This window comes from Loxodonta africana, chromosome 15, assembly GCF_030014295.1.
Source record: "Loxodonta africana isolate mLoxAfr1 chromosome 15, mLoxAfr1.hap2, whole genome shotgun sequence".
NCBI lineage: Eukaryota > Metazoa > Chordata > Mammalia > Proboscidea > Elephantidae > Loxodonta > Loxodonta africana.
Genome location: NC_087356.1, coordinates 7078646 through 7222824, shown reverse-complemented (window position 1 = coordinate 7222824; position 144179 = coordinate 7078646). Strand labels below are relative to the sequence as shown.

The 144179-nt window shown below is 43.5% G+C and overlaps 1 protein-coding gene and 1 long non-coding RNA gene across 4 annotated transcripts; one reads left to right on the top strand and one right to left on the bottom strand.

Annotated features, from left to right (window-relative positions):
- Positions 1-58477: 58477 nt before the first annotated feature.
- IL1R2 (interleukin 1 receptor type 2) lies at positions 58478-110869 on the bottom strand. Of its 3 annotated transcripts, XM_023552601.2 has the most exons (10): positions 110592-110869; positions 94104-94216; positions 91172-91299; positions 89790-90051; positions 84809-84989; positions 80947-81121; positions 78706-78768; positions 73997-74132; positions 71795-71937; positions 58478-69783 (listed from the first exon to the last, which is right to left on the bottom strand). In XM_023552601.2, exons 3-10 carry the CDS (start codon positions 91236-91238, stop codon positions 69635-69637), a joined length of 1176 nt encoding a protein of 391 aa, XP_023408369.1. In that variant the 5' UTR covers positions 91239-91299; positions 94104-94216; positions 110592-110869; the 3' UTR covers positions 58478-69634. The 3 variants fall into 3 exon arrangements, with proteins under 3 accessions (XP_023408369.1, XP_023408368.1, XP_010591868.1); XM_023552600.2 differs by lacking the exon at positions 94104-94216 and having other exon boundaries at positions 110592-110868; XM_010593566.3 differs by lacking the exons at positions 94104-94216; positions 110592-110869 and adding an exon at positions 100654-101076.
- On the top strand, positions 94310-108808 carry LOC135227767 (uncharacterized). Its single transcript, XR_010317899.1, has 2 exons — positions 94310-103316; positions 103933-108808. It is a non-coding gene; the product is annotated as an uncharacterized LOC135227767 (long non-coding RNA).
- Positions 110870-144179: the final 33310 nt, after the last annotated feature.

Below are 144179 nucleotides of genomic sequence, written 5' to 3'. Positions count from 1 at the left end.
CATGGGGTCACTGTGAATCGAAATCAGCTCGACAGCACCCAGTAACGACAACGCATCATATTAGTTTTGATACGTAGTTTGGGGTTCTTTTTAATTACCATTTAATTTTAAATATTTTCTAATTCTGTTATAACCCATGAGTTGGGTAGAAATGTATATTATTATTTCCAGATATGCATACATGCCTTTGCTATTAATTTCTTCTAAATTTAATTGCATTGTAGTCAGAAAAGGGCCCTGGTGGTGCAGTGATTTAGCATCCAGCTGCTAATCATAAGATCAGCAGTTCGAATCCACCAGCCACTCCTTGAAAACTCTACGGGGCCATTCTACTCTGTCCTATAGGGTTGTTATGAGTTGGAATCGACTCGACAGCAGTGGGCTTGGTTTATGGGTAGTCAGAAACTAGGGTCTGCATCTAATATTTGAAGTTTATTTTAAATCTGTCTTACAAAAGCATGTGTATAGAAAAAAAGAGTAGATGGAAATATTCCAGCCTGCCAATATGATGAGGAATAGGTGGCAGACCATGAAGGCTTTTAAATCTTTCTCTTATTTTCCATATCTTCTGTATTGTAGTTATATTTTTACACCAAAAGGATTGTTTAAATCTGTACTAATCAGAACCTTTGGAACTTTCCCACAGATTTAGTAACGCTAGCTAGTTTGTAGGAGCCCTGGTGGTAATATGGTTAAGCACCTAGCTGCTAACTGAAAGTTTGGCCGTTCAAACCCACCACCTGTTCTGCAGGAGAAAGATGTGGCAGTCTGCTTCTGCAAAGATGACAGCCTTGGAAATCCCATGGGGCAGCTCTACTCTGTCTTATAGGGTCGCTATGAGTCGGAATCAACTTGAATGCAACAGGTTTTTCTTTTTTTTATTTGAACTAGCTTATAGGAGCCCTGGTGGCACGGTGGTTAAGCACTCTGCTGATAATCAAAAGGTTATCAGTTCGTACTAACCCAGAAGCTCTGCAGGAGAAAGACCTGGCTATCCGCTCCTGTAAAAACTACAGCTAAGAAAACCCTGTGAGGCAGTTCTACTCTGTCACATGGGGTCACTAAGTGCCGAAAAGGACTCAACAGCACCTAACAGCAATTAACTTGTAGGAGTCCCCGGGTTGTGTTAACGAGTAATGCACTCTGCTGCTAACCGAAAAATAGGAGATTCGAGTCCACCCAGAGGTGCCTCGGAAGAAAGGCCTAGAGATCTACCCCACAAAAGCAGCCAGTGAAAACCCTACGGAGCACAGTTCCACGCTGACACACGTGGGGTCGACATGAGTCAGAGCTGACTCCAGGGCGGTTTTTTTTTCTTGTTTGTTTGTTTTTAATTAGCATGTATCAGAGTAAAAAAAAAAAAGTTAATGACAATACAGCTTCATTAAACCTTAAATTGTCCAATAAGTCAACCACATTTCTTGGTCTGTGGCTCATGTTTAGAACTTGACGTACAATGAATACAAATAATACATTTTACGCTTCTGAAAGCCATGCTTCCTTATTAGCTGAAAGAGTTGAAAACTTCATCCAAAGTTCACAGAAATGTACAGCTAGGCGCTGTGATACAGTAAAAGGAAAAGGGGTGGAAGTTTTTAGATCTAGTCTTGGATTTATCTGTTTGTGTCAGATTCCTATTTCAAAATGTGAATGAGAAGATACCCTGCCTGGCACATCGATTTCTTATGAAACTCAAAATAAAACAAAGCAAAACAAAACTAAAGAACCCAAACATTGAATCCCCAAATCAGAGTGCTAGAAAAACTGTACAAGTGGTTCCCATTAAACGCCCATCCCTACCCCAAGTGGCCTTTCTTTGAATACTTCAGAGTTAGGACAAACATCACCATTTCACTTGGCCCATTTCTTTGCACTCAGCTCTGTTGCTATGAAGGTCTTTCTTAAATCTGCCTCCTGACTTTTCTCCCCAGTTATCCTGTTTCCATCCTCTGGGGTAGGGTACCGATGGCCCCTAGTGTGGCCTGATGGCCATCAGTTGTGTAGTGACAAATCCCCTCAGCATCTAGGCTGCTGCAGAGCCTGGCTGGTCTTCTCTGGCCACGAGCAGCCTTTCTCATTTTTGCAGTAAGTGATGAGGGGATGGGAGAGGATTTGGAAAGCTCTGCTCTGGAGGATGCCTTGAGAGAGACCATCCCTCCCTTGCACTGGAAGTTACACACCTACAGAGCACTATACATGCAGTGTCTTACCACAGGTATGGTTCCTACTGGGCATCTGATTCCATCAAGACCCTGACACTGGGTTTGGTTTTGTATTCCACAAACACTTTTGCCTGTTGTACCTGTCTTGTACTCACAAAATTAGGTGGATTTGGGGAGTAAGCTTAGGATTTGAGATTTGTCTGTGTTTAATTTCATTTTGTTAGATTTGTCCCGTGGTTCCATCCTAATGGGATCTTCTAGGGTCCTGTCTTCGTCATTCAATGAATTCCCAGTCCAGTTCAACCCCAAGGCCCCCAAATCCACAACCAGCCCTGGACAGCCTGGCTGGTCCTCTGTGCCCGTGAGCAGCCTTTCTCATCATTTTCTCTGAGTGACAACATGATAGGAGAAGGCTCGGAAAGCCACTTTGGGGGGAGATGACAGCTACACACACATGAGTCAGGACAGGACCATGGCCAGTCTCAAGTCTTATTATTAAAAACCACTCTTTAAATTAGCCTTTTGTCTGTAATACGGGTGTTTATGAATATATCCAATTCTACTAACCATATTCTTCCTCTTGCTCACAAGACAGTTTGCAAATGCTTTCTTGAAGTCCTGATTCATAGAGTCTATCGTGTTCTGCCTAGTCTACCCACTAAAACCTCCATCAGACAAAAGATTGCATGGGGTTTACTGACTTGACTTGTTCGTAGTCAATTCACATCTTCTCTTAGTGATAAAGGCTTCATTAAGTACTAAAAAATGATCTTTTTAGTAATTCATCTAGAATCTTCCCTACTCACTAATCTGGGTTGAAAAATCCTTCAAATCCAGTAATAGATGTGAAAGCTCTCTGGAAGTATAATGTATTAAGGGACACCATTCTCCTAAGAGGACTCAGTAACATAGTTTTGGTAGGAAGCTGGAACACTTAACATGGTTTAGTGGTCTAGGAGAGTCATGGAGAGTATATGAACTATTTGTGTATATTTTCCTGGAACAAGAATGAAATCAGGAGACCAGCCTCAAACCAGATTCTACCAGGGCCTACCCAAAAAGGCTACAAGGCAGTCTTGGGCGTGATGTATTAAATTTTCCAATTTTATGGGACAAAGGTTAAACTAACAGAGTGTGGCACTAGGAGACACTTGAGAGATCCCTGAGACCACGGCTTTTCCATCTTTAATATGCACACGAATCAGAGGTGGATCTTATTAAAATGCAGATTCAGTAGCTCTGGGTGTGGCATTTCTAACACGCTCCCTGGTGATTTTCCTGGCCCGTGAGCCACACTTCATGTACCAAGGATTTAGACTACCTTGTTCCTTTTGCAATGTGGAACCTGAGATCCACCGAGGTGGGGTGATTTTCCCAAAGCAACAGAGCTGCCTTATTAACCCATGTTTCCTGGTGCCAAGGTCAGTGTCTTTTAAATTACAAAATAGCTGGACCTAGAAAACAGAGGTTACCACCACTCCTTTAGGACACGCAGCATATGGAGGCAGAGCCGAGATCAGATGCCAGGTACAAATTCACTTGCACACAAACACACAGGCACACACACATACAGGCATACACACGCACACACACGCAGAGGCACCCACACAGGTGCACACACGCTCATGTGCACACACACACACACACACATGCATGCACACACTGTATCTGCTTCTTCATATTTTCCTTTCTCGTCAGTGGTGATGTGTAGGCAACACATGAATTACAAACATATTAAAATGTTCTTAAATGCAAACCAATTCTGAATGTGCAAACTTTTCCGTAAACATATTCTGGGAAAATACATGAGTAATGTCTGACCTCCTCGGTATAAACAGAGCCATTCTGGAGGTTGCCAAGGAGAACTGAGAAAGAATTGAGTTTACGGAGATTTTGATCATTTTATCATTAAAATCCTGGGCTTGATTCAGTGAAGTCTATGTTCCAGCACGCATGGCGGGCCCTGGATGGAGTTTTGGAGAGTCCCCTTTAACTTCCGGTTCTGCATTTGGGTTGCCAACAATGACTATTTGTTTCCCCTGAACTCTGAAGGGGAACAAAGCCCCTGAGAAAGCCCAGGCAGAAGGGTGTACGTGAATTTGTGAGTGCGTGTGCACTCACATGCATTAACTAAACAGTGCAGATTCCCAACACATTTCTCCTTGTTGAGAAGCAAGAAGGAAGAAGGGAGAAGAAATTGTCTGGAGTGGAAAAGCTCTTGAAATAAAATTACTCCTCTCCACTCAAACCAAGCCAAACCTATTGCTGTCAAGTCAATTCCAACTCACGGTGACCCCATGTGTTACAAAGCAGAGCTGATGTACAGATTTTTCTTGGCTATAACCTTGATAGAAGAGGATCACCGGGCTTTCTTCTAAGGTGTAGCTGCGTGGGTTCAAACCGCTAACCTTTAGGTTAGCAGCCAATCCCAAACAACTTGAGCCACCCAGGAACCTTCCTCCCACTAGAGGTACGTGAAAGATAATAAGCTACACTGATGAGAGAAAAAATGGGGTAAAACCCTTCTATATGGCAAACCAATACCAATAATGAAGTCAAGTCCATTATCTTAATTGTCTAGTCGACATACTACCTATCTAGATAGTAAGCTTCTTGGAGTGAAGAACTGGGTGTTCCCAACTTTTTGTTTTCTCTTCCAAAGGACCTTAAAGAGTGCCTTGTACCCAGTGGAAGGCCACTGAATATAGTTCTCTCGAACTGGAATATCATTCACTCTTCAGCATCAGATGTTCCTGACCAGCAGACCTGGAAGACACTCGTGTGTTCCTCAAGATACTTCAGCCATGTAAGAAAGCTCACAACTAGACACTTATCCGAAAGCTGGAGCTTCCCGTCTCTCCTTATTGGCCTCCTCTTGGCCACTCAGTGTCTACCTGCCAGTATTCTCTTTTTATGGAAGGAGAGAAGAAAGGAGGCTAAAGAAAAGAGGAGCAGAGAAGGAGAGGAAGAAGATGAGGGAAAGAAAGGGCAGAGGAGGGAAAGGAATGTGAGGAGCAGACTGATGAAAGGGAGGCGCCAGAAGAGGAAAGGGGGAGGGAGAGGCTGACAACAGGATCCACCCTGTCTGGCTGAGGGATCTTGGGGAAAGTACTTAATCCTTCTAGGTGTCAGTTTCCTCACCTGTAAAAATAGGGATTATTACAGCTCCTACCTCATAGGTACTGTGGGTTCAGCATTAGACTACATGGTCAAAAGAATTTAAATTTCCTAGAAGATTCTGGCACACAACAATGACCACTCTTGTCCTCTCTGTGTCATCACAAGGAGAAGACTTGGGTTCAGGCGGGAGAATAGTCCCAGGGTGTGGTGGGGGTGCTGGGGTGACCAGTGGTAGAGACTTTCGGGGAGGGGAGGCACACAGAGAAGGCGGGGAACATGGTGTGAGGGGGCTCATGTTCAGTAGGATTGGGGGAGCGAGGTGCAGAATGGTAACCGAAGAGTGTGTCACAGCCAAGGTGTGAAAAGGGTGTCCCTGAGACAGTGGGTGCTGTCCTGATAACACAAAGAATCTTCAGACACGTAGCAGGGGTGACGGGGGAAAGGTGTGCTGAGGCCATGGAAGGGGGGCCTTGATGCTGGGGTGCAAGGTGGGGTCCTCCTCCTGGCACTGGAAGCATTTGGGCAGTGAGTGAAAGGCCAGACTCGATATTATTTTGGGAACATTGATCCGAATGCAGGACACAGGATGGTTAGGAGAGAGAAATACAGGAGGTGATCCGGTAACAGCTCTCTCCCAGGGGCATCAGGACTGCGCAGGTGGAAGCCTGAAGCTCTGGCCACGGCCCCCTCCTCTCTCCCCTACCTGCTGCCACCTGGGCATCATCCTGAACCCAGGGTGGTCACTGGGTCTGGGCTCAGCCAGAGCACATAGGGTGGGATGGCCATCAAGAAGATCTGTGGGTCTGAAACATGAACGAAGCTAATGTGGGGCCCTGCCTCATGCCCTGGGCCCACCTCTGCGTGCAGTGCTGTAAGAACGGTTGGGGGCAGGAAGAAGAAGTTAGGGGTACCAGGCTCGGAGAGAAAGTACGAGACCCCAGTCCTGGCCCTAAGTCATCCACAGTGGTCCTTTCTCTTGGGAACATGATTCCAGAGAGGAGCTTGGTCGGCTTCTTCCAGGTGTCCCAGGAATCAGCGTGAGGAGAGCTTGCAGCCCTGTGGAATGGTAGAGGTTAACGGGCAGCGAAGAGTACTCGTATTTCCTGAGGGTCTGGCACGTTTTTTGAACGATTCTGGCTGTCTGCCCAGCTCTTGAGTTTCCTGTTCGTAGTTCCCGAAATGTGTCACTGCTGAGGGCTCTGAGACAGGCGTCACCAGAAAGAGCCCACTTTCTCCATCCTTCAGCCTCTGCACCAGCTGGGTCCTTTGAGGAGTGTGAGCTGCCATCCCATGTGGCACAGAACCAGACCTCAGAGTCTTTGGGAAAAAAACAAGGGATCCAAAACTCTATCTAAACCTGTAGATGCTTGTTTTTGTGAATCTTCAAAATGCACTTTTGTTTTTAATAACCAACTTCATCTTGGCAGGCTTCACTTGAGGGAAGAAATCCTTCGGGCTTAGCCTGAGAATTAGCATCTCGTATGAGGTGCGTCATTTCCAGATTCCACAGTGATGAAGAATGGAGATGGTGAGATGACTAATGACACTTGGGGGTTTTTGTTTCCATAGGTATCTTTCTCCTTTTATTTTTTTGTTTACTTATACATTGAAGAAAGGTTTAGGAGGGGTAAGTGTATTCTGATAAAAGTGATTATGTCATGTTGTTTACTGAATGAAGATTTTAAAGATGTTGAAAGTATTATTTCTCTAGGCAAAAAGAACTTTGTAAGGTGTGTACGAGTCACGTTAGTAAAATGGTTCACAAATACGATCACCTATTGTTACGTTTTATCCTATGGAAGATTAACTATGAAGTATATGGGAAATACGTTTTCTAACTATATACTATTATAAGCCAGAGATATTATCTGTAAATAAACTGCAAGGTTTCTTAAGCGAAGGGCATTGTAAGATGCTGTTGCTGATGTTGGACTTGTTTTATTGCTTTCCATGAAGCTTCTACAGATTTACAAGGGTATAATCCGGCCCAATCTGAGTGAAGGTGTTGCATTGTCAACAGACATCCATCGATCGCAATCTAAAGGTATAATGGCCAGGAGTGTCCATTGCCCAGCCCTCTCACCATATTGTCAGAGTGTTATTAATCTGGGGAAAAATATTTTATTGTTTTAATTTGCTTTAAGGAAACCCTTTGTAAAAGCTTCTGGCTTCCTAGCCTGCCCCTTCGGGTTCATCTTGTCCTTTTTCGTTATTCACTGCAAAAGCAGTCACTTCTCGCAGTAATTTATGCCAACCGAGTTTCTGTGCCTTTGACCTTTTTTGGTGCTCTTAGCAAGCCTGCGAAGAAAAGTGTGGTGGGATCAGATGGCTTTGCTCTGACTTTTTACTGATTTCACAAGTTAGGACAAACTGCAACTTTAATAATTTTGTCTCCTTTTATTTATAAAATTTAGAGCTAAGGCCTGATCGCTCAATCCCACAAGATTATGTCGTTGTTGTTGTTGTTAGGTGCCGCTGAGTCAGTTCCAATTCACAGTGACCTTATATACAACACAATGAGACGCTGCCTGGTCCAGCGCCGTCCTCACAGTCGTTGTTATGCTTGAGCCCATTGCTGCAGCCACGGTGTCAGTCCCTCTCGCTGAGGGTCTTCCTTTTTTTGCTGACCCTCTACTTTACCAAGCATGACGTCCTTCTCCAGGGATTATACTGGGCGTATAATGAGACAGGATACAGGGAAGGTTTTAAGCAGATGAAAAAAAAAGTAAAAATGCAAAATGATATTATCATTATTGTTGTTACCATAAAGTTTATAATGTCACCTATAGAGCATAGTTTTTGGAGTGCAGCAAGCTGAAATTTTTTAAATATCTTCTCATTCTAAACACGAGAAGTGTGTGTGTGTGTGTGTGTGTGTGCGACACAAAGTGTTTCTTGGTTTTTAGGTTCAACAGCAGCATTGGTGTGTTTCTGCAGCACAGGTCACACTTCAGGTAAAAGTGGTTTCCATCTGTTACTTATTTACATCACTGAGTACAGGACAGTGCGCCATTTTTCTTGTACTGCCAGGCTTACGTGCTTGGCTCTGGTCCCTCTATCCCCTGGTTCAGGATCTGGCACCCAGTCGGTGCTCAAGAAACATCTCTTGGATGAGGCAGTGATAAGGAGATGGAAACATTGTACCCCAATGTCCAGAGAAAGGAGCCCTGGTGCACAGTGGTTAAGAGCTGGGCTGCTAACCAAAAGGTAAAAACCAAAAGGTGGGCAGTTTAAATCCACCAGACGCTCCTTGGAAACCTTATGGGGCAGTTCCCCTCTATCCTATAGGGTCACTATGAGTCAGAATCAACCTGATGGCAACAGGTTTTTGGTTTAGTGCAAGAGAAAGAAATACCCCAAAAAGGTAACAGAGAAGATTTTAAAAGTCAACCGAAATGGAGTTTTTCAACGGGCGAGTGGATTATTTTACTTGTGTAGTTTAGTTTGGGTTGTTCTCTGTTTCTGTGGAATAAACCTTTAAAGCTCTAAATAGATATTAAACAATTGAATGTAAGCAAAGGGTAGAGCCAGGAAGATGGAGACCACAGTATTTGTGAGTGAAGTCTGGGTGAGTTGGTGTGAGTATAAAGAGCTTTACAAGGAGTATAGATTCTCACTCTGACTTCCCAGCTCAGAGCTGAGCTGCTAAGAACACAATCAAACTGAAGGTTAGCAATGCTTCAAATTTGGTACTGAATAAATAATGATGATGGTGATAATAGTAATACCAAAACCAAACCAAACCCATTGCCATCAAGCTGTTAGCAACTCATAGCAACCCTATGAGACAGAGTAGAACTGCCCCATAGGGTTTCCGAGGAGTGGCTGGTGGGTTTAAACTGCTGACATTTTGGTTAGCAGCCAAGCTCTTAACCACTGCGCCACCAGGGCTCTGATAATAATAATAGCTAATACTTAATAGAGCACTCAGTATGTGTGAGGCCTGATCCGAAGTGCCTTACAGGTGATGTAGTCATTATTATCTCACTTTGCAGGTTAGGTAACTAAGGCATAGTGAAGTGACTTGTCATGGTGGTAGTTAATACGGGGCTGGGTTCTCTAATGCAGGCAGTCTGACTCCAGGCCCCATGGGTGAATGTAGTCAGGTGGAAATGGCATGAGGCTGTTAGGCCGCTGGCGATGTGTCTTGCTATTGACTTGTTGACGTGTTGTTACCATTTATCAAGGCCCTGCCAAGGAACAGGCACCTGTGCTGGGCTCTTTACATACATCATCTCTAATCCTTTTCACAACCTGGCAAGGTTGATGCCATTATTGCAGCTCTAAGGCTCAATAAGCTGAGACCCCCAGAAGTTCAGTCACCGGCCCAAAGGCACAAGCTCATCACAGCGTATCCCTGGATTGATACCATGCCTATTCAGCTTCCAAGCCCCTACACGACATTGACTGGACAGCTCAGTGCTGGTGTGTGGGTTTCTCCAGGTCCAAAGGTGCTGAAAGTCCGGCTGTCCTGCATGTGGAGGTGCTCAGCCTGGCTACCCAGCTGAGTCATTGCCTCATTTTGGAGGGACTGTGTCTCAGGCTTCTCTAAGTCTACACTCGGAAGATCTGGAAACTGTCACCTAGAGTGGATGTCAGGCTGGATTGTTTTTGGCAGGTCCCTCCAACTGATCACATCAACCTAGACATGAAAAAAAAAAAAAATGTAAAACATGTGGAGGAACTTTACTTGAAGTCCTACCCACTGAGCCCACAACTCTGCACCAAGAAAGTCCAACAAACATCTCCAAGGATGCTGGGATGGAGGAGGCAGCACTGGCTTGGGAGTGGAGGCCCAGCTCCATTTCTCCCAGGAAACTTATCTATCTTCTCTTTGCCTGGTGGTTCCAATTATTACATGCGGATTGGAACATATTTTACAATAATAGTTTACTTATCTTTCTGTTAAACTTTCCAATAATATTTTGGAATTTTTAAAAATTTTTTGCATGTATTACTAATGGCTTATTTCTTAGTAAATAACACAAATTTTAAAAGACTATTCAGCAAAGTCTTCCTCTCCACCCTTCCCGGTTCCCTCTTTATCATCAATAGGTAACTACATATTGTTAATAAAACCAGTTGCCATCAAGTCAACTCCATGGAGACCCCATGATTGTCAGAGTAGAACTGGGCTCCAAAGAGTTTGCAAGGGCTGAGTTTTCAGAATTACATTGCCTGGCCTTTGTCCAAGGTGCCTCTGGGTGGACTCAAGCCTCCAACCTTTTAGGAGCCAAGTGCATTAACTGTTGGCACTACCCAGAGCTTCTTGTATTTCCTTCCACCTCTTTCACACTAATGGTGTACATTGTTTTGTACCTTGTTCCATATTTGTCTATATCAAGCTGCATTTTTAACGTCTTGATAAACAAAGTGGTTTGTGACCTTTACTATTACAACCAATGCTGTAACGACTAGCAACCTTGCCTGTGCCACTTTCCAGAAGGGCAAACAAGCCTATACGTTGGCTAAATTCCTAGAAGTGGAGTTGCCATGTCAAAGGGTATGTGCACTTGTGGTTTTAACAAACTTTTTTTTTTAATTGCCCATCTCCCCCACCCTTGGCCAGGTTATACCAGTTAACACCCTCACCAGGAAGGTTGGAAAGAATGTTTTCCCACAAGGTTATCGACATAACATGTTAGCAAACTTTTTTCTGTTAAACTTGGGTAGCCTTAGAGGTGGTGACAGAGGATAACTCAGTGTATTTTTTAAATTTTCATATGTCAGATCATGACCGAAGTCGACCATCTTTTAACTTGGTCTAAAGACACTGTGATCATAATTTTTTATTCATTCATTGATTGCTTGAGCCCTTGCTGGGTGCCCAGCACAGTGTTGGGCAGCAAGGTTGACCTGGTAGCGGAGGTGGACCTAGCTGCTGCCTGCTGGGGTCACCACACAGCCTGGCAGCCACATGAATTGTGCACAAATGATGGTGAGATAGATGGATTGTTGAGGCGGGGATGAACAAGTTGAGGTCCACGTTACCCTGGGGAACAGGAGTCCCAGAGAAGGAGTGATAAGGTTGAAGGATGAGAGGAAGCAGACAGACAAAGGGGACAGCAGCACAAAATCTCTGATTGAGGAGCAGGAAGAAGGTTCACACATGGGTGGTGAAGTGAGTGAAGACAGGGTCCTGATGAGCTGGGAGACAGGGCAGAACCAGATCAGGGTGGGCGTCGGGGGCTATGGTAAGGAGTTTGGATTTTATTCTGTACTTTATTCTGAATTTTAATCTGAATTTCAGACAGGCTTGGGCCACGGGCTGGGAAGATGGTGCCAGAGTATGCACATTCTTACTTTGTAGGCTAAATTCTTCCCTGGATGGTATTAGAGGAGTGTGGGTCCATGCACAAGCACTTAGGGTGCCCAGCTATATTTGATACGAGAGATTGTGGCAGGAGTGACATTCAATATAAGGCTAGCACTCAGGACACCTGCACTCTCTCTCAGACTCCTGAATTGTTAGGTAGCATTGTTGTGGCAATGGTTAGCTGATCAACAGGCAATTGTGATTTAGTGTCAGAAAGACTACAGGGAGACACATAAGGTTCCTACTTCAGCCTTGGGGAGGTTTACAGGGAAGAATGCTTCATGACCTTGTATGAGTTATTCACTTTTGTTTTTTTCCCATGGAATGCTATAGACCAGAGAGTTAGCAATATATAAAACCCCTTAGGATATGTCAGAATTTTATATAAATAAGAGTTAATCCATAGAGAATAGAGAAAATGTTCCCTCAGGAGTAAAATATGACGACATTTTGACTTCTAGTCATTCATTTGCTCATTCATTCAACAGGTGCAGCTGGGGATGTAACTGTGAACAAAGGAGACTAGGATCCTGGCACCCATAGAGCTTACATTGCAGAGACAGGAGACAGGTTGATGAAGAACGCCATAGAGAACATTAGAGCAATAAAGGAGAATACGAGTTCCAGGGCAGCCTGGTGGTCAAGTAAGACCTCACTGGGCAGGTGATATTTGAGCAAAGACAGGAGGAGAGGAAACAATCAGTGGCCTTACCTGATGTCCCCCTGACAGAATGAGCCCGAATCTGGAGGTCCAGGGAGCTTTTATGATTTGGGACCAAAAACCTGACTGAGACCTCTCTGTTCTTCAGTGGCTGCAAGAAACTGCCAATTTCGTGGCAAGCATTTCAAAAAGTACTTCCGGTTGGAAGGGCAGCCTATGGTCCTGAGGTGCCCCCAGGCACGGTCTTGGTTGCAGACCTCAGCCAGCCCCCAACTTAACATGACGTGGCATAAAAACGACTCTGGTAGGAAGGTCTCAGGAGAAGAGACACGAATGGGGGGTCCAGGACTGGGCTCTGAGGGTATTCCCAACCTTACAGAGGGATTCTGTCACCAACGTCTGCACTGTCAGGTAAGCCCTCTGGGATGAGGGTGGGGGTGGGTCCCTTGCAGAATGGACTCTTGCTCAGTCCTCCAGAAATGACCTCGATGTCATCCAAACTGTGAGACTCCAAATTGTGTCCTCCTCACTGTCCCTGAAATACCTGCCACCTGAGGGCCTTCCCCAGGTGTTGTCATGGCTCTTGCTCCCTTCATTTTACTTTTTGCTCAAATGTCCCCTGTTTGGAAAGGACTTCTCTAGCCACTTTATCTAATACAACACTCCTGTTACTCTCTCTCCTTACCCTGCTTCTGTTTTTCTTCATAGCATTAGTGCGTATATGTGTGTCAGTTTGTTGTACTGTGGGGGCTTGCGTGTTCCTGTGATGCTGTAAGCTATGCCACCAGTATTCAGATACCAGCAGGGTCACTGACGGAAGACAGGTTTCAGCTGAGCTTCCAGACTAAGACAGTCTAGGAAGCAGGACCTGGCAGTCTACTTTTGAAAAGCATTAGCCAGTGAAAACCTTACAAATAACAGCGGAACATTGCCTGATATAGCGCTGGAAGATGAGCTCCTCAGGTTGGAAGGCACTCAAAAGCTGACTGGGGAAGAGCTGCCTCCTCAAAGTAGAGTCAACCTTAATGACGTGGATGGAGTAAAGCTTTAGGGACCTTCATTTGCTGATGTGGCATGACTCAAAATGAGAAGATGCAAACATCCATTAATAATTGGAACCTGGAATGTACAAAGTATAATCTGGGAAAATTCGAAATTGTCAAAAAAGAAATGGAACACATAAACATCCATACCCTAGGCATTAGTGAGCTGAAGTGAACTGGTATTCGCCATTTTGAATCGGACAATCATATAGTCTACTATGCTGGGAATGACAACTCGAAGAGGAATGGTATTGCATCCATCGTCAAAAAGAACGTTTCAAGGTCTATCCTGAAGTACACCCCTGTCAGTGATAGGATAATATCCATACGCCTACAAGGAAGACCAGTTAATACGACTATTATTCAAATTTATGCACCAACCACTAGGGCCAAAGATGAAGAAATAGAAGATTTTTAACAGCTGCTGCAGTCTGAAATTGATCGAACATGCAATCAAGATGCATTGATAATTACTGGAGATTGGAATGCAAAAGTTGGAAACAAAGAAGAAGGATCAGTAGTTGGAAAATATGGCCTTAGTGACAGAAACAATGCTGGAGATCGAATGACAGAATTTTGCAAGACCAATGACTTCTTCATTGCAAATACCTTCTTTCATCAACATAAACAGCAACTACCTCACCAGATGGAACACACAGAAATCAAATTGACTACATCTGTGGAAAGAGACAATGGAAAAGCTCGATATCATCAGTCAAACAAGGCCAGGGGCCGACTGTGGAACAGACCAGCAATTGCTCATATGCAAGTTCAAGCTGAAACTGAAGAAAATCAGAGAAAGTCCATGAGAGCCAAAATATGACCTTGAGTATATCCCACCTGAATTTAGAGACCATGTGAAGAATAGATTTGATGCATTGAACACTAGTGACCGAAGACCAGACAAGTTGTGGAAGGACATCGTCCATGAAGAAAGCAAGAGGTCATTGAAAAGACAGGAAAGAAAGAAAAGACCAAGATGGATGTCAGAGGAGACTCTGAAACTTGCTCTTGAGCATCGAGCAGCTAAAGCAAAAAGAAGAATTGATGAAGTAAAAGGACTGAACAGAAGATTTCAAAGGGCCTCTCGAGAAGACAAAGTAAAGTATTATAATGACATGTGCAAAGAGCTGGAGATGGAAAACCAAAAGGGAAGAACACACTCGGCGTTTCTCAAGCTGAAAGAACAGAAGAAAAAAAATCAAGCCTTGAATTGCAATAGTGAAGGATTCCATGGCAAAAATATTAAACAACATAGGAAGCATCAAAAGGAATACACAGAGTCATTATACCAAAAAGAATTCGTCGATATTCAACCATTTCAAGAGGTGGCATATGATCAGGAACCGATGGTACTGAAGGAAGAAGTCCAAGCTGCTCTGAAGGCATTGGCAAAAAACAAGGCTCCAGGAATTGAGGGAATATCAATTGAGATGTTTCAACAAACAGATGCAGCACTGGAAGTGCTCACTCATCTATGCCAAGAAATATGGAAGACAGCTTCCTGGCCAACTGATTGGAAGAGATCCATATTTATGCCTATTCCCAAGAAAGGTGATCCAACAGAATGTGGAAATTATAGAACATTATCATTAATATCACACGCAAGGAAAATTTTGCTGAAGATCATTCAAAAACGGATGCAGCAATATATCGACAGGCAACTGCCAGAAATTCAGGCTGGTTTCAGAAGAGGATGTGGAACCAGGGATATCATTGCTGATGTCAGAAGGATCCTGGCTGAAAGCAGAGAATACCAGAAAGATGTTTCCCTGTGTTTTATTGACTATGCAGAGGCATTCGACCGTGTGGGTCATAACAAACTATGCATAACACCGCAAAGAATGGGAATTCCAGAACACTTAATTGTGCTCATGAGGAACCTTTACATAGATCAAGAGGCGGTCATTCGGACAGAACAAGGGGATACCGATTGGTTTAAAGTCAGGAAAGGTGTGCGTCAGGGTTGTATTCTTTCACCATACCTAGTCAATCTGTATGCTGAACATATAATACAAGAATCTGGACTATATGAAGAAGAATGGGGTGCCAAGATTGGAGGAAGACTCATTAACAACCTGCGTTATGCAGATGACACAACCTTGCTTGCTGAAAGTGAAGAGGACTTGAAGCACTTACTAATGAAGATCAAAGACCACAGCCTTCGGTATGGGTTGTACCTCAACATAATCCAAAACCACACCTCAACATAAAACAAAAATCCTCAAAACTGGACCAGTGAGCAACATCATGATAAAAGGAGAAAAGATTGAAGCTGTCAAGGATTTCATTCTACTTGGATCCACAATCAACAGCCACGGAAGCAGCAGTCAAGAAATCAAAAGACTCATTGCATTGGGTAAATTTGCTGCAAAGGACCTCTTCAAAGTGTTGAAGAGCAAAGATGTCACCCTGAAGACTAAGGTGCGCCTGACCCAAGCCATAGTATTTTCAATAGCATCATATGCGTGTGAAAGCTGGACAATGAATAAGGAAGACCGAAGAAGAATTGATGGCTTTGAATTGTGGTGTTGGCGAAGAATATCGAATATACCATGGACTGCCAATAGAATGAACAAATCTGTCTTAGAAGAGGTACAGCCAGAATGCTCCTTAGAGGCAAGGATGGCGAGACTGTGTCTTACATACTTCGGACATGTTGTCAGGAGGGATCAGTCCCTGGAGAAGGACATCATGCTTGGCACAGTACAGGGTCAGCAGAAAAGAGGAAGACCCTCAACGAGGTGGATTGGCACAGTGACTGCAACAATGTGCTCAAGCATAACAACGATTATAATGATGGCTCAGGACCGGGCAGTGTTTCGTTCTGTTGTGCATAGGGTCTCTCTGAGTCGGAACTGACTCGATGGCACCCAACAACAACAACTACTACTACGCAGGCGCAATGGGGTTTACATATAACCTCCAAGCAAAAAGAGGATTCAGATGCAAAGCTGAGGAGGGAGTCCAGCAAAGGAAACCATTTTGCAATACAGCGCTGTGGGGGAGGGAGGAAGCCAGGTAAAGAATACAGCACTCTGGGGACTCTGTCTCACTCTGACACACAACCCAATGAAGTAGGGACTGCTCATGTCTCCGTTTTTTACAGATTAGGAAAAGGAGACACAGAAATGTAAAAAAAAAAAAAAAAAAAGCTTTAAGTCACTGACAGTTGGTAGATAGTGAAGCCAAAACTCGACCCCACATAAGCAAACTCCACACACAACTGCTAGGCAGGGTAGACTTGATATCCTGTGAGCCTTGGAACAACTTTGGTCATGAGCACTTTTGACTTTTTTAATACTTGATCAGTCATCTTAGAAACGATGAAATTTTTACTTTTAATAGTTTATGAGCCATGTGACTAACAAACGGTTTCAATTATGTCTAGTACGTCTGTGTTGCCATTCAGAGTAAGACTATGACATGACTCAAGGTTGTATTTGACTATCACAAGAATTCGATCATCATAGTTTTGAAAGAGATATTCCTGAGAACATGTTGTGCTCGTTAGAATGTTTCTGGAATTGTTCACCCTTTTGTACTTTATTGGAAGCCATGCTCTTAAGGGTTCTTTTCTGCAGAGAACCCACAATACTCTTTGTCCATATGAAAAAGTGGCCTCGTTTAGTTCTTCTCTTCAAATTTTTCTTTATTGACTCCTAAAATCGAAATGATTTTACTTACTGTGACGGCATCTCTTCCAAACATTGTCATTCCATACTGACTACGTAATAGCGCTCTCTCCTGGGTAGCTCTCAAGACCTATAAACAGTCGTTAAGCCATAAACACAGTGAATTTTAAAATGGCTTGTTTTGTCGAAGAAGCAGTCTTTTGTTGCCCATTGGACTTGGTTGAACAAATCGGGGGATTTCATTTGTTTTGTATGCTGATAAATTCCCTTTTTAAAAAATGGAATTAGACGTGTATTTTATTCACAACATGTGCAATGTAAATACCAGGGCAATTCTTGGGTTGTAAATTCAGTATTGGCCAGTAATGACAATGCTTATTATCCATAGCTTTTGAGATACCAACTGGTGTATAGTATAACTTTAAAACATATTTTTCCTTAAGGGTTCTGTTCTTTTGAGTCAAGACAATGAGAAGCTTCTAAGTTTGAAGGTAACCACTTACTTACTGATAAATAATATGTCTGCAGAGATACAGGCAGTTACAGGTGTTGGACATTTTCCCACAAAGGCACTCGATACAACATCACTAGGAGCATTCAACAACAGGTCTGTCATCAAGCTACCTTTCCATTGTGGTTCAGTAACAAGTGTGCAAAGGGCAATTAAGGTTCACATAGAATTCCTTGAATGTCTTGTGTATGAAGGGCAAAAAAACTCAGATACGTCAACAACGCAAAAATATCAGGTTAATAAGACATGCGAGTAACAATCTGAAACAGGAGCAGAGTGTAGTCATGAGGAAAGCACTTGGCTTCTGACCAAAAGGTTGGTGGTTTAAACCCACCCAGAGGTGCATTGAAAGAAAGTTCTGGAGCTCTGCTTCCAAAAGATCCCAGCCTTTGAAAACCCAGTGGAGCCCAGCTCTACTCTGACACACACAAGGTCACCGTGAGTTGGAACTGGTTTGGTTATAAGGAAAGGTGAGTCCCTAGGTAGTGGTGATAGGGTTTCAAGTCTGAGACAAAAACACACCACTAGAGGGGGTGAAACAACAGTTGCCTTTGGAAGCTCTTCGGGAGCCCCAGTTGGAGGACATGCACTTACAGGACCAGCAATCAGAATACACAGTTGACATAATTTTATGTATAATTCTAGGATGCTAGGATTTTATTTGACTTTCCAATCAGAGGCTGTACATTGGCAAATCCAGTGGAAATCACCCCTTTGTCTTCCCTGAGATTTCATAGTGAGAGCTCTCTTTGGTTTAAATCCATGGTTTGAAAGTAATGTTGTGAGCAGGGTTGGCTAGCATTTCACTGTTCAGCATTTACTCCGTGTCTTCTACCTGCAGTCCATGGAGAAGGACATCATGCTTGGTAAAGAAGAAGGTCGGCAAAAAAGAAGACCCTCAATGAGATGCATTGACACAAGGGCCGCAACAATGGACTCAAACATAGCAATGACTGTGAGGGTGGCACAGGACCAGGTCGTGTTTCATTCCATTGTACGTAGGGTCGTTATGCATGGGAACCGATTAGACAGCACCTAACAACTTCTACCTCCCAGATGCAAAGCTAAGAGAAAGGGGTGTAAAAGTGTTTCTGGCTTGGACCCTGCCTGAAAAAGTTTGCTGTTTTTCTTAATTTTATACATGGAATAACTAACACAATTGAGGTCTTTTAAGGGGTTTTAGAAAGCTTTGAAAACATATTGTTGAGGTTAAATGTTTAGTCTATGAGGAAAAAGCATTACCTTTTCTCTGTCAGAGAATCAAGAGATTCAGTTTATTACAGGGAAGATCATGTCTCCCATGAACTGAAGGCTCTTGATGCCTTTCTGTTACTGCCCTGTGGGGATTTATTCAGATCATTCCTTGTTCCTTCAACAGGGTGTCACAGTGGTTAAGAGCTTGGCTGCTAACCAAAAGACCGGCAGTTTGAATCCAACAGCCATTCCTTGGAAACCCAATGGGGCATTTCTACTCTGTCCTGTAGGGTCATTATGAATCAGAATCAACTCAACCACAATGGGTACCATGAATGGGTCCATAATTACCTTGTTAATGCAGTACTGCACAGGAACAATAGGGGGCAGCCAACTTATATACTATCCTTCGTTGCGGTGGTGCTGTATCTCAGTGGATCTCAAAGCGTGGCCCACAACTACCAGCACTGTTAGACTTGCAAAATCTTGGGCTGCATCCCATATCTAACAAATCATTAACTCTGGGATGGGGAAGAGGGAGGGGAGCAGCAATCCTTGTTTAAGCATTCCTCCAGGGGATTCTTTTACCAGTTGGAATACGAGAACTACTCATGTATCTAGTCCCTGAGGCTCTTTCTTTCCGAGGGGAACTCCTGAGCTGCTCCTTTTGGTTGGGGATTGCCAGGAAGTGACTGTGAGTGAAGGGAGGTTTCTTATCAAATGCAAGAAGCTATGTGCTTCTTGGGTTAAACTGACATTTGCTTAATGTTTACTCATGTTGGGATTTCAAGATGCTCTTTGGTGGAAGAAGTGAGGCCAGTTATGGGGTTGGACGGTCTATCACTCACCCCAAACCTTCCTTTTTGCTCCATTTCAGTGCCCCAGTTTTTTCAAGCTGCTGAGAACCCTGCCTCCTAGGGAGCTGGGTTCTAACTGCTTGGGATCCACTTCTACCTCTCAAAAGAGTTTATCTAATCGATTAACAAGGACATTAGTGGCCAATACTGTATTTATTGGAGCCCTGGTGGCACAGTGGTTAAGTGCATGGCGGCTTACCAAAAGCTTGGTAATTCAAATCCACCAGCCACTCCTTGGAAACCCTTGGAAACCAGGTCTACTCTGTCCTATAGAGTTGTTATGAGTCAGAATCAACTCAACAGCAATGGGTTGAGTTTTTTTCCTTACTATATTTATCATCCAGTGTGGGATTAGCTTTATAAACTGGTGATTTTGAGTCCTTGTGCCTTTTTTTCAAGAAGTAAATCTTCAGCAATCTTTCACTTACCCCAAGCCTTCCTTTTTGCTCCACTTCAGGGGCCCACTTTCTTCAAGCTACTGGGAGCCCTTGGGGGTCCACCTATACCTCCCGAGATTTTATCTACTCACTTAATAAAGACTTAGTGGCCAATACTATATTTATCATCCAATGTGGGGTTAGCTTTACAAGCAAGCAGTTGTTGAGCCCATAGGCCTTTTTTTAAAAAAGTGAATTTCCAGTACTCTGAGGCAAGCACTTGGGAGTAGGGAAATATTTTAGGGAAAGTCGACCTTTGGATAAAACCTATCCTGTGGATATTGTAAACATTGCTATTATGAATGCACTCAGGAAGCCCGGGAGGCGGTGGTTAATTGCTTATCACCGAACAAAGAATGTCTGTCGGGGGCCTATGTGTTTATCTGTGACCTCTTCCTGTAATTTCTCTGCTGGGAAAGGCATTGGCCAAAGATGTTCAATTTTGTAGAGAGACTATTTCCTTTGCTAAAGGTCAGTTCTCACAATGACTGGCCACGCTGTCAGGATAACTACTTAATTAGCTAAACAATGGGATTTGAACATCAGTCGGAAATGAAGCCTTTTCTAATAGAATCTCTTTTCTTTCCATCGTTCCCAGAAAAAGGAGTGGAGCCAATTCTGGTGATTGTTTTCCCACCAGACCATATTAGCTTGGCTGGGTAAGGCCTGCAAGCTCTGTGTGACCTACATGGTCTGTGGGGGTGACTGAAATCACAAAGCACAGGGGTCTTGGGGCTCCTCATCTCTGCTACTGCACCTCCTTGGTGTACTGTGTGTCTGAACGAAAGCCCTAGAAACCAAACACATAAGGCTGAAATATCAAATGCAAGGAAAGATTCTCTTTGTCACATGCCGTTGAACATGGCGTCATATTAAAACAGGTGTAACTTGCTTCATGAAAACTCTACCTACAAAAATTTAGACATAAAAAATTAGGATACTAAATGTTATCCCCATGGTAACCACAAAAATAATCTAAACAAATATGCATGAAAGAAAATAAGAAGGGAATCAAAATGAGTCACTACAAAAAAAAAATCAACTAAACACACACAAAAAGCCAGTATTCAAGGAAACATGGAACAAAAAAGGTATAAAGCACACAGAAAACAAAGAGCAAATTAGCAGAAGTAACTCCTTCCTTATTTTAGATGTAAATGAATTAAACTTTCTAATCAAAAGACAGAGATTAACAGAATGGGTAAGAAAATATGACCGGACTGTTTGCTGTATATAAGAAATGCACGTTATATCCAAAGACACAAATAAAATGAAACATCTAGCTAGACTGATACAGAAAAATAACCAATTAAAATCAGAAATGAAAATGGGGGCATTACTGTCAACCTTACAAAAATAAAAAAGATTATAACAGAATACTATGAACAATTGTATGTCAAAAATTAGATAATCTGGATGAAACGGTCAAATTCCTACAAATTCACAAGTTATCAAAATTGACTCAAGAAGAAATGGAAAGTCTCAACAGTCCACATAACAAAGGAAGAGATTGAACTGGTAATGAAAAACTACCCAACAAAGAAAAATCTAGGACTAGATGGCTTCACTGCTGAATTTTGCCAAACATTTATAGAAGAATTAATACCAATCCTTCTCAAACTCTTTCAGAAAATAAAGGCCAGCATTACCGTGATACCAAAGCCAGGTAAAGACATCCCAAGAAAATTGCAGACCAATATATTTTATGAATATAGATGCAAAAATCCTCAACAAGATACTAGCAAACTGAATCCAGTTGCATATTGAAAGGATTATACACTATGACCTTGTGAAATTTATCCTAAGAACGTAAGAGTAGCTTGACATAAGAAAATCAATCAGTGTAATACACCACATTAGTAGAATGAAGGGAAAAAAACCACATGTTCAACTCAATTGATGAATAAAAAGGCATTTGACAAGATCCAACACCCATTCCTATTAAAAAAAAGATTCAGCAAAATAGGAATAGAAAGGAAACTCCTCTACATGACAAAGGCGTTTATGAAATACCCAGAGCTAACATCATACGCAGAAGTACAGCCAGAATGCTCCTTAGAGGCAAGGATGGCGAGACTGCGTCTTACATACTTTGGACATGTTGTCAGGAGGGATCAGTCCCTGGAGAAGGACATCATGCTTGACAGAGTACAGGGTCAGCGGAAAAGAGGAAGACCCTTAACGAGGGGGATTGGCACAGTGGCTGCAACAATGAGCTCAAGCACAACAACGATTGTAAGGATGGCTCAGGACCGGGCAGTGTTTCGTTCTGTTGTGCATAGGGTCGCTATGAGTCAGAACCGACTCAACGGCACCTAACGACAACAACAACAACACCATACTTGATGGTGAAAGACTAAAGGCTTTCACCCTAAGATCAGGAACAACATAGGGATGCCCACTTTCACCAAAGCTATTCAATATTGTTCTAGCCAGAGAAATAAGGGCAATAAAATAGAAAGGCATTTAAATAATAAAATAAGTAAAGCTATCACTATTCCCAAATGACATGATTTTATGTAGAAAATCCAAAGACTCCAAAGGAAAGCTACTAGAGATAACAAATTAAGAAAAGTTTCAGGGTACAAAATCAGCACACAGAAACCAGATGTGTTCCTATTCACCAGAAACAAGTCATTTGAAAGGAAAATAAAGAATTCCTTTTGCAACAGCAGTTAAATTATAAAGTAGCTAGGAACAAACTTAATAAAGAAGGTGAAAGACTTGTACACTGAAAACTATAAAACATTGCTAAAAGAAATTAAAGAAGATTTAAATAAATGGAAAAGTATCTGTGTTTATGGATTGGAATACTTAATATTGTCAAGATGTCAACATTACCCAAAGATTCAACGCAATCCTTATCAAATTCCAACAGCCTTTTTTTGCAGAAATGGAAGAACTGGTCATCAAATTCATATGGAATTATAAAGACCTCAAATAGCTCCAACAATTTTGAAAAAAGGAACAAAATAGGAGGACTCATATGTTCCAATTTCAAAACATATTATAAAACTATACTAATCAAAACAATGTAGTACTGGCATAAAAATAAACATATAGCCCAACAATAAATGGAGAAAATATTGAAGTTGTGAAAGATTTAATTTTACTTGGATCCACAATCAACAGCCATGGAAGCAGCAGTCAAGAAATCAAGAGACACATTGCATTGGGCAAATCCGCTGCAAAAGACCTCTTTAAAGTGTTAAAAAGCAAAGATGTCACCTTGAGGACTAAGATGCCCCTGACCCAAGCCAGGGTGTTTTTAATCGCCTTATTAAGCATGTGAAAGCTGTGTAATGAATAAAGAAGACCGAAGAAGAACGGGGGCCTTTGAATCACGGTGTTGGCGAAGAATACTGAATATACCATGGACTATCAAAAGAACGAATAAATCTGTCTTGGAAGAAGAACAACCAGAACTCTCCTTAGAAGCAAGGATGGCGAGACTGCGTCTCACATACTTTGGACATGTTATCAGGAGGGATCAGTCCCTGGAGAAGGACATCATGCTTGGTAAAGCAGATGGTCAGCAAAGAAGAGGAAGACCCTTGATGAGATGGATTGACTACAACAACGGGCTCAAGCATAACGATGACTGTGAAGGTAGCACCGGACTGGACAGTGTTTCGTTCTGTTGTCCATAGGGTCGCTATGTCAGAAGCAAATTGGCAGCACCGAACAACAACAGCAACAAGGAACATTTTAGCACTAAGGCCAGCAATGGGAAGGGAGAAAGAATCCAGACTTTAATCTGGATTTTTGAAGTAAATAGAATAAATCATGGAGGAAGGCAACCCTTGAATTCAGAATGTCCTGCATGAGATGAGTGGCCTTGGGAAGCCATTTCACTTCACATATCTCCAGGTTTTCATCTGCCTTGGGACCCCTTGAGACAACCAGAGAGCATTTGGTAAAGAGTAAAGCTCTTTACTGTGACAGGAATCATTAGAGGAAACTAAGTTTTCTTCTAGGAAAGGAATTGCCACCAAGGAGTTTGAGAAGAGGAGGAAGAGTCCAAGGTTTGCTGGTGGACACGAAGAGTTGGAGTGTTTCCTTTTCCATCACGCCGAGTTTGGCGGCTTACGCGTGTGCCTTGCCGTATACAGGATCAAGACTGACAATGGCGTGTAAGGTGCTCCTAAGAGTCAGAAGACAAGCAGTCCCATGGTGTGGTGCAAAGCAAATGACACCAGCATAGAGAGTGCCTACCCAGGGGGCCAGGTGACCTAGGGGCTGGACAAGTAAGTGGACCGCTCTTCTTTGCCATCCTGGAAGCATCATCCAGGCAAAGCTGTTGTAAGACCTCCGTAGATTTCACTCTTCCTTTTGGAGACAATGCTATAACAAACTTACAAATACAACACACATACAACAACAAAAAGAATGTCTTGATTCTAGCCTTGTTTAGTTCTAGAATTTTTTTAATTGATTTGTGCTAAGAATTATGAGCTGTTCTTGTGAATCAGATGTAATATGTAACTATGTAAGCATTGAGTTGCAGTTCCCTAGTTGATACTGATCTTGCATTTTTTAATTGTGTAATTAACATTTATTACTTGATTTTTGCAATTTCCTTTTCATATTTTGGAGCTACTGTATTTGCATCCTACACGCTACAACCTGCTTCTCAAACATTTTCATAAACCCTTGAAAAGACTCTGGGACCTAGCCACAGTGTCTATACTGCCTCCTCCACTTCTCAGGGAACTGTGGGCTGTCTTGGGCTCCAAAGAAGGTTGATACTAAAAGAAAGGATTCTTTTCTCATAAGCATTCATCTCCAGAAAAGGTTTTCTCACTCTGAAACTAGAACAATCGGATCTCAGAAGCGGGAACTGTTTTAGTCTGAAGAAGGAAGACCCTTGAACGTTCCCAGTTAGTTTTTAACTACAATTTTAATACTTGGGATGAAGATGAACTTTCGCTGCCATTGCTCAAAAACGTCTTTCTGGGTGCAGTTTGTTGAATAGAAATTACACGTAGACAGCACAATCGTTTGCTTGCAAGCCTTTGTTGAGAAAGCCTCGGCCACAATTCCTATGCCCCCATCATCCTACTCATATTACCATATCTCTTTCCCATAGATAACATGCAAATACCTAGTGGATCCACAACAAGAATGTTTTAAATCCACAATAATAGACAGTTGTGAAGTGTGCAAGTCTTCAGATTCCTGTGACTTTACAAATGTCAGTTATCCTGACCAGAGCTGTTCCCCGGAACTGGCTGTGGCCCTCCAATGTGAAGTTCAGTTTCCAGAATGAAAGTGAGCAATGGAGAGGAGAGTAGGAGGCACTCTGGAGGACTGGAATTCTGGAAACTCCTTATCTTAAATATGCAAATTATTTACTGGTGATACAACAGAGATTCCCAAAACTAGATGTTTCTATTCCTACCACTGGTTCTTATTTGGCTTTGCTCATGAAGGGTCTTAAAATATGAATTTTCCATTACCCAAACAAAGCTGGTTACTGTAAGCTCTCACCATAACACATCTCTTATTATAGTGACCAGCACTTCCATGACACTTCTGCCTACAAGACAGACTTAGAAATTCTCCCAATAAATAACAGAGGCATTTGCTCCCACCTTCATGAATCTTGAAATCAACTGAAGCACAATGAATACTTGTAATTGAGAATGTTTGGACGTCTAAGTTACAGAAAGAAGCTTGGAGTTAATATATTACTCTTGAGTAAATGTTTTCTCACTCAGGGAATATTCAAAAACTAATGAGAGCTAACCTTGAAGTGCCATTGGCTTTTCTGATCCATTCAGAAGAGAGGATTTGAATACGGATTTTACATGTGCTGTCGATAATACATTCACTTATGAGACACTACATATCACCAACAAAGAAGGCAAGTGTCTGGGGACACTAAAGTGGAAAATTACATGTTTAGTGTTCTGAGGAATGATTGGCAAAGCTACTAGTTCTCCAGATGATTGCTTGGAAAGCCTTTTGCATTTCCTGTAGTGGCCCGTGGAAGGAAAACCTCTGATTCTTGAAGATTTTTACGGAAGGGTGGAGGCTGGACTTGGAAGACTGTATTCAAATAAAAACTTTAATAGCAAGCTGATTTTTAGAAAGTAAAGATAAAATTACAATGTGATCAACTTTTATACACCCTTGTGTCCACAATTGGTTCTATCCTGGACCACCAGGCTCAAGCTGTCCTCCCATGGCCTCTAGAGGAGGGAGGAGCATTCTTTACCCTGAAGTTGAGAACCATCGTCCTCCAAGAGTGGGGGATGGGAGACACCCAGGGTTCAGGGCAGCTTTAGGGTAGACATCCTTCATCAACAAGAAATAACACAGTAGCCTACAGCCCAAACAACCCAACGCCCATTTAAAAGCCCATTTAAGGACCTTAAAAAAAGAAGAAAAGAAAAATTCAAATTACCATTTTTGATCAAATTTATTTGTCTGAATGTTTAGGTATTGAGCAAGACAGGGAGGCAAATTAATTTAGCCTCTGACGACAGCCAGATCAGATGACAAGAGACAAGCCAGAGTGATACCCAGCTGGAGTCTCACTTATCCCTCTGGGCAATCTGTTTCCATCACATAAACTAGAATTGCTCCACAACTCCACGTTTTGTTGGGGAGGCAGTTGCAGACATACTTTAAATTCGAAAGCTGATAACTTGGTCAAGACGTCAGGGCAGAGAATGACAGCCCAATGCAGCTTTTCTCTAAATACAGTCTGTGGAAGTCTGTGTATCACCAGCATAAAACTCACTTAAGCTATTAAATTAACAGTACAGGTCCCTGGTCCACCCTAGATTACTGAGTCAAACTCTTCTGGGGTTTGGCCAAAGGCAATTTAGCAAGCTCCTTGTCGTATTAAAGTTTGAGAATCATTGACACCTAGGACAGATAAGCAAAAGATGTTGTTTCAGAAATTCCCATGACAGGCTTGGTGGAAAAAGGTGAGGGCTGCTCAGACTTGACCATGGAAGATCCAACAAAAACAGAATCCAACTGCTGGGATTCACATCAGCACCCAAAGGAGCATTGTGGCTTGCCTGATCATGATGGTGGGAGCCTGCAAAATCATAAACTGAGCCCTGCACTGCCTATCGTTGGCTGGCCTGACCAGAACTGATCCCAGAAAGAACAAGTTGAGAGCACCTTCAGCAAACTTCGATGTGCATCCAATATCTGCTCAGAAATTACAGCTTCACTTATCATCCTCCCCTCCCCCCACCACTCCTTTGAGATTTTTTTCTTTTTTTTTTAGCTTTTATTGTGCTTTAAATGAAAGTTTACAAATCAAGTCAGTCTCCCATACAAAAATTTATATATGTCTTGCCATATACTCCTGGAAACCCTAGTGGCGTAGTGGTTAAGTGCTATGGCTGCTAACGAAGAGGTTGGCAGTTTGAATCTGCCAGGCACTCCTTGGAAGCTCTATGGGGCAGTTCTACTCTGTCCTATAGGGTGGCTATGAGTCGGAATCGACTCGATGGCAGTGGATTTGGTTTTGGGTTTTTTATATATTCCTAGTTGCTCTCCCCCTAGTAAAGACAGCACACTCCTTCTTTCCACCCTCTATTTCTATGTCCATTCAGCCAGCCTCTGTCCCCCTCTGCCTTCTCATCTTCCCTCCAGACAGGAGCTGCCCACATAGTCTCATGTGTCTACTTGATCCAAGAAGCTCACTCCTCACCAGTGTCATTTTCTGTCCTAGAGTCCAGTCCAACCCCTGTCTGTCTCTTGGGATTTTAAGTATAAAAATCGTCTGGGAAATTGGCCTGAGGTTGTATTGGTTCTTGGATGTCTAAACAGACTATGGCAAATAATAGTTTAAAAACGTATAACTCTGACCTCATCACCAATGTATCTAATAAGGTCCATGATTTTCTCATATTTTCTTTTCACTTTTTTTTTTCTCATTTTCCTCCTATGTTTTATAACATAGTGATATCATGGGATAGAATCCCAAATAACCCAGTGCCGTCGAGTGGATTCCAACTCATAGGACAGAGTAGAACTGCCCCATAGAGTTTCCAAGGAGCTCCTGGCAGTTTCAAACTGCTGACCCTCTGGTTAGCAACTGTAGCTATTAACCACTATGCTACCAGGGTTCCCAGAATCCCAAAGAGCTGGATATAAACAATCACTTGCCTGGCCCCTAGAGCTCTGCTATTCAAAGCTCGTCTTCTTTTCCTTTGTTGCTTTGTTTAATCCTCATGATACCCAGGCTCACTGGAACAGGGAAAGTGTCACCATGGCCGTGTCACAGTTGGCTGATCAAGGCCTAAACAGATGACATCCTAAATCCCCACTTTCCAAATGGGGGAAGAGAGTTAGATCCTTGAGGCCTGCCTTCCTCCTCTGCATTCTTCCTTTCTAGTGGATTTTGGCCTACCCTGCTTGTTTCTCTAATGCCATAGACACCATCCTCAAATATCCCTGATCCTGGTGTAAAGGACATGCTTTCTGAAAATCAACCCACATATGTTAGGAAAAGTGAACAAACCCCCACTCCTTTCTCCCATAAACCTGCTTTCACTTTCCAATATGGCGGTGAGAGACGGCTCCCTGATGTGACTCTCCTCTCCTCACAGCCTCCACCTTCTCCTGGGAGATTGCTCCGGCTCCCCTCTTGCTGGTCTTCTTGGTTTTGGGGGGAATCTGCGTGCAGAGATGGTGTAAACACAGACCTGGAAAAGGATATAGCCTGACCACGATGAAGACCAGCTATGAGGATTTTTAATGCATCCAACTAAAATAGAGGAAAGAAAATAACTCAAATACACGGAAGATGTTGTAGATACAAAGATGGAAGATGAGATTTCATTTCAGCTTTGGAAAGGATGATTTAGAAATGCTAAAGAAGAAGAATCAGCAATAACAGGTAAATATTTGGAATGAGTGATCCAAAAAACAGCAATTAAAATAGAGTTGGCTGTCAGAAAAACATACATGTTGGAACATACCAGTGAACCAAGAAGTAGAACCCATGTAATAACAGTGCTCTTGAAAGTAAAGGAGAAAGGAAGGGTACTGAGGTTGCTGCTGCTGCTGTTGTTATTGTGTGTTGTCTAGCCAATTCCAACTCCTAGCACTGCTATAGCACAGAGTAGAACCGTCCCACAGGGTTTCTTAGGCTGTAATCTCTTCCCTGGAGCTGATCATCAGGTCTTTACTTCTTCTGAGCAGCTGGTGGGCTTGAACCTCTGACTTTTTGGTCAGCAGCCGAGCACTTAACCATTGTGCCCAAGTTCTTCTTGGTATTGAGATAATTATATACTAATTGGAAAAATAATTCAGAGCATTTTTAATATCATACGCCTAAAAATTGGTGAGGTACTTGTTTAGAAAAATCAAATTGCAGGAAAATTAGCATGCCAGTCTCCTACGCCTCTTCAGGACTCTCTTCAAATATGACCTTTTCAGAGCCCCTTCAAAAATAGCAGCTCCTGCCATCCCTCACTGTCCTCTCACCCTGTGCTGTGTCTCATCACATCCCTTGTTACCACCAGATCTTGCGTTATACATTTCCTTTTTTATTTTCTGTATGTTTTCCCCACCCAAATGGCAGAGATATTATTTTGGTCATGGCTGTATTCCCAGTACTTCAAATAAAGCCTGGCATATAAAAAAAAAAAAAAAAAATTTTTTTTTTATATTTGTAGAATGAACGAAAATAGGATGAACTCTCCTATGTTCACTACCAGTAAAGAAATCACAAAAGTAAAGACTGACAGGCTTAATTATGCTACAATTCCTGCACAATAAAAAATGAAAGCAAAATTTATAGGAAATCCCGACAAACTAGCTCAAGGAATTAATAGCTATAATATAGAGAAATTTTGGTTTTTTATAACTCCAAGTGGATCAAAGACCTAAAGACTAAGACAATAAAGATCATGGAAGAAAAAAATAGGGACAACGTTAGGAGCCCTAATACAAGGCATAAACAGATAACAAAACATTACCAAAAATGACAAAGAGAAACCAGATAACTGGGAGCTCCTAAAAATCAAACACCTATGCTCATCTAAAGACTTCTCCAAAAGAGTAAAAAAAACACCTACAGATGATTGGGAAAAAATTTTCAGCTCTGACATCTCAGACCAGCGCCTGATTTCTAAAATCTATATGATTCTGTTAAAACTCAACCACAAAAAGACAAACAACCCAGTCAAAAAGTGGTCAAAGGATATGAACACACACTTCACTAAAGAGATATTCAGGCAGCTAACAGGTACATGAGAAAATGCTCTCAATCATTAGCCATTAGAGAAATGCAAATTAAAACTATGATGAGATTCCATCTCACTCCAACAAGGATGGCATTAATCCAAAAAACACAAAATAATAAATGTTGGAGAGGCTGAGGAGAGATTGGAACTCTTATAGACTTGCTGGTGGGAATGTAAAATGGTACAACCACTTTGGAAATCTATCTGGCGTTTTCTTAAAAAGTTAGAAATAGAACTACCATTCAACCCAGAAATCCCACTCCTCGGAATATACCCTAGAGAAATAAGAGCCTTTATACAAACAGATATATGCACACCCATGTTTATTGCAGCTCTGTTTTTTTTAACAATAGCAAAAAGCTGGAAGCAACCAAGGTGTCCATCAACGGATGAATGGTTAAATAAATTGCGGTATATTCACACAATGGAATACTACGCATCGATAAAGAACAGTGACGAATCTGTGAAACATTTCATAACATGGAGGAACCTGGAAGGCATTATGCTGATTGAAATAAGTCAGATGCAAAAGGACAAATATTGTATAAGACCACTATTACAAGATCTTGAGAAATAATATAAACTGAGAAGAACACATACTTTTGTGGTTACGAGGAGGGGGAGGGAGGGAGGGTGGGAGAGGGTTATTTACTGATTAGTTAGTAGATAAGAACTACTTTAGGTGAAGGGAAGGACAATACTCAATACACAGAAGGTCAGCTCAACTGGACTGGACCGAAAGCAAAGAAGTTTCCGGGATAAACTGAATGCTTCGAAGGTCAGCAGAGCAAGGGCGGGGATTTGGGGACTATGGCTTAAGGGGACTTCTAAGTCAATTGGCAAAATAATTCTATTATGAAAACATTCTGCATCCCACTTTGAAATGTGGCGTCTGGGGTCTTAAATGCTAACAAGTGGCCATCTAGGATGCATCAATCGGTCTCAACCCACCTGGATCAAAGGAGAATGAAGAACACCAAGGTCACACAATAACTATGAGCCCAAGACACAGAAAGAGCCACATGAACCAGAGACTTACATCATCCTGAGGCCAGAAGAACTGGATGGCACCCAGTCACAACCGATGACTGCCCTGACAGGGAGCACAACAGAGAACCCCTGAGGGAGCAGGAGAACAGTGGGATGCAGACCCCAAATTCTCATAAAAAGACCAGACTTAATGGTCTGACTGAGACTAGAAGAATCCCGGCAGTCATGGTCCCCAAACCTTCTGTTGGCCCAGGACAGGAACCATTCCCAAAGACAACTCATCAGACATGGAAGGGACTGGACAATGGGTTGGAGAGAGATGCTGACAAAGAGTGAGCTACTTGTATCAGGTGGGCACTTGAGACTGTGTTGGCATCTCCTGTCTGGAGGGGAGATGGGAGGGTAGAGAGGGTTAGAAACTGGCAAAACCGTCACGAAAGCAGAGAGTGGAAGGAGGGAGCGGGCTGACTCGGGGGAGAGTAAGTGGGAGTATGGAGTAAGGTGTATATAAGCTTATATGTGACAGACTGACTTGACTTGTAAACTTTCACTTAAACCACAATAAAAATTATTTTAAAAAAAAGAGAAAAAAAATTATTGCAATATAAAAAAAATTTGGTTTTTTTAAAGAAAAGCATAACAACCCTAGTAGACGAAAGGGCAAAGAATATGGATAGGAAATTTGCAGAAGAAACACACATAAAGGATTACATGGAAAAATGACCAGTGTCAGAAATAAACAGATAGGTAAATTAAAGCAATTTTCAGAAACCAATGTTCTCACACGCCATCAAGTGTGAAAAGAGACATGAAGGCTGTTATGAAGTCGTCACTCTCACGCCCTGCAGTGCCATTTGTAATTTAGCACTGGAGGTAAAGGGGCAACAGCTATCCAGCCAGTGGGCTGCAGGGGCCAGCTGCAGCTGCTTGCAGGAACTGGGCGTGCACATCCCTCCCCAGCCCTGTTCAGTGAGGTCAGGGTGGTGGAGGGTTGCCACCACAGAGATTGGCAAATGCCACAAATCGACACCCCAGCCCCAGCACAGCCCAGTAAGGGTCATAAAGTGCCCAGTAATGCTACTGCTAGGAATTCATCTTAGGACATAATTCAGGAAAAGAGACTGATCAGACCCACGAAATAGTTAAGTGAAAGTGATTACCCTAATGGCAAAAAGAATTATGCAGCAATCATAAATTATGATGAGCAAGATTGTGGGACTGAAATATTTCAGATGGTAAGGAAAAACTATAAATTGCTTTGCACAATTTGGATCCCTGGTGGCCCAGTGGTTAAGAGCTCGGCTGTTAACCAAAAGGTCAGCAGTTCAAATCTACCAGCTGCTCCTTGGAAGCCCTGTGGGGCAGTTCTACTCTGTTCTCTGGGGTAGCTAGGAGTCAGAATCAACTCCACAGCAATGAGTTTGATTTTTTTTTTTTTTTTTGGTTTTGCACAATTTCTACGGTTACAGTAAGATTAAAATTTGTTTGCATATAGGCAAAAAGTAAATGTTAAGAAGAAGGACCGTGAAGACCAAGTTCAAGTTCTACCATGTGGTTCTTCTGTGATTTGGACAAGTCCTTTAATCTCACAACGTGTCAGTTTTCTCATCTGAAGAATGGGGATGGTAATGGTAACTAGCATAGAGTGCTAGCTATTTAATAATCAAACATAAAGGAGGAACATACAGAAGGGAAAATGGTTGTTTGGTTAGACCAGAGGCCAACAAAGCACAGCTTGCGGGCCAGATCCTGTGCCCTCTGTTTCTGTAAACTGAGGTGGGTTAGAACAGAGCCACACAGCTGTTGGTCTCCGTATTGTCCCTGCCAGTTCTTGTGCTTTGAAGCAGAGTTGAGTGGAGGAAATAGCAAAGCCTAAAATATTTACTATCTAGCCATTTACAGGAAAGTTTGATGGTCTGTACATTAAACCAAGGATATTTAAAGCAATTTTTTACCCTTCCTTTTATATTTCCCTGTTTTATCTCTTCTTTCTTCTTTTCCTATTTTCTGAGCATATATAGAAAGTCAGAAGAGGCAGGGAGGGGCCTTATAGCACCTCATCAGAAATTCTAACCTTACATGCAGGTGAAAACAGGTTAGGTGAAGAAGGAGCAAACTGCTGCTCTGGGTGTTTCTGCCTGTTCTGGGGCCTCAGGCCTGGGCACCCTGCTGCCATGTGTCCCTTCTCCTTCCTGGGACATCCTGCCATTGCCTGTGGAGGTCCGCACCCTCAGATTTTGGCAGCTTCAGCGACGACCCAGAACAACAGCTGACTGCTGCCAGAAAGGACTGCTGACGACGTTGTAGACTCTACCTTGAATAAATGTTCTGCATTTCCTCAGCTCACTCATTTCAGAAGCGTGGGGTCCATTGTTGGCAAAAGCGTGTGACAATGGAGAATGTTAGACACTGGATCTACGATGATATTAAGGAATAGTGTGATATTGGGATTGTTAGATTTTTTTAAATATTATCTTTCTAAGAGACATTCTAAAATATGGCATTAAATATGGTACTGGCTGGATGCATGTCACCTTTATAAGAAAGCGAGTGAACAACAAACTCGAGGTTCAGGGTACTGATGATCTCAGGCAGAGGTGGAGGTGGGATGGGTTAGGAAGCTGTAAGTTCCCTCAGGTTCTAGATCACAGTTTGGTGGTGGATTATTGGTGTTTAATTGACTGTCAAACAAACATATTTAAAAACAGGCTAATCATAGGCTGATGGAGAGTGTGTGTCTTGAACCAAAGATGATGACTAAGCTAATTCTGGGCCCCTGAGCCCAATTAGACCAAAAAAATAAAATAAGGTAGCTCTCTGTACTTTGTCTGCAATTATTTTCCAAAACCTAAAACTACTCTAAAGAAATAAAGTCTTTCAAAAAAAACAAGAGGGTTTCCTTCCTTAATGTGGCTGACCTCATTATTTATGTTGATTCTACTGGCTTTACTCGCTGAAGGTGAATTTTCTCACCTCTCCCTACAAAGTTTGTGAAGGAGAGGAGTGTCAGGAAATCTCACACCTCTCTGCAGGCCATGTAGGAAAAAACACAAATTTTATATAGTAAAGTGCTACGTCCCCAAGAAATGACAGTGGACATCAGCAAGAGGCACCAAAAATAAAGCAAGCACTAAAAAATAAATTTGTCTCAAGTATTTCATGGCCTGTGGGAAACACTATGGGGCAGTTCTACTCTGTCCTATAGGGTCGCTATGAGTCAGAATCAACTCGACTGCACTGGGTTTTTTGGGGGAATATCTAGGAACTTTTCAGAAAGTTTGGGTGGTATTTCCTATAAGATCCTCAAGAGCACATAGTAGGCTCTTCAGAAGTGTCTGCTGCATGGACGGGCACATGGTGTGTTACTGGGTTTTCCCAGGTCAGCCTGCCTGTGGGAACCAGCAGATTCGCATTAGCAGGACTCCTTCCAGGCTCCTGCTCCTGCCCCTACTGCCAAGCTTTCTGGTTATTTCCATGACCTCCTGGCAACAGCTCTCCTCTTGTTTTGTTTCTGTTTTGCTGTTTTTGTCGACCCCACCCTTTGTCATCTGTGGCCCCTGTCGTCTCTATGGCCTCCTTATGACTGCCTCTGGCACCCCACAGAGGCCACTGCCCCTCACTGTTCAGAGCACAAGTGTCCAGCTGCCATACTGGACCACATCCTCCTTCACACCAGGGCCCCCCATGCTCTCTCTGAGTCACTTCTCCCCCTCCCCCCATGACTCACAAGGTCAGTGAGACCCCAGAGTGGGTGTCTGGGCCCTGGCCTTCCCTCAGGAATGGCCTGCAGCCTCTCCTCAGGGTTCAGCCACAAGTCTGTCCTCCTCCTCCCTGGCCTGCCTGCAAAACCACTTCCTCATTCTTCTTCAGACAGAGCACAGCCTCTCTGAGCACACCCTGTGCAGAGCAACTCCCAGAAGTGTTACCCACCAGTTCTTCAAAAAGGCCCAGCCTGCACCTACCAGACCCTGAGGGAGGCCCATCCTGCAGGGACCAGGCCCTGAGGGAGGCCCAGCCTACAGGGACCAGGCTCTGAGGGATGCCCAGGAGTCAGGTCATGCGGGGACAGGAGCTAGTCAGCCCATAGCAAAGACAAGGGGAGAGAAGACTTCAGGAGGATTGAAGGAGGTTTTAGAGGAAAACAGTAGGAGAAAAAGAACAAAGAAGGGGAAACCAACCCTTAAGAGTCTAAGATGTAGCAGATTCTACATGTTACCTAATTTGTCCTCAAAAACAAACACTATAAGGCGGATTGTAAGCCCATTTTGAGTTGAGCAAACTGCTTTTCACATAGTTTATGTATCGCATCATAGAGAATGTGGCTTAGATGTGCGGCAACACTGAATGCCAGCAATGGTCACAGCTGATTAACAGTTGGCCTTGGGTTGGGGGAGGGAGGCTTGTCTTGTACTTGCAAGAAGGAGCAGAGCAAGTATTGGTCTCCTGTGGGTGGTCTGAAGACCCCGAGGAGGGAAGAAGGGCTGAGCTAATAGGTCCAGTTCCTCCCCAAACTCACCTGATGACAAGTGAGGAAGAAAGTCCCCCATGTGGGAGGAAGCATCAAGAATGGTGACCAAGTGTCTCTCCCCCAACAATACTCCCCAATTTTTTTGTTCCCATAACCTGGGGCCTTCCAGACGAGTCTGCAGACGGCTAGGGCAATGCTGTGTGTGGCAGGATGGATAAGAGCAGCCCATGGGAAGAGCCCTGCTCAGCCTTCCTGAGGCCGCTCCTCCGTAAGTGCAGGAACGGGGTCCTGGATCGTCCCAGGCTGCTGGTGGACAGTGGAGAGCTAGCCCCGGAAGGCTCAGAAGTGGATAAGGACGGTATGTAAATTAAATGAGATCCCAAACCAAGCTCTACCCAAGGCCGAAAATCCAACCTATTCTGTGTTCCAAACTAAGTCCATCCCTGTTTTCTGCTGTAGAGCATTAGAAGTTCTGCCAGGAAATTAAATGGCCATGAATAAAAAGCCAACGAAATTAGTACATATCCATTTTATTTTATTTTTACAAGGTGAATAGCAAATATCAGCCTAAGCACAGGAGAGCAGCCGCAATAAAGCCTTGCAGGCACAAACACAGATCAGCAGTACAGAATTCCTGCTGACGCAAACGCAGCTTTGCAATAGCGCAGCCTTGGATATCCAAAAGGGCAAAGAACAATATTCTGTGGACCAAACAGGAATTTCGGCCCTTTCTTTTTATCAAGTTCCAAAGGAGAAATTAAGTTCAAAGATGAAACTATTTTGTTATTGTAAGTTCAAGAAACCAAATTTCAATAATTTTGAAATTGGAGTCTGGTTTTCTGCCCATGATCCCATTTTGCTCAGGCCCACCGGAAGGCCTCCCCTTTGGGAGCAACGCTGACTCACACACACCCACACTCCCCAGTGCTAGCCACGCGGAACCACCTGCACTTTCCCTCGTGTTTTCTTTCTCTCTGGTTGAGGACGTTGGCATGTGTTCTGTCCTGGGTCTGGAAAACTTTATTCTGTTCAATCAGCTGACTCCTCCTTACTGGCGAGGTCTTGCCTGGGAAGCCTTTCCTGCCCCCAAACCTTGGAGAGATGCCCCTCATACATGCTCCCAGAGCACCATCTGGCCGTTACCATCGGAATGATTACCATTTGGTGAGCCAATAGTAATCTTTCAACCATTATTTCATTCATTCCTCTCAACTCCGTGAAGCAACTACTAATAAGATCCTTAATTTACATATGGGAAAACTGCTGCTTGGAGGGCTTGAGTAACTTCCCCAGTCACAAAGTAGTAAGGGGTATAGGTAGGATTTGAATCCTTATTGTCTATTTCTAGATGGCACATTCTTAACCCCTGCTATGTCTGAGGGCACTGAAGTTGCCTGTGTCCTTCTCTGTCTTTTTCATGGAGCTTAAGTTCCTTGAGGGTAGGTTTTTACCTAATACACTGTTGGTTTTGTCCCTGGGGACTAGCACAATGCTTGGCATACATTACGCACTCAATAGATACTTGGTGAATGAATGAGCGAATGAGAAAACAGCAGTGTTAAGCTCTGAGTGTGCAATGACAAAGAAGGCAGAGTCCCCATTTCCACTGCCATGTCCATCCTGGAAGCTCACCACAACCTTGCTCTCTAATGGCCCATTCAACTGTCCACGATGACCCTGGTTCACATGTGTGAGCCCATCCCGTAAGCGCTGTTTGGAAAGTAGAGGCTACAGATTTCCCAATGTCAGAGACACATGAAGTGAATGAGTGAATGGGCTATGCTGACTACTTGGTCTTCATCAGAGGTGGAATGTTCTGAGGGATAGCAAGGAGGTGCCCTTCGGAATCAAAAAGAGAAGATCTGAGTCCTATTCCAGGAATCACTCCCTCCCACTCTCGGAGATCAGAGAGAACTCTGTCACCCCTGCTGCTGCCAGGCGCTGTCTGCGACACCTTCCGCCTGGAGCTCCTTTATCTCATCCTGAGAAGAACCCATAAGCCCTCCCTTTACTCCAGACTTACCGCATCTGCCAGTGAAGCAGGGGAAACCTGGGAGTATGGAGCGAGCTGGGAAGGTAACTCTCATGAGTCATTGGCAGGGTTCTAAATGTTTTCTGTCCTCTGGGCTTCTGGTTTCCTGTTTAAATGTCTGAAAGAACATCGCCGTTGGGCAGAGCACTTGCTGAGCACTGACTAAATATAAGACCATGATTGAATGATTTCAGACTCTAATAAAAATGTTTTTAGAATAAAATCCTTTGGAAATAATACAAGGTACTTAGTACACTTTTTTGGTAAACACTTCTATTTGCCATGTCTTTTTGAGCCAGCTTTTACTCAGCAGTGTTCATCCTGAGGAAATTCTGGAAACATCTTCAAAGTCAAAGCCTGGATTGATTTCAGAAACCTCTCGAAAATACAGGATCCTGATAAGATAAATCTTAGACCAGGCAGTGGTTTTGTTTTAGCATATTTTTTCTTCTTCATTTAACTCTTCATGTAGAATTTTTTTTTTACACTCTTGAAATTGCAGTCTTTGCAGAGTGGTTTTATGAAAGGGCTTTCTGTTGTTTCCTGTTCTCTATTCCATCATCCACCATGTACAGTGTGGCTGGTGGTAGAGTGGGGTGAGTGTTGGGAGTCACTTCCTGACACCCATATTTCTAAAATCACCTTTTCCCAATAGTTCAAAGCATATTCTTTATTTCTTCCAGCTTAAAAGCAGATAATTAAAAAAATATATATCCATTAAACACCCACTGTGAGTGAGAAGCTGTGCTCGGAAAGAGTTTGGCAGGAGAGACACCAGTAAATTATGCAGCATTTTCTTCCTCTCAGGAGTTCATGGGACCAGAATGGGCAACATGTTTTCGCAGATGGTACATGTTTTCCCTGGACACACCAGCTTGTGGGTGCCGGTGAAGCCCAGGGCCATAAAAATGGTAACTGAAAGTTTTCTTTAGCTGTATTTCTTTATCAGTTAGGGATGTATTTAGCTGCAAGTAATAGAAAATCCAATTGAGAATGGTTTACATATTTTTCTCACATTACCAGAAGTACAGAGGTTCAACAGCTTGACAATGTCAGGCTCTCCTCGTGGTCACAAGAAGCCTGTTGGAGTACTTGACTTAGTCTCTCCATTCAAGGCAAGAAAGGGAAAAACCAGTCATGTCTTGACCTTTATCTGGAAAACTTTCCCAGAGTTCCCTGCATGCTTCTGCTCATGTCTCATTGGTGAAAACTTCTACATGGGCCTTTCAGGAGCCACAGGAGTCTGGGAAAGCCATATCCCAGTTTTACACACTCAATTTCCTACTATACAGTAGGAAAGCTCTTTCATTAGGCTTTCTTTCTTTCTTTCCTACTACAGCCCAGTTTCCTGGGAACTTGTCAAAATGTTTCCATGGCTTGGATCAGGAGACAGTTTGTGTGTCAATGCACCATGGTGCCTTCAGCCTTGTCCCTCCTCTCTGACCCCTCAAAAATATCCCTCATCCTGGCTCCCAGGCCTGACCTTTTACCCTTGGGACAACTTTCTTACACAAAGGGAACATCGTTCTGGAAGTTAAGGGACAGGCAGTGCTCCTTGATTTCATGGGGGGGGTGGGAATAGGGGAAGGGTGGAGCCCTGGTTGTGCAGTGGTTAAAAGCTGTGACTGCTAACTAAAAGGTCCTCAGTTCGAATCCATCTTGAAAATCCTATGGGGCAGTTCTACTCTGTCCTGTAGGGTCACTATGAGTCAGAATTGGTTCAGTCAGTATCAACTCAGTGGCAATGGGTTTGTTTGTATGTTTGTTTGGTTTTTAGGGGGAGGGTGAATCTGGACTAAGGTGAGCTGTCAGCCCCTGAACGTAGTGCAGGGAGCTTATACAGACAACCCCCAAGGCCGGACAGACAAATTTCTTTACACAGGCTGCCTGAGTTCCCCATGAACACACAGCTTAGGCCTTTATATTGGAATTTTCACTAAACAAACAAACAAAAAGGACACCCTAGTGAGCTATGCAATGACTCTGAAAAGTTCCTGGGATACCCCACAGAGCATGTATCTCATGAAACCAGAGCAGAATACTTGGAAATCAACAGCATGGTGCCCAATAACCAGATTGACAACCACAATAGGGCAGATGCCAGTGTGGACAGCACTGAAAGATGAGGAGGAGAAGGGGCAGCAGAGACCCTTGAACTAAGTTTAAATCCTTACATGGCCATATTTAAGATTGAAAGGATCTGAGGCACCTTGAACTGGAAAGTCTGAATGTTTCTACCATCAGTGGAAGTAGTGACTCATGAGCTAAATAAAGTTAGTTATATAAAAAATAAAATTACATTCTTGAATAATTTGACTGAATGCTATACCGGCTATCTTCACACTGGCCCCTCACCCCTGGGTAGCCAACTATTCCCATTTTCCCAGGACTGTCCCCAGTTTTGGTACTGAAAATCTTTCAAGCTGAGAAATTCCTGTCCTGAGAAAACTAGAAGGATTGGTCACTCTACCTGGCACAAATGCTCTGCCTATCCCACTTCAATTTCAAGTGAAATGACCTCAGGGATTGTGTGATATTCAGACTATGCTCGTTCAATCAGCAAAGTGGAGTAAAGCTGTCTCTGAACTGAAATCTGAGGGAGAGAATGACTCTTAAATAATTAAAACATGGTGTGATAGGGGAAATGTAAATTAACACAGTGAAATATAACAAACACCTACCAGAATGGCTGAAATTAAATAAGATTGTTGATAGCAAAGGTAGACAATGATATGGAGCAACTGGAACTCTTACACACTGCTAATGGGAATGTAAAATGTAACAACCACTTTAGGAAAAATTCTGGCTCTTTCTTGTGAAACTAACCATACACCTACCCTTTGGCTCACCGATTTTAACCCTAGGTATTTACTCGAGAGCATATGTCTCCAGAAACACCTATACTGCATAGCACCCTTAGTCATTATAGCCCAAAACTGGGAAAAGCCCTGGTTCAGGAAAACTGGTAAACAAACTGTGGCACATTCATTTATTGGAGTAGTATTCATCAAGAAAAGGAGTGAACTGCTGGTACACACAGCAACATGGGCGAATCTCAAAAACATTATGCTGAGTGAAACTAGCTAGACACAAGAGCACACACTGTATGGTTCCATTAATATGAAACTCTAGAAAAGACAAATCTAGTCTAAAACGATAGAAATAAGATCAGTATCAGGCTTCACAGGGTTGAGGTGAGAAGTATTGACTAAGAAGAGTCACGAGGAAACCTTTATGGGATGTCAGAAATATTCGACATTTTGCCTGTGGTGGGAGTTACCTGGCTGTATACACTTGCCAAAACTCAATGTACAATTCACTGTACATCACACTGTATAATTCAAATGGCTGCATTCTGTTGTTTGAGGTAACACCTAAACAAAGTGATTTAAGAAAATCAGGACAAGAAAATAAAATACAACGTGATAGGTGTTACCGCAAAAGTGCATACAAGTGCGTGGCGGGTGAAGGAAGCTCTCCCACCGGCCTGGGATGAAAAGGTGGGAGCGATTGTGCAGACAGAGAAGAAGAGGAAGTGCATTCTAGGCAGCCACCAACGGCATGTGCAAGACATACAAGAAGAAAGTGGTTGACAGACTCCCAGAACTGCACAAGAAGGGGAAGAAGGTAGACAGAAGCGTAGAAAAGGAGAACTTAAAGGTAGGGCTGGGTGAGTTTGTGAAAGGTCTAGAGTATTCAGCAAAGGACACTGAGCTGCACCTCTGGGCTTGCGTTGCTCAACAAGGATATCCTGACACACGGTGAGAGTAGTCAGAAAGTGTGGAGCAAGTAAGGCGCTACTAGTTAGGACATGGTCAGGGTCGTCCTTGTAAAGTCCCTGTCTGTCACATGCAGTCTGTTGTGTTTTCATAGCCGGAGAAGGAGGGAGAGTTAGGAGTCCAGGCAGCCCATAGGTGGTTCTGCTGTCTGGGTGGAATCTTGCCGTAGGCTATAGGGTCACAGAGATCAGGGGCCACTGCTGTTGAGAGCAAGGTTTTTCCCACACAGGAGTCTGGCAGAGGGAGGTCTGTGCTTCAGAAAGACGCTCTGTCTACAGATGACAGGGAGGAGAAAGCGGGCAAGACTAGAAAAAGAGTTAGGTGACTGGGACAGTGGTCCACACATAGCACGATGGGCTCTGGCTTAGGGTAGTGGCAAAGAAGGGAAGAATGTAAAGTTAATATATGTTTTAAAAAGTAGATTCAAAGGGACTTGGAAGGGTTGAAAGCCACGACGAAGTTGGGATAAACAGTTAAGTTTATACCTGGTGAGTGGCCAGACCTTTACTTATAACAAGACAGAGAGGAGGGGAGGCAGCTGGGGGAGCTGGTGGTCTTGGCTTGATGCTACTAACAGTGCCCTGGGTTCATTATCTTCTCTGTTCTTTACCCAACTTACAATATAGCTCGCCTTGGGGTCTCTGAATGGTACTTTTGTGTATCAGGTTTCCTGGAAACATTGCCTCCTCCTAAGGCCATCTGTCTCCCTACCCTTGACACCCAGACCAAGAAACTAGAGTATCAGACCAGGTGGATAGGTGCCCGTGGGACAGGAGAGCCCCTCTCCATCCTACAATTACATCACCTACTCTGCACATATTAACCAAAAAACCAAAACCCTTTGCTGTCGAGTCGATTCCAACTCATAGCGACCCTATAGGACAGAGTAGAACTGCCCGATAGAGTTTCCAAGGAGCACCTGGCGGATTCGAGCTGCCAACCTCTGGGTTAGCAGCCGTAGCATTTAACCACTATGCCACCAGTGTTTCCCTGCACATATTTAAAAAAAAAAAAAAAATTTTTTTTTAGGAGTCCCGAAATTACTCAGTACACAATGTGCTCCATTAAAAAAAAAAAGAAACCCAAATCAGTTCCTGTTGAGTTGATCCCGACACATGGTGACCCCATGTGTGTCCAAGTACAACTGTGCTTCCTAGAGTAGTCAATGCCTGGTTTTTCGATTTTTCTTATGATGAGATTCGAACCTCCAACCTTTTGGTTAGCAGTGAGGTGTGTAAACCGTTTGCACCACCCAGGGATCCCTGTGTTGCACAGACCCAGGTTAATACCTCTTTGTAACTTCCCCCCCCCAAAAAAGGCCCACCCTCAGTGACCAACCATCAGTCCAAACAATTAGAAAGAAGCAGCCATGTTGCTTTTGGTTCCTGGTTTATGTAAATAAAATATAGCACCCCGGGGAGTGATGTCATCAGATCCTCCACCCCAGAATTTCCTGGAAGTAAGTTCAGAGTACAAGCAGCTCTATCGCTCTTTCCACGTCACCATTAGCCAGCTCTCTCCTGGAGATGTTCAGAACTGATGACAAGTCTGGGACACTGACCATGAATGAACTTAGTGGGACGTTTGCAATAAAATTAATTTCTTGACCTGAGAGCAAAGGGCAAAGCTGGGCAGTGACAGGAATACAAACACAGGTCAGAGTCACAGTCCAGAGAAGTCTAGAATGAGCCTGGTGTGCTCAGGCCTAACTGCACTGTGTCTGCTTGGAGGCAGGTCAGCAACGCACGCACCTGATGAATAATTCCCTGAGGAGAGGGAAAGAAGGTCAAAAGGGGTTGCTTCTCACCCCAGCCCTGAAATCCAAGTCAGGCGGTGCCGCAGGCAAAGAAATGCCAAGGCTTGCTGGCAGAGACCAGAAACTAGGAGAGAGGCCCACAGAAGGGATCAACATGGACTAGACCCTAGTTTGGGGTTTTTGCTTCCAGAACTATGAGAAAATGTATTTCTGTTCTTTAAAGCCACTCACTTGTGGACTTTTTTGTTATGGCACGGTTAGGTAACTAAAACAGGAAGGTTGTGAAACACTGTGGTGATTGCTTTCCCCAAGAGCAACCTCAAAAGGTTGAGGACGTTCCTAACAGTTCCTGAGTTCATCCCGCTAAGACTTCATCTCACTAAGATGCGACTTCTTTTATATCTTTGGCAAATGCCCCTTTCAATTTGTGCCACCTCTTGGGACAACACATTCTATGGTTACTCCCAGCTTTGCAAAGTGACGTACGCTTTTCAAATCTTCCACACATCAAGTGGTGTTCCCTGCTTCTGCTACTCTAGAAACAGTACGTTAAGGTCTGTTTTGTATTAATTATACATATTTTTTGTCCGATTGCCTCTTTCCAGCTTATAGAATACTAACCACTGGGACCTCATACACTTTCTCTGGTGTGTTCTGCTCATAAAAACCACCATTTATTTTCAACCAGTAACTGAAGTTATTGCAACCGAGACGTGCGTCTGTGTGACATACATCAGTGTGAGCTGTGAGGAGTGCTGTGCCCAGCCGGGGGCTTCAGGCCTAGCAGAATGTAAGGAAGTTCATTCTGAGAGATGAAGGGAATAGCAGCTCTCCAGAAATCTAAGCCATCAACCAATAAACTGAGAAACCAGTCTATCCCCCAAACTTAAAGGCTCATAGAGACCTAGAAATGATCCGATGTCATCTAATAATAGCTATAATTTAGGAAGCATTGACTCTGTGACAAGTACTTATCATATCTTATTTAATTTTTAGTGACCGTAGACCAGAAGAGTTGCGGAATGACATCAAGGACATCATCCATGAAGAAAGCAAGAGGTCATTGAAAAGACAGGAAAGAAAGAAAAGACCAAGATGGATGTCAGCGGAGACTCTGAAACTTTCTCTTGAGCATCGAGCAGCTAAAGCAAAAAGAAGAATTGATGAAGTAAAAGGACTGAACAGAAGATTTCAAAGGGCCTCTCGAGAAGACAAAGTAAAGTATTATAATGACATGTGCAAACAGCTGGAGATGGAAAACCAAAAGGGAAGGACACCCTCAGCATTTCTCAAGCTGAAAGAACTGAAGCAAAAATTCAAGCCTCGAATTGCAATAGTGAAGGATTCCATGGGGAAAATATTAAACGACGCAGGAAACATCAAAAGAAGATGGAAGGAATACACAGAGTCATTTTACTAAAAAGAATTCATCGATATTCAACCATTTCAAGGGGTGGCATATGATCAGGAACCGATGGTACAGAAGGAAGAAGTCCAAGCTGCTCTGAAGGCATTGGCAAAAAACAAGGCTCCAGGAATTGAGGGAATATCAATTGAGATGTTTCAACGAACAGATGCAGCACTGGAGGTGCTCACTCGTCTATGCCAAGAAATACGGAAGACAGCTTCTTGGCCAACTGACTGGAAGAGATCCAAAGTTATGCCTATTCCCAAGAAAGGTGATCCAACAGAATGTGGAAATTATAGAACGATACCGTTAATATCACACGCAAGCAAAATTTTGCTGAAGAGCATTCAAAAACAGCTGCAGCAATATATCGACAGGGAACTGCCAGAAATTCAGGCTGGTTTCAGAAAAGGACGTGGAACTAAGGATATCATTGCTGATGTCAGATGGATCGTGGCTGAAAGCGGAGAATACCAGAAGTATGTTTACCTGTGTTTTATTGACTATGCAAAGGCATTTGACTATGTGGATCATAACAAACTATGGATAACACTGCAAAGAATGGGAATTCCAGAACACTTACTTGTGCTCATGAAGAACCTTTACATGGATCAAGAGGCAGTTGTTCAGACAGAACAAGGGGATACTGATTGGTTTAAAGTCAGGAAAGGTGTGCGTCAGGGTTGTATTCTTTCACCATACCTATTTAATCTGTATGCTGAACAAATAATCTGAGAAGCTGGACTATATGAAGAAGAATGGGGCATCAGGATTGGAGGAAGACTCATTAACAACCTGCTTTATACAGATGACACAACCTTGCTTGCTGAAAGTGAAGAGGATTTGAAGCACTTACTAATGAAGATCAAAGACCACAGCCTTCAGTATGCATTGCACCTCAACATAAAGAAAATAAAAATCCTTACAACTGGACCAATGAGCAACATCATGATAAACGGAGAAAAGAATGAAGTTGTCAAGGATTTCATTTTACTTGGATCCACAATCAACAGCCATGGAAGCAGCAGTCGAGAAATCAAAAGACGCTTTGCATTGGGCAAATCTGCTGCAAAGGACCTCTTCAAAGTGTTGAAGAGCAAAGATGTCACCCTGAAGACTAAGGTGCGCCTGACCCAAGCCGTGGTATTTTCAATCCCATCCTATGCATGTGAAAACTGGACAATGAATAAGGAAAACCGAAGAAGAATTGACGCCTTTGAATTGTGGTGTTGGCGAAGAATATTGAGTATACCATGGACTGCCAAAAGAATGAACAAATCTGTCTTGGAAGTACAATCAGAATGCTCCTTAGAAGCAAGGATGGCGAGACTGCGTCTTACATACTTTTGACATGTTTTCAGGAGGGATCAGTCCCTGGAGAAGGAAATCATGCTTGGCAGAGTACAGGGTCAACGGAAAAGAGGAAGTCCCTCAACGAGGTGGGTTGACACAGTGGCTGCAACAATGGGCTCAGGCATAACAACGATTGTAAGGATGGTGCAGGACCAGGCAGTGTTTCGTTCTGTTGTGCATAGAGTGACTATGAGTCAGAACTGACTCGATGGCACCTAACAGCAACAACAACATTTAATTTTAACCCTCAAAGGAACTCAATACAATAGGTATCATCCTCTTATTTTATAGAGATTTTAAGGAACCTGCCCACTGTCACACGGTGAGTGAGTGACTGAGCTGGGATTTGAACCCAGGCCACCCAGGTTGTGAAACTTTCTGTACTTAATTAGTCACCATATTAGTACCTCCCATGTTTGCTGTGATGTATTCTGGAGAGGGACAGGAAGAAGGCGTGACAACTGGAGGACAGGAGCGGGCAGCTAGCAGTCTAGACAGGGAATCTGGACATCAAAACCAAAATTCAAGATAAATTAATCCTTCTGTTGTTGTTGTTGGGTGCCGTTGAGGTGGTTCCAACTTGTAGTGACCCTATGTTCAACAGAAGGAAACACTGCCCGGTCCTGCGCCATCCTCACAATCGTTGTTACGCCTCAGCCCATTGTTGCAGCCACTGTGTCAATCCATCTTGTTGAGGGTCTTCCTGTCTTTGGCTGACCCTCTGCTTTACCAAGCGTGACGTCCTTCTCTAGGGACTGCTCCCTCCTGACAACGTGTCCAAAGTATGTGAGACGAAGTCTCGACATCCTCGCTTCCAAGGAGCACTCTGGCTGTACTTCTTCCTTCTAGATGGTCTCAAATGAGGGTGGACACAGAGAAATCTCTAACTTTGCAGATGACACTCGATTCTTCCAAACAATAAAATAGTAACCTAATAAACTTTAAGAAGATCTGTTGAAATGAGGAGTAGTAGAAAACTGTAGCTTCACTGAGTATTTTCTGATGAGAGTTTTCCTTAAAATTATTCCCACAAAAGCTACCTATACTACTGGGAAAGCGTAAAGATCTCCAATCTACCCATTACAGCCCTGGAAAGAGACCCAGGGGTCACGGTGGCTGTTTCCTGGCAACCCTGACCCATGATCCCACCCAAGCCAGAAGGTCGACTGCTGTCAAAACATAAACCTTCATCCTGTATTTACACAAAACTGAGGTCGAGTGATATTTTGAAAATTGTAAGAACATTTGGTTACTGCATCTTAAAAAAGATGTAATGAGGCTCAAGGAATTTTCCAGAAACACAAATGAGGGATTGTGCAGATGTGTTCATGGTTAAAATCTCAGCGAGACCTCTGACCGTGTGTGTGACCCTAGTCTCATCCTCGCTTCTTTTCCAGAGTTGAGGGGCGCTTATTAGGAAGCAAGTGAAAAGGCACTTCACGATGGCAGGTACATAGTAAGGCTCAATAAAAGTGTTTTTTCCCCTCTCTTTTAATGGAAGGTATGCGTGGAAAGGTCCTTTAAAATGTTGAGGATTTTTCGGCTGGAAAAGATCAAGGCTTGGTGCATGTGAACATTACCATAAAAATCAGGGTACAACTGTCAAATAGTGAAAAAATACAACATATAAAGAGAGAAGAAATGACAATGCAAACAGCAAAATCTTAACAAACATGAATATGGGTGGAGAGATACGGGACTTTGTATGATTATTGTACTCATCTGTTAAGCTACAAGTATTTTCAAATAAAAAAGTTGAAAAAAAAAATCCAAACTAGAGAATGTATAGAAGAAAACCCTCTTCCCCAGGGACACTTGAAGAACAAAAAAATGTACCCGCTACCTCCCGACAGCCAGAGCTGGTGGAACCCACTGCCACAGATTGAATTGTGTCCCAAACAGATACGTTGAAGCATTAACTACTGTACCTGTGACTGTGTTTGGAAATAGATTTTCTTGTGTCATGTTAATGAGGCCAACTCCAGGCCTGAGCATGGGGAGAAGGCTGGGCTTGGGAGATAGCAGGTCCACCTTCCCACCGCCCCCAACCAACACACATACACAGCAGTGGGTAGAAAGGAAGAATGGATCATGGGATTGAAGTTTTAAAATGAATAGGACTAAGTCTTAAAGATAAGGACTAGACCTGTTTTAATAACCAAAAATTATGAAATGCACAGAGGAGCAGTGAAGGGAGATCACCAGCCAGTGGGTAAGGGGGCCAGATAGGATGAAGCTGGCTGCGGTTATTGAAAGAAAAAAAAAAAGTCATGCCTTTGCCCCAAAGAGCTGAGGCTTCTCAGTAAATTACAGAATTAGTGAAAGAAAATGTGTTTTTTCCTAACAGTAATATATGACTACTCAAAAGTATGAACTGAGGTCACAGGGAACTGTATCCAGGGTGTCTGCAAGGCAGGAAGCTGGCGAACAGACCTTAACTGAATTGTCAATCTCCTGGATGCCTTCGTGGCATTGGACACCAGGGCTTCCTGTCCACAACCCTGCTCTGCTCTCTGGCGTGAACTCTGCAAACTGATCCTCCACCCCTACCTTCCAAACACACATCTAAGCCTCCTCTGACTTCCCGATTCTTTAACCGCCAAGTTTTTGTTCTACTTTCTGCTTTATTTTGTTGCAGAAAACACACCCACAATCCTTGCTTCACTTACTAATCCTGTGTAGATACTCCCCACAGCGTGTATAGTTTCCACTGCTCTGTAAGCTTCTGTTTCCTGATTCAGCTCTTAACACTGTGTCCATACCTTCAAATTCAATGCTTAGAAGCGAGTATGCTTTCACTACTAGCCTACTAAGGAGCTGCGAGTTCCTCACTTAGGAACTGAGAATTGCCTAGCCTGCTCCCTAGGGGCAGGTTCTTTAGATGCTTGATCCGAAATTTCAGACATGGTATCACAGAGAGACAGAGAGGTTTCCAAACCCTCCAGTTTACTAAATGTGTATGTATCTGAATTTAGTTCAAATAGCTGAATTTTAACCTAGCATTTTGGCCTAAATTTAAAAATGGTACATATCCATCCAGGAAGGGTAACATCCCAGTGACTGGAAGAAATAGAAAGTATTGGCCATATTCCAGCTATCTATTACTGAGTGACAAACTACTCAAAGCTTATGATAAGGACTAATTTTTATATCTCACAGTTTCATAGGTCAGGAATTTGGCAGGCTCAGCTGGGTGATTCAGCAACTGTTCCGTGTGGCATCAATGCGGGTTACTTGGTTGCCTTCAGCTGGAAGATGATTTGGTTGGGAGAGTCTCTCATACATCTGGAATCTTGAAAGAGAAGGGGAATTAGACTCCACTTTTTAAGGGAGAAGGCCTCCCCCAATTTTTGGCCTGAAGGAGTGGACATAGATCAGAAGCGAAGTGCCCCTGAGACATCTTTTACAGGTGGTATTTTCATTTCAAAGGTGAGACTCAGAAAATTTGACTGACTTACCCAATTTTGACCACCAGTAAATGGCCAACCAGGGATTTGAACCTAGGTAATTTGCGACTGCAAAACTCACATTCTACCATCATACTCTGCTACCTGCTCCACTGTATATTAAAACACACAGTTTTCAAAAATATAATGAATTAAAAAGGGTATTAGTCTAAATGTTGGTGTGATAGTTTTCTAACAACCATTAAAGACTTTGCAGCCTTCTTTGTTCTCCCACAGACTTTATTGGCATTCTGTTTACTGTTTTGGTTAAATCTTACTGGGATCAGTTTGCTCATTTTGTAGATTATGGGATTTTCTCTCTTTACTTACAACAAGTAATGCAATACTTTTTGTGGAAGTTCTGTACCAGAATCGGAAACCCTTGTGGTGTAGTGGTTAAGAGCTACGGCTGCTAACCAAAAGGTCGGCAGTTCAAAACCACCAGATGCTCCTTGGAAAACCTATGGGGTAGTTCTACTCTGTCCTTTAGGGTCGCTGTGAGTTGCAATTGACTCAACGGCAATGAGTTTGGTTTGTACCAGAGTCAAAAATTGAGCATCACTTTTAGGGCTGGAAGAATTAATGGCTGTTAAAAAAAATATCACACCAATGTTTAGATAATACCTCTTTTAATTCATTACAGTTTTGAAAATTATGTGTTTGAATTTACAGTGGAGAGCGTAGCAGAATATGACAATAAGAATGTGAGTTTTGCAGTCTCAACTTACCTAGATTCAAGTCTCTGCTCAGTCATTTACTGGAGGTCAAAATTGGGCAAGTCATTCAAATTTTCCGAGTCTCACCTTTGAAATGAAAATACTACCTATAAAAGATGTCTCAGGGGCACTTCGCTTCTGATCTGTGTCCATTCCTTCAGGCCAAAAATTGTGGGAGCCCTTCTATCCATTTTCCCAGAGGTCTTGGTAGACCAGAGCTCCATTAGCCACAGCAGGTGACCTCAGTAAATCAGCTTTATTGTGGCTTTTCCTTAAACCCTACCTCATTCTCCATGCCACTTCAACTCCTGCTTCCTGGAATTACCTCCCACATAAACTTCCTGCCTCCAAGATCTTGCCTTATGATATGCTTTCAGAGGAAACAAAACAAAAAGAATTTATAGGATTATGCTAAGCATAAAATAAGTTCAGGACAAGAAAAATGTCTGGCACAGAGCCTGGTGCATGGTTTGTCTCAGTCCATACTTGCTCTGTGCCTTATTCAAAAGCCCATGTAGCAGTTTTGACCAATGAGACTTGAGCAGGAGCCTGAGGGAGCTCTGGGATGGGCTTCCAGATAAAGGTTAAGACATGACTCCTTCCTCCCTCCCTCCTTCTTCCTGCCTTGTACGAAGACACTAGGCCTGGCCTTCCAACAGCCCTCCTGTGATCAAGAATTAAACAGGACTGAGCCTGATATTGTTGAGCTTCTGAACCTCTATCCTTCTGGTAACATGAGGAAAATAAACACCTATATTTTTTTCCTTGATGCTTTTTTATTGTCGTAAATATACATGATACACATATGACACAACGTTTCCCAATTTAACATTTTCAGGTATGGTTGTTATTGTTAGGTGCCATCGAGTGGGTTCTGACTCATAGTGACCTTATGTACAACAGAACAAAACACTGCCTCATCCTGGGCCATTCTCACAATCCTTGTTATGTTCGAGCCCATTGTTGCAGCCACTGTTTCGATCCATTTCCTTGAGGGTCTTCCTCTTTTTCACTGACCCTCTACTTTACGAAGCAGGGTGTCCTTCTTCAGGGACTGGTCCCTTCTGATAACATGTGCAAAGTATGTGAGAAGTAGTCTTGCCATCCTTGCTTCCTCTGTATATTTGTCTATTCTTGTTATTTCACATAAGTGAGATTATACAATATGTGTCCTTTAATGATTGACTTATTTCACTCAGCATAATGTTTTCAAGGTTTATTCATGTTGTAGGATGTATCAGGACTTAATTTCTCTTTATGGCTGAGTAGTATTAAAACTCATTTTAGGTAAATCAGTCTCAACTGGTTTTTCTGTTACTTTCAGCTAAGTGCACACCTAATTGGTAAAGAGATAGGGCTAACTTTTGGTTGCTATGTTTGTGGCCCTGTGCTTCAATGGCACCCACAAGCCAGGGTGGCTTGGAGAAAACTCATATCATGCATGAAAATGTCTTGCCCACACTGGTTCCAGGAGCTCCTTGACAGCAAGGAAATGCCATATGATTTGTTGACTTCTCCCCTGTAGACCTCTCACCACATACAGCGTCCTGCTTATGGGAGGTGTTTTTTTGAAAATAACCTACTTTTAAGCTGGAAGAAATAGAGAATCTACTTTCGGCTATTGGAGAAAAATTTAAGAAATAAAAAAATAAGAAATATTGGTATCAGTGTTGTCTATTGGCATGAGAAGGTCAAGAAGCTGAGGAAATGACCCCCAACACTCACCCCCACTCCACCACCAGGCTCACTGTATGTAGGGGGTGGTGGGATAGGGAAAGGGAAACTGAGGATAGCTCTTTCATAAAATTACTTTTGAGTGTTTGCAGTTTCAAATGTGTTACAAAAATTTTTTATGTAAAGGGTTAAATGGAGAAGAGGGGGGAAAAAATGCTAAAACAAAAAGCACTGGCCAGCCTAAGATACACTTTATAAAGATCCTTTATCTCTACAAGCTTTCAGGCTTCAACTTTGAAGATAAGTTTCTGAATTTCCTCAGGATGAACACTGCTAAGCAAAAGCTGGCTCAAAAAGACGTGGCAAACACAAGTGTTTACCAAAAAAGTGTACTAACTATCTTGTATTAATTCCAAAGGATTTTATTCTAAAAACATTTTTATTAGAGTCTGAAATCATTCAATCATGGTCTTATATTTAGTCAGTGCTCAGCAAGTGCTCTGCCCAACGGCGATGTTCTTTCAGACATTTAAACAGGAAACCAGAAGCCCAGAGGACAGAAAACATTTAGAACCCTGCCAATGACTCATGAGAGTTACCTTCCCAGCTCGCTCCACACTCCCAGGTTTCCCCTGCTTCACTGGCAGATGCGGTAAGTCTAGAGTAAAGGGAGGGCTTATGGGTTCTTCTCAGGATGAGATAAAGGAGCTCCAGGCGGAAGGTGTCGCAGACAGCGCCTGGCAGCAGCAGGGGTGACAGAGTTCTCTCTGATCTCCGAGAGTGGGAGGGAGTGATTCCTGGAATAGGACTCAGATCTTCTCTTTTTTGATTCCGAAGGGCACCTCCTTGCTATCCCTCAGAACATTCCACCTCTGATGAAGACCAAGTAGTCAGCATAGCCCATTCACTCATTCACTTCATGTGTCTCTGACATTGGGAAATCTGTAGCCTCTACTTTCCAAACAGCGCTTACGGGATGGGCTCACACATGTGAACCAGGGTCATCGTGGACAGTTGAATGGGCCATTAGAGAGCAAGGTTGTGGTGAGCTTCCAGGATGGACATGGCAGTGGAAATGGGGACTCTGCCTTCTTTGTCATTGCACACTCAGAACTTAACACTGCTGTTTTCTCATTCGCTCATTCATTCACCAAGTATCTATTGAGTGCGTAATGTATGCCAAGCATTGTGCTAGTCACCAGGGACAAAACCAACAGTGTATTAGGTAAAAACCTACCCTCAAGGAATTATGCTCCATTGAAAAAGACAGAGAAGGACACAGGCAACTTCAGTGCCCTCAGACATAGCAGGGGTTAAGAATGTGCCATCTAGAGATAGAGAATAAGGGTTTGAATCCTTACTACTTCGAGACTGGGGCAAATTACTCGAATTTTCCAAGCCTGTTTCCCATATGTAAATTAAGGATATTATTAGCGGTTGCCTCATGGGGTTGAGGGGAATGAATGAAATAATGTTTAAAAGATTACTATTGGCTCAACAGATGGTAACCATTCTGATGGTGATGGCCAGCTGGTGCTCTGGGAGCACATAGGAGAGGCATCTCTCCCAGGTTTGAGGGCAGGAAAGGCTTCCCAGGCAAGACCTCAACAGTAAGAAGGAGTTAGCCAATCAAACAAAATGACAGAGTTTTCCGTACTCAAGACCTAGCACGTGCCTGAGTCTACAAGAGAGAATGGAGACCTGAGAGGAGATGTACGTGGTTGGCATGGCCATCACTGAGGAGTGATGGGGGCAAAGAGAGGGGATGAAAGCAGAGAGCTAAGCATCTATTCATCCACTCAAAAATTATATGCTGAGCACCTACTATGCACTAAGCGCTGTTCCAGAAACTGGAAATAGAGCAGCAATCAAAACAGATACAAACTCCTGCCCTATAGAGCTTACATTCTAGTAAAAAAGAAAAGAAAAAAAAAACAGTTGCTGTCAAGTCAATTTCGACTCATGGAGACCCCATGTGTGTCAGAGTAAAATTGTGCTCCATAGGTTTTTCAATAGCTGATTTTTCTTTCAGGGCACCTCTGGGTGGACTCAAACCTCCAACCTTTTAGTTAGCACTCGAGTCCTTTAACTGCTTCTACAACCTGAAGTAAAAGGAAGCAGAACTAAACCGGATAAAGAAGCAGACTGTAAGAGGCCTATAGGCCTTAATCAGGAAGTTTGGTCTGGCCTGTGTTCACTGAGCAGCCATGAACAGGTTTGAAGCCAAGCTGTGACATGGTAAGGCTTGGCCTTTAGAAACTGTCCTCTGGCTGCCATGTGGGAGGTATTCTGCAGGGGAGGCCAGCCTGGAGTCCAGGGACCCGTGAGAACACAACCATTTCCTGGTAATAAGAGTGCGAAGCTGGGTAAAGACAAACCTGGGGTGGAGCTGTGGCCTGAGAAAACCATGACACTGCAGTGCCAGCAAAAGGGGATTTGCGAGCAATCTGCTCAAGTGCCCCTTACCCCACCCGCCTTGGTTTCTGAATTTCTCTCCACTTTGGTGTCCCCTAGTGACTGGATCTCTCTCTAGGGAGAAAACCCCAGGAGAGAGTCTGATTGGTTTAGCTGGTCACTTTTATCCCCCATGTTCAATGCCTGGGGCTCCACGCCTCATCAGGGCCTGTGCCCCCTTCTCTCTGATGGAGAGCGTGGGAGGGCAGAGTAAGTTTGTCTTCTCTGCAGATTTTCCCCACTACATCATGTCCCCCTTCTGTGGCATGTATTTCAGTGTGAGCTTTCTCCCTCAGCTTATGCACAGGTGTACCACCTGGCTTTTTCTCTATGATACTTTGCAGGATGCTTTGGAGAGACAGGGAAACCCTGGTGGCATAGTGGTTAAGTGCTACAGCTGCTAACCAAAGGGTCAGCAGTTTGAATCCACCAGATGCTCCTTGGAAACTCTATGGGGCAGTTCTACTCTGTCCTATAGGGTTGCTATGAGTCGGAATCGACTTGATTGCACTGGGTTTGGTTTTTGTTTTTTTTTGGAGAGACAAATAGCAGTCAGGCCTGAACCTGCCCTCAAATTGCTCACAGCCTAGTAGCAGAGAAAGACAAAAGTGTGATTAACATCAGAGAAATTCAAAAAAGCAAAAAAAACCCCAAACCCATTGCCATCGAGTCAATTCTGTTTGACTCATACGATCCTGTAAGAGAGTAGAACTGCCCCACAGGGTTTCCAAGGCTATAAATCTTTATGGAAGTAAGCTGCCACATGGTTCTCCTGAGGAGCGGCTGATGGGTTTGAACCACCAACCTTTTGGTTAGCAGCTGAGTACATAACAACTGCGCTGCCAGGGCTCCTTTTAGTCAGCACTGAATGCTATAATAGATGGCCATATAAGGTGCTTGCAGAACTCAGAACTGGGACAGATTATTGCAGGGGGTGCAAAGGGCTTTGCAGTGGAAGTGGCATTTGAACACAGCCCTAAAGTAGCCATAGGATTTCAAGTGATGGGAAAACCATCTGCAGGAAAGCACAGGAGGAAATGGCAAGCTCCTTCTCTTGTCTCTTTCTTGTAATGCATGAGCCGTCGTTCATTCATTCATTCAACAAGCTTGAACTGATCATCTACTATGTGTTGTAAGGACCTCCTCTTTTCAGGATGTCTTTTGAACATATACTGGACTCCTCTGGTATGAATGTCCTGTTGCTGTTATGGGGTGAGATCAGGGCTCTGATCCGACATTCCTTGGCCCAGTCTCTATGGAGATAGTCCACGGAACTCAAACATTTTGTTTTGACCACTGCCCAATTATCCCACCTGTTTCCACTTGGGAGGGAAGAAATTCTTTGCAATAGTGAAGAATTGGTCATGAACAACAAGATCAAAAGTTGTAGTATAGTTGCTAGAAATAACCAAGGATTGCTTATTTTGAAGAGCTGCCCTTGGTCCCCACTCCTGGTGTTTTCTTTCATTTGGATAATCCTGGATGCCTTTGCCCCTCACTACCAGTCCTGAGCAGGAGGTGTGAGGGACCTTGTTGGTTTCAGTGAGGACTGAAGGGTACTGCTCAGCCCTCTGCTTCCACTCTCTTTCGGGGCCAAGCTGTGGACAGGAAGCAGCTTCCGCTCTGCACCTCTTGCCCTGCATTCCCCAGGCTGGGCCTCAGGTTGGAAGGCCCATGGATCCCACACTTCCTGCCCCACGGCAGCAGTCCATCCAGCTCTGGCCTTCAGATTTAGGAAGTCCATTTGTCACACACCTAGACACATTCTCCCAACGTCACCTTTGTCAGTAAAAAGAGTCAAATTTTCGGTGCCCTCCTGCTTACTCTTTTGCTTTTCTCAGAATTGGCTCAGAAGTCACATGGGGTCAGCAGCGGTGGTAAGGAGAGGGCTCTGTGGGGGACATGTGGAGCAATGGAGGTGTCAGGATGACTTTCAGCTGCAGTGGCCCTGCAGGGTTTTTCCTTGGTAGCTGGGCCCTGTGGCTGTGTGGGTGGCTGTCACTCAGGGGTGGGCAGCTCTCAGTCTTTATCGTGCTCTGCCCCATGCAATCTTTCCTGGGAGGGTCTGTGCAGCTCATGTTTATTTATTTATTGTTATTGTCTCAAACTGTTTCGAGTAAGACAGCAGACCATGGTATAACCTAATCAAAGACATGGGTCTTAGGGAGCCAAGTGCTGCAGCTTGACCTTGAACTACAGAGCTGCAGGTTCCAGGTAAAGGCGAAATGGAATTAGACCTTAGTACGAGGGGAAAGGCTCTGCTTTCGAGGCTTTTAAGCACTTCCCCTTCTCACTCCCCTCTGAAACCCCCAAGGCTCTGCTGGGTCAATGTCACCCTGAGAACTGGACACTGGACATCTGCTCTGGAAGCCAAGGGACAGCTTAGGGTTTTTGCTTGTTTGTTTTGTTTTACTTTTTAGAGCTGTTTTAGGTTTGCAGAAAGCTTGTGCAGAAAGTACAGATTGTTTCTTTACGGCTCCTCTCCCCACTGCACGCAGCTGCTCCTGTTATTCACATCTTGCCTCCCTGCGGTACAGTTTTTAAAACCGACGAAGCGATACTGATACATTATTATGAATTAAGGTCCGTAAGGACTTACACTAGGGTTCACAGTTTGTGTTGTCCAGTCCTGTGGATTTGGGCCCAAAACCTTTTGCCATCGAGTCGATTCTGACTCATAGCAATCCAGTAGGGCAGAGTAGAACTGTCCCATAGGGCTTCCAAGGAGAGGCTGGGGGATTCAAACTGCTGACTTTTTCGTTAACAGCCTAGCTCTTAACCACCATGCCAGCAGGACAAATGCATCAATATCATGTGACCACAGTTACTGTATTCCACAGAATAGTGTCACTGCCCTACAAATGAAGCAGGCAGTCATGAAATGGTTATTAAGGGTTATTAACCACCCCATACGAGTTGTTTTTTTCAGAAAAGTCTACTCTTGCTACATTTTTGTTACAGCTTTTACAGCACTTCATCATGATTGGTTGAGTCCCCAGGTTTCTTCTCTACTCCTGCCAGGAGGCCGAGGTTCAGGTGCCCTGACTCCAAATCTGCCTGCTATACGACCTTCCTGGGGTGGCAGTAGCAAGCCTTCACCATTTTTTCAGGGCCGTGCACAGTATTTTTACAGCCATGCGCAAAAACCCATTTCCTAAGATTATACGGACCGCCCACACATCAAAAGACTAAAGGTAGATACTCCCCTCACAGTAGATGCACATGAATGTTACTCCCTATAAAAGGGGCAAATCTGCCCTGGTTCAGGGAGCTGGCAGCCTGAGGTCATGAGACCCTTCCTGCTTCCCAGTTTGCAAACTGTAAATAAACCTTTCTGTTCTTCCAACCCTGTGTCTGGCTGACTTCAATTCGCTAGTCTGCTGGACAAAAACCTGTTAGTTGACGGCTTCAGAAACCTCCGTGCTCCCCACCTGGTCATCTCTCTCTCCTTCCCCCTGAGCTCCTGGCAAAGGGCTTATTAAAATTTGGAGTTAGTGGGGTCAGGGCTCTGATAAGGTTGTATTAACACTTCGATCTCTTTACCATATGACATGTGAGAAGACAATTCAATGTCTAAGACTCTAATGAGATTCATTCTTCCCTGCAGAAGATGAAGACTTCCCAGGCTGCAGTGTCTTCCCCAAGGGGGACGCCTTCTGGCTGGGTTTGAGCCAGAAGGAATTGTGAGGGGAAACCCAGGCTTTAGTTACAGAATTATTGAAATTTGGTATCTTAATAATTTAACTTACAAGGACAAAAGAATTTCAGCTTTTGTTTAAATTGTGATAAAAATGTAAATAGCATGTGGACTCTCCTCCCAACTTGTTTGGGGAGGAATTGGCTGTATTACCTCACCTCAACCCTTCCCTCCTCAGCGTCTCCAGGCCGCTCATCAAAAAAAAAAAAAACAAAAACCAAACCCGTTGCTGTCGAGTTGGTTCTGACTCATAGGTCAGCAGTTCAATCCACCAGGAGTTCCTTGGAAACTCTATGGGGCAATTCTGCTCTGACTGATAGGGTCGGGAACCAATACTTGCTCTGCTCCTTCTTGCTGTAATGAGGCAAGCCTCTCTCCCCCAGCCTAGGGCCAGCTGTTCTCTAGCTGTTTCTAGTTCTGGCATTCAGTGTTGCTGTACATCTAAGCCACATTCTCTATGATGCAATACATAAACTATGTGAACCACAGTTTTCTCAACTCAAAATGGGCTTACAATCTGTCTTATAGTGTTTGTTTTTGAGGATAAATTAGGTAACGTGTAGAATCTGCCACATCTCAGATATTTAAGGGTTAGTTTCTCCTTCTTCCTTCTTTCTTTTGCTCCCATTGTTTTCCTCTAAAACCTCTTTAAACTTCTTAAAGTCTTCTCACCCCTTGTCCTTGCTATGGGCTGATTAGCTATTGTCCCCACAAGACCTGACTCCTGGGCCTCCCTCAGAGCCTGGTCCCTGAAGGCTGGGCCTCCCTCAGGGCCTGGTCACCGCAGCCTGGGCTCCCTTCAAGGCCTGGCTGCTGCAGGCTGGGCTTTTCTGAAGAACTGGTGGGTAACACTTCTGGGACTTTCTTTGCACAGGGTATGTTTGGCTGTGCTCTGTCTGAAGAAGAATGAGGAAGTGGTTTTGCAGGCAGACCAGGGAGGAGGAGGACAGACTTGTGGCTGAACCCTGAGGAGAGGCTGCAGGCCCCTCCTGAGGGAAGGCCAGGGCCCAGGCACCCACTCTGGGGTCTCACTGACCTTGTGAGTCACAGAGCAGAGAAGCGACTCAGAGAGAGCATGGGGGGGGGGCCTGGTGTGACAGAGGATATGGTCCAGTATGGCAGCTGGACACTTGTGCTCTGGACAGTGAGGGGCAGTGGCCTCTGTGGGGTGCCAGAGGCAGTCATAAGGAGGCCATAGAGATGACAGGGGCCACAGATACCAAAGGGTGGGGTCAACAAAAACAGTAAAACAGAAACAAAAACAAGAGATAAACTGTTGCCAGGAGGTCGTGGAAATAACCAGAGAGCTTGGCAGTCAAGGCAGGAGCAGAGAGCCTGGAAGGAGCCCTGCTAATGCGAATCTGCTAGTTCCCACAGGCTGGCTGTCCTGGGAAAACCCAGTAACACACTGTGTGTCCAACCATGCAGCAAACACCTCTCAAGAGCCTACTATGTGGCAGGGCACTGCCAGGACTGGGGATACATCAGAGAGCAAGAATGTCCCTGCTTTTGAGGATCTTATGGGAAACAACACCCACCCTTTCTGAAAGCCCCTATTCCCCATAAAAAAAAAAAAATTAGCCTGTGAAATACTTGGGATATCAGATTTGTTTTTTAGTGTGTGCTTTATTTCTGGTGCCTGGTACTAGTACCCATCATCCGCCTGTAAGTTCCCGGGGAGGTACTATCCTACTATATACGACTTGTTTTGTTTTCCTATAGGTTCTCAGAGGGGTATAAGGTTTCCAGAAACTACTTACTGCCCTCTCCTTGCCAGATTTTGTAGGGAGAGGTAAAAAATTCACCTTCAGCAAGTCAAACCAGTAGAATCAACATAAAATAATGAAGTCAGTCACATTAAGGAAGGAAACCCTCTTGTTTTGTTTTCTTTTTTTAAATGGACTTTATTTTTTAGAGCAGGTTAGTTTTTATGAAAAAAATTACAAAGTACAGAGAGTTACCTTATTTCTTTTTTTTGTCTAATTTGGACTTAAAAACCAAAATCAAACCTGTTGCCTTCAAGTCAATTCTGACTCATAACGACCCTACAGGACAGAGTAGAAAAATCTTATATGGTTCCCAAAGAGTAGCTGGTGGATTTGAACTGCTGACCTTTTGGTTAGCAGCGAAGCTCTTAACTGCTGCACCACCAGGGCTCCAGGGGCCCAGAATTAGCTTACTCATCATCTTTGGTTCAAAACACACACTCTTCATCAGCCCATGATTAGCCTGTTTTTAAATGTTTGTTTGATAGTCAAACACTAACAATCTACCACCAAACTGTGATCTAGAACCTGATAGAACTCACAGCTTTCTAACCCATCCCACCCCTGCCTCTCGCCCAAGGTCATCATAACCCTGAACCTCAAGTTTGTTGTTCTCTTGTTTTCTTATAAAGGCGACATGCATCCAGCCAGTACCAGTCCCTGGTGAGGCAAGTTTTATAACATACAGATGTGCTCTTAAAAATTAATGTATGTATAGAGAGAAGGAAAGAGAAAGTTTAGTTTTAGTTGGTTTTTATTTTAAATGAAAGGGCACCAGGCTACAAATAAACATTTCTGGAACTCAGTTTTTCCACAGTATATTGCTAATACATTCCTTATTAAAGCTTCCATCTAACTTTGTATTATTTTGAAGCAAATCCCAGACGTATCATACCATCCATAAATATTTTAGTATGTCTTTTAGAAAGATAAAAACCAAAAAAAAAGATCTGTTGCCATCAAGTTGATTATGACTCATAGCAACCCTATAGGACAGAGTAGAACAACCTATGGGGTTTCCAAGGAGCAGCTGGTGGAGTCAAGCTGCCAAACTTGGTTAGCAGCTGAGCTCTTAACCACTGCACCACCAGAGATAATTTTTTTTTAATCTTATAATCTTAACATCACACTTACTCCTTAATATTATCATACATCCAGTATTCAAAAATGCTGATTTTCTCATGCTTCTTCTCACAGTGAACCCCAAACTGAAATATGGGACTCCGTCAGTCAAGGTAGAGTCTAAACAGTCCTAGGCAGTTCCTTCTAGCTGTAGTCAGCTGTTTTTCTAGGTCGTTGCTGAAGCTGCCAAAATCTGAGGGTGTGGGCTTCCACAGGGCACTGGCGAGGGAAGCCCAGCAGTGCTGTGCCCAGGCCTGAGGACCCAAGGACCCAAAACAGGCAGAAACACCCAGAGCAGCAGTTTGCTCCTTTCTCACCTAACCTTCCATCTCAGACATGTTTCCGCAATTTACTTTTTCTCTATATGAGGACAAATCTTAATATTGTTTCAATCATAACTAGGAGAAAACCATTTATAATTCTTCCTTCACATCATAAATATTTCAATCTCACAATCTTGATCGTTGTAATTTATAATTGCTGCATCAGTTTGTGTTATCAGGTTAATCAACTTCACTAAAGAATTTCATGTATCTAGTCATTTTATTTTATTGAATTATTTCATGAATCCTCAAGAGTAGTGTTACGGGCATCTCTATGACTCATGTAGTAGCGTGCTAGTAAATGGTAGCAACAAGTAGAATTGTGGCATTTGGCAATCTCTGTGGTGTAAATCCTCCCACAATGGCTGATTTCAAGCTACCAATATGGCATCACTGAACACAGCTGGGGAGAGATAAGCACACTCAGGTCCTGCAAGTAGGTACAGCTAACCCCTCCTTCCTCACCCCACTGGCTGAATAAATCAAACCAAGCCAGTTGCCATAGAGTTGATTCTGGTTCATGGCAACCCCATGTGTGTTTCAGAGTAGACCAGTGCTTCATGGAATTTTCAATGGCTATGATCTTTCAGAAGTAGGTCACCAGCTCTTCCTTTCAAATAATAAGGTGCCACTGGGTAGGTTCAAAGCAACAACCTTTCTGTTAGTAGCTGAGCACTTAGCCATTTGCCTCACCCAGGGACTACGACTAGCAGATACATGTAGCCTTTTTGCCTCCCAGGACTAAATTACACATGGTATTACATGGTGCTCGGTTCTGGGTTTTGATTACATGGTGTAACAGGCTTGGTACAGCATTTGATAGTGTGTGAGAACATGGTGGAGAAGCTCATTATCATTAGTCAGAACAATGCCAGGGGGACGACTACAAAACAGATCATCAGTTGCTCATATGCAAATTCAAGTTGAAGCTAAAGAAAATTAAGACAAGCCCATAAGAGCCAAAGTGTAACTTTGAGTACATCCTACCTGAATTTGGAGACCATCTCAAGATTTGACGCATTGAACATTAATGACTGAAGATAAGCAAGTTGTGGAATGACATCAAGGGCATCATAGATGAAGAAAGCAAAGATCATTAAAAACAAAGAAAAGTCCAAAATGCATGTCAGAAAATACTCTGACACTTGCTCTTGAATGTACAGTTACCTAAAGCAAATGGAAGAAATGATGAAGTAAAAGAGCTGAACAGAAGATTTCAAAGGGTAGCTCAAGAAGATAAAGTAAAGTATTAAAATGAAATGTGCAAAGACTTGGAATTAGAAAACCAAAAGGGAAAAAAACATGCTTGGTATTTCTCAAGCTAAAAGAACTGAAGAAAAAATTCAAATTTCAGGTTGCAGTATGGAAGGATTCTATGGGCAAAATATTGAATGATGCAGGACACATAGAAAAGATGGAAGGAATACACAGAGTCACCGTGCCAAAAAAAAAAACTGGTCTATGTTCAGCCACTTCAGAAGGTAGCATACGATCAAGAACCGATGGTATTGAAGGAAGAAGCCTGAGCTGCACTGAAGGCATTAGTGAAAAGCAAGACTCCAGGAATTGACAGGATACCAACTGAAATGTTTCAACAAATGAATGCAGCATTGGAAGCAATCACTCATCTATGCCAAGAAATTTGGAAGACAGCTCACCGGCCAACCAACTGGAAGAGATTCATATTTGTGCCCATACCAAAGAAAACTTATCCAACAAAATGTAGAAATTATTGAACAATATCACTAGTATCACACCCAAGTAAAATTTTGCTATAGATAAATCAAAAATAGATGCAGCATTAAGTACATTGACAGGGAACTGCCAGAAATTCAAGCTGGATTCAGAAACGAACATGAAACGAGGGCTATCATTGCTGATATCAGAGGGGTCTTGGCTGAAAGCAGAGAATATCAGAAAGATGTTTACCTGTGTTTTATTGACTATGCAAAGGCATTCGACTATGTGGGTCATAACAAATTACGGATATCATTATGAAGCATGGGAATTCCAGAACACTAATTGTGCTCATGCGGAATCTGTACATAGACCAAGAGGCAGTTGTTAGAACAGAATAAGGGGATACTGGGTGATTCAAAGTCAGGAAGGGGCTCTTATTCAACATTGTGCTGGAAGTCCTAGCCAGAGCAATTAGGCTAGATAAAGAAATAAAGGGCATCCAGATTGGCAAGGAAGAAGTCAAAGTATCTCTATTTGCAGATGACATGACCTTATACACAGAAGACCCTAAGGAATCCTCCAGAAAACTACTGAAACTAATAGAAGAATTTAGCAGAGTATCCGGATACAAGGTAAACATACAAAAATCAGTTGGGTTCCTCTACACCAACAAAAAGAATATCGAAGAGGAAATCACCAAATCAATGCCATTTACAGTAGCCCCCAAAAAGATAAAATACTTAGGAATAAATCTTACCAGAAATGTAAAAGACTTATACAAAGAAAACTACAGTACACTTCTGCAAGAAAACAAAAGAGACCTACATAAGGGGACGAACATACCTTGCTCATGGATAGGAACACTTACCATTATAAAAATGTCTATTCTACCAAAAGCGATCTATACATTTAATGCAATTCTGATCCAAATCCCAAGGACATTCTTTAGTGAGATGGAGAAACAAATCACCAACTTCATGTGGAAGGGAAAGAGGCCCCATATAAATAAGGCATTACTGAAAAAGAAGGACAAAGTGGGAGGCCTTACTTTGCCTGATTTTAGAACCTATTATACTGCCACAGTAGTCAAAACAGCCTGGTACTGGTACAACAACAGATACATGGACCAATGGAACAGAACTGAGAATCCAGACATAAATCCATCCACATATGAACAGTTCATATTTGACAAAGGCCCCAAAACAGTGAAATGGGGAAAAGACAGTCTTTTTAACAAATGGTGCTGGCAGAACTGGATATCCATCTGCAAAAAAATGAAACAAGGCCCATACCTCACTCCATGCACAAAAACTAACTCAAAATGGATCAAAGACCTAAATATCAAATCTAAAACTATAAAGATCATGGAAGAAAAAATAGGGACAATGTTAGGAGCCCTAAAATATGGCATAAACAGTATACAAAACATTATAAAGAATGTAGAAGAAAAACTAGATAACTGGGAGCTCCTAAAAATCAAACACTTATGCTCATCCAAGGACTTCATCAAAAAAGTAAAAAGACTACCTACAGACTTGGAAAAAGTCTTTAGCTATGACATTTCTGATCAGCACCTGATCTCTAAAATCCACATGATTCTGCAAAAACTCAACTACAAAAAGACAAATAACCCAATTAAAAAATGGGCAAAAGATATGAATAGACACTTCACTAAAGAAGACATTCAGGTAGCTGACAGATATATGAGGAAATGTTCACGATCATTAGCCATTAGAGAAATGCAAATCAAAACTACAATGAGATTTCATCTCACTCCAACAAGGCTGGCATTAATCCAAAAAACACAAAATAATAAATGTTGGAGAGGCTGTGGAGAGATTGGAGCACTTCTACACTGCTGGTGGGAATGCCAAATGGTACAACCACTTTGGAAATCGATTTGGCACTTCCTTAAAAAGTTAGAAATAGAATACCATACGATCCAGCAATCCCACTCCTCGGAATATATCCTAGAGAAATAAGAGCCTTTACACAAACAGATATATGCACACCCATGTTTATTGCAGCACTGTTTACAATAGCAAAAACATGGAAACAACCAAGATGCCCATCAACGGATGAATGGATAAATAAATTATGGCATGTTCACACAATGGAACACTACGCATCGATAAAGAACAGTGAGGAATCTGGGAAACATTTCATAACATGGAGGAACCTGGAAGGCATTATGCTGAGTGAAATTAGTCAGTTTCAAAAGGACAAATATTGTATAAGACCACTATTATAAGACCTTGAGAAATAGTTTAAACTGAGAAGAAAACATTCTTTTGTGGTTACGAGACGGGGGAGGGAGGGAAGGTGGGAAAGGGGCATTCACTAATTAGATAGTAGATAAGAACTACTTTAGGTGAAGGGAAAGACACAATACAGGGGAGGTCAGCACAACTGGACTAAACCAAAAGCAAAGAAGTTTCCTGAATAAGCTGAATGCTTCGAAGGCTAGCGTAGCTGGGGCAGGGGTCTGGGGACCTTGGTTTCAGGGGACAACTAAGTCAATTGGCATAACAAAATCTACTAAGAAAACATTCTGCATTCCACTTTGAAGAGTGGCGTCTAGGGTTTCAAACACTAGCAAACAGCCATCTAAGATGCATCAATTGGTCTCAACCCACCTGGATCAAAGAGAATGAAGAACACCAAGGACACAAGGTGATTACGAGCCCAAAAGACAGAAAGGGCCACATGAACCAGCGAATACATCATTGTGAGACCAGAAGATCTAGATGGTACCCGACTACAACCAGTGATTGCCCTGACAGGGAACACAACAAAGAACCCCTGAGGGAGCAGGAGAGTAGTGGGATGCAGACCCCAAATTCTCATAAAAAGACCAGACTTAATGGTCTGACTGAGACTGGAAGGACCCCAGTGGTCATGGCCCCCAGACCTTCTGTTGCCCCAGGACAGGAACCATTCCCGAAGCCAACTCTTCCGACATGGATTGGACTGGACAATGGGTTGGAGAGGGATGCTGCTGAGGAGTGAGCTTTTTGGATCAGGTGGACACTTGAGACTATGTTGTCATCTCCTGCCTGGAGGGGAGATGAGAGGGTGGAGGGGGTTAGAAGCTGGTGAAATGGACACTAAAAGAGAGAGTGGAGGGAGAGAGCAGGCTGTCTCATTAGGGGAAGAGTAATGGGGAGTATGTAGCAAGGTGTATAGGGGTTTTTGCGTTAGAGACTGACTTGTAAACTTTCACTTGAAGCACAATAAAAATTATTAAAAATAAATAAAGTCAGGAAAGGTATGCATCAGGGTTGTACCCTTTCACCGTACCTATTCAATCCATATACTGAGCAAATAACCGGAGAACCTGGACTATATGAAGAAGAACATGGCATCAGGATTGGCGGAAGGCTAATTAACAACCTATGATATGCAAATGACACAAACTTGCTTGCAGAAAGTGAAGAGGACTTGAATCACTTACTGATGAAGATCAAAGACTACAGTCTTCAGTATGGATTACATCTCAACATAAAGAAAACAAAAATCCTCACAACTGGACCAATAAGCAACGTCACGATAAATGGAGGACATACTGAAGTTGTCAAGGATTTCATTTTACTTGGATCGACAATCAATGCCCATAAAAACAGCAGTCGAGAAATCAAAGGATGTATTGTATTGGGCAAATCAGGTGAAAGGACTTCCTTCAGGTGTTAAAAAGCAAAGATGTCACCTTGAGCACTAAGGAGCACCTGACCCAAGCCATGGTGTTTTCAAATGCCTAATCTGCTTGTGAAAGCTGGTCAATGAATAAGGAAGACAAAATAAGAATTGATACATTTGAATTACTATGTTGGTGAAGAATACTGAAATATTCCATGGACTGCCAGAAAAACAAGCACATGTGTCTTGGAAAAAGTATAGTCGGAATGCTTCTTAGAAGGGATGATGGTGAGACTTTGTCTCAAGTACTTTGGACGTGTTATCAGGAGGGACCAGCCCTGGAGAAGGATATCTTGCTTGGTAAAGTAGAGGGTGAGCAAAAAAGAGGGAGGCCCTCAAGGAAATGGATTGACATGGTGGCTGCAACAACAGGTTCAAAGATAGCAACGATTGTGAGGGTGGCACAGGACCACACAGCGTTTTCTTCTGTTGTACACAGGGTGGCTGTGAGTTGGAACTGAGTCCATGGCAGCTAACAACAACAGTGGGTGAGAGCATTGGTTTCCCAAAGTGGCTTCAATTTATGTATCTGATTATTACTAAAATCGGTCATTTTTCCATGTGATCCTTTGTGTGTGTTTCTTCTACAAATTTCCTAACCACATTCTTCGCCCTTTTATCTATGAGGATTGTTAATCTTTTCTTAAAGATGTGAATAACCCTATATGCTACAGTTTTTAATTCCTTGAGCTTGTTTTTCAGGATTTCCTATAAATTTTTCTTTTATTTTTTATTGTGCAGAAATTGTAACATAATCCAGTCTGTAAATCTTTACTCTTGTGATTCTTTTACTAGTAGTGAACGCAGGAGATTCTGTCCTATTTTATTTATGCTACAAATTCGTATTAAATGTTCACTGTGTGTCAGGCATGATTTTAGGCAATGGTGACACAGCTGTGACCACAATGACATCTTTGCCCTAATGGATCTCTCATTGGGTATAGAAAGCAGACGGAATACAATAATATCCATCAACAAATGAATAGATAAATGAAATGTGATGCACACATGGAATGGAGTATTATTCAGCCATAAAGAGGAATGGAGCCTGATACATGCTATTACGGATGAGCCTTGAAAACATCATGCTGAGAGAAAATGAGTCAGTCCCAAAACACAAGTGTTGTATGATCCCAATTACATGAAGTACAAAAAACTGACAAATGCCTAAAGACAGAAAGTAGATCAGAGGTTGGGGGCCGGAAGAATGAGGAGTTTTGCTTAATTGGTACAGAGTTTCTGTGTGGGATAACGAAAGGGTTTTGGAACTAGATAGTGGTGATGGTCACACAACAGGGTGAATATAAGTAATGTTGCTGAATTATCCACTTAGAAATGGTTAATAAGGCAAATGTTTTGTTATATATATTGTGCAATGTTATGGATTGAATTGTGTCCCCCCAGAAAATGTGTGTCAACTTGGCTAGACCATGATTCCCAGTGTTGTGTGATTGTCCACCGTTTTGTCATCTGATGTGATTTTCCTGTGTGTTGTAAATCCTATCCCTATGATGCCAGTGGGGCAGGATTAGAGGCAGTTATGTTAATGAGACCAGACTCAATCTACAAGATTAGGTTGTGTCTTAAGTCAATCTCTTTTGAGACATAAAAGAGTGAAGGGAACAGAGAGAAAGGAGGATCTCCTACCACCAAGAAAGCACAGCCAGGAGTGGCATGCATCTTTTGGACCCGGGGTCCCTGTGCGGAGACACTCCTAGACCAGGAGATAATTGATAACATGGACCTTCCCCCAGGGCTGACAAAAAAGAAAAAGCCTTCCCCTGGTGCTGGCACCCTGAATTTGGACTTCTAGCCTCCTAGATTGTGAGAGAATAAATTTATCTTTGTTAAAGCCATCCATTTGTATTTCCGTTATAGCGGCACTAGATAACTAAGACACACCACAAAAAAAGTAAATAAACAAGCAACTGTATAATGTAAGATCTAGTGGTGATAAGGGCTGTGATGAAACAGCACAGGGTGAGGGGACATGGGGCGATGGAAGGAAGTAGTATTTTTGAAGGGCCTCTGAAAAGGTCACATTTAAAGAAAGACAAGGCCGCCATGCTAATTTTCCTCTAATTTGATTTTTATACTTTAACTCTTTAATTTATCTGGAATTTTCTGGTGTATGCTATAAAAAAAAGGCTCTGAATTATTTTTTATTTTTATCTGTATGCAATTTTTGATTTGGATGCAATTATCTGAATACCCTGTCTTCCTCCCCTATTTTCAGGAACATTATTATTACATTGGGTCAATTTCTTCATTCATTTGTATGTTCCAACTTGTGTATATTTTGGACAGTCCACTCTATTTTAATCATTCCTTTTTGGATCAGTCTTTCCAAAAAATTCACCAATTCTTCTGATTTTTCTTTAACATTTCTAAATCATCTTTTCCAGTCCCAAAATTGAAGTCCTTTTTTTTAAATAATTGCTTTATTTTGTCATTGTTGTTGTTGAGAATATTCAAAGCAAAACATACACCAACTCAACAGTTTCTACATGTACAATTCAGTGACATTGATCACATTCTTCAAGTTGCGCAACCATTCTCACCCTCCTTTTCTGAGTTGTTCCTCCCGCATTAGCATAAACATAAACTCACTGTCCCCGAAGGTTCCTATCTAGTCTTTCAATTTGCTGTTGTCAGTTTGATTCCAAATAGATAGATTTTAAAAGAACATAATGCTCAAATTCCATCTTCTATCTTTGTATCTACAATACCTCCCATACAGCCTTGTCAAAACAGATTTTTAATATATTTTTGTAGAAGGAAAAAATGAATGAGTTCAAAACTCATTTAGATATTTTCAACGCTTACTAAGGCCCAAGGGCCCCTCGCTCTTTTTAATAGGTCACAAATCATAGAGCTACTCACTCCTCCACATACATATACTCATGTGCACACCACATATACATACTCCACTCATTCAGTTTCAGATACAAGGTACATAGTACTTCACTGTTTTATTACAAGCCCACTATAAACATAGTGGCTTTGTTAACACTGAGGAATGAACAGAGTCCCTCAAAAAGGAAGAGCCATTTCCATAGAAAAGGATGTAGCTGGTACTTGAGTTATTTTCTTTCCTCTATTATTTTAGCTGGATGCATTAAAAATCTTCATAACTGGTCTTCATCCTGGTCAGACTATATCCTTTTCCAGGTCTGTGTTTACACCATCTGTGCACGCAGATTCCCCCCAAAACCAAGAAGACCAGCGAGAGGGGAGCCAGAGCAATCTCCCAGGAGAAGGTGGAGGCTGTGAGGAGAAGAGAATCACGTCAGGGGGCCGTCTCTCACCGCCATATTGGAAAGTGAAAGCAGGTTTATGGGAGAAAGGAATGGGGGTTTGTTCATTTTTCCTGACAAATGTGGGCTGATTTTCAGAAAGCATGTCCTTTACACCAGGATCAGGGATATTTGAGGATGGTGTCTATGGCATTAGAGAAACAAGCAGCGTAGGCCAAAATCCACTAAGAAAGAAAGAATGCAGAGGAGGAAGGCAGGCCTCAAAGGTCTGACTCTCTTCCCTCATTTGGAAAGTGGGGATTTAGGATGTCATCTGTTTAGGGCTCAATCAGCCAACTATGACATGGCCATGGTGACGGTTTCCCTGTTCCAGTGAGCCTGGGTGTCATGAGGATTAAACAAAGCAACAAAGGAAAAGAAGACGAGCTTTGAATAGAGGAGCTTTAGGGCCAGGCATGAGATTATTTAGATCTAGCCATTTTATACTCTATTCCTTGATACATCTATTTTGAGAAAATATAGAAGGAAACTGAGTGGGAAAAAGTAAATAAAGGAATATGGACCTTATTGGTGATGAGGCCAGAATTCTAAATTTTTAAACTATTATTTGCCATAGTCTGTTTAGGCATCCAGGGACAAACACAATCTTAGCTCGATTTCCCAGATGACTTTTATACCTTAAAATTCCAAGAGAGTGGGCGGGGGGTGTGGAGAACAATTGAAGCTGCATTTCTGAGCAGCCATTGGATGCACCTCACAGTCCTGGTGAAGGTGCTTTCAGCCTATGCTCTCTGGGATCAGTCATGGTCAGGCTAGCCAACGACAGGTAGGGCAGGGCTCAGCATATAAAGATTTCACAGGCTCTCTGCGTCATCACCAGACAAACCACAGTGCCCCCCTGGGAGCTGGTGTGTATCCCAGAAGTTGAATTCTGCTTTTGTTGGATCTTCCATGGTCAAGTCTGAGCAGCCCTCACCTTTTCCCACCAAGCCTGTCATGGGAATTTCTGAAACAACATCTTTTGCTCATCTGTCCTAGGTGTCAGTGGTTCTCAAGTAATATGACGAGGAGCTTGCTAAATTGCCTTTGGCCAAACTCCAGAAGAGTATGACTCAGTAATCTGAGTAGGCCAGGTATCTGTATTGTTAACTTAGTGGCTCAGGTGAGTCTGATGCTGGTGGTTCACAGACTATCTACAGACCGTATTTAGAGAAAAGCTGTATTGGGTTGCATTCCCTGTGCCAAGGCTTGACCAAGGCATCAGCTTTCCAATTTAAAGCATATCTGCAGCTGCCTCCCCAGCAAAACATGGAGTTTTGGGGCAATTTGAGTTTATGTGATGGGAGTAGATTGCCCAGAGGCATATATGAGATTCCAGCTGGAGATCACTTTGGCTTGTCTCTTGTCATCTGATCTGTCTGTCAACAGAGGCTAAATTAATTTGTTTCCCTGTCTTTCTCAATATTTAAACATTCAGACAAATAAGTTTGGTCAAAAATGATAGTTAGAATTTTTCTTTTCTTTTTTTAAGGCCTTTAAATGGGCATTGGGTGGTTTGGCTGTAGACCACCATGTTATTTCTTGTTGATGAAAGATGTCAACCCTAAAGCGCCCTGAAGCCTGGGTCTCTTCCATCCCCTACTCTTGGAGGACGATGATTCTCAACTTCAGGATGAAGAATGCTTCTCCCTCCTCTAGAGGCCATGGGAGGACAGCTGATCCTGGTGGTCCAGGGCAGAACTCATTGTGGACACAGGGGTGTATGAAAATTTATCACATTGTAATTTTATCTTTATTTTCTAAAAATCAGCTTGCTAGTAATTTTTTTATTTGAGTGAAATCTTCCAGGTCCAGCCTCCACCCTTCCATAAAAATCTTAAGGAATCAGAGGTTTTCTTTCTGTGGTCCACTACAGGAAATGGAAAGGACTTGCCAAGCAATCATCTGGAGGACTAGTTTTGCCAATCATCCCTAGGACATTAGACATGTCATTTTCTACTTTAGCATCCCCAAATACTTACCTTCTTTAACTGTGGTTCGTAGTGTCTGAAAACTCATTCTACTAGTGACAGTGCATTTAAAGTCTGTGTTCAAATCCTCCCTTATGACTGGATCAAAAACCAACGGCACTTCAATGTAGTTCTCATTATTTTCTGAATATTCCCTGAGTGAGAAAACATTTACTTAAACACGATATATTCAATGCAAGTTTGTCTTATAACTTAGACATCCAAACATTCTCAATTAGAAGCATCCTTTGACCAGAAGAACTAGACGGTGCCCAGCTACCACTACAGACTTTTCTGATCTGGGCCACAATAGATGGACCCTGATAGAATGGGGAAAAAAATGTAGAACAGAACTCCAATTCTTAAAACATCCAGACTTACTGAACTAGTTGAGACTAGAGGACTCTCTGAGACTATCACCCTGAGATACTCTTTAAACTTTGAACCAGAACTATCCCCTAAAGTCATCTGTTAGTGAAATAACAGATTGACACATAAAATAAAGGATATTACCCGTGCGTTTGGGATTTCATTAAAAAAACCGTCTACATGAGACCAAAAGCTCAACATTTATTTACTCTAAAATAAAGATGAGAAGATAAAGGGGCAGGGAAACTAGAGCACTGGAAATGGAACAACCAGAACACAATTAAAAAGAACATTGACACATTGTGAAAAAATATAACCAATGTCACTGAACAATTTGCATAGAAATCGTCAAATGGGAGCCTAATTTGCTATGCAAACTTTCACCAAAAACACAGTCAAATATTCTTAAAAAAAAAAAAGAAGAACCATCCTTTGTACTTAAACTGATTTCAAGATCCATCAAGTTGAGAGCAAATACTACCGTATTTATTACTTATTGGGAGAATTCTTAAGCCTGTTCTGAAGGCAAGAGTGTCATAGAAGATGCTGATTATTGTAATAGGAGATGTGTTACAGTAAGAACTTACAGTAACCAATTTTGTTTGGATAATGGAAAATTCATTTTTTTTTTAAGGTCTTTGATAAACAGCCAAATAAGAACTAGTGGTGGGAACAGAAATGTCTAGTTTTGGGAAACCTACTGTATCGCCAATAAAACATTTGCATATTTAAGAGTAGGGAGTTTCCAGAACTCCAGTTCCTCAGCAATCTCCTTCCCCTCTCCATTGCTGATTCTCGTTCTGGAAACTCAGCTTCTGATTGGAGGTCTGCAGATAGACCAGGGGAACAGCTCCAGTCAAGATAACTGACATTCGTGACTTTATAGAAATGTGAAGACTTGCACACTTCTCTTCTATCAGTATGAATTAAAAACATTCTCTTTGTGGATCCACTCGAGATATTTGTGTTTTATCTACGGGGAAAAATATGATCCCTTAAGTAAAAGATGAGGATGAGTAAGCTGATAGGGACATGTGACTTGTGGCCATGTCTTTCACAACAAAGACTTGCGAGCAAACAATTGTGCTAACCACACATAATTTCTATCCAATACAGTGCATCTAGAAAGGTTTTTTTTTAATAATGGCTGGCAACAACAACAAAAAAAAAAGTACATGTTAATTCAAAGTATTAATACTGTCATTAAAAAATTCCTTTATTTGGAATGCTTAATGTCTCCCTTTCGCACACCCAGATGGTTCCCGCTTATGAGATCTGATTATTCTAGTTTCAGAGTGAGAGAACATTTTCTAGAAATGAATGCTTATGAGAATAGAATTCCTTCTTTTAATAGCAACCTTCCTTAGAGTCTAAGGCTCCCACAGTTCCCTGAGAAGCAGAGGAGGCAGTATAGGTATTGTAGCTGGTTCCAGAGTCTTTATAAAAATTTTTGAGATTCAGGTTGCACGGTGGGGGATGCAAATGTATTAGCTTCAAAATACAAACAGTAAAGTACAAAAATCAAGTACTACTAAATGTTTAAATACACACTTACAAAATGCAACATCAAGATCAACCAGTTAACTGTAACTCACCTCCTATATGGTAATATATAACATTGGAACCACAAGAATAATTGATAATTCTTGGCAAAATTCAATTTTTTAGATACTAGAAATCTGTAACTATAGAACCCAAAATATTATTTTTGATGCAGTATGTGTGTCATATTTTTAAGTTTGATATGGCATTGTCTCCAAAAGGAAGAGTGAGGTCTACAGAGGTCATACAACAGTTCTGTCTAGAAGATTCTTCTAAGATAACAAGGAAGAGGAGCCCACTTACTTGTCCAGCCCCTCAGACACTCGGCCTCCTGGGTAGGCATTGTCTATGCTAGTGTCGTTGGCTGTCCACCACACAAGGGAGGTTGATTTTATGCCGACTCCCAGGAACACCTTACATGGGATCGTTAGTCTTGACCCTGTATACAGCAAGGCACACACATAAACCATCAAACCCTGCACAGAAAAGGAGCTCCTTATGCCCACCAGCAAACCTGAGCTGTGGACCCTTCCGCCTCCTGTTAAATATCCCTCGCTAGCCAATTCTTTTCTTACAAGGAAATTTAGTTTCTTCAGATGATTCCAGTCACACAGAGCATTAATATTTACCAAGTGTTCTCCAGTTCTGTCAACTGGTCTGCAGGTAAAACCTGGGCACTTATGAAGTGAAATGACTTCCTAAAGGCCAATCATCTCATGCAGGGCATTCTGAATTCAAGGGTTGCCTTCCTCCAGAGTTGACTCTATTTACCTCAAAAATCCAAATTAACTTCTGGATTCTTTCTTTCTTGCCATGGCTGGTCTAACTGCTAAATTTTCCCCTGAGCTACACCAAAAAAAATAACTAAACAAAAATAGAGGAATAACCCCTTCTTAGATGGCTGTCATTTCAAATTAACCCTTTAAAAAGCCACTCTGTTGTAAATGAATTCTGTCCTGTGCAGTTGTGCAATGCTGTGACAATGGAGCCACTGCTCCAATCATTATAGATGATTTTTCTTTCTAAGTCACCAAAGGGAAGGGGGGGCGGAGCACAAATCCTTCCCACTCTTTTCTTCCTCATGGGTAACACATATCTTTGTGGAATAGTTTTAATGAACCTGTCACCACTTCAGACTCAGAATGTCAGGTATTCTCCCTTGTTCAACACCCTTATGACCTCAACTATTTCCCTCAGGTAAGAGTAATCCATTAAATCAGAGATCCTGTGACTCTAATATGTACTTCAGTATATTGAAAGCAAACATGTGAGAGAACTCTAGGCAGACGGCAGTGTGAGCAGATCTAGGTTCTGGCCCTCCAATATATATGCCAAGAGAAACAGCATGAAATCTGTGCTTGACCCTGAGGCACCCTGAATCAGTGAGCAGAGGACAGCAGTAGGGAACTGCAGATGGACATGAGTCATGAGTCAATGACAAGTCTCATATGATAGGAACATGGCTTCTCCCACTCTTTGTGCCCTGCCCTTTCCAGCTCTGAGTGGACTGCCTGCTGCTGTGAACTAAGGAAGTGGTGTCTGCAGTGGAGTTTTCTCCTCCAGCCAACACTATGCCTGCCTGTGCACAGGGAAAGACCCAGAGCTCGGGCTCTAAAATTAACAAGACAGATCTCCCTGGGGATCCATTTGAGTGAGCCAAACTCTACCCTTCCCAGTACGTAGAAAGCCTGATTGTACTTGCCTGGATCTCCACTTCTGAGAGAAGTGAGCCCTCACCAAATATGGAAGGGAGCATCAAGTACGACTGGAGGAAAGCACCCAACCCCACTCAACTCCATTCAGTGTGGGCTTTTTACTGAAAATATGGCCATAGAAATGCAGCCCACATGGAACAGGAAAGGGAATGATAACCAAAGAAAGAAAACTGTACACCTGGTAGACAGATTGATTAGTATGTGATCTCTGTTTCGTTTAGCCATACCCACCGTGGACATATTTATTAGTGCATGTTCTCTGTTCTGCTTGGGAGACAATGAAAGTTGGAAACCATAATCTGGTCTTTTAAATCCTAGTTAAAGCAGAGAGGGAGAGGGAGCTACCGCACAGAGGGAGTGCAGGTGGTACGCAAGGCCTGAAGACTCTGCCTATATAAGAGTTCCTCACAAGAACAGGTGCTGTTAAAAACACCAAATACTGGGGAGAATTGAGAAAGGTAACACCCTGCGAAATTCTAATGTCCTAGTTTCAAAAAGCAGAACAAAAATAAGACATACCAAAAACAAGAAAATAAAGAAAAAAGAAAATGATGGCTCATCCAAATGAACAAGACAAAGAGAGAGCAATTCTTTCTTTGGAAACCCAAATCATGAGCAGATTAGAAGAATATAACAATATTAAGTAAGCTCAAAGAACTAAAGAAAACACAAAGAACTAAGGAAATCAGAAAAATGATGCACAAACAAAATGAGAGCTTAAAAAAACACAGAAACTATAAAAAGAAACCAAACAGAAATACTAGAACTCAAAGAGACAATAACTGAAATAAGAAACACATTAGCAGAATTTAACAACAGAATCAATCAAGCAGAAGAAAGAGTCAGTGCACTAGAGGATAAGGTAGTTGAAAATGTGGAGGCTGGAGAGCAGCAAGGAAGGATTCTCAAGACTGATGAGCACAGTTTAATGGAATTATGGAGCAACATGAAGCTAACATATACATCATGGGAATCCTGGAAAGAGACAAGAGAGAGAAAGGGACAGAAAGAATATTTAAAGAAATAATGGCGATAATTTTCCGTATCTGGCCAAGGACATAAGCCTACAAATCCCAGAAGCCCAAAGAACTCCAGTTAGGATAAACCCAAAGAGCCACACCAAGGCACATTATAATAAGGTTCTCAAAAACTAAAGATAAAGAAAGAATTCTAAAAGCAGGGACAGAGAAGCTAACAGTCACATATAAAGGTTCCACATAAGATTTAGGGATGATTTCTCCTTAGAATCCTCGGAAGCTATAAAGCAATGAAATGACATGTTTTAACGGCAGGAAGAAAATAACTGTCAACCAAGAGTACCATGAATATTATACCCAGCAAAACTGACCTTCAAGAATGAGGGCAAAATTTAAAACTTTCCAAGAATAACAAAAGCTGAGACAGGTTATATCCACCAGACCAAACCTACAAGAAATGCTAAAAGGAGTTCTTCAGATGGACACTAGAAAGTAAGTTGAAGCCATATGCAGAAAAAAAAGATCTACATTAAACGTAATTGTGAGGGCAAGTATAACGGCAAATTTTAAGATATTTTTGCTTAATAATTCTAATTGTTATGTCCTTCATGCTTTATAATGACAAAGCATACAAAATAAGTAGACGTTTATGTTATAGGGTACATGATGTATAAAGAAATAATTGGTGCCAACAAAACATAGCGAGGGGTGGGAGTGGGAGGACTATTATAAACATAGAGTTTTAGTATATTACTGAAGTCAAGCTGGTATCAGTGTAATGCAGGCTGTTACGAATGAAAGATGCTAAATGTAATATTCATGATAACCACTAAGAAAACATCTTAAAAATTCATGCAAAAGGATAGGAGAAGGAAATCAAAATGGCTCACTACAAAAAAGCAACAAAACACAAAAACTGGCAGTATTAAAGAAAATAAGGACCAAAGAAAAGTACAAGACACACAAATAAACAAATAACACATTGAAAAAAGTTACTCCTTCTTAAAGAGTATATTACAGTGAGTGTAAATGGAATAAATAGTCCAATCAAAAGGTAGGCAGTGGCAGAATGGATTAAAAAAACATGATTCAACCATACGCTGTCTACACGAGACACATCTGACGCCCAAGGACACCAATAAGCTGAAAGGGAAAGGTTGGAAAAAATATTTCATGCAAATAATAACCAAAAGAGAGCTGGGTGGCAATTTTGATATCGGACAAAATAGACTTTAAATCAAAATCCATTAGAAGACACAGAGAAAGGCATTATGTAATGATAAAAGGGAAAATTCATCAAGAAGATATAACAATTATAAATACATATGTGCCTAATATCAGAGCCCCTAAATACATAAAGTAAAGCCTGATAGAGTTGAAGAGAGGAACAGTTCTACAATACCAGCTGGAGACTTCAATACACCACTTACAATAATTGACAGAACATCTAGAAAGAAAATTAATAAAGAAACAGATGACCTGAATAACATTATAAACCAATTAGGCGTAGAAGAAGCAGCCCTGGTGTTGAAATGGTTAAAAGCTCAGCTGCTAACCCAAAGATTGGCAGTTCAAACCCAGCATCCACTCATCAGGAGAAAGGACCTGGCTATCTGCTCCCATAAAGATTGTTGATGGTGTTAGGTGTCATTGAGTCGGTTTGGACTCAAAATGACCGTATATACAACAGAACGAAATACTGCTTGGTCCTGCAACATCCTCACAATCATTGCTATGCTTGAGCCCATCGTTGCAGCCACTGTGTCAATCCGTCTCATTGAGGGTCTACTATATAAAGGAGCCATGCAGCTAGTTCTTTCACGGGGTGAAATAACTGCTCCCCAAATGTTCAACTTTTCACATTTAGATTTTTTATGCACGGCTTTTATTTTAAAAATCTGGTTTTTACTGAAAAATAAACGTATATGAAAAAATAATCGAATGGCACAGAACTACATGCAATGAATTTAGCTTCCTTCCCACTTCAGACTTCCAGTTCTTCCCAAAAGCAATCACAGCTAATGGTTTCCTCATTTTTCCAGAAAGTCTCTACGTGTACGGAAGCATAGACGTATACACCCTACTTTTCTTGTGTGCAGGGCTTTTCATGAAGCAAACTGTGCCTGTTTCAAAGCGGTGCCATGTCCACCAACACAGGACAAAGAGAATGTTCTTTGCATTGGGTTTCGAGGGCCTCCACCCAGACACACTACAACCAAGGAGGTACAGTCAGCAGAGGTAAGGCCCCCCCAAGAACCCCGAGCTTTATGGTTTCAGTCACTACACAGGCCATGGGTCCCACAGTCTTTGCAGGCCTTACCCAGTGAAGCTAATATGGTTTTGCGGGGAGACACAATCACCGGAATTGGCTCCTCTTCTTTTTCTGAAAAGGATGGAAGGAAAAGAGGCTCAATTAGAAAAGTGCTTGTTTCAAGGTGATGTTCAAGTCCCATTGTTTAGCTAATTAATTAGTAACCCTGAAAGTGTGGCCAGTCATTGCGAGAACTAGCCTTTGGCAAAGGTCACTGAGCATCTCTGGCCAACGCCTTTCCCAGCAGAGAAATTGCAGGAAGAGGCCACAGATAAACACACAGTCCTCCGACAGACATTCTTTGCTCAGTGATAAGCAATTAGCCACCCCCTCCCAGGCTTCCTGAGGGCATTCATAATAGCAACGTTCACAACATCCACAGGATAGGTTTTATCCAAAGGTTGGCTTGCCCTAAAATATCTTCCCACTCCCAGATGCCTGCTGGAGATTTATTTCTTGAAAAAAAGGCACAGGGACTGAAAAACCACCAGTTTGTAAAGCTAATCCCACACTGGATGGTAAATATAGTAATTGAACGAACCAAATCCATTGCTGTTGAGTCGATTTTGACTCATAGCAGCCCTATTGGACAGACTGGAACTGCCCCATAGGGTTTCCAAGGAGTGGCTGGTGGATTTGAATTGCCGACCTTTTGGTTAGCAGCCAAGAGCTTAACCACTGTGCTGCCAAGGCTCCAATAAATATACTATCGGCCACCAATGTCTTTGTTAATCTATTAGATAAACTCTTTTGGAAGGTAGAGGTGGATCCCAAGGGATTAGAACCCAGCTTCCCAGGACGCAGGGCTCCCAGCAGCTTGAAGAAACTGGGGCCCAGGAATGGAGCAAAAAAGAAGGCTTGGAGTGAGTGAAAAGGCTGTCCATCTCCACAACTGGCCTCTTCCCCTCCCTTCTCCCACTAAAGAGGGTTGTGAAATCCTAAAATGAGTAAACATGAAGCAAATGACAGTGTAACCCAAGAAGCACATAGTTTCTTGCCCTTGACCAGAAACCTCGCCTCCCTCACAGTCATTTTGCAGCCATCCCCAGCCAAGAGGAGTAGCTCACAGTTCCCCAGGGAGACAGCCTCAAGGGCCAGATACAGGAGTGGCTCTCAAACTTGAGCTTGCAGCAGAATCTCCTGGAAGGTTTGTTAAGAACCGATTGCTGCCCCCTCTCCCCCTTTCCCCTTCCAAGAGTTAATGATTCAGTAGGTCTGGGATACAGCCCGAGATTTTCCAAGTCTGACAATGCAGCCGGCCCTTTGAGAACCGCTGAGATACAGCACCTCAGCAACCCTGGATAATATGTGAGTCGGCTGCCCCCTACTGTTCCTGTGCAGTATTGAAATAACAGGACAATAACGGGGCCATTCAAGGTACAGAAAGTCTCCGGCACTGCCCTGTAGGGGGCGCAAGGAGTTGATAGGAATGAATCCCCACAGAACAGTAAAAAAAAAAAAGTATCTAGAGACTTCAGTTTCCAGGAGGCATGATTTTCCTGTAGTAAAAACCTCTGGATTCTCTGTGAGAAAAAGCTTAGACTTCCCCTTGTAAACCAATTATTAAACCTTAACAATGTGTTTTCAAGGCTCTCTGAAATCCCGTTAGAAGACTTCAATTGTGTTAGCTATTCACACTCAAGGATATTCTTACTGGAGAAAAGCAGGAAATTTTTCCTGGCAATGTCCAAGGCTGGAACACTTTTATGGCCCTTGCACCTAGCTAAGGGCCTGCAAATAGGAGATATGAAGTAAATGCTGAGCAGGCTTTAAAATGCTAGCCAAACCTGTTCACAGCATTGCTTTTAAGTATCATTCATTTAAACCAATGAGAGCTGTCACTATGAAATCCTGATATCAAAGGCAACTAGACATGTCTTAGGGAAGGAAAAGAGGGTGATTTCCACTGAATCCAGCCAATGCCCAGCCTCTGACTGGAAAGTTGAATAAAATCCTAGCATCCTAGAGTTATACACAAAGTTATGGCAACTGTGTTCTGACTGCTGGTCCTTTGGGGGCATGCCTTCCAAATGGGGCCTTCCAAAGGGGACTTTCATTCCCTGTAGTGGTGTGTTTTAGTATTGGACTTGGAACCCTATCACAACTGCCCACGAACTCCTCTTTCCCCATAACAACGCCCTGCTTCCTACCTTTCAGAGGTAGGATGGTTGACATACCCGAACCTTGGTTGTTCTTTGCATGTTTGTTACTGAACCACAATGGAAAGGTACCTTGACGGCAAGTACTTACGGTTGACATGCACTTTAATATGCCTTGTGATGTTATACCGAGTGCCATTATGGGAAAATGCCAAGCCACAGCTGTAATAGCCTGCATCCTCCATGGACACATTGTGTATCAATAAGCGAGTGGTTCCCCTCAAGCTCAGAAACTTTTTATTGTCTTGACCCAGAAGAGCAGAATCCTTAAAGAAAAAAAGTGTTGTTTTTAAGGTATACTAGACATCAATTTAAAAACATTTTTCTTCCCTTGAGTAGGGAAAACTTTTTAAGTTATGCTAAAACTTAGTATAGCTTAAAAAATTGCTTGCACAGTGGTTCAGAGCTCAGCTACTAACCAAAAGGTTGGCAGTTCGAACCCACCAGCTGCTCCTTGGAAACTCTATGGGGCAGTCCTACTCTGTCCTCTATTGTGCTCTGAGTCAGAATTGACTCAACGGCAACGGGTTTGGGTGTTTGTTTTTGTTGTTGATACATCAATACAAAAAAAACCCACTGCTGTCAATTCCGACTCACAGCGACCCTATAGGACAGAGTAGAACTGCCCCGTAGAGTTTCCAAGGAGCGCCTGGTGGATTCAAACTGCTGACCCTTTGGTTAGCAGCTGTAGCACTTAACCACTACACCACCAGGGTTTCCGATACATCGATAGACATCTCAAAAACTATAGAAAATACCATTATCGTGACTAACCAATATTGAATTTGCAACCCGAGATTTGCCCTGGTGTTTATTTTGCAAAGTTGTACTTCGGACATACTTCTAACTACACTTTTAGAAAAGGGAATTTGTTAGCCTATAAAAAGAATCGAATTACTGGATTGGTTTAAATAGCACAAAGGGCTAGAAAGATTACCTCTTCTTGGATAAAATAGGCCATTGAACATTCAGTATGTTTATGGCCCAACAGCTGCCTGTAACCCTCAGGCAACACCCATGGAATAGCAGTGTTGTGTGGTCACAGTGACTTGACCGACAGCGCTCAGAAGAGATAACGCTGCAGTAACTATTTTAAAATCATTTTTATTTTAGGAGTCAGTAGAGATAGAGAAAAAAAATGTAGGAAAAAACTAAACAGGAGAAATGAGGCCACCTTTTTCAAACGGACGAAGGGCGCTGTGGATTCTCTGGAGAAAAGAACCCTTAAGAACACGGCTTCCAACAAATTATAAAACGCCAAGTAAGGTTTGATAAAACACCCTAATGAGCACAAAATGTACTCAGGAACATATCTTTCCAAACTATGATGATCGAAAGCTTGGATTAGTGAGGTACGACCTGAGTCACTTCATAGTCATACTCGGAATGTCAACACAGACATAATTGAAGCAATTTGTTAGCAACATGACTCAGAAAGTCTGACTTTACAATATATTTGATTAAAAGTAAAAAATTTCATTGTTCTTAACAGGCGTGGTCAAATACCAAAAAAGTCAAACTGTTCCCAGCTCCAAAGTTGTTCTAAGGTCACAAGCCACCAGGGTTACCCTGTGTAGCAGCTGCGTGTGGAGCTGAACGGCCTGGTGTAGAGTCCTGGCTTCACCATCTGCTAGCTGAGTGACCTTGTGTGAGCTCCTTACATCTGTGTCTCTGTTTCCTAATCTGTGAAATGGAGATATTAACAGTTCCTACTTCTTTGGGTTGCCTGCCAGAGTTCAGAACAGGCTTACACATAGTACATGCTGAGTAAAGATTAGCACATTATGAAGGAACACATATTATTAGGTACCACTGTAATACCTTTGCCCATCCATATTTATTTTTTTTTTTACTATGGAGATCCCCATGGGTGCTTCATGTACATTAGTTCATTTAATCTTCAAAACAATCACCAAACCCGTTGTCATCAAGTCTGTTCGGAATCATGGTGACCCCACGTATTACAGAACACAACTGCCACATAGGGTTCTCTTGGCTGTAAGCTTTACGGAAACAGGTTTCGGTCCTTTCTTCCAAGGAGCTGCTGGGTGGGTTTGAACTGCCAACCTTTATTTTAGCAGTTGATCACAAAGCACTTGCACCGCAGGTGGTGGGAATTATTAAACACCATTTATAGAGGAGACAGGTTCAAGAGGTGAACTGGCCCAAAGCTGCACAACAGGTCAATGATGGAGCAGGTTTCAAAGTCAGGTGGGTGAAACCCTACACTTGTCCTCATATGATCATTATAAACCAAGAGCAAATACGTTCTACAGCTGGGCCGGCTGATTTACAGGGGCTGGCTACTTTACTCCACCTTCACAAAATTATTCAAAAGTTTCCAATGTTAAATTGGTGTTATATACATGTAGTTACAATACTAGTCATCTGGCTAAACTACTATCGACTAAAGGATTAGTTTCTATCAATGATTAAAGAAATTACTTTTTAATTTCAATCTATGGTCTGTATCAAGCGTCAGAAAACTTTCTCTAAGGGGTCATACAGTAAATAAGGCTTTGCAGGTCTTGGGATCGCTCTCACAACTACTAAACTGTATTGTGTGAAAGCATCCAAGGGTGATATGTAAATGAATGAACATGGTCATATTTCAATCAAGCTTTATTGACGGATATTGAAATTTGAATTTTACATAATTTTTACATGTCATAAAATATTATTCTTCTTTTAACATTGTTTAGCCATTTAGCTTAAGGATAGTACAAGAACCAGTGGCAGGTTCGATGCGGCCCATGGGCTGTATAGTTTGCTGACTACTCTCAGAAGCCCCTAAAAAACTCCATAGTATTTATTCGGCTAGGCAAAGGACTAAATTGTGTTTATATTTACTCTTTTAAACCAAAAGTTAATTAGCATGCGCTTTAAAAATTAAAATAACAACAGCAAAAACCAAACCCGTTGCCATCGATTCTGACTCATAGCACAATCCCATAGGACAGAGTAGAACTGCCTCATAGGGTTTCCAAGGAGCAGCTGGTAGATTTGAACTGCCAACCTTTCGGTTAGCAGCCTGCACCAGCAGGGCTCTGCTCTGAAATATATATATATATATATCCTTTAAGTAGGGCTTAGGAACCAGCCAGGGAAGAGTACTATTATGTAGTCATGGTGATTTGGATGTCAAATCATCGCTCTCTTCAGAAGAGGTAACACTGCAGTAATTATTTTTAAATCATTTTAATTTTAGGAGTCAACATAGACAGAGAAAAATTTAGTTCTCTAAATTTCGAGTCGATTCCAGCCCATGGCCACCCATGTGTGCAGAGTAGACTGCTCCGTAGGGTTTTCAATGCTGCGACCTTCCAGAAGCTGATCACCAGGCTGCTTCCGAGGTGACTCTGGGTAGGTTTGACCAGCCAACCTTAAGGCTAGTGGTCGAGCGCTTCAATGTTTGCGCCACCTGGGGACTCCCTTATGTGTATAAAGTTGTTAGGTGAACTAACAGTTTTTTGTTAAATTTTTATAGACAAAAGGAAGAGTAAAAACCTATTTCTTTCAGCCATTATTTATCGTGGATCCGTTTTATATTCTGTCCGCTCAAATCAAAATTCTAACCCAAGCCACACAAGGGCTAATGGAATATACCAGTCAGGGCTCTTTTTTAATTTAGTGCATTTTAACAGCCAGGAATACAAAAGGAAGTGTGTTCTCTTCAGAAATAGGTATTTTATACTTTCCTATGGCTTTTTTTTATGGCTAGGAGAGGGTCAGTGAAAGAGAGGAAGACTCTCAAAGAGATGAGACGGATTGACACAGTGGCTGCAACAAATGAGCTCAAGCATAACAACAATTGTGAGAATGGCACAGGACCCGGCAGTGTTTCATCCTGTTGTGCATAGGGTCGCTATGAGTCGGAACCGGCTCAACAGCACCTAACGACAACATGGCTAGCAAAACACATTTTAACAAAATGGCAGTTTATAAAGATGTACCTTGTACCATTGAATACTCCAGCCCGTTTTGTTGTGGGTGAACTCACTCAGCTCAGGGCAAGCTAACAATCCCGACGTTGACAGGGTTACAATTTGCGGGTATGAGGTGAAGGGCAGAGAAGCTTCTGTTTTTTCAAACACCCTGAGCTCAATGGACATTTCATCACAATAAGAGGCATTTCTGATTTAAAAAAAAAAAAAAAGGTAATAAATAGTATGACAAAATAAAAAAGGAAATTCAGAATAATTCCCCCAAACCCATTAAACTCTACGTTCTACATTGTGTTGATTGGCATTACGAGTCTTCTGTCTCTGCTCCATTTGGATTCCTGGAGGACAGAAGAACCAACATTATCACTGCTGTGTAGAAACAGTGATGTACCCTGCATTCTTCCCAAGGGACTTCCCGCCAGCCTGATTTCAACACCATCTAGGGCCACTAAGAAACCCCTCCAGTCCTCTCTGAAGGGTCTCACATGTGTCCATCGCCTGACCCAGGGAAGCATATCCAAGCGGAGAGACTGTTTCCTGAGAGCCACTATTCCAATATAAAGAAAATTCCCTTTACAGCTCCTGAGAATCCTTCATCAGCTGAAGCCTAACTGCAGAAACGTGCTGAAGACTTAGTGTAAGTTCTGTAACAGGGGAAATGAGCTTGGCAAGATTGTTGTCGGTCTCTTTATTTTTGTTGGTAGGGCTAACCATAATCTCAATATCATAATTCTATAAAGACCCCCAAACTGGAAAAAAGGGCAGAATCAGAACAAGCCTGGAAAACAAAGGAAAGGAAGGGAAAGAAGAAAGATAATAATAAAAAACATTTTAAGGAAGAAAAACATTAAAATATAATTATCATGGCTAAGATCCTGGCTCAAGGAAGATGTGTATCAAATACAGGAGGGAAAAAAATTGCAAAATGTAATACAATTTATATCCAAAGAGGCAATAAAATGTAGGGAAAGAAATGAAAAAGAAAGAGCTTACTACCCCAAAGTAAAAATAATTCATTCAAATATACAAGGCCCATCAATTCCTGCACCAGATTCCATACCTAGGTTTAAAAAAAAAAGAAGAAGAAGAAGAACATACATTTTATGCGCAAAGAAATGCATCAAGTTAACTATCACCTTGAAAAATGCACAATCTCACGGCCAGGTGAAGAAATGCAAAGATGAGTCTAAGAACAACGCACACCTGAAAAATAGCAATCCCAGCAGCTGGCCCAGAGCACACACGTGCGTGCCAGGCCCTGTGCTGAGTGCTCTCTAGATGTTATTTCCTGGATTCTTCTACACATTGAGGTAGGAATTATTGCTCTGTCATTTTCAGTGAGGAAAACACGGTGTGCAGAAGTTAAGTAATTGCTTAAGGTTGTATAGCTAGTAGGAGGTTGACATGAGGTTGGAAGCCAAGTAGGACTCTGGGAAAACCTGTGAAACAGGAACTTTCACTGGAAACCCAACTGATTACACATATCGAGATATACAAGCCTGTTCACATAACTGATCTAGTAAATCCTTTTGGGCAAGACATTCCATGAAAATAACTCAGAATAAGGATGGGCAGCAGGGTATGTGATGGCGAGCCACAGTCCCGTGCAGTGTGGCAGCCCATGACAAAGTATGGTTGTCATCAGTGCTGCTCACCCAGTGTTTCCAGTTGTTCCCCTTTCTGAGTGCACAGTGGGATTACATGTCCTGGCCCCGCTGTGCATGGGCGCAGTTATGTGACTCTTTGTACTCAATGAGTTGTACGAGTGTCACTTCTATACTAAAGCTTTAGTGGCCAAGAGAAACCATCCAGATCTCATTTCCTTCTGGTGTGGTGAGTAATGACATTTGAGATCATGACCGTTCCTTCAGCCTGGGTCCCTGAGTGCCTGTCAACCCATCGTGGACATTAGTATGAGTGAGGAAAAGCCTTTGTCCTTTAAAGGCACTGAGATTTAGGGCTTGTTTCTTACAGCAGTATATAACCTTGTCTACCCTGACTGCAGAAAGGGCATGTGGGTAAATGACGTAGGGCCAACAACTGTAAACACCAGAGAGCATTGTGGTAACTTCTGGTGATTCGCCGTCTCCCAGATCCCCAAGCTTAGAGGGGAAGAAGGAGAAAGGTCATCCAGGCAGACGCCCCCACAGGCTAGAAAGCTTGGAACACACTGGGATTTTCACTCCCTCCTCAATCTCATACCTCTTTTTTCTACAAGAATAAAAAATAGGGATATTAGGTATAATTTTTTTAATTGATTATAAAAATGAACTTTAAGACCAACATTACTCAACTCAGGTCTCCCTGACTTTTGCATATTTATCCCTTCATTGGCCTATAAGTACTGCCTTTTGGGAAGCAGAGGGCGTTCTCAGGGATGTATTGACCACCTGTGTGATGCTGCCTTTGCCAGATGCTTCACAGACAGGCTGTGATTTCATGTAATGCTCCCAACAAGCCTCTTTACAGGGCGGACAACTGAGGCACATAAAGATCAAGCAATGAGGCCAAGGTCCCACCCGACAGAAAGGGGGAGGGCTAAGACTGCAACCCATGTCTTTCTGATCCGAATTTCTTTCTTTTTTTTTTTTTTTTTTCATACTACACTATTAAGTTTTCCTCGCAGTGTTCCTTGGAGAAAATTCAAATTTCTACATTGGGAAGGAAAGAAAAACCATGCATTTCTCACCATTGTAAAATCAGACATCACGCTGCTCTGCAGGAGATTGCTTGCCTGCTTCCTAGGGAGGGTTCATTGACAGGATTGGACCTGTCCCTAAGTTGTTCATTGTGGGGTCTAGGCAACTAGGATGGTAGAAAGGGCGTGTGCCAAGGTGTGTGTGATTTGAAAAGATTCTCAAAATCATGCACACACACCCCTACCTGGGACTGGGGTGATGTTGTCTGAAATTCTGCCATTAGCCAGTAATTCCCTTGTGATAAGAACGTCACTTTCTTTGGTTCTCTTTTTAAATGTGAATATTCCTGGGCATAGTTTCCCCTTGAATCGAATAAGTTAATGAAATATGGAGGGACTGTAAAGCTGGCTGGTGGAAGGAACAAAAAGACACTTGGAGAGGACAGTGCCACACTAACAGGGAGCAGGCCAGGAATGCCATTTCACAATCAGGGCAAAGGTCTGCCCCAATCCTTTCAGGACTGAGACAAAAAACAAAAACAAAAACCAGTTATCACTGAGTCGGTTTTGACCCTTGGGGACCCCACGTGTGTCAGAGTATAGCTGTGCTCCATAGAAATTTTCAGTGGCTGCTTTGTTGGCCTTTCTTCCAAGGTGCCTTTGGGCGGACTTAAACCACCAAGCTTTCAGTTAGCAGCGGAAGCACCCAGGAACTCTACAGGGAGGTTTTAAGATGGCCGACACTAGGCCTAGGTCTCTCTCATTCAAGAAGCAGCAGGACCAAATGTCAGAAGATATGAGTTCTAGTTTCGGTTCCAGCCCTACCACCTGGGGGAAATTTATAAGTGATTTAACTTCTCTGGAGCTTGGTTCCTTCATCCGTCCAGTACACAGTTGGACTAATTCATTCCTAAAGTCTCATCCAAGTCTAAAATTCTATTCATTTATTTCTTGCGTCTCTATCATTTGGATTCAGCAGTGAACAAAATAGTCAACGTTCCTTGCCTCATGGAGTTTACATTCTAATGAGGTTGACAAGTGTTAAATACATGAGCACGTGTGCACACGCATGCTACGTAGAAAATTAAAAGCAGAGTCTATGAATTGAATTGTATTCCCAGAAAGATATATTGAAGTCCTATCCCCATACCTGTGTACATGACCTTGTTTTGAAATAGGGTATTGAAGAAGTTAAGATTGGTTTTGTTTTATGTATTTAAAATGACATTTTGCTTTTATTGGAAAAAAAAAAATCAGCTAAGTTTACACGAGGTTATATACCAGAGTAGGATGGGTCCTGATCCCATCTGAGTGGTGTCCTTATAAAAGACAATAGATACAGACAGACAGAGGAGAGCAGCCAAGCAAAGATGCGCCTACAAAGCAAGGAACAAGAAACACCTGGGGCTACCAGAAACTGGAAGAAACAAAGAAGGACCTTTCCCCAGAGCAGGTAGAAAGAGCATGGTCCTGCCAACTCCCTGAATTTGGACTCCCAGGCTCCTGAACTGTGAGACAATACATTCTGTCGTTTAAAGCTAACCACTTTGTGGCATTTTGTTACAGAGTGACATGAGTTCTTATCTTAGTCATCTAGTGCTGCTATAACAGAAATACCACAAATGGATGGCTTTCACAAATAGAAATTTATTCTCTCACAGTCTAGTAGGCTAGAAGTCCAAATTCGGGGCATCAGCTCCAGGGGAAGGCTTTCTGTCTGTATAGGCTCTGGGGGAAGGTCCTTGTCATCAATTCTTCTCCTGGTGGAGGAACTTCTCAGTGCAGGGACCCTGGGTCCAAAGGATGTGCTCTGCTCCTGGTGCTGCTTTCTTGGTGGTGTGAGGTCCCCCTGCCTCTCTGCTTCATTCTCTTTTATATCTCAAAAGAGATTGATTTAAAATACAACCTAATGAGTCCTGCCTCATTAACATAACTGCCTCTAATCCTGCCTCATTTACATTATAGAGGTAGGATTTACTACACAGGGAAATCACAAAGAAGACGAAATGGTGGACAATCACACAATACTGGAAATCATGGCCTAGCCAAGATGACAGGTATTTTAGGGGAACACAATTCAATCCATGACAGTGCTATTTTAGATAAAGTGGCTAGGGAAGTCCTTTCCAAACAGGGGACACTTGAGCAAAAACTTAAATGAAGGGAGGGGGAAACTGTGACAACATCTGGGAGAAGGTCCTCAGATGGCAGGTATTTCAGGGGCAGTGAGGTGGACACAATTTGGATTCTCACCTGTACACTGGAGTTTGACATTGAGGCCATCTCTGGAAGACTGAGAAAGAGTCCATTATGCAAGGAGCCCACCCCCACCCTCATCTCAGAGGGGCTTACCTGACAGTGCAGATGTAGGTGCCCGAATCCCTCTGCAAGGCTGGCAAAATCCACAGAGCCCCGTCCTGGACCCCCATGCGTGTCTCTTCTCCTGGGACCATCCTACCAGAGTCGTTTTTATGCCACATCATGTTGAGGTTGGGGCTGGCAGAGGTCTGCAACCAAGACCGCGCCTGGGGGCACCTCAGGACCACAGGCTCCCCTTCCACCCGGAAGTACTTTTTGAAATGCTTGCCACGAAATTGGCAATTTCTTGCAGCCACTGAAAAACAAGAGAGACCTCAGTCAGGCTTTTGGTTCCAAATCACAAAAGCTCTCTGGACCTCCAGACCGGGCTCATTCTGTCAGGGGGACATCAGGCACGGTGAGAACCTGCACCCTGAGGGTTCATTAACCCCATTACATGTGACTTAAAATTTCCAAATAACAGGCTTAGGGCTGCTATCAGCTCCAATTTACATTTAGTGGAGAAAGTAAACTCGGGCTCACGTGAAGAAAAAATGATTTAAAAATTTGGCCATTTTTCAATTTTTGACCCCTTGTCATTAAAAGCAGGTCTGATGAGACCAGAAGAACTAGTTGGTGCCCGGCCACAATCGATGACTGCCCTGACAGGGAGCACAGCAGAGGACCCCTGAGGGAGCAGGAGATCAGTGGGATGCAGACCCCAAATTCTCATAAAAAGACCAAACTTAATGGTCTGACTGAGACTAGAGGAATCCTGGCGGCCATGCTCCCCAGACCTTCTGTTGACACAGGACAGGAACCATCCCCGAAGACAACTCATCAGACATGAAAGGGACTGGTCAGCGGGTGGGAGAGAGACGCTGATGAAGAGTGAGCTAATTATATCAGGTGGACACTTGAGATTGTGTTGGCAACTCTTGTCTGGAGGGGGGATGGGAGGATAGAGAGAGAGGGAAGCAGGCAAAATTGTCAAGAAAGGAGAGACTGAAAGGGCTGACTCAAGAGGGGGAGAGTAAGTGGGAGTAGGGAGTGAGATGTATGTAAACTTATATGTGACAGACTGATTGGATTTGTAAACGTTCACTTGAAGTTTAATAAAAGTTATTAAAAAAAAAAAAAAGCAGGTCTGAGCTCAGACTTAAGAAGAGGTTGGTTGTGATGGGACATAGGGTTAAAATCCAAAGACACATTTTAAGGGCTCCCCCAAGAGCACCCCTTCCTCTAGCTTACTCCTCTGTCAGGGGTGACCACCCCCACGGCTGGTACAGTGCTGAGGAGGGTGGGCAAAGAGAAGCTTTGTTCGTTGGTCAGGCATGACTACTTGAGCCTTGATTTTTTGAGAGCTAGATAAATAATTGTCTTCCACAGAGAAACCACAGACAAGCCATCTCCCACCTGACAGCTTGGCTTCTTACCTGTGTGTTCCTCAGGCCGAAGAGCGAAGGCAGAAGTGGCCATGATCACCATGCACAAGATGAACATTGTTCCAGACAACTTCTGGAGGACACAGACGGTAGGAAGCTGAGGTCCAGCACCCAGTAGCCTAGAAGAAGAGACAGAGGGGTCACCAGGAACCAAAGGCTCCCAAAGAGAGAACCCTTGAAGGCCACCCTAGGGGCAGGGTATGGAAGCTTCACCTGATGATAGAAAACTTCTTGCCTAGTTTTTTTGTTTGTTATTGTTGCTATTTACAAGAAAACTCAAATTTTTTAGATTTGCGCATCTATGGTATATTCACTAAATATCCGAGAGTCAAATCCCTGGAGCTCTTACAGACTCTTGGTATGGGGGATTCATTTCCTATGTTTCTCTCTGGGAGTGGCCTTGGCACTCCTGCTCCCTCTGCTAGGATGCTCTTAGGTGAGGCTGCTGCTCATTCCCTCTCCTCCTTCAGTCTTTGCTCAAAGTGAGGTCTTCCTTGACCACCTGCCCACCCTGGAACTCGTATTCTCCTTTACTGCTCTAATGTTCTCCACGTCATTCGTCATCAACCACATCTCCTTTCTCTACAATGTAAGCTCCACGTGCATAAGAATCCTAGTCTGTTTTGTTCAGTTATGTCCCCAACTCTAACTTGGCAAATGAAAGAATGAGTGACCAGAAATCAAAACATCCTCATATTTTATTCATCAGAAACCCTTTCCTCTAATCTCTATGGATTAGCTCTTATTATACAATTCTGACACACCCTGGGAGATTCTATATGCTGCTAACTCCCAGGTTTCAAGCATCCCAGGGACAAAAGCAAAACAAGGTTCAAAAATGAATGATTTATACAAGGTCATGAAGCATTCCTCCCTACCCCGAGCCTGGAGTAGAAGCCTTCTGAGTCTCCCTGTAATCCCTCTCACACTAAATCACAATTTCCTGTTGATCAGCTAACCATTGCCACAACAATGCTGGCTAACAAACCACCCCAAAACTGAGAGGCATAAAACAACAATCATTTATTTTTGCTCCCAAGTCTCTGGGTCAGACAGAGGTTGGCAAATCTAGCCTAGGCTGGGATAGACTTGGCTTCAAGCTTCAGGCGGTATCCAAGTCAGCTCCTCATGTCTCTCATCCTCCTTGGACCAGTGAGATTCTGGGAATATGATCTTCTCATGTGATGGTAGAAGCATAACTGGTATGAGCAAAAACACACAAGGCCTCACTCAGAACTAACGCACTCTCATCTGCCCATCTTCCTTTGGACAAAACTTGTCAGGTAGCCAAACCTGCCATCGATGGGGTAGGAAAATACACCCCACCTCTGGTGGGAAGAACTGCAAAGTAGGAGCCATCATGCAATCCTGTTTCTTGTGTGGCTCCCCCATCGTTGGTGAGAGTCTTGAGATCTGAGGCCCAATCTTGTCCACGGTCCTCCTCAGTGACTACCTACTGCCCGCTCCCAGAAATTACCCAGGAAATATTTATGATTGGAAGTCTTTCAGAGAGTTGGGACTGCTGAGTGAATCCAAACATCATCTTCACTTTTCTTGAAGGAGTTTGAGTTGTTCTCTTCTCCTGGAACAGACGTCCTTCTGAATGGTTTGCAGGAACCCTGGGTAGTTCTTACTGGCCAGAGCAGGATTGGCAAACTGAGGAACTGACTCTAGAAATCCTCCCTTGCCAGTCAGAAACCATCAGAACCTGTAGGGTCAGCATTTTGGTCTGAGCTCCCCCTTCTGGTGACAAGGTGCCATGGAAGAGAAAGTGAAGAACCTGAGCTTTTTCTCTTGGCTGGGTGCACTATGAATCAGAATCAACTCGATCGCCATGGGATTTTGTTTGTTTGGATGAGCTTTTCCCCTAAGCTGTTCATACTTCTACACGGTCTTTATCCTTCACACATTTCTGAAGTGCAAATATTTCCTGTAACTTCACCTCTAACCTCACCCTTGGGTTTGTCAGGCCACGTGGTTGGCACCACATAAACTATCAAACTCTTTGGACAGGCATTAGATGATCATGAGCCAACTGTACTGGTCCCAGCCAGATTTACTAGTTCTCTAGTAAGGACATGAAAGAAGTAGGAGTTAAATGTACCATTTACGACCAATACCACATGGCCAAATAAATCAATGAAGTCAAGGATGCTGATGTAGGACCTGGTATGAGGGGAATAGCTACTGTGCTAAATACTGAATATTTATGCATTCATTTCATTCTCATGAAATATTATGCTCATTTTACAGATGACGTGATAGAGAATGTCACAGAGGTTAAATGGCTTGGCCAAGGTCTTACAGCTAGTGAGCAGGAGATGGAATTTAAGCCAAGAACCACCAATTCAAAACCCTTGCTCTTCTAAAGTATACTGTGGTTGCTAGTTTCCTCCCCCAATACCTATCCTCCCTGCTTCTCCAATAATACAACCCCTGGCTTTTAACTGGGCATATGGCCACCCCAAATAATGACTACATTCCCCATCCTCCTTTGCAACTAAGAGTGACCATGTGACAACATTTTGACCTACGAAATGTAAGTGGAAATATATGGTCCTCCCTAGGTCTAAAAAAAAAAAAAAAGGTCTAAGAGAAGCCTTTTCTCTTGTAGTTTTCCTTGCTGCTGGTTCAGTGTGGATATCATGGTTCGATTATAGCACATCATGGACCATCTTGCTAAAAGTGGTGGGGCAACAAGAGGGAAGGACCCTGAGTCCTTGATGGCTTTGTGAAGCTGCCCCTCCACCTTGGACTTCCTTCTTTTACATGCTTAAGCTTGTTATTCACAGCCAAACCTAATCCCAATACATTGCCTTTCCAGAATCTATGAAGAGGACCTGGGATAGGAGCCCTGCCAGTTCTGGCAGGTGCTAGGGTCTCACCAGCCCTCATCCTGTTGCTCAACTGGATTCAAACATACCTTTTCTGTTGACTGACTCTAAAAAGTCACTTCGACTCAAAGGCAGGATGAGCTGTGCGGCCTCCCCTCAGATGAAAAGACTCCCCACAGCCTGATGTTCTTTCAGGTTCAAGCTGTGTGAAATATGTCGTGACTGACATTAGCCTCAGGCGATACAAAGGTTTGCAAACCATGTTTAAAATTACTTGAGTACCAGAAAGTCAGACTGTATTCACTGAGGTGCAGCTGCTACCTGAAACGTCACAGAGCTACAAAGTTGGGCAGAATCTTAGAGAAATCCAGTCCAAACCCTTCCTGTTACATACAGGCGAAAGTAAGTCTGAAGTTAAATTTCTTCTAAAAATCACACGGCTGATCAGTATGAGAAGTGAGAGATCAACTCAGCAAGGACTCTGTTCCAATAGACAGGATCCTATAATGTTTTCCTCCTCAAATAAACCCCTACTCCCTAGCCTCCCACCTCCCCAGCCAAAAGGAATTGTCCTGATTTCCACTCTGTGGACTTTGACAAAATAACTGTTTTATTGTGACCTTTCCAGGAAGCGGCTTCAGACACTTTAACCAAGAACACATAGTAGTGATAGTTTTTTATAATCAAAACCTCAGAAACAGGTTGGAACCAAAGTTGCCATGTTGTGGGAAGGAGAAAGTCTTTGGCCGGCCTAGGGAAGAAAGAATGTTTTACAGAGGTTTGTAGGAAATCACTATTCTCCTGCCTTAGTTTCTTGAAATGCATTTTTAAGACACAGACAACTTAAAATTTCTGCTGAATTGACCTGCTTACCGGGAGAATAACATTTCAAGAGCAGCTTCTTCCAAGTATTTGAGTTAGAGGTGTTTGATTTTTTTGTTTGTTTATTTTGGTCCTATAACACACATTACCTGACTCACAGCGCTCGGCCGCTAACCAAAACGTCGACAGTTCGAACCCACCAGTCACTCCGCAGGAGAAAGATGTGGCAATCTGTTTTCGTAAAGATTACGACACTATGGGGTCACTGTGAGTTGGAATTGGCTTGACAGAAATGGGTTTAGATTTTCTGGTTTCAATATAAGGAAACAGAGAGACAGTATGAAACGCAGGGCCAGACACAAGCAGATGAGGGGGAGGGGGTATATGTGAAGAGTTGAGGAAAGCAAGAAAGAATACAGTGGGGGAAGGGCCTGACCCGTGGGCAGGGCACACAGCAGCCCCGGGCAGCACTCACAAGGTCGCAGGTCATCATCACTTGCCTTTGACCCCCAGGTGCCAGCCTCTTGCCTCAGGCTTCTGCTCGTGGGAAATATATGTGGACTAAATATCCGTGTGGTGCAAATAGTTAATTTACTAGGCTGCTAACTGAAGGGTTAGAGGTTCCAGTCCAGCCAGGGGCTCCTCGGAAGAAAGGTCTGGCGACCTGCTTCTGAAAAATCAGCCACTGAAAACCCCACAGAGCACGGTTCCACTCTGACAAATGCCGAGTTGCCAGGAGTTGGAGTCAACCCGACAGCAGCCGGGGTTTTTGGAGAGTATATAGGCATTTACTTGACCTTTGAATTTAATTTTGAAAAGTTGAAAGAATAATACCATGAACGTCAGCGTATCTCTTACCTAGTTCACCAACAAATGATTCACCTTTTCCGGAATTTACCTTATTCTAACTTTAATTCTCTCTCTCTCTCTCCCCGCCCCTTTCCAGAAATTCAAGCCAGATTCAGAGGAAGATGTGGGAAGAAGAATATCATTGCTGACGTCAGATGGACCTTGGCAGAAAGCAGAGAATATCAGAAAGATGCTTACCTGTGCTTTATTTGCTATGCAAAGGCATTCAACTGTGTGGACCATAACAAATTATGGATGACACTGGGAAGAACGGGAATTCCAGAACACTTAGATATGCTCATGTGAGACCTGTACATAGATCAAGAAGCAGTGATTCAAACAGAACAAGGGAATACTGCGTGGTGTAAGGTCACGAAAGGTTTGTATCAGGGTTGCATCCTTCTATGATACTTATTCAGCCTATATGCTGAGCAAATAATCTAAGCAGCTGGACTGTATGAAGAAGAACAGGGCATCAGGAGCGGAAGAAGACTCAATAACAACCTTGCTTACTAAAAGCAAAGAGGACTTCAAAAACTTACTGTTGAATATCAAAGACCACAGCCTTCAGCATGGATTACACCTCACCATAAAGAAAATGAAAATCCTCACAACTGGACCAATGAGCAGCATCATGATGAATGAAGGAAATATGGAAGTTGTCAAGGATTTTGTTTTACTTGGATCCACAATCAACACTCATGGAAGTAGCAGTCAGGAAATCAAATAATGTATTGCATTAGGCAAATCTGCTGCAAAAGACCTCTTTCAAGTGTCAAAAAGCAAAGATGTCACTTTGCAGACTAAAGTGTGCCTGGCCCAAGCCATGGTATTTTCAATCACCTCATGTACATGTTGAAGTTGGACAATGAATAACCAAGACTGAAGAAAAATTGGTGTCTTTGAGTTATGGTATTGGCAAAGAATATTGAATATACCATGAACTGCCAGAAGAACAAACGAATCCGTCTTGGAAGTAGTCCAGCCAGCATGCTCCTTAGAAGCAAGGGTGGCAAGGCTTCATCTCAGGTATACTGGACATGCAATCAGGAGGGACCAGTCCCTGGAGAAGGATATCACGCTTGGTAGAGGGTCAGTGAAAAAGAGGAAGACCCTGGATGAGATGGAACGACACAGAGCTGCAACAATGGGTTCAAACATAGCAATGAGTGTGAGGATGGTGTAGGACCGGGCAGTGTTTCGTTCTCTTGTACATAAGGTCGCTATGAATTGGAAATGACCTGAGAGCACCTAACAACAATAACTGCATATATACATACAAAAGCAAACCAAATGCAGTGCCATCGAGTAGATTCTGACTCATAGCGACCCTACAGGAGAGAGCAGAACTGCTCCATAGGGTTCCCAAGGAGTGGCTGGTAGATTCAAACTGCTGACCTTTGGGTTTGCAGCCAAACTCTTAACCACTACACTACCAGCACTCCATGCACATATATAGACAGACAGATTCATGAGTGTGTGTGTGTGTGTGTGTGTGTGTATAGTCTCTGTGAGTCGGAACCAACTGGACCGCACCTAACAATGAACAGCAGACTTAATTTACCCAAAAGATCAACTTTTCTTTATGTCCATCCTCGCTTCATTCCAAGGAGTTTCTAGGCAACTGTCCAATCTCTCTGAGTCGTGTGGCACATGCCTCCAGAAAATAAAAACAAGCTGGCAGTTTTTGAATATTAATAAAGTCAAATAGCTATCGTGCCATAAACATAGAATTTACTCATTCCCAGTTTGGAAAATAAATTTCTAAAAGTCCAAGCATACTCCTTCAGGAACATGGTATAAAACCCTTCTCAAATTCATGGAAAAGTAAACATTTATATCAAAATTAATGTTGGAAATTTTTTAAGTCAAAGCTGAAGTAATATAAAAAGTATTTTTGAACTAAGCCTCTGGAAAGCACAGGTTTCTAAGAGTTTAGGGAGTAGAGAAGACCCTCAAGGTGCAGATACATGACCACATTTGAGGCGGCTTTTGTGGAAAAAAATGTTCTGGCTCAAAGCAGAACCATTGATGGTTGTCCACAGATTATTTTTGTTCTACAGAAAAGAAAAAAACTGATTTTCTTTTTTCCAGAATTAAGAAAATTCAGTCTCCAAGCAGCACAGTAGGATGGCTTCTGGTCTGCTTGGCCACGTTAGAATTACAGCCCCAAAGTGTCCTTTACAAGGTTCCTGAGCGGCGCACATGGCCTGTGCTCTCCTGCTAACCTAAAGGTTGATGCGTTGAACCCACCGGTCAGTACCATTGACGAAAGGCCCGGTGATCTGCTTCCGTGAAGATCACAGCCAGGAAACCCTACGTCGCTCAGCTGTGCTCTGTAACACATGGGATTGCCATGAGTTGGCGTTGACTCCATGGTAATGATTTTTTGAGTTTTTTGTTTTGTTTGTTTGTTTTATGTCATTTAAACCATGTTCCCCGCTCCCTGGTGGGGCCAGGAAAATGGAACTGTTCACTGGAAAGCCGTGGCTTTGGGTCATGTTGGGCTGACTCTCAGAGGGGCAAACCTAGAGAGGCTAAAACATGATTCCACCAAGGGCTACACACTCTCTTCACATACCGCTTTTTGCCAACAAAACAGCATTTTCACTAAATCCACTCTTTCCCCATCAAATATTTGAACTTGATCAACTTCTGCTCTAAGAACCACTGACTCAGAGGCACTTCAATAAAGCAACGCATCTTCCCATTCATTCAAATACTCGATTCACAATTTCCACTCCCAGTAAGGCTGAGTCATTGAGAGGCCCCAGGAGGCTGGGCCATCAGCTGAGAGAGGCTCCCTTCCCCTTCCTCCTACACCAGGCAACAGGTTCTCCCACAGGCTGACACCCCACAAGACTACTCTCCTAGCCCCAGAATAGTCAACATCCTCCTTCAAAGTGACTGATGAGGAAACTAGCCACGAGGCCCTAAGTACTAACAGTGTGAATCAACCAGGCTTCAAACACTCCCAGCCTGATACTTGTGTAAGACGGATCCCCTGGTCTGTACCACTCAGAGGACAAAACTCGTGAAGCTGGTAGAGCACATCATCCCCATTATAAACATGAAGCAATAGAGATAGACTTAAATACATTAAGTAACTTGCCCAAGGCCATAGAGCTAATGAGATGATAAAGTAGGATGTAAACACAAGCCTACACAATCCTCAGTCTTGGTACTCTTTCTTTGCTCTGTAGAAGCATCAAAACCTGGAACTAGATCAACCACGTATACAAGACAGGACAAGGAGGAGAAGGCAGGAGGGAACAGGAAAGCTGGATGAATGGAAATGGGGAACCCAAAGTCGAGAAGGGGAGAGTGTTGACACGTCGTAGGGTTGGCAACCAATGTCACAAAACAATATCGCTATTAATTTTTTAATCAGAAACTAATCCTCTCTGTAAACCTTCATCTAAAGCACAATAAAAAAAAATTTAAAAACTGGAGCTGGGGGGTTTCAGAAGCCATTAAGTTCAGGTACCCACTCGTACACCCCAAATCCAGAATTCCCCATAGATGGCCAAGCTTAGCACTTCCCTCAGTGGACACCTCCAGTCTTGGAAAGTTCCCATGATCAGAAACTTCCCTGTCATTTGAGTCCACATTTGCCTCCCTCGAACCTCCACCCATTGGTCAGATTCCACCCTCTGGGGCAGCTCAGAAGAAGTCTGTCAGGACCTTCCAAAAGTCTTGTGAGCTAGGGAAGTCTGTACAGAGAAGAAGAGAAAAAAGCCTGACAGGCTGAATGTGAATCCCGCCTCTCTTCCTTGCCAGCTGAGTGGTCAGGGCAGGTCAGCGTACCTCTCTGAGGCTCAGTTCTCTCATCTGGAGCTAAAATGGGCGTAACCTGACTGCCATCAAAGGGGGATTAGATGACATACGATATGTAAAAAGCTTAGAACTGTGCTGGTAAAGAGAAAGCAGTCAAGAAGGATGGCTCTTGTCAGCATTTTACAGAAGCAGAACCAGAAACTCAGAGAGGTAAGTAACTTGCTCAAGATCATAGAGTGGGCAGAACCTAGATGAGAAGTCAAATCTTCCACTCTCTTTGCATTCTGCCTAATTCTTGCTTAAGGTCCATCCCACAGCCTGAGAACTTTCTAGTAGCATCGTCAGTAACTTAGCAAACAACAGTCACCGTATGTGCGACTTTACATAACGCTATCAATAAACCCTTGTGCATAAATCCATATTATGGAAATATGTTTACATATAAACACACAATCATAAATACACATACACGTGTTCTAAGATTTCAAATGTCTTCATTCAGACTAACACCTTAGTGGTAGAGTGTTTGAGCACTTGGAACTGGAGGTTGAAACCAGGTTCCAGTCTTCACTCTACCATTAATTAGTTATGTGATGTTAGGCAAGCCATTGAATCAGTCTGGTCACAGTTTCTTCATCTCTAAAAAGCAAGGGTTAGGCTGGTGAGAGCAACGAAATCCCTCCCAAGTGTAAAACCCCAGGATTCTAAGTCAATCTGGATTTGAGTTTAGGCTTCAGCCCGGGACGCTGTTTCAAATTCTAAAGCACCAAGCCAGGGGGCTTAATCAGACAACCACTGAACTGAACTGGGTCAGCTCATTTGCTTAAGGTCCCATAGCTAGCAAGTGGCAGAGCCAAAACTCAGAACTCCTGCATTCTCCTGGGTATTGGAGTTCTGCTCTACGGGGACATTCACCGAGTCGTGTGAATTAGCAACCGGATGCTCTGTATTGGCGTGAGACAGGGATTGGTTGTGAGCAGATGCATACCCTTTAAACCAAGTGATGCTTTCACTCTCCAAATTTCTCTTCTAACCTGAGTATAGCAAGTGCCTCAAATATTTGAATAATCAATCATCCAGAAAACTTGTCCACCTAAAACATAATTCAGACAGAAGAAACGGCAAGAAAAATCTAAAGAGCTGAAAAATAGCCATAGGATCCTGGCACAAAAGCATATGTATTTTACTCACAGAAGAAGCTCTCAAGCCCTTGTTGAGGACCACTTTTCTCTTTACGAGCAGGAACGTGACTATTTGCTTCTCAGAGTGGCAGGTTGTATTTTTCAAAGATAGCCAGGACAATATCCTCCATCCCACATGGTCTTCTGCAATATAACTATACCACTTTGACATCAGAAGGTGGAGTCCAATTCACCTCCCTTGAATCTGGGCTGGACTTGTGACTCTCGTGTAACCAATAGAATGCAGCAGGAGTGATGCTGTGTGATGTCTGAGGCTAAGTCAGAAAAAGTCATGCAGCTTCCACCTGATTTTCTTGGGATACCTGCTCTGAGGAAAGCCAGCCAGGCTGTAAACAGTCAGACTACCCCAAGACCACCTTGCTAAGAAGGCCATGCGTAGGTGCTCTGGTTGACAGTCCCAGCTATGACTAGCCTTCCAGGAATCCCCTCAATGGCATCAGTCACATAAGTGCCAACAGCTAAGTACCACTGTTAGAACTATAACAAACCACATGGAGTGGAAAAAAAGCCTAGCTGAGCCCTTCTCAAATTCCTGACCTATAAAATTTGTGAGTTATAGTAAAATGGTTGTTGTTTTAAGTCACTAAGTTTTGGGGAAGCTTGTTACGTAGCACCAGATGACCAGAATTCTCAATCTAAGGAAGGTTAGAGGTAGCAAATTAGAAAGAAGGAGAGGACTCTGGAAGAAAATATACAGAAAGAAGTGTCAACTGATTGCCCAATGTTATCTAGTGCTGCTGTAACAGAAATACCACAAGTGGATAGCTTTAATGGAAATTTATTTTCTCACAGTTTAGGAGGTTAAAGTCTGAATTCACGGTGCCAGCTCCAGGGGAAGGCTTTCTCTCTGTCAGCTCAGAGGAAGGTCCTTGTCTCTTTTAAGTTTCTGTTCCTGGGCAGTCTTCATGTGGCTTGGCACCTCTCTTCCCCCATCTCTGCTTCTCTTGCTTAATCTGTTTTTATATCTCAAAAGAGATTGATTCAAGATACACCCTACACTAATCCTTCCTCATTAACATAACAAAGACCACCCATTGGCAATGGGGATTACAACCACAGACATAGAGGTTAGGATTTACAACACATATTTTGGGGGAACACAATTCAATTCGTAACACCCGATTACAAAGGAAGAGACAGCAAAACCACTAAAACCGATGTAAGGAGCAAAGAGTGCAGCCATCTGGGCCTTTAAGGGTGCACATAAATGGTTCCCTCCATCCCACTGTGCTCTCTTAAGGGTACAATGATGTTAAAGCACAAAATAGTTGATGTTCCTAGTGATTTCCCAGAGTCATAAAAAAGAGTCATAAAGAGAGGTTTAAATTTTGTTCAGAATCCTCTTTTTCTAGCATAGGGCAATATATGCAATTAGGATCATATTTTCATTGATTTGCAGTATGTTTCCCTTCTTGGACTGTGATGCTTCTGCCACTATAGCCCCAGGAAAGGGGAAGAACAAAGGCCCCACAGAAAGGAGGGAAGTGGATATGATGTAGAGGAAGTTCCTTCTTGGTTGGAAGGGGAAGTAGAAGAAAAAGGCCCTTTGGGTTCCTGGATGAAAGGAGGGAAGTTGAAAGAGGAAGCAGGTAGATACTCCTGCCACTTATTCTGGATTCAAAACTGTTGCTCTGCTTCCAAATTGGGTTTCTAGAGGAGTCCCACCTTGCAAAGAGTGGTTACCAAGATGGGGAAGCTACAGAAGAATGGGAATAAAGATGTGGCATGCTTAGGTAGAAGGGATTCTAGGGTTAGTTCCCTATGTGCCTCAGTTTTTTGTTTTGTTTTGTTTTTACTGTTGTAAAAACATGTATAACACATTTGCCAGGTGTACAATTTAGTGACATCAATTACTTTAATCATGTCCTTTCTTGCCTCAGTTCTTAGCAGAGAGGGAAAAGATCCAGACAGTCCCCTGTATTTCCAGTGGGGAATAGGGGAAGGTTGAGATCTGGGCTGCCTTGGAGCTGCCGTGAAGAAGGGCAAGGGGACCTACAGCCCAGGCTACAGGGTGGTCAGTCAGCAAACAGCAGTGTGGCGAACCATGAAAATACTTCCTTACTGGTGGGTAAGCCCCTGAGCACTCCAGTCAGCTACCTCAGGTGCCTCAGTGCTCCCCTAAAATCCCCCAGACTTCCCCATAGTCCAGCAACAAGTGTGGCCACATGTTTTCTGATTGGCTGGTACTTATGCCCTACTGGTAGTTAAATATTTTGACTATCACATCCACGGGTAAACAGTCTAAGCCAAGAGAAAAACGAGGCCATGGCCAAGACTCAGAAGACCTGTGCAGCCAGAGAGGCAGAGCGGGGCCCAGTCATTGGTAGCTCTGACTCTGACTCAGCTGAAGGATAAGATCGTGGGTTTTCCCAGCCACAAACCTCAGTAGCAGATTCAGCAGAACATCCAGGGACCAGACCGGTCCAAGATATCTCCATGGAAGCCAGTGAAGACCCCCAGGTCAGCAAGTGTAAATTAGTTACCCTCCCCACAATTCCCTGTGCTACATCATCTTCCTATTAGTCTCAGATACCTTTCTGGCTAGAAGAGGCTCTGTGAGAAACTCTGAAAGACTGAGCACCTACCCTAAAGAGCCTGAGTAAACCCAAAAGAAGAAGATTGAAGCCCACCAAATGGAGATAATGTGTACTGGTAATTTAATTTACCTTTCCTATTGAGATGGGACCTTAGGAGACAAACAAGATTCTTATTAGAGAAGTTACTAAAAATACATTTTTTGGCATAGGTTTGTAAAAACAAAAACCAAACCCACTGCCGTTGAGTCAATTCCAACTCATAGCAACCCTATAGGTAGTGAGTATAAATTTTCACCACGTACATAGAGTTTAGAAATATTTCCTTCCAAAATGTCAAAATGTAAAAACAGATGGGATTTTCTTTTTATGCTTTGAAAGATTGTCTTCTGCTCTCTGGAAATTGTGCCCACCTAGAATGAGTCCTTCTCTGGGGTCACAGAGAACAGCAGCTTTACTGACTGAGCCCAGTATTCATGAGAGCAGATAAAAGTCAACCTGAAAAAATGAGTGAAAACTCATTCTAACCTAAGAGATTGTTGTCTATATTAACATGTTGGGAAATCCCTCACCACAAGAAAGCTCAGCCTTTAGCCTAAAAACAACCCCAGACTTATCGGGGTTTCCACAGATTCAGAAAGTCCCTCCAGGAAACCTTTTGCTGTAGTCCGGGGCTGTAGGTAAATGTTTTTCCATTTGCATATTCACCCCCTCTGACTTCTCTTGGTTTGCAGATGCTACTCAAAACCACCCACTGCCAGTTTGCAGATGCTACTCAAAACCACCCACTGTCCAGTCGATTCTGACTCATAGCGACCCTATAGGACAGAGTAGAACTGCCCGATAGAGTTCCCAAGGAGCGCCTGGTGGATTCAAACTGCCGACCCCAGTTTATTCCCTGTGATGAGAACAGCTCCGTGAAGCTTGGCCATCTAAAAATCTTACCTTCTTTTCCCCACAACTCCAACTGACATGACCAATGAACAGAATGTGGTAGATATACCAATATCTTTTCTACTTTGGAGTATGCACAGGGTTTCACTTCTCTGCACCCTTAAGGTTAGGGATGGTCATATGACAAGGTACAGCCAATGAACAGTGAGCACCAAGAGCATATGTCGCTTCCAGGCCAAAGACTTAATTGCCGTTGCTGTATTCTCCAGCCCTCTCTTCTCCCACCATGGTGACGCCAGAACCCTTGATGGTATACCTCAGCATCATAGGATGGTCAAGACACATCTACTGACCCACTTGAGTGTTCCTGCTATGTCTCTTTCTCTTTTTGTTAAATAATAATAATTCCTCAAACCCTCAGTTCTCATATCAAAACAATGAGAATCCAGTAGATGATATCTGTAAATTCTGTTTTGAAGCTGACCTGGTTCCTTGAATGACTATGATGAGTCATCCCAGTCTGACCAAACTGAGCAATGGGGATTATGTAGCATGAATGAGAAATGAACTCGTGCTGTGTTAAGGTACCAAGATCTTTTTTTAAAGTTATTTCTGTAGTATAACTTGGACTGGTACCCACAGCAATGCAGAAGGATCAAGAAATTGTATTAGCTTTCTATTGCTGTATAACAAATTACCACAAACTTAGAGACTTGAAACAATACTCATTCATTAGCTCACAGATTTGAAGGTCAGATGTTTGGGCCCTACTCAGCATCGCACAAGATTTTGGCTGGGCTATATTCCTTCTTGGAACTCAGGGTCCCTCTTTCTTGCTGGCTGTCATCCAGAGGCTGGCCTTGGCTCCTAAAGGCCACCCTCTGTTTGCTGCCACATGGGCCTCTCCAGGACACAGTAGTTTGTTCCTTCAAGGCCAAGAAGACAGGACCTGATGCTGCTTTCAACCTGTCTGGCTTGTTAACTCTGAGCCTCTTTTAAAGTTGTTCTTACTAGGTGCTGTTGAGTCCATTCAACAGAACAGAATGCTGCCTGGTCCTAAACCATCCTCACAATCTTTGCTACACTTGAGCCCATTGTTGTAGCCACTGTGTCAATCCGTCTCGTTGAGGGTCTCCCTCTTTTCTACTGATCTGCTATTTTACCATGCATGATGTCCTTCTCCAGGGACTGGTCCCTCCTGATAACACATCCAAAGTACGTGAGACGAAGTCTCGCCATCTACACCTCCAAGGAGCAATTGTGGCTGTACTTCCTCCAAGACAGATTTGTTCATTCTTCTGGCAGTTCATCGTATATTCAATATTCTTTATCAACACTTTTAAAGTGCTTGCCTGAATATGTCAGACCCAGCCAGGATAACCTCTCTTTTGATTAACTTGAAGTCAACTGACTGGGGACCTTAGTTATATCTGCCAAATTCCTTCATCTTTGCCAGATAAGATAACCTAATCACCAGAGCAATGCTCCAACATATTCACAGGTGCTCCTCACTCAAGAGGAGGGGATTATATAAAAACATGGGCCAGTGGGGGTCATCTTAAAATTCTGCCTACCTTAGTCATTTTTTTAAAATTTAGAATCCACCCACAGCTTTACATTAACTTTTTCTGTGCTCTGAAATAAGGTGATCCCTTCTAGAATTTCCAAGAGCCTTGCCACTCGAAGTGTGGTCCAAGGACCAGCAGCACAGGCATCTCTTGTGATAAATGCAGAATCTCAGGCCCCACCTCAGACATGCTGAATCAGAATCTGAGAGTAATCAAGATGCCCAGGTGATTTTGAGAAGCATTGATCTTTACAACTGGCTCATTCTTAAACAAAGGAGCCCTGGTGGCACAGTGTTTAAGAGCTATGGCTACTATCCAAAAGGTCGGCACTTGAAATCTACCAGTTGCTCCTTGGAAAACCTATGGGGCAGTTCTACTCTGTCCTATATAATCGCTGTAAGTCCAACTCAATGTCAATGGGTTTTTATCATTAAGCAAAGTAGGAAGATGTCTACATGGTGTGAGAGCAGAGTTATTAATCACTGGGCCCTGATCACCCCGGCCCTCTTGAGCTAGAGTCTGAAACTTATAATCTTATAATGATGGTGTTAATGATGATGATGATGACAGCTAACATAGGTGAACACCCATCATGTGCCAGGCACTGGGAAAAGTCTTGACATCCATTATTTCTTTTAATTTTCCTAGCATTTTATGAATTATATAGTACTATTTTCATTTTATAGATGAAGAAATCAAGGTGTTCAGAAGTTAAATAACTTGGCCAAAACCAAAAAACAAACCAGTTGCCACTGAGTTGATTCCAACTCATGGTAACCTCATATGTGTCAGATTAGAGCTATGCTCCACAGGGTTTTCAGCAAATGTGATGGTTCAGAAGCAAATTGCCAGGCCTTTTTCCCAAGGTGCCTCTGAGCGTATTTGAACTGCCAACCTTTCAGTTAATAGCCAAGCACTTAACCATTTGTACCACGCAGGGGCTCCAAATAACTTATCCAAGGTCACACAAATAGAAGCTGCGGGGCCAGGATTTGTCCCTCATCCCTGTCATAGATTGAATTGTGTCCCCAAAAAATATGTGTCAACTTGGCTAGGTCATGATTCTCAGTATTGTGTGGTTGTCCACAATTTTGTGACCTGACGTGACAGTAAATTCTAACCTCTATGATATGGTGGCATAGAGGTTAAGTGCTACGGCTGCTAACCAAAAGGTTGGCGGTTCAAATCCACCAGGGGCTCCTTAGAAACTCTACAGGGCAGTTTTACTCTCTCCTATAGAGTCACTATGAGTCATAATGGACTTCATGGCAAAGGTTTATGATGTTAATGAGGCAGGATTAAAGGCAGTTATGTAAGTGAGGCAGGACTCAATCTATAGGATTAGGTTGTATTTTAAGTCAATTTCTTTTGCGATATAGAAGATACAAGTGAACAGAAAGGCAAGGGGATCTCATACCACCAAGAAAGCAAAGCAAGGAACAGAGTGTGTCCTTAGCACCTGGGATCCCTGTGCTGAGAAACTCCTAGACCAGGGGAAGACTGATGACAAGGACCTTCCCCCAGAGCCGACAGAGGAAAAGACTTCCGCTAGAGCTGGTGCCTTGAATTCAGACTTCTAGCCTCCTAAACTGTGAAAGAATAAACTTTTGTTTGTTAAACCCACCCACTTGTGGTATTCCTGTTACAGCAGCACTAGATATACTAAGACAACTGCTTTAGCTTAGTGGTTATGAGATCATATTGTCAAAAAAAATTTAAAGCTAGTCCAGGAACTGAAATCTGAAGGGATCACAGACCAATCCAACCTGTGAATATGCTTTATTCAGCCAGGAGTGTTGGTGTTATTTTCAATGGAATAAAATTTTCTCAGAAGGAAAAGCTCTTTCCATTAGCCACAGGCCCTACCACTCCCTATTGGGCAGCAACACAGATTTGACTTGACTGTATGGGCCTGAATACGCTCGAGTTTGCAACCTCCAGTCACATCCAGGTATTCTTAAACTTCCTCTTGATATTTCATGAAAAATGTCTGGGCCATGAATATTTTCCAAGGGTCCTTAAAAATGGCAAAGGGCCACGCTTCTCTCTCATCTAACTCTTCCATCTAATAGATGAAACTGATGTCCAGAAATGTGAAGTGACGTGTGTAAGGTTTCACAGTGGGATAATATCCAGGTGTTAAGCTAGGCTCTTCTGACTCACAATCTAGGGCCAGAATTATTTGCCTCCTTGTGTTTAGGAAATTATTTTTGCTTAATATATAACAGCAGTCCTTAACCAACGTATGCACCAGAATCACCTGAACGGAGTTTAATAGAGATTCCCAGACTTTAATGCAATTCCCCAGAGAACCTATTTAGCAGGTCTGAGGCAGGGCCTGAGAAGCTATATTATTATCCTTTATGCTACTCGTGGGTCAGATGCCCAAACCGAGGTAAAGACCGTTGGATAAATGACAGGTTTGGGGGGCAGGTTTTAAAGGGAGAAACAAGTGGTCTCTGAGTAGTTTATAAAGAATGGGGCAGTGAAGAGGATAAGAAACGGAATAAAGCCCCAAAAGCCAAACCCATTGCCATCAAGTCAATTCCAACTCTTAGTGACCCTATAAGACACAGAAGAACTTTCCCGTAGGGTTTCCAAGAAACAGCTGGTGGATTTGAACTGCCAACCTTGTGGTTAACAGCCAAACACTTAACCACTGCGCCACCAGGCGCCAAGAAATGGAATAGGACAGTGGTTTTCAACCTTCGTAGCACATTGAAATCACATGGGAAGCTTAATAACTACTGATGCCTAGGTCCCACCCTAGGAGCGCTGATATAATTGGTCCAGGGTGCCAGAGGGGACCGGGATTTTTAAAACTCCCCAGATGACTCTAGTGTTCAGCCAGGGCTGAGAACCATTGGAGCAGGGGACTCTGAGAAGTTAGAGGTTCAACATCATCTCCCCCACTATTATTCTCATGCAGCACTGGGTTTAACCTTTTGGTGACCCAATTATTTTCTATGCTGAGTTTTTTGTTGATAACATGTGTTTTCATTAATGAAAGCATGCTGAATCATTGAGTGTGTCTGAATTTTCGGTAGGCAGTATGGATTTGTTGTTTTTTCCCTGAAGCCTACTCTAAGTGTTGAGTGGTACATATGAAGTACGACTAATCTACCCCAAAATCCCCACCAGGGTCTATTGATACACATGTAAACAAAAACCCAAACCAAACCCAGTGCCATCGAGTCAATTCCAACTCATAGCGACCCTACAGGACAGAGTAGAGCTGCCCCATAGAGTTTCCAAGGAGCGCCTGGTGCATTCGAACTGCCGACTCTTTGGTTCACAGCCGTAGCACTTAACCACTACGCCACCAGGGTTTCTGGGTACATACAGACGGCACTGGGCTGTGTAACAAATAAAAATTTTCCAAATCTGTATTTTTCCTACCCAAAATTCAGACACTTCATACAATCAATATCCTGTAAAAACAGTCATCGCAGCACCGACGGTGCATAGTTCTACTCTGACACACATAGGGTCGCCATGAGTCAGAATCAACCTAACAACTGGCTTTAGTTGTCAAACAGGCCAGTGTGGGAAGTTGGGGTGGGGACGGTGAGGGGCATGTCTGCTGGAAAGGCCTCACTGGGGGCTCCCAGGCCTAGGAAGAACAAAATGGGACAAAGATTACCCTTCCAGCTACTCCCAACCCCTAGCCTGAGCTTCCTTCTTGCCTTTTATAACTCCCTTTAAGCCAAACCCATTGCCATCAAGTTCATTCTGACTCATAGCGACCCTACAGGACAGAGTAGAACTGCCCCATATGGTTTCCAAGAACTGCCTGGTGGATTCAAACTATTATGCCACCAGGGTTTCCTTGTGATAACTACCGGTGCTAAAATACAAATATAATTAAAATGGACATAATTTTAAATGAGATTAAAGGGAAGGCACTCTCTTCTGTTTACGCATGTGGGAATACCACATGGAGCTAGTGGAGGCTCACTACCTCTTGGGAAGACAGTGCTCTGAGAAAATAGGTAAGGGAAAATATAAGCTTAGTGGGAGGTCAGGTGCATGGGATGGAGCTGGGACGGACTGTGGAAAGAAAAGCCAGCAGCATCCACTCTGGACATGCAGTGCTGAGACGGTTTGAAAGGTGAGGGCACTCACCTGCCCAGTTTACGGAAAAGGAAAGTCAGAGACATGAAGGGTCTTGACCAAGAACACAACATATTAGAAGCAGAGCTTAGGGTGGGGAGGGGGGGTGGGCCCAGAGGGGGCTGAGACTCTAAGAAGAGGAAAAGCCTCCAAAAGGTAATGGGATTCAAGAGAGGATGTTTCAAATAGCAGTTTGAATGCACTAGCTGCTCCTTGCAAACCCTATGGGGCAGTTCTACTCTGTCCTGTAGGGTCGCTGTGAGTTGGATTTTAAAAACACACAGCTAGTAAGAGACAAAGCTGGAATCGGAATCCAGGCCATCTGACTTCAGGGGCCACACACTTTATGACACACTCTGCTCCCTCTCAGAGACAATCACAGGCATTGGGGTGAAGTCCGCACAGAAAGTCCACATAGGAGAAAAGTTACACTTATTGAAACAAATAAAGTATTGCAAACTAGAAAATTCCACGAGACTTCCAAGGAAAAAAGCCTCTCAATTCAGCTTAAGTCTCAGATGTCCAGTCTGTCAGGAGGTGGAAACCTGTCTGGGGCAATGGATTTCCTCTTGTTGGATTCCATGGCATCTTTTGCCTGTCTCTTAGACCCCTAGAAGAATCTTAGAGACGCTATGCTCCAGCTCCTTTGTTTGACAGAGAGACTGAGGCCCAGAGATTTTCAAGGATCACTTAAGGTAACACAGTGAGAGTCACACAGGTGAAGAAGGTCACAAAGGTGAAGAAGCTCAGGTTCCATCTAGAAAGGGACCCCAGGTGTCTTGACCCCCAGATCTCTCTCTCTCTCAAAAGCCACTTACCTGCGGCTCTGCATTCTTTCACGTTGTGGCTCCTTGCCTGGGGAAGGCTGCCAGTCTCGACTTTCACCTGTGGTGGAATCTCAGCAATCAAGGTAGGGATTTATACTCTTCTGGGCCAGGGATTTCCTAATCAGGCTTGTGTCACTCCGCTCCAACTGGGTTGGGGTGGACACACCTTTTTCCTCCTCACAGAGGAGCATCCCCCCGGGCTGCAGTGCTGGGTATGTGATCATCCAGATGGGGAAGTGGTGAAGGAAACTCTGCGTAAGTTTCCCTATTTTTTTGTGACTCGTTAAAAATTATGTGTTTCCAGCTGAGAGGTGGTTTGAAAGTGATGCGTATTTTGCCCAACAATGGTGCTTTTAAAGAGAAAAAGAGGCCTTTTCAATTGTTAAGTGAAGAAAGGGAGCGATTTTCCAATTCTTTCTTCCAGTTTGTGGAATTTGGCTAACTGAATAGTTATAGTCTGGAAATGGATATTCTGCCCTAAGTACAAAACCTGTCTCCTAAAGGTCCTTACAAGCCCAAAGGTGCTGCTGACTTTTCCCCCTCTCTCCTCCACAAGTCACCCCTGTGGAGTTAGAAAAGGACAGAGCCCAGGCACCTGAGCTCGTTATACACCAACCTGGTCATCCATGGTACCCATAAGTTCAGGGCAAGCTTCAATTCTGCCTTCAGTTCACCCTCAAGCCTGGTTATTACCTGATTAGGGTCTGTGCCCTGGTGCAGTGGAGCCAATGAAAGGTACTCCAACTCAGAAAGAGAGAGAAAGTTTATTAGGAGGTAACACCAACGGCAAGTCCGGCAGCAACACAGCCTGTCTTTATGGAGTCCCAGAAAGCAGTTTTCACATCAGAGCTTATGTAGCATTTTTGCAAGGATTACATAATGTTTTCAAGCACGGAGCCCACAGATGGTGGGATGAGTATATATCACAACTACAAGAAACTCCGTATTAAACTAAAGATATATATTTGGGACATCTGGACTCTAATCTGTATGTTTGTAACAGGCAAAAAAACTTACATAAAAATCTCCCGGCTAGCGGAACGGACTGCCGAATTTACTCTGACCAAGATAAGGAAAAGAAAGTTGCAGACCAAAAGTGCCAAGCAGCCTTCCTAGCTGCCATCTTGCAGGCTGAAGGCCATCTCCCAAGAGAACAAAGAGGAGGAGGGAGACCGAGGTTGCAAGAGTCAAGAAGGCCTCACGTCCCTTTGGAAAGAGACCAGTGCAGTTGGTGCAATAAAAAAACTTACAGGTTACCTACAGTATCATTATGGCATTAGTTATGTCAAGCTTTCAGTCGCCCGTTTTGAAAAGGAGAAAATATGTTTTGAGGTATTATGGTCACATGGTGATTGAAATCCTCTGCTGTCAGCACTAGACAAGACCTCAAAGGCCTTGTGGTCCTGCCATCTCCTCTATATGAACAAGGAAGCCAAGCGAAGAGGGTAGGGGACTTGGCCACCACCTCTCTTCAAAGGGTATGGGGCCTGGGTTCAAACCCTCCTGGTCCCCAAGTGCTGCGTGCTCCTCCTCAGTTTTCTGCTTTCTCTTTTCTATATACTGCGCATGGTTTAGGTGAAGCTATAATTTGGATTCCCCCGTTAATGGATGGAAAAGAAGAAAAATTTTCAAAATAGACTTAAAAATCTACGTTATTAACCTTAATGACATTTTCTGCCTGATTTACTGCTTGGTATGGCAATGAAACCAGGTTCTGACAGGTGAAACTGTAGGTGAAGAACCTCTTAGATAAGTCTTAGGAATTTGATATGGGGTACAAATGGCTTACAATAAAAAGGGCTGTGGGAGGGGGAAAGGGGAGTTGTTGCTGAAGGGGTATGTTGTTACTGCTCAGGGTAAGGAAAAATGGGAAATGGATACTGGTGATGGTTGCATGACATGGTGAACATAATTAATGTCCCTGAATAGTATAAAAATGGTCAAAGTGACAAATATTTTGTTACATATATTTTACCACACACACATATACATCAAGAGGGCCCATTTGCCTAGTATTATCCTTTTGCTCTCAGGAGGGCCAACACTCAGACTGGGTAGATAAAATCAGAGAAAAATACAAAGTTCAAGCTAGACAGAAACTTAGAAATGCTCAAATCCATCCTCCATTTTACTGACAAGCACACTGAGGTCTAGGCATTTAGGGGGAACACAGGTTAATAAACTGTATTAATTTAAGGGTGTATGCAACTTCACAATAGTTGGAGTTTGTTGGGCAAGGGGCAAATGTTACATGGTATTCATGTTTATTCTTTTATTCCAGTGACCTGTTGTGGGTGGAATATTTGCTTTTGTTTAATAATTTTGACATGGTAAGGTTGAAGACCAGCACCAATCTATCAGTATTGGGGTGGCTTGTGTGTTGCTGTGATGTTGGAAGCTATGCACTGGTATTTCAAATACCATCAGGGTTACCCATGGCAGACAGGCTTCAGCAGAGCTTCCAGACAAAGACAGGCTAGAAAGACAGGCTTGATGCTCTGCTTCCAAAAAATAGCCAATGAAAATCCTACAGATCACAACAGAATATTGTCCAATATAGTGCTGGAAGATGAGCCCCTAGGTTGGAAGGCATTCAAAATACACAGCGGCCGTAACAATGGACTTGAGCATACCAGTAATCTTGATGATGACGCAGGATGGAGCAATGTTTCCTTCTGTCGTACATGGGGTCACCATGGGTTGGAGCCAACATGACAGCAAGTAACAACAACAACAAGGTTGAAGAGCGAGCTATAAATTTGAGTCAAGTCAAGGAAGTTTCAAGGTTGTGAATTCAGCCCAGCAGGAAGATCTAACCAAACACAGTCATCATTCCAGGATGAAGGACTTGGTAGTAACAAGTCCTTCTCTCCATGTTCTCTCTTTGGTCAACCAAACACGCCATTCCCATCTGACCTCACTTGGTTGGGATCTTATTCACTAAATATCACAGGCAGCCCACAGTTTAATATAGCCAAAGAGAGGAAGTGAAAAAGTGCAATCTGACCTCGGCCATGCTTAAGTGTAACTGCTGATCTCATGATCTATGAAGAGGAATTTACATAACCTTGCTTCTTTCTATGGAAAAATGCAATCACAGAGTCTTAAGAGTTGCCTGCACAGCCCTTTCACTAACTAATACTTCAGACCCAACTGTCACCCATGTGTCAGTCCCCATGCCCAAGGTAGGTACTCAAAGAACAACGGCTACTTTTCCTGCTTGATCTTTCTTTCATGGCCTACTTAGGGTCATGAGGTACAAGACTGACACTGTCCTGTTCCTACTATCAACAGCGTATTGGCCTCAATTTCTCCATCAACTGATGGGAAACAAACAAGGCACAGAACGTTCTGTAATATCTTGAAATCCCCTGAGGTTTGAGGTGAAAGTCATCCAGGATGTTTATTGCAAGGATTGAAACGGTGATGCTTCACTTTTTAGAGCCAGGGGGCCTCTACAGTCTGTGTTCTCATCCAAAGATCAGCAATGTCCCCTGACAATTCTTGTGGCAAAGTTCCAACCCCTTTTTCTTCCTTGTGATGTGGAGACCAGACAACAGGGTGAAGGTGGAGGAGAGAAGGGGAGCATGCGTTGGCTGCTACTTTGTGTGTCGTAATGGTAACTAGGTATCCCTGATTTTATGGGACAGGCACAATTTCAAATATCCTGTCATATTATCCCCATAAATTCGCTTGTTCTCATCTGATCATATTCCCTAATTTTGATTCAAGAAAATAGAGCCATTGCACCCATAAATTAAAGTTAGCAGTCAGACCTCATGAAATTAAAGATTCTAAGGCCCATCTGGGTCAGCTGGACAATGACAGGGAATAAAAAAAAAACAGTTACCATCAAGTCAACTCAGAGTCATGGCAACCCCAAGTGTATCAGTGTAGAACTGTGCTCCACAGAGCTGTCAATGGCTTGTTTGTCAGAAGTAGGTCACCAGGAACGTTCTTCTGAGGCACTTCTGTATGGAATCGAACCTTTAATCTTTCAGTTAGTAGGCTGAGCACGTGAACCCTTTGCACCACCCACGGATATCAACTCTATGTCTTATTCATAGAGGCAAGAGAAAATCCAGTCCCTACCCATAAAAAAAAAATTTTTTTTTTTTACATAATCCCAAATTAACAAACTGAAACGAAAAACTTCGTGTTTGGAAAATACTGACCACAAATGGGCTTCAGTCTCCTGAGGTAAATGGGCTCTGCATTAGCTTCCTATTGCTGCAGTTACGAGTTTCCACAAACTCTGTGGCTGAAATCTCTTACAGTTCTGGAGGTCCAGAGTCTGAAATGGGTCTCCCTGGGGCACGGTGGTTAAGACTTACGGCTGCTAACTAAAAGATCAGCAGTTCAAACCCACTAGGTGCTCCTTGGAAACTCTATGCGGCAGTTCTACTCTGTTCTATAGGGTCACTATGAATCGGAATGGACTGGACAGCAAAGGGTTTGGTCTTACGGGTTTGGCCTAAAATTAAGGTATCGGCAGAGCTGCGCTCTTTCTAGAGTCTCCAGAGGAAAATCCATTTCCTCATTTCTTCCAGATTCTACAGCCTGTCCTCAGACCTCAGCTTGTGGCCCCAGGTCACAGCGCCTTTCTCCACTGCTTCCACCATCCCATCACCTTTCTCTTTCATTGCCCTTCTTGTGTCCCTCTTATAATGACCTTAGTGATTACATTTAGAGCCCATTTAGATAATTCAGGATAATCTCACTCTCTCAAGGTTCTTAATTTTATCATTTCAGCAAAATCTCTCTTGCTATATAAGGTAAGAGTTACAGATTCGAGAGATTAGAATGTGGCTGTATCTGTTGTGCTGTTGATGTGTGCTGTTGAGTCATTTCGACTCATAACAACCCTATGTGACAAAGTAGAACTTCCTCATGGGGTTTTCTAGACTTCAGTCATTACAGGAGCAGATCACCAGGTCTTTCTCCCCTGGAGCCACTGCGTGGATTTGAACTGCCAACCTTTCAGCTAGCAGCTGAGCACTGAGCCATTTACGCCACCTGGCAAGCAGCGGTGCCCTGGTGGCTGTGGGGCCGCGTCCTCCGCCCGTTCCCATTGCACACAGCAATATATCTGGGCACCGTTATCCAGCCTACCACAAGTTCCAAGATTCCTTTCAGTGCTTGCGCTATGTGCTTTACGATTCTACTAGAAGCATAAAAAATGTTCCGAGTGATTACGGATTGTCGTTGTTGTTAGGTGCCGTTGAGCTGGTTTAGACTCATAGTAGCCCCATATGTTACACAGTAGAACCATACCGTAAGGTTTTCTTGGCTATAACCTTTTCTGATGGCAGAGGCAAGGGGTAGGTTTGAGAACTTAACCCTTTGTGCCACCAAAAAAAACCCATTGCCATCGTGTCTATTCTGACTCATACTGACCCTATAGGACAGAATCGAACTGTCCCATAGGGTTTCCAAGGAATGGCTGGTGGATTTGCGCTACCAACCTTTTGGTTAGCAGCCAAGCTCTTAACCACTGTGCCGCCAGGACCCCGTTATTATGGGTTTGTTGTTGTTGTGTGCCATCAAGTCGTTTTTCTGACTCATAGTGACCTATATGGTAGAACGGCCCCCAATAGGGTTTCCTAGGCTGTAGTCTTTACTGGAACAGATTTCCAGGTCTTATGGATTTGTTGTTGTTGTTATTGTTGTTAGGTGCCATAGAGCAGTTCCAACTCATAACAACCCCTTTGTACAACAGAACGAAACACTGCCCAGTCCTGCACCATCCTCACAATTGTTGCTGAGTTTCGGCTCATTGTTGCAGCTACTGTATCAATCCATCTTATTGAGGGTCTTCCTCTTTTTCACTGACCCTGTACTTTACCAAGTATGACATCCTTCTCCAGGGACTAGTCCCTTCTGATAACATGTCCAAAGTACAGGAAACAAAGTCTCACCATCCTCCCTTCTAAGGAGGATTCTGGTTGTACTTCTTCCAAGACAGATTTGTTAGTTCTTCTGGCAGTCCATGGTATATTCAATATTCTTCACCAATATCGTAATTCAAAGACATCAGTTCTTTGGTCTTTCTTATTCATCGTCCAGTTTTCACATGCATAGGAGGTAATTGAAAACACTATGACTTGGGTCAGGTGCACCTTAGTCCTCATCTTTACTCTTTAACATGTTAGATAGGTCTTTGCATTAGATTCGCCCAATGCAATATATGATCTGATTTTTTCTCACTGCTACTTCCGTAGGTGTTGATTGTAGATCCAAGTAAAATGAAATCTTTGACATCAATACTTTCTCCATTTATCACGATGTTGTTTATTGATCCAGTTATGAAGATTTTTGTTTTCTTCATGGTGAAGTGTAATCCATACTGAAGGCTGTATATAGTTTTTGATCTTGATCAGTAAGTGCTTCAAGTCCTCTTCACTTTGAGCAAGCAAGGTTGTGTCATCTGCATATTGCAGGTTGTTAGTGAGTCTTCCTCCTATCCTGAAGCCCCATTCTTCATACAGTCCAGCTGCTCAGATTATTTGCTCAGCATACAGATTGGATAAGTATGGTGATAGGATACAACCCTGATGCACACCTTTCCTAATTTTAAAATACCCAGTATCCCTTGTTCTGTTCAAATGACTGCCTCTTGATCTATGTACAATTAAGTGTTCTGGAATTCCCATTCTTCGAAATGTTACCCATAATTTGTGAATAATCTTATGAATTAGAAAGCCACAATTCCCTTCATACCTAAGAACTAAGGATTGTCTAGGACGTGTTAGTAGAGTATGGATGGAGCTTTTGAAACCTACAGGAGAGATTTTATTTTGCTGTTCAATTATGAGAAAATTCAATCTTTGTTGTGGAAAAGACTTTCCTTCCCATCTTTTCTTTTGAGACACTGGGACAGGGATTCGAATTTCAGGAAGATCAGTGGTAACACTGGTAGCCACTGCCCCTCTCCCTCCAGTCTGCCCACATGACTTAGAGGAAGGATGAGAACTGAGCTAGAAGCTCATCCCATTTCCATGGTGACTCTCCCCCCCAAGAGCACCCAGGCCCTCCACTCACTCCCCTGCTCCACCATCCACACAACCATGTCTTCCCCCTTCCCTTGGGGCTCAGGTACTGCTCTTGTACTCTGATTTGAGGCCCATTGAAACCCTGGTGGCATAGTGGTTAAGCACTATGGCTGCAAACCAAAAGGTCAGTAGTTCAAATGCACCAGGTGCTCCTTGGAAACTCTATGGGGCAGTTCTACTCTGTCCTATAGGGTCACTATGAGTCTGAATCGACTCAATGGCAATGGGTTTGGTTTTGGTTTTTGGATTTCCTTGTAGGAGCCCTGGTGGCACAAATGGGTAAGTGCTTGGCTACTAACCAAAAGATTAGTGACTGAGCCCACCCAGAAGCACCTGAGAAGAAAGGCCTGGCAATCTACTTCTGAAAGGTCCACCCTTTGCCCTCAAGTCAATAGAGACCCTACAGGACAGAGTAGAACTGCCCCATAGGGTTTCCAAGGAGCAGCTGGTGGATTCAAACTATCAAGGTTTTTTGGTTAGCAGCTGAGCTCTTAACCACTGCACCACCAGGGCTCTTGAAAAGTCACAACCAATGAAAACCAATGGTGCTGAATTGGCAAATGTCACATGATCTGTATTTTACAACAAGAAAAGAGAAAAACAGAGAGCAGCCTGTAAAAAATTCTTAAAACCCTACAGAGCTCAGTTCTACTCTGACATACTTGGGGTTGCCATGAGCAGAAACTAGTTCTTTGTTGTTGTTCTCCCTTGTATGCAAAGGAAGCACCTGCTTTCCTGGCCTTGCCATTCTGGTCTAGAACTGCCCTGTAGGACTTCCAAGGACCAGCTGGTGGATTCAAACTGCTGACCTTTAGGTTGCCAGCCAAGCCCTTAAGCACTGCACCACCAGGGCTCTGTAATGTCACTGAATTGTACACTAAAAACTAATAAAAATGACAATTTTTTGTTATATATGCTTTACCACAATAGAATTTTTTTTGAAAAAGGAAAAGAGACACTTTAGGACACTCACGAGCCTCGATGGTCTGCATATCTCATTTGGAGATAAAACGTCAAAAGTCATCATTTGCAGGGGCTGAGAGGAGGGACAATGGAGAGTGATGGCCTAATAGGTACGGGTTTCCTTTTGGGGTGCTGAGAATGTTCTGGAGCAAGCTGGTTGTAGTGGTAGCACAACACTGTGAATACACTGAAAGCCACTGAATGGCACACTTTGAGATGGCTAAAACAGTGAATTTTATGTTAGGTGTATTTTACCACAATTAAAAAAAAAGGCATCACTCTCAGCCCTTTGTGACCGTGAGGCTTGGGTCAAACGGCCTTTCTGGCCACCCTCACCCATGCTCCTTTCCCATACCTCCCATCAACCATTCCCACCCCATTATATCCCAGAATTGCCTTCCAAATGGGAGGCAATTCTGTCTTTGAATCATGAGACTTCCTTTGCTTTCTCGTAATATCTCAGAAACATTTCAGAACCTTTTCTTAGTTCATCTGATATCTGAGCCCCAAGCTTCTGGAATGTCTGAATCACCGTCACAGCCCCCAAAAAAACAAAGGCATCCTCATCCCATGTTGTATAAAACCCAGCTCCACGGAAGCCCCGCCTATGCACCATTGCACACTAGCCCTGCTGACGGACACATGAACTTCACACAGAGCATGGCTTTGCTTTGTCACCTTTGGAACACTCACCACCCCCGGGCAGGCAGTCCCAGGTGGAATGTACAAATTGGCTCAAGAGACGTTGGCAGCTGGAATGGGAACCTTGGCTAAAGTGAATCACAGAGGGGAATCTAAGTTACTCTTGTGTCCTGTCACCGGCTGGCACACAAAAGGAATTTTCTCAGGAAATGACATTTGGTGTGGTCACCACTTCAATCCACTTTTCCCGATACTGCCGAAGCTGTTGCATTTGCTCAAACCTGCCGGAGTCTTGGTTGACCTGAAGATCATTGCAGTCTGCTCAGCCTTGCTCCTTGACGTGCGTAAGCTGTGGTCAAGGGACACCCTAGAGGGGAAATGTCCACAGCGGATGGATGGATAACTAAAATGTGGTGTATACATACAATGGAGTATTACTCAGCCATAAACAGAAATGAAGTCCCAATGCATGCTACAACATGGATGAACCTTGAAAAGTCAATCACAAAACGCTAAATGGTGTTTGATCCCACTTATGCAAAATTGCCAGAATAGGGAAGTGCGTAGAGACCGAAATTTACTAGTGGCTCCCAGGAATGGGGGTAGGGGGGAGAAAGGGATATTGGTGACGGCTGCACAATGTGATTAATGTAATCGGTGCACTAAATTATATGTGTAAAAAAATGTCTAATTGGTGAACGCTGTATATATTTTTACTACAATAAAAAAAAAGAGTGTGAGAGTCACAACTTCTAGGGCTTCGGTTCTCAACCCTGGGAACCCATTAGAACCACGTGACCAATCCCTAACACCAAGTTCAGAAAAGACGGAAGTCTGAGTCAGCATCCTTATTCATTTATTCATTCATTTTGCTAATATTACGTGTCATACGAGAAAAAGACCCTGGACTCAGATTTAATCAAAAGATACTTTTATTAATTCAAGACACAATTCGAATGAGGGGCCTGCCAGAGTACACTGTGCACAGGAGACCAACAGAATCCATGGAGTCACCATCAGGAAGCCTCTAACATACAGTTACAGAGGGAAGTAAATAAAGAAAAATTCTGATTGGTTATTTATTCATACATTATTGTCAAAGGCGGGAAACATAACCTGTGGGAATACATGATTGGTTTAAAGAGTCTTAGTTGGCTAGATACCATTCAGTTACTATGGGGAAGTTTCCTTGGGAATGACCCAGCAATAGTTGTTCTTGGCTTAGTGACTTGCAATGGGATCTCAGGTCAGTCACGAGGAAATTGCAATATGCTCCTTTGTGAGAGCTTAAGTTCCCTGGAGCATAGCCTTTTTGTTGGTCAAGATAAAGTACCCTTCATGGAACATTCCTCCCCTATGTAGGGAAACAATGAAATGATGAGTTTCAGCCTTTGCTCTCGTTTCTTCCTGGAATTTTTCATAATGATCCGCTATGACTTTTAGCAAACACACAAAATGGATTCTAGCATTAACTACAACCTTAAACACATTCGCACATAAAATGGATTCCAGACCTGAACCCTTTTTAGCTTCTCTTACTCCAGTCAAGACCTCATATAATTTTAGGGCCTCTAGATCTTGTGTTTTTGAGCAGCTGCTCTAAGCCCATCATTGCTCCATGCCCTAAGGAAAAAAAAAAAAAAAAATTTTTCTTTTTTTTTTTTTTACAGTGGTATAAAGTGGGTGAAACCCTGACCTAAAGAAGCTCACATTGTAGTGGAGGAAAATGACAGTAGTGAGGACGTAAACAAGAAAACGTCTTAGTTTATAGCCAGCGAGATCCAGGTCCTCTGCATAGAAGAGTTTCCCCCACAAGGCAGTTTCAAACGAATGTCAATTTTTACTGAGTTTGGACTCCGCAGCTGGCACTGTCTTTCCGCACCCATAAAATCTGCCGGGTATCACGTTTGGGGCTTCTAAGCCTTGACCTGACTGTACTAATTCAGTAATTCAGTAAAAGCAGGCGCCTCAATAATGCTGAGATTAGTGAAATCTACTCTGATTCCATCTATTCGAGAAAGGATTACTAAGTAGAAACCGTAAACGAGACTACAGCGTAAACATTACACATCAAGAAAAACAGTCATGTATTACAAAGTAATGATGCATCAGGAACAAACCATAATCACTCGTTCTAAGTGTTTCTATTCAGAGCACTCTTCTAGCCTAGATCCATTTCCAGAGTATTGTTGACGGACTACCAACCGCTTCTTCTGTCTACATTTACACACACACACACACACACACACACACACTCCCCACCTCCACCCCTTCACTTGTAAATGCTAGCCTAGTGAGCTCACAGTTATGGACCTTATATTTTCCACTTGACAGTATATTTTGGTGATCCTTCCAGACCCTGGACATTCTTTTATTTATTTATTTTTTAACACCCCATTCTCCCTTCCCGCCTGCCTCTGGTAACCACTAATCTTTTGTCTCCATGGACTTGCCTCTTCTAGATACTTCATATAAGTGGGATTATACAGTGTCTGTCCTTTTGTGTCTGGCTTATTTCACTCTGCACAATGTTTTCAAGGTTCATCCGTGTTATAGCGTGTATGGGAACTTCATTTCTCCTTCCATCTGAGTAATGCTCCCCTGAATGTATATGTCATATTTTAGGTATCCATTCATCTGTTGATGGGCATTTGGGTTGCTTCCACCTTTTGGCTGTTGTGACTAACACTGCAGTGAACATCGGTGTACAAGTATCTGTTTGAGTCATTGCTTTCAATTCTTTTGAGTATATACTTAGGAGTAGAACTCCTGGGTCATATGGTAATTCTATAACTTTTTTAGGAACTGCCAAGCTATTTTCCACAGCGGCTGCACCATTTTACATTCCCATGAGCATTCTAATGTCTCTCCATCATTTCCAACACCTGTTATTTCTTTTTTTTTTTTTTGTAACAGTTGCCCCAGTGGGTGTGAAGTAGTATCGCCTTGAGGTTGATTTGCATTTCCCTGATGGCTAAAGATGTTCAGAATTTTTTCATGTGCTTGTTGACCACTGGCATGTCTTTAAATATATACATATCACTATATATTTGTATATTTCTTTAATTCAAGCTGATCTGCTCCTCGAAGCAATAACTAAAAATCGAGGCAGTCAATGGCCTCATACATAAGTCAGAGGTTCATATCTATATTAGTTTCCCACGTCTGCCATAACCAAGTACCACAAGCTGGACGGCTTCCACGATCAGAAATTAATTGACAGTTCTGGAGGCCGGTCGTCTGAATCTAGGGTGTTAGCAGGGCCATGTTCTCTCTGAAGGCTCTGACTTCTGGTAGCTCCAGGTTTTCCTTGGCGTGTGGATGCAGCTTCACATGGCCATAGTCCCTCTCTGTCTTTCTCTCTAGGGTGACCTCATGTTAACTAATCACATCTCCAAAGACCCTATTTCCGAACAAGATCCCTTTCACAGGTACCAGAGGCTAGCATTTCAATACATCTTCAATATGCCTTTCCTGAAGAAGAACTGATGCCTTTGAATTGTGGTGCTGGAGAAGAATATTGGATATACTATGGACTGTCAAAAGAACGAACACATCTGTCTTGGAAGAAGTACAGCCAGAATGCTCCTTAGAAGCAAGGATGGCAAGATTACATCTCACATACTTTTGACATGTTATCAGGAGGGATCAGTTCCTGGAGAAGGACATCATACTTGATAAAGTAGAGGGTCAAAAAAAAAGAGGAAGACCCTCAATGAGATGGATTGACACAGTGGCTGCAACAGTGGGCTTAAGCATAACAACGATTGTGAGGATGGCGCAGGACCAGGCAGTGTTTCGTTCTGTTGTACATAGGGTCGCTATGAGTTGGAACCAATTAGATGGCACCTAATAAAAACAACAACTCCGGCTTCTGAATGAAGAAGAGAGGCTCTCTTCCCTAATGCTCCAAGGAAGCAGCCCCTCCCCTACCCCCATCAACAACCAAGGTGACTACGAAGACAACATTAAGATGTCACAAGAAAAGACATGCCCACCTGACTTGCCGTCCTGGGCCTGTTACCCGGAAGAATCCCCTCTGGGAAGTGGGGCTGAGGAATTTCATTCCTGGGACTTTATTGCATCCTGGTTAAGGGGCAGAAGAATGTTGTTGGGCTTTTCAGAATTTAGTCAACCCTGCCAGTAATCCACTGGGGATTTTAGAATCTGAGAGGGTTGATGCCTGTGAGCTCTCCAACCCAGTGGTCTGGCTCCTGGTAGACCATCTAAGACAGAAAGGAGCCAGCCAGGGCTACTCTGACAATCGCCAAGAAGCTGTCCAAGGTTTCTGGTGGTCTTGGACCAAATACTGGTTGAACTAAGCAGCACTTTCGCTGGGGCTTAGAAACACTTGAGTCAGACAATCACCTTTTGTTCTTGTACTCAGAGATCCATAGACCCATAAATGATCAGAGTTGGAAGAACCTCAGGGACCATCCCAGGGTACCCTCTCCACTTTTAGATGAGGAAGCCATATGGTTCTTGTTGTTGTGTGCCATCAAGTCAATTTTACTCACAGCGACCCTTTAGAACAGAGTAGAGCTGCCCCATAGGGCTTCCAAGGCTGTAGCCTTTACAGAAGCAAATTGCCACATCTTTCTCCTGTGGAGCAGCTGGTGATTTCGAATCAGCAGCCTTTCAGTTAGTAGCTGAGCACATAACCATTCTGCCAACAGGGCCCCTTAGCTATATGGTGGTGGAATTTAATCCATGTAAAATATTAAAGGCTGAAGCCATCTCATACTCCTGCATGGGTGTTTGAACCTTGCAGGTTTTAGAGACATTTTTTTTAAAGGCAGATGGAGAACCTCATTTTACAGACAAGGCTCTGTGCTCTTTGGGCGCAGCTGGCTTCCTTTGGCTGCACAGGGTCAGGCCATGGGGTGGATGCTGGTCTCAGGGGTAGCCTGGCCCAGTGGCTAAAAGCCAGCTGCAAAGTCCCCAACAAGGGACTTAGCCTCCAGAGCCTACATTTCTGCAACTGTTAAGAGATTTGTGGCCATAACAGCTCTCACTTATACAGCATTTGTTGTTGTTATTGTTAGGTGCCATCGAGTCAGTTCCAACTCATAGCGACCCTACGCACAACAGAACAAAACACTGCCTGGTCCTGCACCATCCTCACAATTGTTGTCACACTTGAGCCCATTGTCAGAGCCGCCATGTCAATCCATCTCTTCTTTTTCACTGACCCTCTACTTTACCAAGCATGATGTCCTTTTCCAGGGATTGATCCCTCCTGATAACATGTCCGAAGTGTGTGAGACGGAGTCTTGTCATCCTCGCTTCTAAGGAGCATTCTGGCTGTACTCCTTCCAAGACAGATTCGTTCGTTCTCCTGGCAGTCCATGGTGTATCCAGTATTCTTTGCCAACACAGCATTTTCTAAGCACCAAACCCTGTTCCAAGTTCTTATTCACATATTGGCTTCCTTAATCATCTCAACAGCCATGCGAGGTAAGTACCACAGGGTATTGTTGTTGTTGTTAGTTACCATTGAGTCGATTCCAACTCCTGACAACCCCATGTGTGCATAGTAGAACTGCTCCATAGGGTTTTCAAGGTTGTGACATTTTGGGAGCAGTTCATCCAGCCTGTCTTCCAAGGTACCTCTGGAGGGTTCGAACTGCCAATCTTTCAGGTAGTCTTTGAGCTGTGGTATATAGTTGTTGTGTGCCATACTAGCAGCCCAATTTAGCAAATGAAGAAACTGAGGTACAGAGAGGTTGAGTAACTTGTCAAAGGTAACACAGGTAGCCCGTGTAGGAGCTGAGGTTCAAGACTCTGGTCCCAGAGGCCTCTCTCCTCATTGCAGTCCCACAGGTGTGAGAGTGACAAGCAGTATCTCACAGCTGCCAGCTCCAGGCCAGGACACAGCACATGCTCACCACATGAGTGGTGGTGACCCTGGTCAGGACACAGCGCATGCTCACCACATGTGTGGTGGTGACACTAACCAGGACACAGCGCATGCTCACCACATGTGTGGTGGTGACCCTGGTCAGGACATGGCGCATGCTCACCACATGTGTGGTGGTGACCCTGGTCAGGACACGGTGTGTGCTCACCACATGTGTGGTGATAACCCCAATGCAGAGCTGAGAACTCTGCAAAGATGGGATATGCAGCATTGGATTGGCTGGCGTGCAAATTCTCAGAAGATTAAGATACATGAAAAGAGATAGCAAACATTTCCAATGAAAGCCAGAACCACCCCCTAACTCCTCCGCATGTAGCAACAGAAAAGTCCGATCGAGAACAACGCCTACCCTACAGGGATGGGAAGTGTCTGTTTACCACTTTCTTTTTTATAACAGAGATTTCACTCTGGTTGGTGGGGGAGGGTGGGGAAGCGGTGAGACTATCATGTTCCATCAAGGAATAAATTGCTTTGCTCTTCCTGCCAAAAGGAATGAGACCAGAAGCCAAATACCTTCCCAGACCAGGCAGGTGAAAAACACTTTCCAAGCCTGCCCCTGGCTGAGCCCGGTCAGCACACCTAGGTAGACACTGGGTCCCAGATCCACACACAGCCCAGCCCCAACACTGGGTGCTACATGCTGGATGGAAGCACAGCAGCCAACTCTGCCCCAGGAGCAAAGCTATGCGCTCCTGACTTCGAACAACGACCCTAAAAATACAGGCAATCACGAGCAAGCGCGTCAGAGAATCACACACAGCAATAGCGGTCGTGAACTCTGTCCGCTTAGGAAACGCTTATCAAGTGCATGTTCTGTTCAAGGGGTTACAGTGCAAAGACGAACAGGACTGGGTACTAGGAAGTGCTCTTGGACACATTGCCTAATCTCTGTGCATCTGTGTTCACTTCTGTAAAATATACTTAATAATAGTACTCATCAAGCTTCCAGACTAAGACGAACTAGAAAGAAAGGCCTGGAGATCTACTTCTGAAAATCAACCAGTGAAAACCCTATGGATCACAACTGTTCGATCTACAATTGATTGTGGGGATGGCGCCGCAGCATTTTGCTCAATTTTGCGTGAGGTCGCCACCAATCGGGAGCCAACTCCACCGCAGCTGACAAGAACGAGGTTTGTTTGAGAATCAAATAAGCATTTAGAAAAGTACTGGTTGCAACGTAACCAAAACCAGAAAACCAAACCCTTCAAGTCGATTTCGATTCATAGTGACCCTATAAGAGTAAAAAAAAAAAGAGTAGAAGTGTCCTATAGGGCTCCCAAGGAGCGCCTGGTAGATTCGAACTGCCGACCTTTTGGTTAGCAGCTGAACGCTTAACCACTGCACCACCAAGGAAGCACTCAGTAAATGTCAGCGGTTACTACCAAACTCACTTCAACTAATTGACGTACTAGAGATTAAGAATCAGCTTCAAGTATAATGACTCCAAAGAAAAAAAAAAACAGAAAAGACTTAGCAACTAGGTTAATTCCACCTAGACACAGTTCTCTGTTTATCCCAGGGCCATGTAATGGCCTGCCCTGCTCCCAGCATAGCCCTGAGGACCAGACCCCACCCATGGGCACGGCCCCGCCCTAGGTGCTGGGACCCAGCCTATTTCTTGTCAAAAGGAATTTAGGGAGCCCCAGGCTACTGGCTCAGCATGGAGTCAGCCTGCCAGGCCTCTGACATTGTTCCTGCCCGGGCCCCACACCCAGGTCAGGCCAGGGCCTGCAGGAGTTCCCTTCTCCGCCATGCAGACAGCTCAGAGCCAGGAACCACGAGGATGAGAGGTCAGAGGCCTGGGAACTGGTCCAGGTGCTTGACAGGTAGCGACATCTCTGGAAAGTGAGGTGGGGGAGTGAGGTGGAAGGGACAAGTAGGGAGGGAAAGAGGGGTCGGAGTTGGTAAAGTGGGTGCTGTTTCCCCTTCTGGAGCTATCCCTGGGTGCCTGCTAGAGTGGTCCTTGGGCCTGACCTGGCCCCAGGAGATAGAGCCCCTAAGAAAGCATACAGTCCCCACAGACCTCTGGCTCTGATGACAGAGCTCTTAGCTTCCTTCTCATGACCAGTTTTACCTTGCATCTCTGAAAACCAGACAAAACCCGTTGCCTTGGAGTCAATTCTGACTCATAGCGACCCTAGAGGAGGACAGAGTACAACTGCTCTCTAACGTTTCTAAGGAGCAGCTGGTGCATTCGAATTGCCAAAGTTTTGATCAGCAGCCAAGCTCTTACCCACTGCATCCTATGGGGCAGTTTTGGGTTTGGAACCTTTACAGAAGCAGACTTCCACATCTTTCTCCTGTGGAGTCGGTGGTGTGCTCAAACTGCCAACACCTCAGTTAACAGCCAGGCGTTTAACCACCGTGCCACACCCCAGTTTCCATGAAAGGATAGAAAGGTAAGTGATGTTTACCAAACACATTCCACGCTCCCAGCATTGCGATCAGTCTATCACTCCATTTAATGAGCCAACCCCCCATGCAGTGGACATTAGTCCCTGTAACTGCTAAGGAAAATGAAGTCAAAGAGCCTAAGCAATTGCCCAAAGGTCACATGGCTAGTAAGGAACAGAGCCAGGATTCCAGCCCAGTTGAGCCTCTGAACTCTAAATCCTGCTCCCTGCCCCCAGGTCTTGAGGACAGCGTGCTTTCCTCTCCTGGCAGACATGCCCCCTTGGGTTCTGAGCTGGCATTTCCTGGTGCCAAGAGCCCAACATTTGGCCTGGCCCCAGCCTGGACCTCCTCCAAGTGCAGGGAACTGCAGGTCCATCTCTGGAATCACACCCTTCCCCAGGGTGGCCAGTTCTGCTTTCCTCAGAGCCCGGTTCTCACGGAGGTGAACTTGAATCACTGGATGCTCAGTTGGGTGTCCAGGACAGAGTAGTCAGAGAGCTAGGGCTCCTAAAAATTCCTGGGTTCTGGGTTGCCAAATGGGGACACAGAGCAATCAGCACACAGAAGGAGGTGCTGGCATACACACCAACTGGCCTGAATCCCTTTGGTCTGTACTTTGTCAGGGATTCAGAGCAGGCCCTCCTGAGTTGCCAACACTTCTGGTCTTCCCAGTGACCCTCTTGGCCTCACAAGGCCCTCTGGATCTACCAACTACCCATGTGGCTCAGTGATCAGGGTCATATCAGAACTTGGTTCCAGTTCACTGGGGAAGAAGGGTCCACAGTGGTCTTCTTAGTGGTCAAAATTGCAACAGTGAACTCTCAGCTACAAGATGCAGGCCCAGACACAGAGCTACCACACTCCACCATCTGATCTGCTGGCCCTCAGCCAGGCTTACCCTCTTACCACTGGCTCAGACACCGAAGTTCACCTGAGGTTCTCAAATTCCGGCCCAGAGGCATCCTGCAGGGCCCCCATTCCTCTCCAGCCCAATACCAGCCTCACATGCTCACAGCTACTACCCTGCACCCAGGGTTGTCTCCCTCCTTCCCCCAGAACAGGTCACTCTTGCCTCTTCCAACCTATCACTCGGTGGACCTACGCTCCCAATCTACGTCATCTGGTAATATATGTCTCTGTCCCTGAAATACAAAGTCATTAGTATTGCCCTACTCTCAATAGGTGGAGAGGGGACTTTTCTGCATTTGTTCCTTCAGGAGCCCCCCCACTGCCCTGAGAACAAGGGAGAAAGTTGTATCAATTTCAGACTGCAGAAGCTGGAAAAATCTTCAATTTCTTCATCTTTGGCCTTAGTCTTGGTGTGTAAATTTGAATAATAGTTGTATTAACTGGTCTTCCTTGTAGATGTGTAGATATTATTCCATCACTGACCTTCCAGTCTCTCTCTGCCTGTCCCCTCATGGGACCTGCTGCCTCGGGTGGCAGGAAGAATAAGTCCCAGCTGAGTCTAATCTCTGGGATCAGGGTTCCTCCGGCGGGTCTCACCCCTGGTTGTACCTGGTGATCTCCTGGAGAGCTTTACAGCTGATGACTCCCAGGCCCCACCCACAGAGATTCCGATTTCATAAGCTTGACGTGTGGCCTGGGCATCAGGATTTCCTAAAAAGAAGCCCAGAGGAATTGCAATGTTTAGCTAAGTTGAAGAATCATGGCACTTTGCTCTGGACAGGACTTAGCTTTTGGAATATGAGCTGTGTGTTTTGGTTGTAAATACAAGACAGCATGGGGCTTCCAACTTTCCCTCAAGCGGAGTCAAAAGACAGACCCTTAGACTTCCTTAAACTCTCAGTGACAGTACTGAGAGAATTTCCTTTGGTTGCAAACTGACCCAGTAATAGTATTAGCCCTGGAATAAGTCTGAAGATGGTGGAGGCTGCAACTCCTCACCACAACCTTGCCATCACATTATAGTAAAAGCAAGTCAGAGACCAAATTCTGCCTCACACACACAGACATTTCTTAACTAGACATTTATTAGCAAAACCTTCTGCCATTGAGTCGATTCTGACTTATTGAGACCCTGTAGGACAGAGTAGAATGGCCGCATAGGGTTTCCAAGGCTGTAATCTTTACAGAAGGAGACTGCCACATCTTCCTCCTGAGGAGTGGCTGCTGGGTTCCCGCCACTAACCTTTCAGTTAGCAGCCAAGAGCTTTAACCACTATGCCACGTAAGCAAGGCAAAACTAGTTCATACATCCTGTTCTGTAGGTTCAAGAGATTTGCAGTTCCCTTTGCAGGTACTCCACCCACCACCTGAAATATTCACTGGAGCCAAATGCCCAGCCAGCATTACTAGTTTCCATGGAGGCGATTCTGACTCGCAGTGACCCCATGTGTGTCAGAGTAGAACTGTGCTCCACAGGGTTTTCGGTGGCTGATTTTTTGGAAGCCAGACCTTTCTTCTGAGGTTTCTCTGGGTGGACTTGAACCTCCAACTTTTCACTTAGCAAACGAGCACATTAACCATTTATACCACCCAGCAACTCTATGTCAGCATTAAAAACCAGATAAACCAAACCCGTTGCCATCAAGTCAATTTCAACTCATAGTGACCCTATAGGACAGAGTAGAACTGCCCCCATAGAGTTTCCAAGGAACACCTTGTGGATTCGAACTGCCGAATTTTTGATTAGCAGCTGTAGCTCTTAACCACTATGCCACCAGGGTTTCCATGGCAGCATTAGACCACCAGAATCCACCAGTGATATTGGCTGGGTATAGGATGACAGGGGCTTCATCCCAAAGGAGGACTCTTATGTCCTGTTCATACAAGAATGGAGAGTGGTCTAGAATATTTCAGCCAACCCACGCATCTCAAATACCTATAACCTCACCACTGAGAGTCTGTTTCTGACTTTCATCATGCTCATACATAGGTCGCTGTTTTCACCAAATGAAAACCCACTCTGATGGTTACTTGGTTGTTGATGGAGGTACAGTTGATGGACGCCACCTCTGGTGCATGGACTTCCTTTCTAGAAAGCCAGCTGACCCCTTTGGCCTGAGCTCTCTTAGCAGCCATGCTTGTAGCACCTGAGGTGTAGGTTATTGTCAGCACTACACACAAAGTCACATGCATATGCCAATGGGGTTTAACAGTAAATTACCTGACACACTGAGGAGAGCCTAGTGGTTCCTGCCAGTGGTGCAACACTTGAATCCAATCATGAGCAAACATCAGACAAAAAAGTGAGGGACCTTCTGCAGAATAACCAGCCTTCATTCTTCAAAATGCAAGAAGTCATCGTTCTATTTCTTCCATGGGCATTGACCGTTGGTCTATGCAGAATGAAATCCTTGACAACTTCAAAATATTCATCATTTATCGTGATGTTGTTTATTGATCCAGTTGTAAAGATTTTCATTTTCTTTATATTCAGATTACCATATTTTTACACAAATACACAGTAACATGTAAAAAAAAAAATCAAGGATGGTGCAGGACCTGGCAGCATGTGGTTCTGTCATACATAGGGTTGCTGTGAGTCAGAACCAACTCGATAGCACCTAACAACAACAACAAAGAGAGATGACGACCAAGTGCAAGGAAATGATCTTGGATTCTCTTTTGCTCTGAAGGACATTACTGGGGCAAATGGAAGTCTGAACAAGGAATCAGGCCTGTATATTAGATAATACCGTGTTTCAGATTGGAAATGTGCTCCACAGAGTTTTCAGTGGCTGATTTTTCCGAAGTAGATCAGCAGGACTTTCTTCCAAGGAGCCTCTGGGTGAACCCCAACCTCCTCTGGGTTAACAGCCCAGCTCCCTAAATCTTTGCGGCACCTAGGGACTCCAGTTTAGACAATTGCACTGGGGTTATATAAGAGAATTTTTTTGTCTAAAGTATTTAGAGAAAAAGGGACAACATATCTGTAATTGGCCCTTTCTCATGAAAAAATACTCGTATGTGTGTCTATGTATATTTACATAGAAAGAGACTGACAGAAGGACAAAGCAAAGAGAGCAAAATGCTAATATTTGAAGAATCTGGGTGAATGACGTGGAAATATTTTGTACGATCCTTGCAATATTTCTCTAAGTCTAAAAACATGTCCAAATAATTTTTTTTTTTTTTTTTTTTTTAAGTTAAAAAAGCCCATCAACCACCCTGTAGCCCCATGTACAACTGGCTGGCTTTCTCATCGGCTCATGAGCTGAGTCTACTCCTCCTAGTCATCTCCTGTTTGCCCGTTTCCGGGAGCCCCTGACTCAGCAGCTGGTTTCCAGGAGGCATATGGAAAGGTGCCCAGGTCTCTGAGACTCTCCAGAAGTTTTCCTAAAGCAGCCGTTACGACAATCTTATGACAATTCCTCCTCTATCCTTGCCATCAAGGCCTAGGAAGGAGCCACTAAAGTTGCACCCAAACCTTCTTTTCCCAACTCGCTGTCATATTCCCCTTCTTTCTCCAATTCCAGAGTCTGAGGGAAGTTGGGAGTAGCCCTGACTTAGGTGACACTCCAAGTGGGCCGTGCCCACTTTTTCCTAGGTTTCTTCACAGGTTAGCTCCTCACCCCCCAAGTCCAAAGACCTCCTTCCGGTACCCAGGGAACTCAAGTCACAAACTTCAGCCAGTACATGGGTACTTTTCAAGAGTCTTCTGGCAGGTTTTTAAAGAGCTAGAACAAGCAGTTCTCAATAGATGCCCAAAGGTATGTTTTCATGTATTTTCAAGTCCTTAGTCACCCAGCCAAAGTCACTGGAGCATGTCCACATTGAGAACATAGCAAAGCCCTGGGGCATATATTTCCTCAACCACATGATTTCTTGGCCTCAGAGGGCTGCCATTGCCCCAGCATCTCTGCTGAGCTACCCAGCCCTGGCTCCAGCCCTTTTGCCTGAGGGCGCATCTCAGTTTCCGTCCTTCGCTGTTTTCCAATCCACAGAGCAGCTGCCCCACTGCGCACCCGTGGTGTTGGCCCAGGTCTCAGAAGTCATGTCCAGGCTCAGTGCAGGAAGCCACTCCCTGTCCCCACTCACAACATCCTTCTTCCTCCAGGAAGAGTTTCTGGTATTGGGAGCTTTGTTTTGTTTTATTTGGAGTGGGTTTCCAAGGAGAGCCTGGTGGATTTGAACTGCCGACCTTTTGGTTAGCAGCCGAGCTCTTAACCACTACACCACCAGGGCTCCTCTTTTTAAATTCAACTGTACTATTAGCGATAGAAAGCAAAAGTGGCGTGTGCCATTTTAGCGGAATGAGATTATAAAATTTTTAGTGGATGCCAGCTTCTAAGATTTTTACTATGTGCCACATTTTCTACAAAACGAATATTTCACATATCCTACAACAAAGGAAACGAGTTAGTGAACTTAGTTGTTTCAACAGTCGATGTAATACTCTGTTCATCTCCCACAGCAAAAACTTGACTTTCACCAATTTTGCTTTAAATGTCTCATACTTCAATTTTGATGTTTGTTTTGTGATAAACACAATAATAATAAATCAACAAATGAAAAGGTATCATAAAAGAAAATTTAATGATCAGAAAACAAACATTACTACAAATTACTGTTTTATTTTTAGATCCTTCATCTCTAATGTATTCAATTAAAAATGTTTCTTTTTATTCTTTGCTCTTACACATTCTTCAGTGATTTCATCACAATTAAGCTACTGAACAATATCTACTTCCACACATAATAAGGACAATGAATCGAGTCTTTCTTGAATCGTTGCGTGCTTGCTTTTCCCTGTGTCCTGTCTGCTTGGCATCTATGAGTCTTTGCTTTAGACAACTGGTGCCCCCGTTTTGTTGATGCCCTAAGGACATGCTTACCTTGCTTCTTGATTAATCCATCCCTGCCTTTGACCTGGTTCCGACTCACAGCAACAATGACTAAGCACTTGGCTGCTAACTAAAATGTTGGTGATTCAAACCCACCAACAACTCTGCAGGAAAAAAGACCTGGTGATCTACTGCTCTCAAGATTACAGCCTAGGAAATCCTGGGGCAGTTCTTCTCTGTCCTATAGGGTCACTATGAGTCAGTCTGAAATAGGATTCCTAGAAATCTCCTTCCATGCCCCTCCCTTTCTCCAAAGTGTTTTGCATACCAACTCTTCGAAAGTTGTCTTGTCTTCAAGTCAGCTGGAGTGGTAGTGAGGCCATGGTGCAGGTATAGGCTGCGTAAATGTTCTAAGCAAGCCCAGACAAACCTCCAAAATCTTAGATTCAAGATACTTCACATTTCTTAATTTTTCCATATCAAATAAAACCTGGCCCTGAGACCACCTCCCAGTAACACATTTACACACATTCTTTCCAGAGCTTGTGAGAATTTCAATCTCAGTAAAGTCTTGGGTGCTAACCAAAAGGTTGCAGGTTTGAGTCCATACCAGAGGCTTCTCAGAAGAAAGGCCTGGTGACCTAGTTCCCAAAAATCAGCCATCGAAAACCCTACGGAGCAGAGCTCTACTCTGACACACAGGTGGTTGCCGTGAGCCGGAATCCGTTCAGCAGCTGGTTTGGTTTTTGGTTTTCGGTCACCTGCAATTTACGGAGAGTTGCCAAATAGCTCAGAGACAATGGACGGGGTAAGGCTCTAGTAGCTCAGAAGGGTATGCTATAAACAAGGCATCGTTTTCTGCTGAAACAAACAAACAAACAAAAAATGTTTTCAACAACACAAACCTTCCTAAGCTCCACCCTTGTGCTCCCTTGGCCCACCATCCTGATCAATCTAGTCAATCCTCGTCAATGGGTCCATACCCCTCAAGAAGGGGAAGGAGGCATCTAGGCAACTAGAGACTTTTTTTAAGTCTGCTTATACAAATTCTGTTTACCCCCTGCAACAAGGAATGCCAGAATTCAAACCCAAGGCTTAAGCTACCTAGAAACATTACCTTGTTCATTCTCTTACAGCAAGCGGCAAGAAGAAGGGAAAGCTACGCTTCACCGATCGTCCTGTCTCGTGTGTAGAGCACATGATGCGCAGGTGGTCAGCCTTGTGAGTCCCCTCCCTGTCGCCGAAGCCTGGGGAAGGGAAGACATGCTGCTGTTGCTGGGAACTGAGATGACTCAGGGGCAAACAGCATTTGCGTGCAGCTTAGTCACCTAGTGCTGCTATAACAGAAGTACCACAAGTAGATGGCTTCACTAAAGAAAAATGTATTCCGTCACAGTCTAGGAGGCTGGAAGTTCGAATTCAGGGGAATACTTTCTCTCTGTGTCGGCTCTGGGGAAAGGTCCTTGTCATCAATCTTCCCAGCTCAAGGAGCTTCTCCGCACAGGGACCTCAGGTCTAAAGGACGCTCTCTGCTCCTGGCACTGCTTTCTTGGTGGTAAGAGGTCCCCACGCCTCTCTGCTTGCTTCTCTCTTTTGTATCTCAAAAGACATTGATTTAAGACAAAGCCTAATCTTGTAGATTGAGCCCTGCCTCATTAACAAAACTGCCCCTAATCCTGCCTCATTAACATCATAGAGGTTAGGATTTACAACATATAGGAAAATCACATGAGATGATAAAACAGTGGACAATGTCACAATACTGGGAATCATGGCCTAGCCAAGTTGACACACATTTTAGAGGGACACAATTCAACCCATAACAGCATACTTCACCCCCTTCCCAAACCTATCGTTTTTGTTGTTAGCTGCTGTCAAGTCAATTCCAACGCATGGGGCAACCTCATGTGTTACAGAGTAAAACAGCTCCATAGGGTTTTCCTGGCTATAATTTTTATGGCAGCAGATTGCCAGGCCTTTCTTCTGTGGTTCTGCTGGGTGGGTTTGAACCTCCAACCTTCAGGTTAGTAGTCGAACACAAACCATTTACACCACCCAGGGACCTTCTACCTACCACATCCTACACAAAAATCCCTTTATCTAAGCCTTTCCTCCTGGCAGATTCATCAGCCCAAGACCAACTACCACATATTTACACAAATAATCCACAGAAATAACACATTTGTTTGCCAACCTTGCCATTCCCTCCCCCTCTCCCACCCCGCCACCCCCGTGAGGTGTTTTCATAAGTGCTGCTATACTAATTTTTTTACATGGTGCTGTAAAAAAAATTAGCATAATGCACTTACAAAAAAAACCTCGCAGGGGGAGGGTGCGGTTGGCCAAAAAGCATAAAAAGTGTGTGTTATTTTTGTAAAAATATGGTATACAAATTCCATTCCATCCCTGCTTCTGGATTTTTGCACCTTTTTATCTGGAGCCCTATGGGGCAGTTCTACTCTGTCCTACAGGGTCACTATTCATCGGAATCAACTCAATAGCAATGGGTTTGGGTTTTTTTTTTGGTTTATCTGGAGCCCTGGTTAAGAGCACAGGCTGCTAACCAAAAGGTCAGCAATTCAAATCCACCAGCCACTTCCTTGGAAACCCTATATGGCAGTTATACTCTGTCCTATAGGGTCACTACGAGTCAGAATCAACTCAGCAGGTTTAGTTTGGTTTTCCAGGTATCATTACCATTATCAAATGTGAGATCAAAGGTTTTTGCCAGTCTCTAACCCCCGGGCCCAAGACTTAGAGACTCCAGGATCTGCCCCCGCCCTATGTCCATCTCCCAATGATGTAAGGCAAATGTGGGGTGAAAGAGAGTAGATGAGCACAGTGGGCTAAGGCAGGGGATGGCTCCATTTTGCTTTTATCAGAAGTGAGCAGTGCAGGCTGATGTGGGCTCAGATTAGACGGTATTTGTGAATATTCTTTGAAATGGTTAAAAATATAAACGCAAAAACACATAACAACAACAAAATGAATAAAACCAAACCATGCACTTATATAAGATGCTATTGCCTGTGAAATGTTGCCTACCTCCTTACAATTTGGGGAGTAATCATAGGGACCCTTACTACAGCATTTGCATTTTATAAGGAACTACTTATTTGTTTGGAGTTCCTGGGTGGTGCAAGGGTTAACTCACTTCCGTGGAGAAGATCTGGTGATCTACTTCCAAAAAGTCAGCCATAGTATCTACACTATGAATTGCTGGGAGGGTTAAAGGGGATAATACATAGAAAGCACCTAGCTTTGGTGCCTGACCATAGCAAGTACTTATAACAAGTTCTTAATCATTTTTGTTATTGAAAATTTTTTTTTTTTTACAGGGCCAGATTTGAGGGAACCAAGGGATGTAGTAACTCTTCCAGAAGAATTTGATTGTCAATTTATCACTGTGCTAAGCATTACATAGAAGTAAGGAGAAATCAGCACAGCTGACTGCCCTCAACAAGCCTAGGATTAGGAAGCATAAACAATCTATGCTTGACTACTAACCTAAAGGTTGACAGTTCAAATCCACTCATCCGCACAGCTGAAGAAAGACCTGCCGATCTGCTTTTGTAAAGATCACAGCTAAGAAAATCCTCTGGAGCTGTTCTACTGTATAACACACGGGTCGCTGTGAATCAGAATCCGCTCCATGGCAACCGGTTTGGTTTTTGTTTTTGTGGCACAAGTGGCTCATTTGGACTTTAAATGAGACTTCAGAGGAACAAGCGCAGCAGTGCTGTGGGGAGTCAGAGACACTGAGAGCATGATGAGCCGCACCTAGTGGAGGAAGGAGATTTAGGGTAGCGTAGCCTGCAGCACCAGGCCGTCCAGGAATGACAGACGAGAGGCTCGTGCACTTGCAGAATAGGGCCAGTTGGTCGTGGGAGCTCCTTTGGAATCTCTACTGGGGAAATATAATTAAAAACAAAATCTACTCCCAACCCAGAGATCCTCTCCACAAAAATAGAAAAGGAAGAAAACAGTTTTATTATTAAATAAGCGTTAAACCAGAATGTGATGCTTCTCAAGTAATCCGCTAAAGAAATTACAAAGGCAGAAAGGGAAAAAAAGCTATCCTTTATTTAGCTAAGTGGAGCCCCTGGATGGTACAAGCAATTCAGCTGCCAACCTAAAGGCTGGCGGTCTGACTCCACCCAGAGGTGCCTCGGAAGGAGAGACAGTTGCTGTCAAATCAACTGACGGTGATTCCATGTACGTCAGAGTAGAACTGTGCTCCACAGGGTTTTCGATGACGGATTTTTCAGAAGTGGATCACCAGGCCTTTCTTCCAAGGAGCTTCTGGGTGGACTTGAACTTCTAGACTTTCAGTTAGCAGCCGAGACCATTTGCATCACTCAGGGACTGCCTCAGAAGAAAGGCCTGGCCATCTGTTTCTGAAAACACAGCCGTTGAAAACCTTATGAAGCCCAGTTCTACCCGGACACACATGGGGTTGCCATGAGGCAAGATTAACTCAACAGCAACTATTGTTTTTTTTTATCTAAGTGGATACAACTCATTACATTCATGTTTTGTAGATAAAATTGCTAATTATCTAGCATATTTATGGCCTGAGACAAGTAGAGCCACCTGAAATTATACTAATCTCCTTACAAGAAACTGGGAGAGAGGGGAGAATTTTCCTGATGACGACATTCAAGAGATGGCACCCAGGTCCTTTAGGAAACATCTTGGCTTTACATACTTCTCAAAGAGACAGAGAAAGAACTTACACGTTTTCTAAAGTGAATTTTGAAAGAAAAGGGGAAGAGAGATCTCTTCTCTATTTTCAACAGGGAGAATTAAAACCTCTTAAAATCAGCCAACGAAAACCCTATGGATCCCAACGGTTCAGTCCATAACTGATCACAGCGATGGCGCGGGACTGGGCAGCATTTCATTCCGTTGCACATGGGGTCACCATGAGTCAGGGGCCAGCTTCGTGGCAGCTAACAACAACAAAATTGTAATTTGAGTTTCCCTTTCATCTCTTCCGAACATTCATAAAAAGAAGACCTGAGTGTGGAACCCAGCCAGCAGGACAGGAGAGTTTGATGCGTTGGTGGTGGTGGTGGTTGGGTGCCGAGGAATTGGTTCTGACTCAAAGCTGTCCTATATGACGGAGCAGAACTGCCCTATAGGGTTTCCAAGGCTGTAAACCTTTATGGAAGCAGACTGCCACATCTTTCTCACAAGGAGCGGCTGGTGAGCCTGAACCGCCGATCTTTCTGTTAGCAGCCAAGTGCTTACCCACTGCACCACCAGGGCTCTTCTGATGCTTCGAATAACTCAGTATTTCCCAATGATTAACATTACTTCTATTGTGGGACCTTTGCAGTTATAAGATCTTCAATACACACACGTTCTCATGTAACCCTCACTGAATGGGCTGTAAAGGATTCTCTCCCTTTGACACAAGGGTTCCAAGGTTTGCTCAAGGTTCCTGGCTGAGAACAGGGCCCATTCACTACAGCTGCTATCTCTAAAAGAACCCATTTCTCAAGCTTCTGTGGGCGGAAGAAGTGCCGAGATTGGTTAGAAATCCAGATTCCTGAAACCACGCCAGCTCCCCAGAGTTTCCACTTAGGAAAGTGCAAAGGGCCCAGGAATCTGCATTTTAACAACCTGCCCTGGTAAGTCTCATATAACATCTCAGATCATGCATAAGAAAAAATACAAGACAATGTCCTGGATCCCCAAGGGAAACCAATGAATCGGTCTTTCCTTCTCTCTCTCTCTCTCTCTCCCTGTATCAGCATATATGTCTCTCTCCTCTCTAAGGAAGAAGAACAAGGAAACCCCTTCTGAAACGAGCAGGAGCGGGGAAAAGCCATCCCACAGAGTGTGTCTTTTCTGGGAAGAAAGCAGAAGTATGGCCTAGAGGACAGACGATGAGAACACAAACCAAAAAATGAAACTCACTGCCTTTCAGTCGATGCCGACTCATAGCGACCCAATGTGACAGAGTACAACTGTCCCATAGGCTTTCCAAGGCTCTAAATCTTTATGCAAGCAGACTGCCACATCTTTCTCCCATGGAGTGGCTGATGGATTTGAACCACTGACCTTTCAGTTAGCAGCTGAGTTTTTAACCACTGTGCCACTAGGGCTCCTTCCAAGAGAACACAAACTCAAAAAAACCAAACCCATTGCTGTCAAGTCAATTCCAACTCATAGTAGAACAGAGTGGAATTGCCCCATGGGACAGTGTGGAATTGCCCCACAGGGCTTCCAAGGAACAGCTGGTGGATTCAAACTGCCGACCTTTCAGTTAGCAGCTGAGCTTTTAATCACTGCACCACCAGGGCTCGAGAGAACATGAGGAAGGGAGAATTAGAAACTGAAGGGAGGTTTCTCTCCTCCTCCCCCAGCAGAGGCCAAACCCACCTCTGGCCTCTCCCTGGTTTCCACCTGGGGCCTAATAAGCCCTTTTCGGGATTTGGAGCCTGCAACATCTGAGAAGCATGAGGAAACCAGATGGCCTGAGCAAAGAGTTCAACTCTGAGAGCTGGGAGAAGCTGGGCCTAGTGCCCTATGGTGTCCAGGGTCTGTGGCCTGCTGCTGGGTACTGTCTGTCCAGATAGATTTAGAATACTACCCTCTGAGAACTTACTTCTGTAAGATACTGGTGGTGCTAACATCAGCTCTCTCCAAATCCCTCTTGCTGAAAGGTTTCAGCAAGTAATACAGGAGTTAAAAATCGAAAGCAGGGGTTCCTTGAACTCGCTTAGGTCTGCTCTCTGACTACAGATGTGTTAATGATGAGTTTTCAGAAACCCACTTTGGAGCTCCAATGTATTACATCTTAAGAGGTTAGCCCCACATTTCCCAAACCACAAAGAGCCCCATGAAAGACTGAGTCCACTCCTGCCACCTGTCTGTGTGACGCTCTCTGCCTTACAGGGCTATCCATCCTCACTCTAGTCTAAATCACACCCTGGTAGTCCTCTCAGTGTGCAAGAAAAAAGACCACCTAGCTGGATGATAGTGGTTTACACCTTAGGACTTGATCCTCTACCCCAGCTACTGTTATTCTTTATGCTGCCTAGGGGCAAACTAGCCCCTCCTCAACTTCTCCATGATGAGCAGGGTGGACCCCAATTTTGGACCCCATGATATCAGTTTAGCTATTTCCCCCTCACAGCTGCATACCTATGGAAAAGACTTGACATTGACAGCTATATGCTCCTGAGAGCTCTTGCATGTGTTCTAACTTTGATTAACAGCCACCCTGCCCTCTGTGGGAAATCCCTGGGTGGCACAAGCCTTTTGGTTGGCGGTTCTAGCCCGCGAAACAGCACTGAAGAAGAAAGGTCCGGCGATCTATAGCCATAAAGATCACAGCCAAGAAAACACAATGGAACAGTTCTACTGTGTGACACTTGGGGTTAGCATGTCGGAATTGAGTTGACAGCAACAAGTTTGGTTTTTGATTTCTTGCCTTGTTGCCTGTGAGCCTGAGCAGGATGAGGTCTCTGCTGACTTGTTCATCCATGTGACCCACACAGTACCTGGTGCTGAGTCTCTAGCTAACATGCTCCACAACTCTAAGCAGGATAAACTCAGAGATAGACATTATAGTCCAAAGGTTGAAAACCAAAAACAAAGAGAGAATTTTTAAAGCAGATAGAGAGAAGTGACTCAGCACATACAAGGAATTCTCAATAAGATTCCCAGGGTGGGAAGCAAGGTCCCAGGGAGCCATAGGACCACAGCCGGGGAGACTGACTGGAGCAGGGGGAAGGTGCTCAGGTAGAAAGAATGCTACATGGCCACATGCAGGCTTGACTGCTTCCCTTCTCTGTGACATGGTTCACCTGATCTTCTTTCTTTTCTTCCTTGATATCTCTTAGTGTCTAGGCTGTAGTGGGGTGAGGAGGCATGGTTCCCAGGTGCTCAGGGTCCCATTTCTTGGAAAAGAAGTACCAGCACGCTGTCACAGACCTTCATGGTTGTGGCTGCCCTGGGCTTCTGTCAGGCAAGGCTACTTCATCTAGAGAAGTCCTCGGGTGAGGTGGTGGGGGTAGGGATAATCAAAGCCACAGCCAAACATGCTTTATCTTCCCAGAGCACTAAATGTACTCAACTGATATGGAATTTAAAATATTACAGATAGTATTACTTAAAATCCCACATAAAACAAATGGAGGAGCCCTGGTGACACAGTGGATAAGAACTCAGCTGCTAACCAAAAGGAAGGCAGATCAAATCCACCAGCTGCTCCTTGGAAACCCTATGGGGCAGTTCTACTCTGTCCTATAGGGTCACTCTGAGTCGGAATACACAGCAAGTTTTTGTTTGTTTTTTTTTCTTTTTCGCTAAAGCGAATAGAGATTATATTATGGACCACGATTTAAAATTTCATTTCTAAGCTAAAATGGGAGGGAACAAACACATTTCATGCTTGCTCTCTGGGGCTAAGCGCTGCTCTCTGCCTCTTCACCTTCAACCCGTGGCAGAGGCACCTTAGCCGGAAACTGTAAGAACTTGGGTGGTGTGCTGACAGGACCACCTAGTAATGTAGGCAGGGCAAGGGTTTTTCTTCCCATTTTTTGTGGGTGAGGTCCAGAGTGGTTAAGCCATGAGCTTGTTATTTTCCATCACACATGGCGCGCACACATGCACACATGCACCCATGCCGTGCCCTGCTTTGTGAGGCTGGCCCCTGCACACTGCATCATTCAGACTTCCTATTCAGCCCACAGGAGGCCCAGCAGGAGACTGGAAGGTGGGAGGAGAGAGGAAGGGTGGGGCTCCACACTTAGAGCTGCCACAAGGCATCCCTTCTCATTGCTCCAGCTCTCACCAGGCTCAGTGACCTGGATTGAATCATGCCTCCCAAAAAGAAATGTTGAAATTCTAACCCCTGGTACTTGTGAACACAGCCTTGTTGGGAAACAGGTCTTTGCAGATGTTCTCAGTTAACACGAGGTCATACCAGAGGAGGTTAGGTCCTAATCCCACATGAGTGGTGTTCTTATAAAAAAGAAGACACACGGAGACACAGACAGGAAGGATGGCCATGTGAAGATGCATGACAGGCCAAGGAATGCCTGGGTCTACCAGGAAGTGAGAGCGACAAGAAGGGGCCTTCTCTGAGCCTTCAGAGAGAGCCTGGCCACACCACCACCCTCTTTCGGACCACTAGCCTCCAGAACTGTGACAGAATAAATTTCTGTTCTTGTAAGCCACCCAGGTTGTAGTATTCCGTGACAGCAGCTCTAGCAAGCTAAGACCCTCAGGAAACGCCATTTTCTCTCCTTGACCTCCACGGAGGCGGGACACCTACCCCTTGTCGTTCTTCGAACCTGCCCACACCCTGGGAAAGTCCCTCTATGCAACACATCTGCTTGAATTGTTTCCTGTTGGGACCCTGGTGGATACAAGAGGTCTGGTCAAGGTCACATAACTAGCAAAAAGCAGAACCAGAACTAGAATTAGCACTGTCTCTGTCTTCCAGATCCAGCTCTCTGTATTTCATTTCAAAATACTAATAAAAAATAAAAAAAAAAAAACATAGCCATTGAGTTGATTCCTCCTCACAATGACCCTATAGGACAAAGTAGAACTGCCCCATAGGGTTTCCAAGACTGCAAATCTTTACAGAAGCAGGCTGCCAATCTTCCTCCTGTGGAAGGGCTGGTGGGTTCGAACTGCCAACCTTTCAGTTAGCAGCCGAGCAGGTAACCACTGTGCCACCTGAGCTCCTTCATTTCACTTCAAAGCCTCCTAAATCCTCAGGCAAATGCCTTCATTACCGTAAAAATGGTCACAGGACGGAGGGGACCAGGGGATAGGCGGTATGAATAACAATCTTCTCGTGGGTTAATCTTCTGGATTAATCTCCACTCATGATTGACTTGGTTTATATGGTATGATTCCCGCTCTCCACCCCCACCCAGCATCCCTGACCAGCACCCTCACTTCCAGCAGAAGGCCTTGGCTAATTCTGCTTTGCTATTGCTAAAGCTCAAATGAGTTGCTTTCCTCAGCCCCGCCAGGGGTTCCGTAGAAGTAGGGCCAGGAATTCACCGGATTGAGGGGGGAATTGTAAAGGCAGAAGGCACTGAGCTAGGAGCTTCACAGAATTACCTCATTTCATTTTCTAGCATTCATCAAGTTGTATGTGTCTAGTCCCATTTTAAAGACCTGGAAACTGAGGTAAAAAGAGCATGAGGCTCTTTGTCCAAGGCCCCACCCACCAGTAAGTGGCATAATCTTTTTTCTCTACCTGACGTCCATCTGTCAGCATTCAAAATCAGGATGGGCTGCGGCAATTATATGTGAAATGCCAAGGCTTCGGGACCAATGCCAGAACCCCCAGGTTTTGTTTTAGAAGTGCACTGCGTTTCAACACTGGGGTTGCCTAACAGTTTTTCGGTTGCAGGGAGGTCACACCGGAGTTTTTCTGCCTTGTTGAGAAACAGTGTGAGGTTTGCTCGGTGCAGAACAGAAAGACATTATGAAATGCCACTAACCAGAGCCCAGGTGGCCACAATTAGTTCTCTGCTCCAGGGAAAAGGTTACGGGAGGCTGTCTCAGAAACGGTGCTTTAGGTCAAGCTATTATTACGTTACTGTTGACCCAAACCAAAAACAAAAACAAACCCGTTGCCTTTGAGCAAATTCCAGCTCATGGCAACCCCATGTGTTGCAGAGTGGAGTGGCTCCAGAGGGCTTTCCTGGCTGTAAGCTTTAGGCTGGTAGTCAAGCACAAGCCGTTTGCACCACCCTGAACTCCAGGGGCCCCTCAATTCCTTAGACTCTGATGTAGGATCACAGGCCCCACTGAGATGAAGGTCCAGGATTCCAAAGAATACTGACTCTCTTTCCAGCAGCTTTGTGCCCACAGG

What these genes read in the sequence shown, in the direction of transcription:
- IL1R2 (XM_023552600.2), bottom strand. An exon ending in TCGGCCTGAGGAACACACAG is followed by an intron (nt 90,052 to 91,171) that starts GTAAGAAGCCAA and finishes CTTGTTTTTCAG; the next exon opens with TGGCTGCAAGAAATTGCCAA. An exon ending in TATTAAAGTGCATGTCAACC is followed by an intron (nt 78,769 to 80,946) that starts GTAAGTACTTGC and finishes CATCCTTTTCAG; the next exon opens with AAAAAGAAGAGGAGCCAATT.